The following is a 144,179-nucleotide window of genomic DNA, read 5'->3' on the forward strand; positions in this document are numbered from 1 at the left end:
CACCTGCTGGTAATCTCAAGAAAGTAATTTCTGCTAAACCTGCAGGGAGACTTGACTGCAGTACCTGGGAACGTTGGCCTCTTGTACTGTATATACTGAGAGACTGCTGTTTATTTTACCTCACATATGTCTAATGATAGTGAACACATGTAAACATACATGGATGAAATCAGAAGCCTGGCTTAGTGTTGTACATGAAAATCAAGTGAGAGAAACTTTGGGAGTGGCAAGAATGATTTTTAATGCATTTTAGAGAAGACTGAGTATTTCTGTGTATGGTACAATATTTGTGATTCTTTCTATATTTGAATGTTAGTAGTGGCTGTAGAGCTTAACCCTGGGGCCATGACCGGTGGGACTTCATTGTAAACAGGGACCCATCTGGTACATCCACATACAGGGCTTCAGTGTTACCGAGACCAGAGTCCTGAATGGAGGGTGGAGTTTTATCCCTCTTATATCCCAGGGACTTTCCCAGTTCCCTTTTAATTGTTAGGACTAAATAAGAACACATGTGCTTATGGTGCAATGTCACCTCAAGTTTAACATTTGATGCAGACTGCGCTTTTGTTTGCTTCTCTTTTTTTGAGGTTAAATCTAATGTTTTTGGTCACTTGGTGCCATTAAAGGATATGATCCAGAATGATTTGTTCTTGTTGCAGTGCATTTCCTCCGCAGAGGTTAAGACTGTAAATTGTGGTGTTACAGTCAAAGCTTTTCATTTGAAGTAATATTCTCTGTGCATCAGCATTCAAGGACCATCATTGCTTTTAGATGATGTCGTCACTTTCAGCCTCCTTAGTAACAGTGTACGTGGTCATTTATTGCTTTACCTGGTGATAAGGCTACTACATGTTTACTCATTCCATCTACTGTTTTGTGCTAAAGTGACTGCACCTGGTAAAACAGTCTTTTTATAAATTCACACGTATTTAATTTTCTATTAACACACTGCAAGAATATTAGGACTAAATGTACAAATCTTTATTGACAAATCTATCTTTTTTTTCTTTTTCCAATGATATGTTTGTATTATGATTATTATTATGCCATTGCCAAGGCACTTATTTGAAAATGCTGAAAGGATAATTGCTATTGACTAATCTAAAGTGAAGAAATAGTGATTTATGGTGAGTGTATATCCTTACTCTGTTTTTTGCCAGTTCAAATGGTTGTCCTTAGGTGCTCTCTTCTGATTCCCTCTTCATTTTTCCAGCTTGTATCGCACTCATCGTTTCTCGAAATGCTTTGACTTAAAAGTCAAATTCAAAACATTACGATTTGGAAAGCATCATGAGACTAATCTTGAGTGCACTACGCTTTTTTAGTGTGAATCGATGCTGTTTCCGTTACCGTTTTTGTTCATGCCAGCAACTACTTGACCATGACATGGATGGTTGACAGACAGAACCTCAGAAACATGTAAATACTTGTTGAAATTGAAAGATTTTTCAGAGATAAGTCCATGTCATATAGATTTTTGTATTAAACTGAAAAAGATGAATGTTTACTGGATGGTGTTGCCATAGAACTGCTATGTGCACCGTATGTGCTCATCAATCAAAAACTTGTCCTTTTCCTCTGGAACTGTGACCATGAGATGACGTCGAAAAACACAATACTTCACTGAAATGCAATCAAACTGAAGTCAGTATGAATGTAATGTCTGTTAAAAAGGCTTCAGTCTAATATTACCAATATGTTAACAATGTATGCACATGCTTATTAATGTGGCTTCAAAAGCTACCAAAAGACCCTGTTAAAAGGCACCTTTGTTGCAGTGAATGCACAGCATGTGAAGCGTTTGATGGTTCACTTTTGGGAGGTGGTGGTATAGCAGGCATTTACAGACAATGAGCGCCAAGCAGTGTTATGGTACTGATATTTGTGCTGTATAGCAGTTGAATGAAAAAGTGAATTGTCATCTTTTTATTTGTATTCTGTGTATTTGTTCAATGTGTTTTAATAAATCTTCTGAACAACAGAATGTTTTCTGGTCAGTTCTTGCCCTGTACTCAGTCTGGAGACAGCTGAAGAAGCATGCAGATAAATAACTGAGCTGAGGATTTCATAATCAAAGCGAATGACATTTGTCTACACTTCACCTCACACATTACAGTGTGTTCATATGCAGCGACCTCTAGCACATGTCACACTGTGCATGAGCTTGCAGAACTGCAAATGTGATTATTGTCAGAAATAGAAATACTGAAGTACTCAGACTGAAAAAAAGAAAGCCAAAAAGTGAATGAATGAATGAATGTAACAATAAAAAGTAAAAGTCTGATACAGGACTATCAAACACAGAGTCCAAGAGGCAACTGGCCCACCGAAGGGTTGAATCTGGCCCCTGAAATGGCGAATGTTAAAACTGTCATCAGGTCAATGAAAATGTACTTTCAAAAAAACTTAGTCAAATTGTAAAATCATTTTGTCCAAAAACACTCTGGATGTGTGTTTGTAGATCTGCTGTGATTGGTGATGCATATAACAATATAATAAGCTGACTTATTAAATTAAATGGGTGTTTACCTGTATTTCGTGTCATTACAGAAAGTCAAACTGGGTCATTGAACTTAAGGGAGTTTGATCACCCTGGTCCAATTCAAATTGAGTACCTTTATTTATGGTAAATGGTAAATGGCCTGTATTTATATAGCGCTTTTACTAGTCCCTAAGGACCCCAAAGCGCTTTACATATCCAGTCATCCACCCATTCACACACACATTCACACACACTGGTGATGGCAAGCTACATTGTAGCCACAGCCACCCTGGGGCGCACTGACAGAGGCGAGGCTGCCGGACACTGGCGCCACCGGGCCCGCTGACCACCACCAGTAGGCAACGGGTGAAGTGTCTTGCCCAAGGACACAACGACCGAGACTGTCCAAGCTGGGGCTCGAACCGGCAACCTTCCGATTACAAGGCGAACTCCCAACTCTTGAGCCACGATCGCTTTATGAAACTTAAAGCCTATTTAATATTAATGATGGTGTTTATTTTGTTAAGTAATTATGAATGCTGATAGTTTGTGTTTAACATGGCCCTAAGATGCTTCCATTGTGATACTAACACACCAGTTCCCTATGTTGTTTCAGATATTCACTGTAGTGCATCCTGGACACATTGCCAAAACATGACAGGGCTAGCGCAGACAGATGACACACTCTCTGTGGCTGATTTAGAATAACCAGTTACCATAAATTGCATGTAATTTGGTCTGTGGTCACCAAGACATAAAATGTGCATGTATAGAATCGTCAGTCACATGTGATTTAAAAAGAAAAAAGAAAAGAAAAGATTTTTTTGGTGTGATTTCCCATTACCCACAGATTTCAGTTCAGGATTCTTTGAGTGCCATGTCTGTTTCATAATGTCAAAAGTTGTGTATCAAAATGTCTAGCGTTAAAACAAACCCATATAGAATTTGCTAGTAAAATAAGTCCATATTTGTTGTTTTTTACAATGCAAGGGATTATTTCCCATCTTCTCAAATTGTCTAACCTAAACAAAAATAATAATAAATAAGAAAGTATATACATTTATGTTCAATTCAGATAATAGACTGCTTCTTTAAAGTCCGTATTAAAGCCTTATATAAACGCACCTTAAACACAGGCTGTGTGTGGTGTGGGGGGAACACAAGGATTATAGTATTAAGCATTACTTTGCTGGAGAACCAAAAGTATTTTTTCATCTATTGTTTCAATTCAACCGGCTGCCTAGCACAGACACCTTCATCCCACACGGAAGTGCTGTGAGATAGCGTTGCCCCTAATTCCTCTAGTCCAACCCCTTTTTGTCTGAATCTCGCCCCTGATTGGTGAAAATATCATCCCCTAGGCATTTCATTGGCTGAATGCTTGCCTTTGCCAATCTGCTATTGGTCAGTTGTGACTGAGAACCCTCACCCCGCTTTGTGCCGCTGTCTGGACAGCAGCAGGGGTCTGGAGAGTGGGAGGAGGGAGAAAAACCAAAGAAAGGACAAAATGAAACTGGATGAGCTGAGGGGTGGCGGGTGGGGGCAATAAAAAAGAGAGGGGAGACAGAGGGAGGAACCGAACCAGGCAGCCAAGAGAGGCAGCGAAAAAGGGGAGGGAGCAAAGAAGGTTACCTCATCTAGAACTGTACACACGGTGCAGGGGAGAAGTTGTGGGAAAGTAAACAGGACAGGAGGTTTCCAATCTGTGTTCAGCCACTTGCAGCCCTCACAGGAGACTATAAAGATGAGTGTGCTGGAACTGGAGCTGTGGTAAAAGCTGAGAGTTTATGGGAGGCTACCAGGATTAAAGGGTCATCAGGGAGTGCCTGAAGCTTCTCGGAGGACACACTACTGAGGACAAGGAGGTGAGAGGCATATTTGTTGTGTTCCAAATAGGTTCTCCCTTTCCTTGTCTTATTTTTTTTATCCTTTTATTCTGTCTCTTCTCCTTCTCACTCCCCACTCTCAGCATGGTTAGCATGTTGCAAAGACAGCAGCTTTGTCCAAGAGGGCTATTGATGGAGTGGAGTTGGGGGTGGGTGTGCTGGTTTGTGCCTCTCTGTCCGGCACTTAGAAGGGCAGCTGAATGGACAATGTGGAGGAGAAGAGCAAAGGATGGGAATGGTAGATACCTGTGTGGCCCTTTGGCAGAGTACACACCATCATGGACGATTAAACCTGAGCCTGCCTCAAATAGCCAGCAGGGATACAGAGGATGAGGCCTTGTTATGATAGCATTTTCAGAGACAGACACCAGGAAGGATGAGAGAGGAATTGGTGGCTCAACCTAGATCCAAAACACCTACTAGCTGGGGTTTTTCTCCAGTGCCTTCAGCTATAAAAAAGAGGCCTGATCCCGGCCTAAACCATTCCAGTTTGACGGTTGCTTCCCGGCGTACAATGGCCCCTTCTGGGATGGATTTCACACTGCCTCTATACTCTCAGCAGAATAGAAAGGGGACACAGGAGGGTGGAGGGTTGCAGTTGGGGGGCCTAAGGGACCTCTGACCAACTAATTTGCATTTTGTGCTAGGGCTCTGTTTCTGCTTCACTGGCCGGATGTCCAAGGCATTTTTTTTAAAGAAACTCTATGGGCTCACTGTATCCGATCTTTTTTCTCCTTAGTCACAGTCCAGCACTTCCAACAGACATTAGAAATCCATTCATGCATGTCTTTAAACTACCACAAAGACGTTACTATCAGTGGACACCCTCTTCATTTTGCCAAACATTCACCCATGAAACTTGCACACATGCACTCACACAGTGTACACATGTAAGGCCTTCAGACTGAACTTAACAATAAGCCATTTGATAGTGGGTACACGCCTCCCAAATGTTTACCGGTGTACTGTATCGCACACTGACTACATTCCCTTGGGATGTGGTCAAGAATTAGATAATTAACTAGTAGAACACATTCAGAACTGTTTGGATGTAGAAGCTTATCTGAAGTATTTTGTAGTCACACTAATGTCATGTTACCCAAACATGTCTTATCTTATTTCCTGTTAGCTCTTTTTGATAACAAATTCTATAGCCAAGTCAACTTAACAAAATTCATTAGCCTTCATTAGCGTAATTGCCAACAACATGTTTAGTAGGTTAGTTAGTGATTCTAAACTGACTATTTTTGCAAAAGGCAATTTCATGGGCAGGTGCAGGCAATTCCTTCATTATGTCATTGTCAATTGAACAAATAAAGAGCCTGGAGTTGATTTGAGGTGTGGCACTTGCATCTAGAAGATTTTGCTGTAAACAGACAACATGCGGTCAAAGTAGCTCTCTGTGCGGGTTAAACAAGCTTTTCTGAAGCTGCTAACGGACAGAAAAACAGAAACAGAAAAAAACCTATCTGAGAAACTGCTACAATATTAGGAGAGGCAAAATCTACAGTTTTGTACATCCTAAGAAAGAAAGCAAGCACGGGTGTACTCAGCAATGCAAAAAGACCCAAACGTCCACGGAAGACAGCAGTGGTGGAAGATCGCAGAATCATTTCCATGATGAAGAGAAATCTCTTTACAACAGCCAACCAAGGGAACAACACTAAACTCCAGAAATATGCAGTCAAAATGATTGGGTGGTGTTTCATTATATAGATGGACAATTACCCAAAACATACAGCCAAAGGAACCCAGGAGTTTATTGAAGCAAACAAGTGGAATATTCTTAAATGGCCAAGTCAGTCATCTGATCTTAATGAGTATCCATTTCTCTTGTTGGAGCCTAAACTTTGGACAGAAAGGCTTACAAATAGACAGCAAATTTGTCCAACTACCTTTGAGCCCCTGAAATGAAGGTGTTGTGTTTATAATGCTTTAGTTGCTTATATTTTTATGCAATCTTTTTGTTCAACCCTCTAAATTAAAGCTGAAAGTCTGCATTTCAACTATGTCTTGAGTTGTTTAATTTAAAATTCATTGTGATAATGTACAGAACCAAAATTATAAAAAAAAGTTGTCTCTGCCCAAATATTTATAGACCTAACCGTAGTTGGATCAGGTGACCCTGAATCCTTCCTTAGTTATGCCGCAATTGGCTCAGGCTGTTGGCAGCTTCCCATGATGCCCTGAGTGTTTGTTCTTCGTTCACCTCTTTTCACTTTCTGTGTTTATACACTCTGACAATGAAAGTTTGCCCTGTTACTTTGAGCTGCATAACTCTGTGTTTATGCATTTAATCATTAGTTGTTAAACTCAGGCTCACTTCCACAGTCTGGGTTTTGTCCAGTCTTCCTCCCCTCAGCCCCAACCAGATAGCTGTCCCTCCCTGTGGCTGGTTCTGCCAAAGGTTACTTCATGTTAAAAAGGAGTTTTTCCTTCTCACTGTCACCAAGTGTTTGTTAATAGGGGATCCTTTAATTGTTGTGGCTTTTTCTGTGTTATTGAAGTGTCTTTACCTTGCTTTATTAAGTGCCTCGAGGCAACTATTATTATGATTTGGCATCATATAAATAGTATAGAATAGAGGTGAAATTAAACTTTTGAGCCATAAGGAAACATTTGTTTGAAATTCAGTGAAATTGAATATGTTTATTAATTGTCATCTTTTGATATACTAACCTTCATCGGTCACAGTAAGTGTCAAAACAAAGATAATGCTGGCACTCACTCAAAAGTTCTCTTAGTGTGGGAATATCTTTTTATCTTGTTTTTGCTTCAGGAACTATGAAAGGAAATGTGAAGTTTAAAAAGCTTTGACATAAAGCATTAACAAACAACCAGTGTTGGTTAAATTAAGGTAGGGTTTTCAGGGTCTGACCCTGACAGTCTTGGAATTTCTGATTAGTAGTTTCAGTCAGAAATATAATTTCTCATACAGGATCTGGGGTTTTAAGGATCGCCTTTTTCCCCTTTGGTTTCAAAGTGGATTTTTTTTAAGGGGGGAGTTTTGCATTTATTTGGAGTGTAGAGTAGACAGGAAAGGAGGCGAGAGCAGGGGAAGATGAGCAACAAAGGGCCGTGGGTAAGACTTGAACCCATGCTGCATTTCAGCCATATGGCATATGGTCGCCTGCTCAATCGGTGAGCTGAACTGGAAAATAGATTTTTTTAAAACTTGATTTGACTGATGTAATTGTGCGAAAACAACTGTGTTCTTTAATTTAGCAATTCAGCAGCAATGTGGTGGTACTTTGAAGTCTCTTTATGTACTCTGTGAACTATGCTATATGTTCTCGTGTATTTGGAACTGCTGACGGTACTGACAAAAAAGCCAAAACATCAAATCTGAGTAAAATAATTAACTTGGTGTCTTGTTCCAAACAGAGGTATGCACCTATTCTTTTCACCCCATAAACTATTTTCATCTTCAGCATCTCACTATTTACACTTTTTAAAAAATCTTCTATGTTGTTTCTGCACATAACTGCTAAGTTATGGAAGTATAGAGATCTAATTTTGGAACGTAAGAAACGCTAGGAACTAAAGATTAGGGCACCCTGACCTCTGTAGTATTGACTAGTCTCTTTCTGTCAGATCTAATGAAACTAAGATTTCAATTAAATTACATGTTTAATGGAATTGCAGGAAGGTTTAAGATAAGATAAGATAACCTTTATTAGTCCCACACGTGGGAAATTTGTTTTGTCACAGCAGGAAGTGGACAGTGCAAAAATTAGAATACAATAAGAATAAATACAGTACACAACTGTACAGAATAAAATACTATATACAGTAGAATAAAATATACAATAAGATAAAAATAGAATACAAATGCTATATACAACTGAGTAAAAATACAACGATGCCAGAAAAGATTATTGCACTTAGTGTTATTGCACATGTGTGGATGTGTGTGTTAGATCAGTTAAAGTCTTTGTTGTGGAGTCTGACAGCAGTGGGGAGGAAAGACCTGCGAAATCTCTCCGTCCCACACCGTGGGTGCCGCAGTCTCCCACTGAAGGAGCTGCTCAGTGCTGTCACAGTCTGCTGCATGGGGTGGGAGATGTTGTCTAACAGTGATGACAGCTTAGCCGCCATTCTCCTGTCATTCACCACCTCCACTGGGTCCAGAGGGCATCCTAGAACAGAGCTGGCCCTTCGGATCAGCCTGTTCAGTCTCTTCCTGTCCCCGGCAGAGATGCTGCCGCCCCAGCAGACCACACCATAAAAGATAGCAGAAGCCACAACAGAGTCATAGAAGGTCTTCAGGAGTGGGCCCTCCACTCCAAACGACCTGAGTCTCCGCAGCAGGTACAGCCTGCTCTGCCCTTTCCTGTAGAGGGCGTCTGAGTTATGAGTCCAGTCCAGTCTGTTGTTCAGATGAACACCAAGGTACCTGTAGCTGTGTGTTAATTGCACTATTATTAAAACAACTTCTTGAGATTTCGTAAGAAAACCAAAGACATTCTTTCATTTGGGAGCACATTTTCATATGTGATCTCTGATTTGATTGGCACATCAAAAGAGCAGCCACCCCTGTTTGTCACTGACAATGACAGTTTGCCTTGTTACTTTAAAGTGCACAATAGCAAACATCAAACAAACACAATGTCAAATCTAATGCTAAAGGCAACAGCAGACTGCAGAAATCTAAGAAAGTTGCTGCACATATCAAAAACTGAATTGTCTGAGATTGTTTACATAAGACATTTTAGATTTAACTAAGTGTAGTTACTGTTGTTGTTCTGTGGTCCCAGTTGCTGTTTTTATTGTTACGCTCTAGCCTGGAGCAAGATCAGATAGAAGAGACTGACATCTACTTGGAACTCAGAGGAAAGCCACTGAAGAGTTTTTATTGGCAACAGGGAATTATTCCCGCTACATTTGGATGCTCCAGCATTAGTCTGTACTATCTTTAATGTGCACAAAGAACAAATCAATAAAACACTTACAGCATACATCATACAAGCTCATAATAGCACTTCACACAGGGATTTTTTTTGAGCATTTGATGTTACTGGAGAATTCCCCCTTATGTATCAGACAACTTTGATATTTAGAAACACTTGTGATAAATGTTATGATCTTTCAGGCGTGTCTTTTTTGATGATTATATGCATTATATTATTATAGACATTGGAGACATTGAATCTAAAATGCAAAGAATCTTCTTCCTGGTTTCTTATTAGTTTTTGCATATTTGTCATACTTACATGCTTCAGATCATCAAACAAACTTTTAGACAAGCATAAACAAAGATAATACAAAACCCAGTTTATAAACACTGATTTCATTTACTATGGGAGAAAAGCTATTAGTGGTGCAACTGATCAGAACTCTCACGGTTCTGATCGGCTCACGGTTTTAAGTCACTGATTGGATCAATTTTCGGATCAACAAAAAAAGACAAAAATGTAACATTTACTTAGTGAAGTATTTTTTGCCTGTTAAAAACATTAAACTCAATACTTATTCCACGAAATTATATTAAAAAAATGACTGTACAATATAGGGCTTTGCATCTATTTTATTTATACAGTGTCAAATTACAACAACAGTCGCCTCAAGGCGCTTTATATTGTAAGGTGGACCCTACAACAATACATACCGCTCATTATATCGCACTCCGCTGTGACATAATGAGCTGTCACGGTCACGTAGCTTTCCGTTGCCCTGGAGATCCACCCATTTGTAGTTGGGCAACAGAAGATGCCTGGGACAGTTCAGCCATAACTTTAAACTTTTCCTGCTCATACATGCTTGGAATGATCTTGCCACTAAAGTGGACGCATAGCGTGGCTCAAGCGCGTTAATCATAGTTTAAACCCCGTGTTTCGCACAACGGAATACGGCTTCCCGTCTACAGCTAAACACCCCAAAAGCTTTTGTAATAACTTTAGCCCGGTCGGATTGGGCAGGAAAGGGCTGCTTGAATACCGCAAACTCCTCTGCTCCTCCACTTGGACCGCTAGCGCTGACCATAACTATCGTTTGACAGACCCACCACGCGCACCATACACATACTTTTTTTCTTCTTTTTTGAATCTTCGGATCATGTGCGTGCCGCACCCTTGCAATCAAGTGTTAGCAATAACTGACCATGAGTCTTTCACATCACTGCAGAGGAATTTTGGCCCACTCTTCTTTACAGAATTGATTTAATTCAGCCACACTGGAGGGTTTTTGAGTGTGAATGACCTGTTTAAGGTCGTGCTTACACAAATCTTGGATGAAATTCCTTTTTTTATAGCATGTATACGGAGGAAATATATCAACATTTGATACAGGCAATGTCTTTGGGCCTTTGTTTTCTAACAAATTGTATTGTAAGGTGAATAACACCATATTGATTAAAATGTTCCTCTAGACCTTTGAGTAATTGCTTTCATTCACTTCTAATAGCTGACTGCAGGACTTATTGAACTTAACCTTTCCTACATATGTTTCTGTCAAATCCTCCAACTAGTGACGTATTATTAACCTCACAGGTAAATCAAGGCATATAGAGACACCCAGATTACACATAAAATCATCAGTAATGGTTTTGCAAAAGAACAGGTGAAAATAAGAGAAGGGAATTAACATAGATACTACAGTAATTTGGGCTAGTTTGAATTAATCAACAATCCATTTCAAGCCTATGCAGGTACAGCAGTCAGTCAGTCTTACACATTTTTGCAGATATTTTATACTTAACATACTTTATGTTTTGGTTAAAAAAAACTACTTCATGGATCAGGATATTCTTCAGCATTTGAACAGTAAGGGACACACTTGTCTTGCCCACTATTGTGCTGTGTAAACAAATGGGATATGGGGAAGTCACAGTTAGTCCTACTGTTTTGTTTCCTTGATTAATGTGACATCACCAGCAAATGTGCTGTTGTGAGCTGACATTACAACCAAATCTCTGTACAGCAGAGGGCATATGAAGGCCAAAATGGTTCTTGAATGAATAATACATCCCCATATGTCTGAACAGTGAAAACATGACAGCAGATCTGGGAGAAAGTAGGAATAAACGATCAAAAATCTGTAAAAATAGCCCTCTTATCATATTGTGCTTACAGTGTGTTATTGTATTACACCTGGCCTTTGGCACAGGCGCCTTGTGAATCTCTCGTGATCATTCATAAAGTATAAACCAATAAGGCTTATCTTCTGGGTTCAAAGTCTTTGGTAGGGCAAGTCTATGTGTAAGCAAATCCATGAAATCCACAAATGTCTGTGAACAGCCTCCCACTCAAATTGTTACACCTTTTGACAGCCAAAGAAAGACATATTCCGTTTGTTCTCAAAGAACTGTTTGCAGTTACTAAATTGGCCAAGTCACATTTATATCTCCTGATAGGAAGTCCACCGGGATGCTGAAGAAAAGATGAAGAAGGAAGGAATGCCAGCGGCAGAATCATCTCTGCCTGGCACTGTTTGTTCCTGTCAATGGTCTGCTAGTCTCTCATTGTCTGCTGAGTGTTTGTGTGCCACTTTCTGTAAAGGAAAACCCTAAAGTAGTGGTGCTCTCAGTGACTCTCTGTTGGATCTTTCCAATGCTGTTTATTCAGTCATCACCAGCTGCTGTTCTTTGCTTTTGTCTATAGATATGTACAACATAGTCAGCCACTGACTGTTGGCTGTGAGGTTTATCTGTATTTGGTCTAGTACTAAATATGAAGCCCAGCAGTTGTTTTTTGTCTTCTAACTTTAAACTCTGTGATTTAATTTAATTTTTAAAGAAAATTATGCACCCTTACTGCTTTGTTAAGCTGTTAAGTAAACTGCAATAGAGAGATGAGATGGAATCGTGGAGCACAAATTGGATGCCAGGGACCCACAAGATTTCACTCCGTAATCAAAGACAGCACACTTTGAATGGAAATAAAATGCAGACGAGAACAATACTAAATATGCAAATCCAACAACTGCCACATTTAAAGTACGACAAGGTTTCAGCTACAAGGTACTCTGTAAATGTGTGTCCTGGCACAGCCTAAAAAAGACGCATTTTGCACTTTCCCTGTACACATACATCCCTCCTCTCATTACCACATTTGGTGCACAGTGAGGGAGTTTTCAGAGCCCTATGTAGGTCAGGGACAGGGTGTGTAGGAGTTGGTTTCATCTCTATTCTGTGATGTATCTCATTTTCCCCACAAGAATAGCTTTCACAAGCTTGAATCTTTTTGATGGCTTGTCCAAATGCTTTCTTTCAAAGAAAGTTTGCTCAGAATACCTGTCATTTTAATTCTGAGGGGGCTACTTCAAGTTAAAGATTCTGAGTTGCGGTTTTCTATTAGTATTCACAAGCAGAACCTTTGTTTAAACCACCAGCTATCCTGTTGTCTTGAATTAATTCATAAACATCAATATTTCCATTGTCATTCATGTGTTGGCTCAGACCAAGTCTATAGTGAAGAAATGAGAATGATTCTCCATCCAGTAAGGCTTTCATCTGTGGAAGCACAACAGCAGAAACTTTCCAGTGAACTTAGTGTTAAGCTTGGCTGATGTTTATTTTTTCACTATTTTATATTTTTACCCTACTGACATTTCAGTCTGGCATGTGTATGATAAAGATGGTGAAATTTACATTCACCTAAATACATACATACATACATACATACATACATACATACATACATACATACATACATACATACATACATACATAAATAAAATGAACCAGTATAAAGGAAAGGTATGAACAGTGGGCAGACTAAATGATTGAACTTTTCTACTTGGCTAGCTGACACCAGATAGGCTACTATGTTAAACTATAGGGCTGTTATAATGATATATATCGGATGATGATATAAAAACATCTATCGTTTCATTTTAGCTATCGTTTGTTTCGTGGTGTCGCAAAATAAAATGTTTACGGCAATATTTTTTTCATCGTTTTGATGGTCACTGTAGTGGCTATATTAATTTCTTAAAGTTCTCTTTCTGTTATATTTTATATAACCACACTAGGGACGGACAAGCGCCTGTTTTTATGCGTTGTGGTTAGCAACCACGACGGTAACACCATCGCGTGTCCGCTTGTTTATGTTCCACATAAACCTTTCACAATAAAGCTCAAGATCCTGTTGAGACTTTTCAAAATAAACGGAATCACGTGAAAGAGCAGATTATTTACGGATGAGAATTAAAAAAGAGCCGCCAGGTGCTAAAAAATAAACCTTAGACTCAAACGTTAGAACAGGCTTTTCCCCGCAGCACGCCGTGTAATAAATACTCACAAAGAAAACGGCGGCCTTTACAACTTATGTCTAAAAATGTGTAGTTTCATTCCCGCAAGACGAGCTGCCCGAGATTCACAGAATTTACAGAAAATTTTACATTTTTGTGATTTATATCGTTATTGGACGATAGAATTCTTATATCGGGATATGAGATTTTGGTCATATCGCACAGCCCTATTAAACTAATTATGTTATCAGGTGCTACAGTCAATGACTGGCACTGTACCCCAACAGTTCCCCTCCCCCATTATAGCTATAAACATGAATACTGAAAAGTATAATGGGGGGGTCTGTCCAAGCCTTTCCAAAAGGGTCACTGTTGACCACTCAGCTGAATTCTGCTGACATACTTTTTCAACTGTAAATAATACTAAGACATTCAGTTTCATAAAGAAAAAGTTAAACACCATTGCTGATAAGTTATTGCAGTAACAACCCAGCTCATGTTCATTATTTGGGTAATAGTAGCTCAGTGCTATCACTTAGCTTAACTTAGGAAGACACTGATTTCGGAGCACATGAGTGTATGCAATTCAAACTTTGGGAAGTACCTCTCATAAGAGGTCATTCATCAGCTCATGAAGCCGTAGCTTTAAAGCATGATCTCACTTAAAAATTGTCAAACAAACGGAAAAGTGTTGAAGAGATTCTTTGCTGACAGTCAGTGACCCCAACTGTTCCAGTGTGTGGTGCGTTTATTAGCTGACTTCTGCACCTTGAGAAAATGTGTGTGGTTGCATAATGGTTCCTGATGTGGTTTTATAATGTTCTTTTTCTGCTTGCATTTTTTTGTATTTGTGTGTAACGCCCAGAAGTGGTCGAGTGTACATGTGTGAATGTAAGTGACACTATCAGTGTAAGTCTCCTTTCTCTCTCCCTGTGAGGTTTTACTCTCTTTAGTCGCAGCTTTCTAAAACAGTCCACAAAGCAGTATCTGTGTTGGCTAGCTCACCTTTATCACTCAGAATACCCCCCCAATTTTATTAGGTACACTTTAATTCTCACAGTCTCACATTTCAACAGGTAGCTAGGCTCGGTTAAATTTTCCACCACCATCCCTCGGATGGCATTTTCATGTAGGAATGTACATTGCGTGACCTTAATACAGGTCATGGAATCCAGTATCAATTTAGTAGAACGAGGAGGGTCTTTTAAAAAAATGTTTTTAAAAGGGATTTCTAAATACACCAGCATAATGCAATACTGTGATATTGCACAAACCCCGTTGAAACATTCATGCATTCCTGCTACTTCTTTCCTTAAAAAAATCCTCCTTTCTTTTACAAAGAGATACAGCCATAGGCTACACAGCCATGATCCAAATGTCTAGTGAATTAATCAGTACCTCACTGCAGTGACGAATGTAGAAACAATGCTTTTGGAGGACAGAACAGAAGTTTTTTCATCCACAAAAGAGTCATTGTTGAGTTGACCAGGGAGTGGGCCGAATGGAGAAACTGTGTATGTGGTACAGAGGTTGTGAAAGAGGTCAAAGGCTGTGTTGGCATGCAGTTGTTAACAAGCAGAGAACCAGTTTCTGAGGAAAGGCTTGTGCTCTCTATTAAATTGTTCTGTTTTATGTTAATTTAAATACCCACAAATGTTAGCAATATTCCAACATTTTCCTAAAACTATTGTTAAGTTTTGGGGACTTGAATCAGTCCTTGTGTTCCTTAAAAAACACTTCCAAAATCACCATTTCCAATCTCTACAAAAATGCATGCTTAACTTTATCTAACATGAGGTAAGTCAGATGAATCAACACGATAGCTTCTTAAGTTAGTCTACGGCCTTCCTCTGCAGAATATCCTGTGTTCCCAGAAGCAATGTTTTTCCTTTTTTTTTTTAGCAGCAATGCAAAGAGTGAACTATAATAAAACACCAACTTAAAAACACATTCAGTTATTTTGTGTTATTTTAATTACCCGAAAAGGAAAATGGACAGAAGAAAGAACAAAATAACACTCTAGTGTTCACGTTGGTATGTTATTGGTGTTTTAAGATTACAATGAAAACTAATGAACCTACTCTTCAAACACATTTGCTTTAGGATTGAAAGCCATCACTAAACCAGAAGCACAGCACAAATAAACATCATCCAAATTGAGCTGTCAGCATGCAGTAAAAGCTAATGAGAGCCATAACAGACATTATCCTTGTATCCAGGTCAAACAAAATTGCTCACAATGATTTTTACAATCCTCAAGCAACATGTTTCATGGCTGTGTTCCCGTGCATCCCGTGTTTAGCTGTCATTTTCCCAAAGCAGTCTGACAAACTGCCCCCCCTAATCCCAACAATGTTCCAGCACTGGAAGCAGTTTGGTGCTAATCGAAATGCAAAGCAGATGCTGGGTTCAGCCGTGGTGCACTAAAATGGGCCGAAATGGAGTAAGTACAACATATTTAATAATTGGAGCAATTTAGTGCCTTGTGGGAATGTGTGCCATAGAAATTATAAAACAACAAAATAAAACAGAATTTTGAAAGTGCGATTGTGAAATCACAATGAAATGGCCTTTATTATGTGTACCAGTATGAAAGATTCTAAAATCATAATGTATTTATTGAGAAGACAAGATGAATTCAGCTTCTTCTTACAGTGTTCTCTATGCATTCATAAAACAGTTATCTGTTGTGTGAATGACTTCATTTCCTTAGTATTTAAAAAAGTGTACATGAATCTTATGTCCAAAACAAAAAGTCCAGTGTTCATCCTTTTGTTCTGAACACACTGCAAGGTTAAAAGTTCATTTTTTCCAGTTTGGTGTTGTTTAGTACAACAGAGATCTTTATCTCCTACTTCTTTGTGTCTCTTAAGCAGCTTTGGTATGTTTGCAAAGTTAAGACGACATTCCAGTCTTCGAGCTTATTTACCTTTTTGCCTTGATCCTGGTATTAAAATTGCAGTGATGAGAGTTAAAACAACATACTTAATGTCTGCACAATGTTTTTTGATGGAGCAGCTTATTATTAGACTTGGGATGATATAACCACCACCTTTTCTCTGCTTTCTACTTGGAGTGTATTATCACCCTGTCATTCAGTGCGTCAAGTAACCTTATCTTTTTCAATGCTGAGGTCTTTTTTTGATTACGTGGACACGATACTTTTTCTTGTTTTGTTCTCTAAGTTATTATCTGTTATGAAAATGCTATAAACAAAACCATTTACACTAGACGTTTCACTCTTTTTCAGCGATTATGTCTACTGTGGTGTCTCAGCAACTGCTAAAAGAGGATGGAGAGGATGATGACGAGGAGCAAGGAGAAGAGTTTGAGTTTGATGACAGTACAGATGAGGATAAACTTCAGGAAGACAGTAAGACGGTCACAGACTGTGTCAAACCTGTCCACGCATCAAAGCATGAAGACAACGTGACATCAGGCAGCGTCTCACAAACATTTACTGACAGCACAACTACAACTTCACCTTCTGCTGGACCAGATGGCGTTGCCACCAAGGATCCAGTTTCAGTTTCTACCACAGGTAACTAGTGTCCAGAAGTAAAAGGGGTATCAGGCAAATGGTCATGTGGCTTCTTAGTTATGTATTTTGTAAAATAATAAATACATTCTACAAAACAGCATAAATAATTGGCCAATCTGATGTGTACACTGGGGGCTGTGTGATTATCGTTATTATATTTTAAGGAGAAAAGTCAGCTTCTTCAAACAGTTATTTATAGTAAACAGATGTGCTATTTATTTATTTATTTATTTATTTTTTAGATATTTTTAAATGTCAAGGGATTTGCCAATTTTACATTTGAACTGAAACAGATAGTCCCTTTGAAATCCTTTTAAGACCACCCATTTACTCACATTTTTATCTTCCACTACAAAACTTAACTCTATCAAACATATCAAAGCCACACATCAAACAGATAAAACCATGGGATTTCATACTCACTTTGGCTGATGGACTACATACAGTCCAAGTCGGTCTCAATTGAAATGATTGTGCAATACCATATATTAAGAAAAATAACCTTCAGAAATGCCTTTTTTCCTTACATTTTTTTTTTAATTTAAGAAGAGGATTTTATTAAAAAACCAAGTGAAAGGCCGCTCTTGCTCAGCTTGCTTAAAAATTCCCCAGGCATCAGAAAGTATTAGGCTATTTCCTGTAAAATTATCTTCTGATTTAAGGCAGTTTCCATTTACAAAACATGATGAACAGCCTGAGAGCCTACTGCCATGCGGTACAATGTAAGCTTCACAGTGGAGAGGCACAAAAACTGACAATTACAGTCTTTGTGCTTCAAACAACTTGTCTAGATCTAGAATTACTTATAATTTTCCAGACATTTCCACACATTTCCACACCTGCACAGCAATGCTGGCAGCAGCACAAAAGATGAAGATATTAATTTTATTAAAACGTAATGCTAGCCATCCAAAGTGGACCCAAGTTGTGGCCTCCGGCCGCATGTTTGGCACTCCTCAAATATTAACAAACCGCCAGCCAACATGCCGACGCTTGTCACAGAGCAACAGCAGCCTGCAGACACAATCTACCTTTGCATAATAACTGTATATGATTGCATTCACAGCAACGAGCTACCGCAAGGTAACTTCGGGCGGCGATCGTGTGGGTAGCTGTTAACTTGCTCTTTACGGAAGTTATATTCCTTGTTTTTTGCTTTTTGCGAACTGTCTTTTCATCTATGTACAACCCTGCATCAACAGCTTTATTGGGCACGCGGTAAGGCTAGCCTTTCTTGTACAGCCTCTAAAATGGACACAGGTAAACAAACGGATATGAACAGAAATATCTAAAATAAGTAATTTACTCGTGTAGGCATCGACAAAAAATAGTAATCCAATCCATGTCCTGAAATTATTGACGAAACTAGCTGGCATATTTAGATATGACGTTACTCAAACTCAGTACTGGGTAGCCGCATAAACTTGTTCATGGACAGCAGTTAGCGGTCATCGGCTTTTAAGGTAGTAAAAGACTGTCGCGGTAAGAGATGCGCAATGCTTTTTCTTAGACGTATAGCTACTTTTTTATGCATTGTGTCCCGAAAACGGGTAACGTGACACCCAGAACACTCTCTGAACACCTCTAGCCTGAGCAGCAGCGTAATAGACGTGGCTCGTTGGTCTAGGGGTATGATTCTCGCTTAGGGTGCGAGAGGTCCCGGGTTCAAATCCCGGACGAGCCCTAGGTATGTTTCATTTTTATTAGTAAAATTCACCAGTATAGGTAAGAGAGCTTCTCTTTCAGCATGCAGTAGTTATTTGTGCATATTTATCTTACAGTTCTATTTCTGTACATACCTGCTTCATTTTCTTTAATAATTTGCCTCATGTTTGCTGTTTTGCCATTATTGACGTTAAGGACTTCAGTGAATTACACAGAGTCGGTAGGTACTTTCAGCTGCCCCTTTGTTTCCCAAGGGGTTATGACAGGACATGAATCACATGTGTGATTTGGCACAGACTTTTTTTCCCCTTCCTCGGGATGGGCATCTGGTGTAATATCTGCTCCCTGAGGCTGGGTGTTTCTCCTCCTGGCTTCTCCCAAGAATCTTTTGCAAACACGATGACTGTGTAACCTACATCATAGATTTACCACCTTCATAATAGTACTTAGTCTGTTTTCATTGTTATGTTTTCTTAGTACTACAATACAGCTGGGGTAGGCACATGACCCTCCATGACCCTGAATTAGATAAGCAGAAGAGAATGAATGGATGGGTGGATGGATTATAATTACTCATGTAAAAATTTCCAGATGTGGAAATACTGTATAATTTATAAAAATGTTTTTAATAAGCATCCAAAGCTTTGCATTCAAAGTTTTACATCCTCCTGTCTTTTGGTCTAAAAAGCAAATAAATGTCTGTCAAATGTAGTGAGGTAGAAGTATGAAATAGAATAAAGTCAGCAGTATAAGTGAAAATGACTGTGTGGTTGGCTGTACAGGCGTTTCAAGTCATCAAAATGATACCTATTCTGGTTACAAAACTCTATTAAAAGTACACTGAAAGTACAAATGGAATAAAATGGAGCTTTCTTATCGACAAAAGTGAAGGTTACTGTTTTGATATTTTTCACCTGTGAAACCCACAAGCTCCAGCCCTGTGTTATATTACGCAACTTCCATTAAACTGCCCCTGGGCATAACGGTGAACTGCACCTACTATGCCACTGCCTAATAGCTCATCTCAGGTAAGCTGAGATGTAAATGTGATTTTTCATCACTTAATGTGATCTAATCTGTTTTCTGTAGCGAGGCAGAGTCTCAGTGACTTCAACCAGTTGCTTGTGGATTTAATCTCTCCTTAAAAGGATTTAATTGTTGCCCGAAGCAGACAGGCGTTAGAGAGCAGAGTTAACTAATTGGATGAACTTACGGTATGTAGATATAAGTATGGGGGTGGTTGTAGCTCAGGTGGCAGAGCAGGTCAGCCGCTAATCAGAAGGTCGGTGGTTTGATCCCAGGCTCCCTCCTGGCTGCATGCCAAATATCCTTGGGCAAGATACTAACCCCATGTTTGCCTACTGGTGGTGGTCAGAGGGCCCTGTGGCGCCAGTGTCCGGCAGCCTCGCCTCTGTCAGTGCGCCCCAGGGCAGCTGTGGCTACAATGTAGCTTGCCATCACCAGTGTGTGAATGAATGGGTGAATGACTGAATGTAGTGTAAAGTGCTTTGGGGTCCTTAGGGACTAGAAAAGCGCTATACATTTATATTTCAGGGTTTGTGCGGGTGCTTAAAATGCTTGAATTTTAATGGTGTATTTAATGTTGTATTTTCAAGGTTTGAAAAGTGCTTGAATTTCAGATGTGGTGCTTGAAAGTGTAACTGTATTTCATTCACCACAAATAACTATCTGATTGAATAGTTTTCTTACCAGACAGAGAAATAAAATGAGTCGCAAAATGTAAAAGAAAAATTTCCCCGCCTGGGCTGCCTTGTGTCTGTTTCAACGTGTGATCCCGCCCCTGCCTCGGCCAGTCGGTGATCTGTGCGCTAACATACCTGTAGGCTGCTGTTTTAATGTGTTTGTAGTCTCAAGTTAGTGTGTTGCCTTGTGTAGTTAGTGTGAATGTCACAGTGAATGTCACAGTTGCTGCAAAAAAGCCACCAAAGGCAGATTGCAGTGTAAATGCTGAGTGACACACCTGCTGTCAGACCTGCAGGTTTATCCCTGCGCTGTTCTCATCTGTTTTATAGTGGACACAAACTTTTTTTTGGAGTTGCATAAATAATTTGTGTGCCTTCTTATTTGATGCAGAACACCTGATTGTTCTGTACATACTTTTAAATGGTTATATAAAAAAACGTCTGAGCCTTGGCTGCATTTTTAGGTAAATAGTACCATATAACTTTGTTGTTTGCAAAACTGTGCATATTTTTTAAAAATGTACAATTTGTATTTGCATTACAAGTTATGAAAATGATTCGTTAAACATGGCTGTGGTTTTTACAGTCAAAAATATCACTTTCTACTCGTATTTAAAATTTTGTCTGAATTTAGATAAATTGTGCTGATACAGTTTGTCAAAATGAGAAAATAACAGATTGGCAAGATGAACAGGTGAAATATAGAGGCCAAATCAAAAGTAGTCAAAAACATCCAGTTATACCCTGGACCCCAGAGGGTTAAAGGCTAAAAGCAAAGTTGTCACCAAGTACTGTTTATATTTGTGTGTACAGCTTTTTTGAGTATTAACTTGGTGCCTTTGGGTGAAATAATGGTAATATGAGGGACCGATCCATATGGTCACAAAGACAAGTCATTTGTTTCTGTGCTAAGTACCAAAGTTCCCCGGCTTTCATTCAAAATGTGTTTATCATCAGCACCTACACATTAAACTACTTAAACATTATAAATGTCTTCAAGCTCACACTGAGGCCGGTGCTGGAAAAGTCTGAAAAGGGACCTTGAAAGTGCTTAAAAAGCTTGAATTTGATCCTGAAAAAGGCGTATGAACCCTGATATTTACTACCTGGCTAATGTTGCCAAATAGGCCCTGGTAAGTACATGCTCAGATAAAGAGGGAGATTTAGGTCTTGGAGAAGTTCTGTTGGACAAAGTGGAGTGATTAGTCCTTAAAAAGCTTTTTTAGCAAGTATGTGTGGTAATCCGTTAAGTGGGCTGTGAGATGCGTAGGGGAATTCTGAGTGTCGATAACAGTGTGTAGTGGAGGTCTTATGTAATCGAGAGCTGAGAGCAGCTAAAATGTAGATTCTTCCCTCACTTGGATGACTCAAGCTTTTGTGAAAGGTGCCAAAGTAGATTGATTGTAGCCTTTGATTAAGGGCACCTTTTTTTTTTTTTTTGTACAGAACGTATGCCATCAGAATACATTACAATCATGCAAATCACTTTTAGCTGTGGTTTATACACATATTGCTTCACTTTTAGTAACACTCATGAGTTTATTTAAATTCTAAACACAAATTTAGTTTATGAAAATTTCTGCATACGAGTAGTAAATAAATAATAAATACACCAGAGTCACAAAATGTCTTTTTATCACGTGGTAAAGTTTCATTTTAAAGTTTGTACGTAGTGCTTCATTTTCTTCGGAATAATTTGCCTCATGCTTGCTGTTTTGCTCTTTTTGACAGATGTTCCAGTTACTGAGTCACCCAACTGGTAAGTTGCCTTTGATTATGATCAGACCATGGGGAAAATCACTAAAGGGTGGTGGAGAAAGTAAACTCATTACTATTATGTCATTACGCCTGCGATAATGTCATGCTTGCACTTCATCCAAACACGACATTGAGTGGGAGATACTGTGACGTTATAACATTAAATGCCAGATGACATGTCACAGATAATGACGAGGTGATGTCAAGTATGAAGTGCTTCTGCTGATACAGTTCTAGAGGGAAATCACTGGATTGCCTGACTCACAATGATGCATACAGTATATTAGGATTAGCCTCATCTATAATTCCTAATGTAGTAATGTAAATTTTGCAAGTCTTTTTTGCAATGCAATTTAGTTTTCTTCATATAGCACCAAATCATAACATATATCAACTTAGCACACTTTACATAGTAAAGACTAGACCTGGTTTCTCTCCATTATCCTTTGCAAATGTCTCCCTAGTGGAAATGAAGCAAGTCTAAATGTATGCATGTACTGACAGTGAGGTGCACGTCGATTACAAAAACGGGGACAGCGTTTCTGCGAAGACCCGTGTGTTTGTTTTTGTTATTGCTTTGAGTAGAACAAATTGAATTCCATTATTCTTCATTGTATAAGTGTTGTGGTACCTGTTAAAGCCCTGCACATATGGAACGCCCACAAGTTCATTCCATTTTTTTTTGTTGTTGGTGTTGTTGCTGATTAGACTTCTTAGAACTGTGTGGGCGTGTATGACTATAATTGACAGCTCCCTCCCTCGCCTGTTAGCTTTGCTCTGAGTTGTGGGGGAGGACTCCATGTACTCATATCTGTACACAGAGTCCTCACATAATTCCAAGCAGAAGTCTGACTGCCTCCAACCTGAGGAGTGGTCTAATCAGCCAGAATAGCTGAATATGCTTGTGTGGGTGTACAGGGACATTAGGAGGCAGATCACGGCATAACTTGGCGCATAATACTAACTGCGTGGTTCTCTTCCACGGGGAGTACATTTTACTTATTTTTGTTGTGCTTTTGGAAATATTACATATAATATTTGACATTCACGAATGAAACTTTCTACATCCATGAATACATGATAATCCAGTACCTGACTCTGAATCATTGGAAATGTAAAATGAACAGCAGACAAAATATCCATTCCTGAGAAGGTGCATGAAATGACCTTGATATTGATGCAGTCAGAAATCATCTTTCATGCAGTTAAGATGATTTGCTGTGAGGCGTCTGCATAGTAAATGATGATTTGATAGTTTATTGATTCCACTAAGGAAACTGTCTTTTTGCCTCCTGCTCTCCACGGGGAGGTCAGCAGTCAAAGTCACTTACAGAACAGAAACCCAGACACTAACGGGCAGAATTAGAGTTTCTCCAAAGCATATTTCAGCTCATGGTGTGTTTGAACTCACCGTAAGCTTGAAAGGCAGTCATCCTATTAAATCCCCAAAGGTAAAATCCATTGCGCCAGTCAATAATAATGAAAATAAAGTGAACACTGAAATTAGCCGCAATATACAAACACTTGACTTACACTGGTTATATAGTTACAGCTGAACTTATCAAGAGGTAGATTATCCTAGATTCTAAGTGGTATGTTTGCTTTAAAAAAGGACAGTTCTATCTACCTATAATCACTCAGGATTCACGACTCAAGTGTAGAGCAAAAACTGACCCGTGTGTTTCAGTCCCACAGGAGAGATATTCTGGCACACATTTAAGAAAAAAGCTGTACAATGTCAGTGATAGAAAGGTGTCAGAACACAGGAAAGATTGCTGTGTGTGGATATATGTAGCGACAGACTGGTCAAAGAGCCCACACTGACCCCATCTCCTATGTTGAAAGTGCTTTAATAGGCATGTGAGTGAATGGAAGTAGACGTGGTCTGATGAGTCACGTTTGCTGTCACACCGTGTGGTTGACTGTCTTTGTGGCAGCAGGACACACTATTTAAAAAAGGCTGCAGAGGCACGCTATGGGCAGTATACTTTGTCTTAGCATTGATTTAGATTTTATTTATCAGTGTCGTGCTTCGGCAGAATTATAGCTCTTACTCTACTACAAAAATAGTTTCGGAATAGATTTAGGTATTGACTTGGCCTCTGAATTCCCTGGTGCTCCGATCAAATATCTGGGGATTGTGCTGGAAAATGTAGCTGTTTTTTGTTCTTCTTAGCTTTGTAGCTTATACTGCTTTTTGTACTATCTTTTACACACTGACCTTGTGTGCAGTTCTATTGTTTTTAGTTCTGTCTATGAAAAAAACATTAAAACTACAAAAAAAGACCAAAAAACCCCCTTTGGTTTGAGATCTCATCAGAATAATTTCTCTCTACCCTCTGTGCTTGCTTGATGGAAACCATGAGGTCTCCCACCTGTGCTTCTAGGAAGTGTGTTCAGAAACCTCTGCTGATAGTTTGGATTCCTGTCGACTTTCCTGTGCTGAGAGAAGTTGCCTGTGTTTGTACACAGGTGTGAGCGTGTCTGTATGTGTACATTTCTGCTGTGTGCATATGTGAGCTCATAAATGATTATATACGTGTGTGCTTGCGTGCCTGTGTGTGTGCGATAAAGTCACAGCGAGGTCTTGGCAATTTCTCATTCAGGAAGATTTGTGCTGAGTGCACATTTCCAGTTTGGTTTAGTCAATAGTCTGCCTTTTAAAGAAAAGCTATCAATAGCACTTTCCACAATCAAGGTGTTAAGACTGTCAGCATATCCACTAAATCTGTCAGCAGTTTTAGAATAATATTGCCAAAATTACTTTGCGAATGTTATTGTAGAAATATGTGTTTTTTTTTAGCACTGCTATGACAGCACATCAGCTCGTTACAGCTATTAGGCTCAAAGCAGCACTTCTCTCCTGAGTTTTATGTGCATGTCAGTGTTTGATACCAGCATTTACCTCTGACTTCACATTTTAACACTTGACAGATAGTTTTCATTAAACGGATGACACGGAACCCCAGCAGTGAAAAGATTAGCACAAAAGATACTATGACAACGTGTCTGCATGCATCTGTTTTATGCACACAGAGCCTTAACCTTACCGAATAACTTTCCTTTTTCACTTTTTGTTGTTTTTCCCCACAGAAGTTTTTTGCCTTCACCTTTTTTTCCCTTTTGCAACTTTGCGGGGAACTTTACACATTTGCCCTTGGAAAGCAACGTGTCTAATCTACCATGAAGAACGCATTTATTTTTCACAGCCACTTTGTTTGAAGAACTCTCACCTTGTGTTTCCCTCTGTTGGTGTTGCTGTGAACGAAAAAGAAACAAAGATGATTCTGTAAAAACATTCAAAGCAAACTAGTATATAAATATAATGAGAAGCCATGAACTCAAGACTTGCAGTGCAGTCTAATTGGAGTCTGTGATTGCTGTACAGAAAAGCTTGGCATTAACACAGTGTGCAATTTGGAAAAGGTTCAGGATAAGTAGTAGATTTTTCTATGCGTTTGCACCTTTCGTCCACACGTAAACGGCGTTTTTGGTCACTGAAAACGGAGATTTTTAAAAACTCCGGCCAGGGTGGATATTTTTGAAAACTCAGTTTTTGCATTTACGTGTGGACGAGAAAAACGCAGAAAACACAGCGTCAAAGGTGTGCGCATTTTTTGACGTCACACTGTGCGCCACGTTATTGTTTCGGTCAAATGAATTTCTACAATACTGTTAATTCTACTCTCTGCAGTGTTTAAATGCTTACATATACACACACAGTTACTGTCCCTCCACACATACGACTCGGTTCTGCTTCTATGCCCCAGCTTTGTTTACTTTTTCCCACCGAGGCTTCTAGACTTCTGATTGGCCAACATTTCTGCATGGTTAGGAATATATCGCCACCTGCTGCTTTGGCATGTTCATAGCCGTGTTTTCCTTCATTTCTGCCTTTAAGTGTGGACGGGATTATTTTTTAAAACGAAAACAGAAAATCTCAGTTTTCAAAAATACCCGTGTACGTGTGGACGTAGCCTCAGTGTGCTTAATAAAAACACTAAAAGTGCTACTGTTTATTGTTTGTTCTTTAAATTATGTTTGGACACATTGACTTAGATGAAGATCATTCAGATCACTGTGGCGGGGTGTGGTTTGTGGTTCAGCTGGGGATGTGTTCACAACGTTTAGTGGCGTGTAGTGTCTGCGCTGCACTCAGCGGTGACGTGGGGGTCGTCGGACACTTACTCTGGTGAGAAGGAGATGACAGGGCCCCGCCGGCTCCGGTAATTCACTCCATGGGAGATTTTCCACTTGAACAGCATCGTGATGACACCTTACGCTCAGCCTTTCACCAAGTGATAAGAATTGATGGTCACACGGTGTGCCCTGATGCAGCGCTGACCTACCCGCATTTTGTATTGATTAAAGATAGGCTTTAGCGAGTGAGTCGTGACACTCGCACAGAAGAGGAACACACCCAGCTGTTGGCGCCTAAGAGCTGCTGCGAAATGAATCTCCAGGCGGCTCATTATAACCCAGTGGAAGGGATTATGGGATATGACAATACTCTGGAATGAATTATGGCCCAAATTACTGCCCGTGCATTTGGGGGGATCTGCATCGATGGTGCGTGTCCAGCCTGGGATGTGAGCTGGTCAACTGACCGGCCATACCAAAAAAAACCTTTGCGCCCTTTGCCATTAGTGGAGGACCCTTTTGAGCACATTGGTATGGAGAGTAGGCTAGGCCAGATAGCTCCCCGGCCTAAGTTGGGCAATGGGGGGGCAATGGCGGGGCAATGGCGGGATGTGTGGTGTCAGGGGAGGTTTTCCATCGCATGGCCACGCCTTCCCTTAGTAGGATGCCGAGACCAGGGGGAAGGTGTGCTGCACAGAAAGAGGTGGCTGAAAAGCCTTATGAGCAGGAAGCAAATTGTAAATAAAGTCATTCACGTGTCTATAACACTGTGTGCTTTGGGTCCTTTCTACCACACATATTATGAGCAATCACCAGAGAAATTCTGATAATTCCAAAGGGTCACTTTTCCTTTTAGCTCTATCTGAGATGATCAGGAGAGATCGAGGGGCTAAAACGGGCAGAGATTTGGCATATTGCACTGCTCTGGTGCTGTTGGTAAAGAGAATGGAAACAGATGGAAATGCAGTATTTGCATTCAAGCAGCTTCCACTTTAGGCTGTGCTCTGCCCCAGGCGATGTCATTTGCATTGGAAAATCATTCCTCTTTCTCTCCTTAAGCTATATGACTCACTAGGGCTTATAGGCAGAGATAAGTTGTGACGGGGGTGCGCAGAAATATTCCTGGATCGATTGCTACCCTGCTCAAATTACTCATACTTGACATGAATGCACACAGTCAGGGAGGCAATCTGTGTATCACTATTGTTCTGACTCTGCTCTTTTCCCACACAAGTAATTTTAATGACAAGAGGTCAGTTCATTGCAAGAAATGTGATGAGAAATAGCTCTTTTTTGTTTTCATGTGGGAGGAGATCCTTTTTGTCCTTCAGATTGAGATGAATGATGCCACATCATAGACAATGCATCAGAGTAATACTTTGCAGAACTAGACACCACTGTAAAACCAAACGGTATTATCAGTAGCTGTAATACAACATGTTGGCAAGGCGTATCTGCTTCCACCTATGGGGCAGGCGCTTATTGTGCAACAGGGAAACATGGCACAAACGACAACTGACGTTTTTATATATATATATATATATATATATATATATATATATCTCTCATTTGAAAATATTTACAATACCTTTTGTGTGTATATGTAGAGACATAACCAATGTCAAAGAGGAGTGCATTTAAAATTCCATCAAGCAATGCTTCCATTACAAAAACTCAGTTAATCTTACCTTTCCATAGTCCAAAAATCGCAGATGGTACAAACGCCTTCCTGCTAGCTTTGATCATTGTATGCGCTCTGCATGCTCCCGCAGTGAAAGATAACAGTTTGCAAGATTGTTGAATGCCAACAGTGTATTTCAAGCTTGCGAGGCTACCTCCCCAGCAGTTCCCATGGACAACATTCTTCTGGCACGTCTCATTTGTCTACCAGTTGCCCATCACCTTGAGTAGCTGCTGCTGCTGGTACTGGCATTGCAAGTGTTGCTGAGGTGTTTAGCTGAGAGACAATTTAATTAGTGTAGATGAGATTCTCCTACATGCTGGATCCTGTCATATTATCAGTCATGTGGGGGAGAAAAATGCCTCACTGGCAGCATCAACACAAGCATTGTGATAGCTGTATCAACACGATTCCCCCCTGTGGTGCTAGAGTCTGATTTTAATAGCTGGTTCAGGGCATGTTTTCATTCATAAAGCCAGTAGTAATTATAGTCAGCCTCAGGCATGACAGACGATGATATGACAGTGCTCAGGGACAAGTTAAGTGACTCAAGTAGCACACTTTGGGCTTTGCAAAAGTTCTTGTGAATAATTGAATCAGCAAAGTATAGCCTAGTTACAACTGAGGGTATCACTGTTTTTTTTTAATGGCATAACATTGCTGTCACAAGATTTAAACAATAATTCTACAATATGTAGCTTTTATTATATTTTCAGCATTGGTAGGAAGATGTTCATGACCAAAGAGCCTCTAAATACCATTAAAACAACCCCAACAACTCAAAAATACACAAAAAAGAAAGCAATGAGACAGGTTATAGAGGCTAAGCAGTCCTCTTAATTTAATCTTGGTTTCTGATCTGATTTCACAACTGCATATCGAAACACATAGTGACACAATGTCCACGTACGGTTTAGTGTTCATTTATATGATAGAAATCTGTGAAATTTTCCTGTTTCTGGTGGCTTGCTAAAAATTATGTTGACTTTTACTTTTGATGTTTGAAAACGCTTGATTAAACGAAACACAAATGAGAAAACAAGCTGAAATTATGTTAGAGACTTTTCTTTGGTCGTTGGACGGTGCCAGAATTCCCCAATGCAGCAAAAAAAAAACTGTCATCACTTCCAACCCAATTTCTTTGAAATCAGTTTTTGTCTTGGAGAAACTTCTCTTAAATATCAAATAAGCACAAAGACAAAAGGGAAAACAAAACATCCTCTTTGTTAGAGGTAAAGCTGCACAGCTAGCCAAATTGGGAAAAGAATTCTGTTCCTGTTTCCGAAAGAAGTTACTTCAGAAACGTCACATGAATTTGACAGTAGCAAGATGTGTTCTGTCACACTTTAGGGAGTGTGCATTTGCACGCTTGAACAGCAAAGAACTATTTTCGACCACCCCCCACTCACCCACCCACCTCCAACCACTCTGCCTCCCCTTCCTCCCATTGAAATTAACTTATTATGAGGCACACAGAACTCTGTGTTAGTTTAACTGTGCTAATGTTTGGGTACCTTCCAGTGCCTCAGCAGCAGAAGCAGATGAGCCCAGTGCTTCAGTTCCTTGTGTAGGAGAGGAGCTCCGGGGGCTTCCTTTGGCACCATCAGCTGTGGTGTCCTCTGTCGATTCAGGAGACCACAGCAAAGAAACCGTCAAGCAAGGCTCGAGGGGCATCCCTGAAGGTACAAAGCTAAATTATATTGACAGTGAACCGTGCACCTTATATTGTAGATCAAGGGTTCAATTTCAGACCAAAAAAGATTAAACCTAAGCTTGCCTTGGGACTCCAACTCATTCCACCTATGTATTACAGTGTTCACATTGCGGATAGATCTGATAGTAAAACCAATACAGCCTCCAGAATTGGGTAAACAGTACTGTGGACCACACCATAATGAAACTGGCAATATGAATTGTAAACAGTATTTTGTTAGTATCACGCATTCCATCTCTTGACCTTGATCAAAGGTGGCAAGAACACCATATTACAAATCTGTGGTCATCTCATGGCTCATTGATTTCTACATTGAAAGGCCAGACACACATAAAGATGCCTTCATGTGTATAAACACATATGTACCCCTTTCAAACATATACTGATACAATACAGACTGACACACACACTCACACACACACACATATTCTGTGCCATGATTTGATTTCTACCCAGACATGACATGAATCCAATTAATTTAGGACGAGGATCAATAGAGTACCATTTCCATGAGGGAAAATTGCTTTCGGATTTCGACTCAGTCAGCAGTGCTGCTGTTTGAAGGTGGCTCAGAAACGAGAGATGTAAAGGAGCCCTGCAGTACTGCATGACGTTTTTTATGTCCCACCCCTCTGATGCATTTTCACACAGGGGCCTCTGCTTTAGTCTGAATGCATACAATGCAGTTAAATTTATCAAATAATGGAAGTATATTAAACCTTTCTTCCTGATATCTAAAATTAAAATACAGAAAATGGTAGATGCAAGCTGACTTAAAGCAAGAAAAATGACTACAGTTGTGCTGATGCTAATGAGAAATTTATTACTATTTCACGCTTGCCACATTTTCAGATAAAGTCTTCAATTGTCGGACTTTGTATTTTGCATGTGGATTAACCTGCGCTGGAACCAAAGTTGTGTAGAGTCATTGTGAATAATTATGTTTTTTCTCTTTCTTAAAGCAACAATATATTTTTGTGATCATAGATATTATATGGATTAGAGTGTGCCTTTAGATGCAGTAAGAACTAAGAATGAGTTTATTCAAACGTCATTTTCTTGCTGTGGAGAAAAGTTAAATATAAAGTAAGAAAACACAGTGAAGAACTTCTGGTATACCACATTTAAAGTAAAAAGCCATGTTCCCAGGAGGCCCAGTCACTTTGCCGATATGCTGGGAGTCAGGCTGATAGCCCAACTCCAGTTGTTTTCTTCTCTGTTGTGAATCCTCTTTGAATGCACAGGCATCGGAAACCAAGCGAGGTATAACGAACATTTGTGGAGCTAATCCTTTTTTGTTGGGGGACAAAAGCGAGAAAGAAAAGAATAGTTTATCTTCTGGCTTGTATTGCAAGGTTATTTTAAATTTTAGACTCAATAATCCATGATAGAATTCACATCTTCAGTCAGATTAATTGAAAACAGTGATTGTTGCTGTTCAGGGTTTAGGGGAAAGTGTTGCAGACAAATCACAGTTTAAGACCAAATCAATAAAGCTCACTGAGCTAAATTAGGCTGAAACACTCTCAAAGCAGTTAATGACAAATCCTGCCAAGCGTGGAGAGAGAATGGGTCAATAGCTCAAACAAGCCTGATACAATCATCTTATGTTATGTAGGCAAAGCCGTTGTGGCAACAGTACACAAGATACACATGATATTTGGCAGATCTCCCTGTGAATGATGATGTTTAAATGCTGTTAATGCCATAAATGTGGAAATATTCTAAAGCTAAGTGACACCCAGAGTCTAAAAGATCGAGCATAAACATTCAGTCGGTGTAAAGCTCTGTTAGATTGTGTTTGCTGTTTTTTTTTGAGAGATATAAAAGAATGATGTAACAAAAGCAGGTGCAAGTCAGAACAACAGTGTTTATTTCAACTCTCCTGTTTTACTCTGCCAACTCTATGCGTGACTGAAGCCGAACCCCCGACGGCAGAGGCTTCGGAGGTGATCTATGATGATGTTCCAAGCGAAGAACCCCTCTCTCCTGATGAAGGTTAGGAGCTGTAGACACCTATTCACTTTTCTTGCTTGCTTTCTCATAGATCTCATTATGCAGCTTCTGATGTGTAATAGCTCTTGTGTTTAGCAGATATGATCTATGAAGACGTTCAGAGAGACACTGGTGCGTTAGAGGCAGGCAACGGATGGAGCTCCAGTGAGTTTGAAAGCTACGATGAGCATTCTGATAACGAGGCCAAACTACCGACAAAGAGCAAGGTAGAGCCTGTGTGAATGCATCCGTTTCCTTCTCTACACAAGTTGTCATTTCTCTAGATTGTAAATGGCATCATGACTGACCAGGTTGTTTTGGTTGGTCAGGAAACTATAAATAACATAAAAAATGTATACCAGGCTGTCTAGCTTTATACTTTCATTGTGGGATGAAAGTAAACACAAGGCATTTCTTTTTGAAAAGCCTCAGATCTCTTTGCCTCTTTTCTGCCAAGGATGCTGTTAATCAGTGTTCGGCTTCAGAGTGTCCTTCCACATGATGGCACTGTGTTCACATTCACAATGTGCTGCATTTCTTTTCATGCTTCACCAGCCTTCAACACGCATACACCGTTGCAGGCATAAGAAAAAATTGCAATCACTCTAATAAAAAAAAGTATTTTGCTCAGTTGAATCTTTATCAATGTATAGATGTACACCTACCTTTACATATTTTTACATATTGAAGGTGTTGATATAACTCCATGGTAATCCAAGAGAAGCTCAAGTTAAATTAATGCTTTGAGAAGCGAGGGAGACCATAGGTAGATCAAAAATATACTTTTTTAATTCCTTCGTCCAATTAATTTTATACCAAGTATACCTAAAATTCTCATCTTACCGAAGAAACCTGGGAGACCTGCAATAGAGTTTTCTTATTTAATATGTTCACTAAACTGCCTGAAACCCCTGCCATCCTTCTCTAAATCAAAGGCCATCAGTCTGATACAGCATAACCCCTCTGACCAATGCAGTGCTTCCAGCTTTCACTCTGCGCTTGTGATTAATTCCCAGTGTTTCGTTGCTTGTTTTGCCTTGATCTCTTTGCCTCCATTTCCCGTTTCTATTTCCTTTTTCCTGCTCTTTCATCCCCCTTTTGCCTTTTGTGGCTAAACACAACCCGCACCTATGCCCTGCCCTTCCTTGTCCGAAACCTGTAGCTCACTCCTGAAGTGCGTCGGCTGAGGGAACGGTGTGCCAGGACCAAACGAGAACTGGCCATGAGGCTGTCTGGAAAACACAACTATGACATCAAGGTATATCTCCAGCAGCAAGTGAACACAGCAATATCTCACCGTGTCTTTAGAGAGCTAAAAATCACTCTGCTAGATGTTTGCCAATAGGATTGACCCTGAGCTGAAATATGCTGTCTTGTATGCTCAGCTGATGTAAAGGCTTAACTGGCTTGCTATACCATCCTTCCCAACTTTCCTGTGGACTCTGACTTTAATTTAAGATTCCTGGTCAGTCTATTGGTCTCTCTCTCTGACTCTCTCTTTTCCTGCCTGGTTTAATATTAAGATATATTTGTGGAACTCATTAATTATTAACTAATATTCAGCCTATTTGCTTCCATAAACACTAGTGCAACTTGCCCCCAATTAATGACCTACTTTCCTGAAGTAGCATTGTTTAAAAATACTAGCACTCTGGGTATATTCTGGGTCTGTGGAGTCTTGTTGCAGGGCTATTCTGATACTAAAGGTGGAGTTTGTGGTCAGCTGAATTCTCCCGCCATGAGCTACGCAGCTCTGTTGCTCTCATGTGGAACTCTCTTACCATAATCTTCCCATGATACGCTCATAGACTCACTGATTAGAGCCTGTTCAGCGACCCACGGGGAGTTGCAGATGGTGAGATTCATGATGAGTCTACTGAGCGCCACTTCTCTCCATCTCTCTCCAGAGGTGCACAGTAGGTTACCAAGTTGCCACAGCATGGCACTTTCCTCATGCGCTAACACTCCTTTGTTGTCTCTGTCTGCTCTTTCTAACTAGGTTCAGCAGCTCATGAAGGCAGCAAGAAGCGGAACAAAGGATGGGCTTGAAAGGACCAAAATAGCCGTCATGCGAAAAGTTTCCTTCCTGCAGAGAAAAGATCAATTGGGTAATGCAGGAAAGTCTAAAACTTTGTAAATCTTGGTCAACTGGCTTTTGGGGATAGAAGTTATACTATGTTTAGGAAGTTATGAAGTTTGGGTTTTGTAACTCTTTACAGTTGACACTTTGAATTATAGGCAGTTGCTTGTATATAAAGCTAGCCAAGCCAAAGAAGTGTTTCAGGGAGAGAGAGTAGAAAGTCTTACTTTTTCTTTATACAAATCCCTTCAGGGAGAAATGAAAGCACTGTGAAAAACAGATCTCACTGATTATAACTATAATAAATAAAACAGACACACTTCCTCAGTTTTCCGACAGACAGTGTGGTCGAGCTATTCTTTTTTTTTTTTTCTTTTTTTTTTTTTGATGCTGGAGAAAGCAGAAGAATGAAGCACCTCGTGTGTTCTCATATATGTTGCGTTATAAGGACCTTCGCTTAATGGATTAGCATCCATTAATGGAGAACTGAGCAGCCCCATAAACCACAGGCACGAAACCCAGACCTCCAACAAATCTTAAAAGCCATCACAAAGAAGTAAAGAGGCCAGTGTTGCTATTTTTAGGTATTGATTGAAGGAAATCAACACAGCATTGTATTTCTTTTCCACCAGTCTTCTGTCATCGTTCCAAAGTCTTTAATTGGAATTTTGGAAGCTTCTGGTATTTATGTCTTTATGGTTAGTGGTGAAGTAGGGATTTTTGAGACTGTCGAATGTCTTTGTGCCAATGCACAGATGAGAATGTTTTGGGTTGTGTCTTTGCAGTCACACTCCTTTGTGCCTCCTTTACTCCTACAGAAATACAGTATTGTTTGATTTTTTTTTTTTTCGTTTTTCTAAAGGCCTCTCTGCCTCGCCCGCTTTCACTCTCTCACTTCTTTCTCCATTGCGCTCCCTTTTCAGAGAGTACAGAAGTCTCTTCATATTTTAGAGGTAATAAACTTAGTGTGTCGCCGTTTTTCTCCAACTGCAGTGAGATGTGAGGGCTGCATTTTTGTTATTCTCGCTCTCCCTGCCTCAATCTCTGTCACATACGCACTCTTTAACCATTTTGTGTTATTCTCTTTTCTCCCCCCCATTTCTCAACATCTACAGAAGAGGAGGATGATGCAGGATATCTGGATGTGGCTGTGTCAGAAGTGAAGCATCCTCCCCCACAGCTGAGCCCGATGCCAGAGGGGCTGACCAGCCACCAGGTACATCAGAGGGCTTTTTGTCACAAGCTTGTGCATGTTCTAAACGTCACATCTTTATGGTTATTGTGTTTCCAGTTGAGGCTGTTAATTGTATTTATTGTTTCCGCAGTATTTACCTCACACTCTATACTTTTCATCCTCTTTCGAAAAGCGTTGCGTTTTGTATCTGGTACAATAGTTGCTTTCATGTCAAACAAATCCAGTGATTCATGCAGTCTGCTGCAAACCTTGTTCAAACAAACCTTCCTGTCTTTCAGTGTTTTCCTCCTGTGACAAACATATTATCATAGTTCAATCCATCAAACTGTGCCATGCTTAACTGAAAGCATACACATACTTCTGCCCAATCATATCTTCTTTGCGCTAGATCTCCTGACTGGTCTGTTGTGTGCGCAGGTTGTCAGGCGCCATATCCTTGGCTCCATCATTCAGAGTGAGCGCAGCTACCTGGAATCTCTCAGGAGAATCTTGCAGGTAAGCTGTTTAGTCCAGTTGTCCTCTTCTGCCACATGCAATATCATCAAAATTTAACTGTTATGAATTACACTGAAAAGAGAAGCGGCGGTATCAATCAAATTATCGAGGTGTCTCAGTGTAAATAATCCTGATAAAATACCCATCCTCATTTTTGTGATGTTGTACCGCTGCCGCGGGAGAGAGGCAGAGTTGTGGTTGCATAGAAGGGGGTGGAGCTTCTCGTCCTTAATCTTCCTTTTTGGAGGGAAAAAGAGTTGTTATCTCCTAATCGGTGAAAAATAAGAGGCGCACCTACTGAAATTGAATAAACAGTGATCAGTGGCTTCACAGCAAAATCCTTCATTGTAAAGATAGAATGGGCTACCTTTGTTCTTGAGTGACATGATTGCTTATTATACATAGGTTGGATTAGCTCATTTGAAATTTCTCTTTTCTTAGTCAGAGAGTCCTGATAAATACAAAAATAGTATCTTCAAACATATGAAAATAAGAATCTATACCTACCACAATTAGATACAGAATTGTAAATCCATTATTAGAACTACATTCTGTATTATAACATAGAAAAACTACTTTGCAGTTATACTGAGTTGCCTAGCAAATTTTTTTATGTTAATTATCAGTTTGGTGGATATGCACAGACAAGACTTGCAAAACAACTAGAAGGGCTCTTGGAAAGCAAATCCTTTTCCAATGCCAATGCCAATGCCAATGCCCTATCTCCAGTATTAGCACTGAGTTATAATGCTCATTTCCAGCTCCATATTTCCTCTCTTAGACCCTCTTTGACATCATACACATCCAAGAGTAGAAGAAAAATGTTGGTATCCAGCCATTTAGAGCTTGGCACGAGTTTTTGGTTCATAACAATTACTTGCATATACACTAGCTCATTATTTTAAACTTTGTCAGCTGTAATAAGAGTTGCACCCAGCATGTAACAAGTGTATATATGACAGGAAATACAGAAAAGCATAATGGACACACTTTAAAAATTTAATGGACTCTTTCCCAAATTTAATGGGTTCTTCCTTCAGATAGATCTGTCAACTCAATACACTCTGTTTCCATCTTCAGTCTGACAGTGCCTCAACTCTAGCAGACATACAGCTGTGGTCAGAAGTTTACATACGCTCGTCATAGGCAATAACGTCATGGCAATTTCAGGCTTTTAATGATTTCTTTGAACTGTTCTTTTTTTCAGAGTGGAATTTTTATATAGCATACATCTTTAATGACTTGGTTGCACAAGTTTGAATTTATTTTGGATTTTCTGTAATCTATACAGGGTCAAAAGTCTGGCTTCAAATATATATGTGTACTCGCTTAAATCCTTCGATTAATAGTGCTGAAGGTTCCATGTCTTTTACTTGACAAGGCCAAGGTCTGTTAACTTCTCAATTTAAGGAACACAGCAAAGACCTTAGAAGGAGAATTATAGATTTACACAAGTTGGCCATTTCTAAACAGCCACAGATTCCAAGATCATCAGTTCAAACAACTATACCTAGCAGAGATCACTGTGAATACGGGCATCTTTTATATACCATCTATGGTGTACGAGGAAAAAATGATCAACATGGTTACAGCATTTGATTTTATTTTCTGTTAAATAACATTTTTATCTTTAACTTACAGCTTACACATTATATCTATACTTCAGCAATAACAGGTTCAAGGAAGTTAATTATCACCCACAGAGCATCAAGGCATTTCTGTACGCTGTATAGGCCAATATACCCATCAGTGCTGACTGAAGAATTAAGCCTCTTTTCGCCATGTTGTTTTTTTTAATCTATAACTGCTGGGAGCTCTTTTTTGTCATTATTATTCTGGCTTTTGTGATTACAGGTCACATTGAGTTCTGAACATGTTTGTTAGTGGCAAATGCTATTTTACAATCCTTGAATTACTGGGCTTCCAGGCAGAATAACTGAATTTTCTTTCTCTCCCTGATTCACAAGAAATGCGTCAGTTACCCTGCAGTTTATGTCTGTTTATGCTTCTGACAAGAGAAGTGCTTAAGAGAGTGGATTGCTGGTCTCTCTTAAGAACCTAACCTCCCACCCACATACTGTATATTGATATACAGAAAAATGAAAACACAATTTTCTGTCACAATCTCCCCAGGAGTACCACCGACCACTGATGGAAGCTGATCCGCGCATCCTGAGCCCACGGAAAATCCGGCCTATATTTTACCGAATCAGGGAGATCACCCAGTGCCACTCCATGTTTCAGATTGCACTGGCATCACGTGTGGCTGAGTGGGACAGTACTGAGAAAATCGGAGACTTATTTGTTGCATCGGTTAGTGTGCGTGCATGTGCATGTTTATGGTGTGTGCGTGGGGCAAATAGAAATGAAACCGGAGGATAATTTGCTGTCTTATACACGTTTGTGTGTTTACGTGCATTCTTTGTTTGTTTCTAAAATGCAATCGAAGTCTTGCATTGTGTCTAGAGGCACTCATATTGTTTTTACCATTTCTGGCTAACATTATAACACCGGCTTTGCTACCAGAGTTATAATGAGCTACAGGTTTTAGATTGAGCAAACAGGCATAGTTTACTCCAAACATGAAATCAATTACAGTTATGATGAATATCCTCGATGCATCCACTGCTCTCTGAGATGTGTGCTTACAACTTCTGGCGCTAGAATAGTAGTGTTCAGGAAGAGCTTTCCTATGTGAGTCTCAGCCATGTGCTCACCCATAAGGTTGGCTCATTATTTGCCTATCAGAGGGGCTGATTTGACTCCCTGCACTGCTGGCCATTATAGTGCTATTCCATTGATATCATAATGCCTACCACCAAATGAGGACACATTGGAAACAAGAGTACTGGGACTGCGTACTCCTCACTGAGCAGGTCTTTTTCATGTGGTAATGTACCTGTACCTGCAGGGCTTGTTGTAATATCTGAAAGGCAGTATCCTGAGGGGCAGTGTGAGCAAAGAGGGTTAAATCCTTCATGCAATTTGCCAATTCCCCACTACACCTCATACTGCCACTATCAGCTGCCAGGTGTGGGTTTAATTGAGGATAGAGAATAAATGACACAAAACGGACACACCCCCTTCCCCCACAGACACATGCATGCACACACACTCGCTCGCTCTGCCGGCTCATTCCTCTTTGCCCAACTTCTCAAATGGCTCGTGAAGGGTGTTTTTCAGTAACTGGAATGGTAAACAAACCATTTTAAAACACTATACTTAAACATCCATACATTAAAATTAAAGGTTGCAGGTCGTCCTGCAAAATGGATGGTTAGTCATTTGAGATATTAGAGGAAATTACAGGACAGTGGATTCTGCTATAAAAACCAAAACACGGTAGAGCCTCTGCTTGTCTAGCTGTTGCCTCCGATTCAGAAAATGATGCTTTCTGTTTGTGCTTTCTGTTTCTACAGTTTTCCAAGTCCATGGTGCTGGATGTATACAGTGACTATGTGAACAACTTCACTAATGCCATGGCGCTCATTAAAAAGGCGTGCATGTCCAAACCAGCTTTTCTGGACTTCCTAAAGGTGAGCTCCGACCAGAGTATAGTGTGCATATTTGTCTTATTGACAGATTAATATGAATCATTTGTGTTTTAGCTCCTATTTTTTTTCCCCTTTTAGTGTTTAGCAAACGCTGAATCTAGCAAATCCCCAAATCTCATTGAGCCATATAATTAAATCATACATTTTCGCTTTTTCAAACATACAAATAGTTAAGTTCATAAAAATGTGGTTATTTACACAAAATTGGGATTCAGCTCATTGATTGTATTAAATTATGGTCTGATTTAGTGTGTGTGCGATTTAAAGGCTCTGCTGTTTACTTAATGTTTCAGGCATTAATTAGAAATCATGGGCTCACGGATAGGAAATAAAGTACCACAGTGTATGGAGGATGCCATGAAATGATTTAACAATTCCCTCTGCTCCCAGCATTTACGCATGAGTATGACCCAGATCATTGAGCTGTAATGCTGATTTACAGAACCATATCACCCGGCTGACAGGCTTGCATGTTACTCCAGATAAAATGTGTCCTGTTCTTTCTCTTGAAAGGTTCCTCTTTCTCTCCCACTGCATGTTGCACCTCTTACTGCCAATGGGATGACAAACAAAATTACAAATTACATGGACATAAAGAAGAAAAAACACTGAACTCATGAAGGTTTTAATGGGTTCTTTTTCAAATATTGCAGCAGCAGTGACATTATCATGTTATTTCACTGTGACAGCAAAATGACAGCTATAGTTGTAGATGTGCAACTTAGTGAGTTCAGTACACATCAGTTGATACAGTGATTTACATATAGGGTTAAATCAGACAATACATAAAATCTCAGAAACACTATGACTGTAAGTACTCCTCGTTGATTCAACTTTGCACTAATGGTACTGTTAGACATTTTGTACTTACCCGCATTAAAGTGTAGCTTAATCCAGATCGCAAGTTCCGTTAGTAGAGCAAATGTGAAGTGAGCTTGTTCTTGGATGGCAAGACTTGTTATTAACCCTGCTGGAGATGTCACTGGCCTAATGTAGTTCATGGCAGCTGTGGAGGGAAGTGTGCACTTGATAGGTCCAATCCAGTCTTGCCCTATTCCCCTTTTTTCACATTAGAAATTGATGTCAATTTCTAATGTGAAAAAATAAAATACTTTCCCCCAAAATAAAATTAACATGGGGGGAAAGTTCAATCATTTACGTCATGTCGGTAAATGCTGAGGCATCTTGCTGTTTGATGTTTAGGTTGCAAACACAGCTTTAGGCAGCAAGGTAAAAGTGGTTATATTTCTGGTGACATTGGCAGGTGCTTGCCTTAAAATAAAATAATTTGATTGATTGATCATACATGTGCCGATCTGCTATGTGCTTTTTGCCTCTTCCTCGCCTGCTTCGTAGCTCTGACACAGCAACAGATACTTTGCAGACAGTGGTTTGAATGACAAAATGGGGCTTTGTTGCATCATCCTACATTGTGGCTGTCACAAAGTACAATTTATTTTCTAGATGTCATCACAGAAACAGATGTTTTCTCCTTGGATACCACTTTGAACTTTTTTTTTTTTGCTTTGGATCTCATTTTAAGAACCTTGATGTGGTAATCAGAAGTTAAAATAGGTGGAGGAATCCCAAGTTTTGGCACAGCAGTGCAGTGGTTAAATGACTAAATTAGAAATAGGCCACAAAGCAATTTGTACTTTGAGCTCCAGTTAATTTGTTTTCTTTGGCACAGTCTTTGATTATTGGCTGTGTTCAGCAGACCTGTGCTGGTGGTGCTTTGAAGTTTACTGCTTTTTGTGTTTTAAACCTCTACCTGGTAAAAAGCCAGTGTAAAGGTGAAATTCAACAGCAAATAACACCAGTGAGCATTACCTACTTAAAATTCATTGAAATTGATAACTGTTAACAAACAACAACAACCATTTGGAAACAAGCGCTGCATAAAATTTGCTCTCGTTTAAAAAAAAAAATGCATAGAATGATTAATAAAATCTGATAAATAAATCCTTAAAAAGTCTGCTGACTGTGTCTCCAGATAGGATTTAAAAAAGCGTTTTCTTTTTGCATTTCGACCACCATACTGGAATCCCTCATTGATTCTGATTTAGCACTGGTTTAGTGTCACGTATGTCTCTTGTAATATCTCTTCAGTTAACTGTAACCTAACCTGACAATAACCGTGGCCATTGCAGTCTATTTACTGTCCAGGAACAAAAATCTAAATCAAAGGAATCCAGTTTGTTGTAAATGACATTTCATAATATGGAATAATGGGATAAATCCATTGACAGAGAATTGGGGATATTGTGATTAAACTTAAAGCATAAACTTGATCTTTTTCCATCTGTGAGAATAGCCTTCTCACACATTAACATTTCTTCTCTTATCTGGAAAATACAGCAACTGTGCCTTTAGCTAGCAGACTGATTCTGAGTCAAACTGCACAGAAACAGTTTATGTGTTTGGTGATATTTGATGAGCATTTTTAAAGGCTGTATGGGGAACTGTTGCAACTTTAATGCCATCTGCATGCGAGCGCACGTGACAGACATGGGAAGAAAAACGAGGATGTGTTGAGATTGCCGGCAGCACCATGGGGTAACATTACTTTCTGATTTGTTGATTGAGTATCTGTTTTGCATCAGCTGGAAGCATCACCAAGCTGCAGCTCATAAAAAATTAACCCGATTAATATTATGTATTAAACTGCCTATCAGATTTAATTACTCATTAATTGCAGGTGCTTTAACACCTAGTTCCCGATCATTTTGGCCCACTTTTATCTCTGGTGGGAGCTGATGTTGATGTTACATGGTTAAAACAGTTAACCCCCCCCCACCCCCGTCTTTCTAACTCTCTTAATGGAGATACCTTTTAGTTCCTCATATATTAAGAAGCAACTCCAGGGTTTTTCTGGACACTTCTTATTAGTGTGGAACGAGGAGTCCTACTCTGCCTCACTTGGTGTTTCCCACGACCTCTCTATTAAGTGAGAGTATTCAGATCATGTCCTGAATGAGGAGTCAGGTGAACGTCTACGGCATTCAGATTATCTGAGACAGTATTATGGTTTTATAGGCCATCTGTGTTAGACAGATTTGACTGTACATGACTGCCCTCCAAAAGGGAAATAGAGACGTTCTTTTTAAAACTGCTCTCACCTTCAACTGCCTGACACCACTCAAACATTTTAGTGCACCAAGCAGGAAAGAGCCCATCTCCAATGACGTCTTGCCTTGGCCAGATGTGGTGAAAAAGATTTTAATCTGATCATTTGAAATTCTTCCACTCAGGGGTCACCTTTGGTTTGTTAAGTTACCTTAAAAAAGTTGTGTTTGTCAGTGTGTGAACATTAGATCAGGTAGATACGATCTTAGAGATCACTGCCTTGTACTTGCAATTGTGTTTGAATAGGAGGGTGGTTGCAGACTACTGCCAACTTGTCTTTGTCAAATGATTGTGTGTAACTTGTCTTCTGTGTTAGTATTTTCTTTATACAAGATGTCTCGTCTTAAAGCCCATTTACAAGGAACACTATTGAGCCACAACTGATGGACAAGAAACAAGTTCAAATCTTTTGCCATCATTAAGAAACACTGGTCTTTGATAACACTGCATGATCAAAAACTAATGGAATTATGACATGTAATGAATAAAAAACCAGTAGCACAGAGGTGTTGTTTTCTATGAAAGACTGTGTTTTCTTAATTCTTGCTGATGCATTTTCATGATAGCCAGTATGGGATCATAAAGGAGATATGTGAGAAAATATGATGAGCTAATAGTGGAGGTAGTCGTCAGCTTTTTTCATGAATTTCTTCTTTCATTTGAGGATGGAAGCTCATTTCCAGCGAGTGGCACGGGAGTAGCATTCGTATATTATTTGTATAATATTCAAATTACATTAAATTATGGACTTTTGAAAGTGAACATGGACAAAATACTCTCGTTTCACTTGTTAACTGGTTTAAATCACTGTTGAAGAAAATCAGTCAGTTTTCTTGTCCCATGATTCTACTAACAGGGACCACTAGCACATAATTACATCTAATCTAGGGTGCATTACACACAACATAAAATGTCATACACCAATGACTCCCACCAGCATTAATGCTCCACCAGAACCATACTCGATGGGCTCAAAGGGATGTTTGGCCAAATCCAATTCCCCCTCAGCACAGACATGCCTGTTGTCCGTAACTGACAACCTATCCTATTTCAAATAGCAGTCCAAACTAAAGTCAATAATGATCAGCAAAACAGTTTATGTTTTAGTTCCTAAACATAAAAAATGAGATGCAAAACGCCTTCTGGTCTTTTTCAATATTTCTTTTTTACAGTTTGGTTTATCCAAACTGTTCCACCATACAGTCTATTAAATAGGTCCAGTGATTTGTCTTTTTACACTGGCGGTGTCATCATGTCATAGACTTAACACTGCACCAAACAATATCTTTTCCTGACCTGCACCCACAGAAATACATTAGACATAACACACTCAAAGAAACTCCCCTTTTATGCACTCATATGACTAATACACCCTGTTTTTCATATCTTATTCACCCACTCACACACCCACACGTGGTCTAAAGAGAATTCTGACTAGATCCTTTTAAAGCCGGAATAACATAGTTTCCTCTTAATGGCCTTTTTTGAAAGACGTTTTCTCTAACTGCACAACTCTGTTTTCTTTTTGCTTTTGGTTTCAGAAAAAGCAGGCATCAAGTGTTGATCGGATCACTCTATATGGCCTGATGGTTAAGCCCATTCAGCGATTCCCTCAGTTCATACTGCTCCTGCAGGTATAAAGTGTTGTTTTTAGAGCCTAGTAATTTTATTTCTTTTATTTTAATCAATCTCTTTATGTCTTACTTGCTTTCAATATAAGAAACCTTGGTCACATTAAAGGCTGAGTATATAGACTAATAAAGATGAAAAGCTGCAATGCAATGGATTATGGGTTTTAACTCCAAAGTACATTTCCTCGCATACTTTCAAAGCACGAAAAGTAGCTAGCCACATCAGTTTTTCATATTGCTGTCTTTATGTCCTAGCTTCCATTTTCCATTTTGAGCAAAGATTTGGATTTGAGCTTGACTTGCTGGATCTGCAGTAGCTCATTTCATCCCTCAGTAGGCATTGATTATCCATGAATTCCAAAGATAAGTTATGAATGTGAATCAGGCATTTTCTTCCAGCCTAAACTCAGTACTCTAAAGAAGAAGTGTATGCATTAAATTATACATTACAGGGAAGTAGACCTGAAGGTGCAGCTGAGATGCATATCAAGAAAACATTTGACTTTTCACTGGGTCATAGATGCAGATGGAAGGCACAGCACAAGCATGTTAACAGACATCTGGGGGTTTTAAATCTGTTTTGTTGATTGTGTGCTTTATAGAGCTAACACTGGAAGATCAGTGTGATAAACATACAGTGAGCATTTGATCCTTCAGGCCACATTAATTCATTGTATTTTAGGATAAAGGTAAAAACACTGAATGGCTTATAATTCTAACAAGTTATACCTTTACTTAAAACTTTTTTGTGACCTTTTTTAGGACATGCTTAAGAATACGCCAAAAGGACATGTGGATCGCCTGCCCCTGCAGCTTGCTCTCACAGAGCTAGAGGTGCTGGCCGAGAAGCTGAATGAACAGAAACGAGTAGCCGACCAGATTGCAGAGACTCAGCAGCTAGCCCGCAGCGTTAGTGATCGCTTGCTCAGTAAGGTGACTGGATACGCATGCACTCCCGCATAAACATATCTACATTTGCACACACGTACATATGCCCCAATCAAATCAGCTGTGAACCAGTCCACTGAGCCCTCTAACTCCACGTGTTGTTATCACTGTGAGCCAAACACCTATAATTAAACTAGTATAAAGCAATCACTTATATCACTTTCCCAAACATTAATCTAGGGAGGCATTTTTATTTAGAGAAATTACCTCATAGAAACGATGCCCATTATCATCCCAAAACAGTACCAAATGCAGTGGCAGAGGCGTTGCTTCTCCATTACCACTCTGAAATTACAGTCCTGCTGCTGCGAATCTGAACAAATGCTGCTCTGAATAAGAAGAATTAGGGGGTAAATGAGACATTTAATTGGAAACTGTAAGAGAGCTATCTCTTTCACCCTGTCGCTCTCCCTCTTCCTTTCTCCCTCTCTCTCCTCTTTACCTCCTCTCTATTCCCCTCTTGCACTCCATTGCTTACTCTCTTGCTTACCTTCTCACTCAGCTTATATACTCTTCTTCTCTTTCTCTAGTGTGACTGCTTTTTTCTCTGTCTTCTTCACTTTTTCACCCTCCCCTTTTTACTTCTCTCTATCAGCCCCTGCTTTCCAGGACTCCGAGATGAGCTGATTCGGCCAATCTCCTCCACTCACACAGAATTCCATTTGCTGCGGTGACACTGCAGAATTCCAATAGGAAACACTCGCCTCTATTGCCCCCATAACTATCCAATGAAATATTCATTCTTTGTCTCAAAGTATCTAAGTCACCAGAACAGGACAGATAACCATGCGAGAGAGTTTCATACACGCACATACACAAATGCACTCACATGAGCGCACATGCACAGTGCACTGCCGTGTGTGTCTATTGATGCTTGAAGACTTTAAGAATGTATTCTCATAAGAGCCCACATCTCGAAGGAGCTGTATGGTTTTGTGCCCATCAAATAGCAGTCCAAGTCAGACTAATGAGTCATTCTGTGAGCTATCTGAGCCAAAATCAGCTACTTCTTGTAGATAGGACATTCTGTTTTCTGAAATGTGGTCAGCTGCGTTGTTGCACTGCAGGTTGTAGAATGAACGCAGCAGAGAGTTTCATTATTTGCTAAAATTCGTGCCTTTTAGCGAGCACAAACATCAATGTATCAGGATGTGAGCTTCATCTTTGAACTTAACCTGGTGCTTGCACTACAGTGGTATTCTTTTAATTGTGATGAGTCTAGCTTATTTTGGTGCAGTGTGCATAAAATAAAAGTATTGATTTAGCCAGTCATAAAAGAAGCTGGACCAAAGTGATAAAAAGCTTTCCTTTGCCATTTCTCTTAGACAAACATATGGATGACTGAAAAGGAAAGCATGTGCCAACATAGTGTAGCATAAATTCCATCTGTTATTGGATTCTTTAACTGTGTCTCTGTGTGGGTGTTCGTGTTAAAGGGGTGCACGCAACAGCTAATGCATTTGTATACCCGTGTAGTTGCCCTGTTGTGGTGGAAAGGATTGCATGTCCAAGTGTTCATAAGCTAAGCCAGTTTGGATTCTGTGTTAGTGGGATGGTGGAGAGCATAGTATAGGCAACAGGACAAGGAATAATTGTAAGCATATTTCTGAAGCATTGGGCGAAAAAAATCCGGGCAAACCTTTCTTGCCCTCAAATTAAACTGAAGGTTGGCTTTATGATCCTCTCTCATTACTTAAGAATAGTATGAAAAGCAGAGATAGGCAGAAGGGCATGCGTGGGCTTACTTTAACTAAGTCTGTAGAATAAACGTGCTTTAGATGTATTTGCGTATACATTCAGGACACACACATTAAACGACCTTGGGAAGGATGAGTGTGTTGCTAATCCCTGATGAGACATCTGTTCCTCCAAGCCTGACTTGTGCGTCCTCCAGGCACTGAACTCCAGAGGACTGGCCCTTTGTGATACTGTCTTCTGTGCCTCTGATCTGATTGCTGTGTCCCTTTTAGCAACTGAACTCGGAGCAGGGGTCACTCGTCCTTTGTGAGACGCTTATTGAGACTGTGTATGGTGAGCGGGGACAAGTCCTGAAGTCGAAGGAGAGAAAGGTCTTCCTCTTTGATGATGTACTCATCTGTGCCAACATAAATGTCAAGTAAGTCCCTCTTGTAGAGCAAATTGAGCTAAATGCCCTTGCATCCTAGAACACTTTGCTAATGCGTTCCTAATGTGTAGTTCTAGCATGAAGTTGTGTGCAAGTTGCGAAAAGACAGTGTGGTACGCTGCACGGTTAGAAGAAATTGCTATTAGGTGGCAAAAGGCTCTAATGTTGTGCCCTAGGTTTCGCAAAGATATTTTGGAAAACTGCATAGTAAAGAGAAATAGCTGCTAGGGGTTTTGAGCACTATCTGGAATTGCAGCAGCTTTATCAGCTTTAAACAAATGGTAGAATACCTAACTACAGCTTCAGGACTTCTAGATTACTGACATAAAACATTTTTTGGTTTCTGTCCAATTTATCTTATGTGACAGCACCATTGATCACATCTCTCTCGCTCACTCTCTTTCTGCATTTCTCTCACTCTTCCCTGTCTCTTTCTGTCTGTCCCTCTCTTTCTTGAGAGAAGTAAACAGGAAAGGGATTTTGTATATTTTGCAAAGCCCCTGTCAAAGATGTCGCTTAAAGCCTTCTTGTTCAGCCTTCAAAGCAATTATCACTCTTCGTCTCATTCAACTCGAGTGTCCCGAAGTTGACTTTGTCTGCCCTCCAGGAACTTGACAAACCGATCACAATGTTGATTGTCTGCGTGATTACAGGAATACATGAATAGCAATGAACTCCTCCTCACAGCCAGGGGTACAATTTTGGTGAGGAACATGGGTGATCATAAAAATTCTAATTCCCACTACCAACCACCTTTGTAACATTTCGCAGAGCATCTCGTTCCATCGAGTGTTTGGTGTAGTGCTTTTAGCGGGAGCATTTGGCTAGAGCGAGGTTTTCTCTTGAGTTGTTTTCCTTTTAATTACATCCCTCCTTTTTTTCCTCTCTCCGTCTCTAACAGAGGGCCTCCAGATATCAGCAGCCTAGTCCCTGTTGGCCCCAAGTACACCATTAAGTGGAGCGCCCCCCTACTACAGGTGCAAGTAGTAGAAGTTGGGCAGGAGGGCTCTCAAAGCAAAGACACCTTGTTCCAGCAGAGTGGGGCTAAGAGGCCAAGTGGTACCTTCACGTCAGGTAAAAACAAGAATGCGAACACGCCAAACTGTCTTTTCTCATTTATTTTGTTAATCTCATCACTGGGACTGACTGTTAGCCCCAGCCCTTGCTTCCGACTCAGCAAGCCTAATCTGAAGCATCGCATGGAGGGGAGGAGATGCGTCCGCGCTGCTTGTCACTCTGATTGAGGATGTGTTTGTGAGGAGGATAGTGATGATGGTCACTTGTTCTCATCTGCCTGGGGTGTTTTATCTTGGAGAGCGATGTGGGGCTAGTGAGCCCCCTGCTGCATCATCCTCGCAGTCTCATTTCACTCTCTGATAGACCACAAACACATCTAGAGTGGAGTCATCAATCTGCAGAGATTATTCCCTCCCTTTCCAGGCCCAATTAGAGAGCCAGTAGCTGTAGATAGGAATCTGTGGTTGAAACACTAGTTCTCCCACCACCCCTCACAAAACTCTGGTGTATACAGAGCTTGACGAGATCCCTGATAAATGTGCCATGGGAAAAGGGAGATACAAAGCCTTATCAGGATGTAATGCTACACACTTTTTAAAGTTGCAGCTCCATGACTTAAATATTAATGGCGCCTTCTTCAGAGCTCTCCGTGTCACGCTCGGTGAGCTGCTAGTGTTTTGAGAGTTGGTTTAGATTCTCAGAGGATTTAGTTTTCGCAGTTGTTCAGGTAGTCTGTGGTTGTATACTCACTACATTGCTGCAAGGTTTTGGGATCGTTTAGGGTTAGCTCTCACCCACCTGTCTGTCTTCCTTACCTGTGTACAACTCTGCAAATGTTATGCCCCTGAGAGGTGCTGGATACTGATTCTAACATTCTCTGTTCTCTTTTTTTGCCATTTCGACACAGTGTGGTAATCATAATCATGTCTATCCAGAAACCTCTCTGAACATCTGGGGGCTGTTTCCCAAATTTTCATTCTGACTGGCTGTCCCATCTATTTAGAGTCCCCTGTGATGTCATTCAGGTTTCGGGTGTCTAGTCTAAATCCTTCTCTCGCTCAGCATGGCTCAAAATGGAGTCATTTTTCATCTTCTGCAGGCCCCAGTACCCTTCTTTATTGAAGAAAGCTGGCCTTCAGGGACATGCAGGCCAGTCTTTTTTACTCTACCCAATGAATCTGCCTGTGTCTCTATCGTGTTGTCTCTCTACTTCTTTTTACTAATACACAGAAGACCTGACAATGTTTATGGGTTGTTTTTTTTATTTCCTGAAAAGCCAATTGTGCCATTTGTTTACTCTCATGCTGTCTTACCTCGTTTTGCCCTTTTTATTGCTGCTTCCCTTTTGACCCACTCCCAGAAAAGCTTTTTTTTTTTGTCAGAAGTGTAACAGCGGGCTTTGGCTGGGAGTCAGACAAGGATTTTGGTGCAGGTGTGAATCTGCATTGTCTCTAAAGCTACCAGCTAACATTACCGGTACAGCAGCTGAGTGCAAGGATGGACCCCTCTGGGCTCAAGCCTTCCACACCAGTGAGTTATATGCCTGGCGGCTCGTGTGGATAGCCGTGTCTGAGTGTATAAACCATATCGTGCCTCACCAACTGGATTACGCTGGATTACAACTCAGCACATTCACCTCTCTGGCCATAGCCAACAGCAAGCCCGCGAGGACTCGACAAACCTGCACAGGGTTCCCGGCAGTCTCCTCGGGGAGAAAAGAAAAACGTTGTTTTTGCGGCTCGCAGCCCACCTCTTTGTATTCAGATGTCTCACCTATTGATTTCCTTCCACAGATGACAGATGTCACTGTCTCTCTGTGTCAAAGATCCATTAAACCCCAAAAGCTGCAATGGAGCTTTTTAGATGAACAATACCAGGCTATCTCTCTCTGTCTCTCTCCCTTCCCTATTTTGGCTATACCCTAATTTCACGTATGCACGTGAATACACAGAAAGCTGCAGGTCCCATTGGACATGCATGCCTCACCAAGACTGCCCACCAGTTCTGCTCTTCTGCTACTTTATTGTGTGGTAGTGATGACAGTGCAGGACAGCTCTGGAGCAAAAGCTACCTGCAGAATTTAATTAGGTGGTTCTCATAGTGCCTGCTGCTTGGGAGATGTGGGCCAGGGGAGCTAGGACTGAGGATGGCAGACAGGAGGAGACGCAACTATTGATTCCTGGCAGTAGGAGAGAGAGACTTTGAAGGAAGCGGAGCTCAAATCGATGCTGAATTTTGCGTCTAATGAGACACCTGCATTCCTTTTGGCCAGTAAAAGGGCATCATGGCTCCAAGTAACAGTTTCTCCATCTAATTTTTTTTTTTACTCATAAATTCACTCTCTGTAGTTCAACAAATAATTAAGATCGATCCATCTGCACATCGAACCTCTTTTATTAGTGCCACTGGAGTTTCAACAAAAGCAACTTTTCTTTCAGCACTTCCATGAGTTCTAAGGAACAACGTCACCATGTTCTTTACAGTTTTTGAACACTGTGACCTTGAAGCTTTTGCTTAAATATATAAAATTCTTTTAAAACCTAATCTGGCCAGTTGGTCCATAAACTGAGTACATTTATAATATAAACTGAAGTGGGATTGAATCAATTTATTTTTTATCACTCAATTAACGAGTGATACCGGTACCGGTCCGAGGCCCGGAGGTTGGGGACTGCTGCTGTAAACTGTCCACTTGTTACAGCTTCTCAAACCTGAAAAGTCTCTTCATTATTATCCACATTTATTTTTGTAACAGTAACATATGTAATATATTCCCTCATTACTAGCAGTTGTTGAACAACGTCTTATTCTTTAAATAACAGTAGAGGTGGTCATTTCATAAACTCTCCAACTTTGTGTGTTGTCTCTTAGGTAGAGCAATCCTAGGCCCTCCACGGCTTTACCAGGAGCTACAAGAGCTACAACATGACCTTTCTGTTGTGGAAGAGGTCACTCTGCTCGTGGGTACATTGGAAGGGACATATCAGGTACTTGTCTCTTTATGCGACTTTTGCTGTTCCCGGAGTGTCTCACAGGGAAGTGTGTATCCCAGAACATTTGTAGTACAGCAAAATTAGCTGAAAGACAAGGCACTGGACATTGGCTTTGTCAGTCCAGCTGACTCTACGGGCCAAACCACAAAAGTCACAGTGTGTCGTTTGTCATATGGCTGCAAAGGCAAAATCTCTCAGAGTTTGCTTAGAGAACTTAATTGTCAACTATAGAAAAAGAAGAAAAAAATTTGCACTGACCTTGAGGCATGCTGTTCTCCTCTCAGAAACCGCTTTCAGCATCACAAATTATTCATAAATGCGTTATCTCAAGGCATGGAATGGAAATGGTTGAAGTATGGAATGTGTTCTGTAAACTGACAATACCTTCTAAGCCTTGAGAACACACTGAAGATTCACAGAGGTAGCAAAGACAACAATGAAGTATGCTCAGTTAAATTAAATCTCTGAACTCAGTGTAAACTCAGTGATCACATTTGGATAGTGAAAAGACCGTTTGGGGAGTCTGTTTCTGTTCCTGTAAAAGATATTGCAAAAGGCTTCAAGATGTTTTAAGTATGAACAATGAGATGTATAATATGCTTCTTGGATCACTGGTTTCAAATTCGTCTAATTATCAATAGTAGCACAACTGTGAGAATGAGATGCACCTCTCATATATTAAAGGAGTGTCAGATTTGTTATGTTGCAAAAGAAGCTGTCAGTACCCCTCCTGCAGAGTTTAAATCAGGGCACAGTAGTGCAGCACTGTCACATTAACAGTGCCATACACTGCATACAGTAACACCTCCGGGGAGGTATACTCCAGCAATCACCAAAGAACCTCTCAGGCTAATGGTGGCACCTTTGCCTCCCTGCACTTAATGAGCATAATGTCCTCAGGAAGAGTGATATTCACCTTGCACTAAATGACATTCACTTTCCACAGAGTTCTAATATTGTCCGCTGAACAAATAGACAGAATATCTCTGCACAGCTCATTGACTTCAGAAAATTGATTTGATTCTGTTTGACTTGAGGGTCTATGTTTTACTGTAAAATGGATACTGGTACTGAAGTCAATTCAGAATTTCGCTTGATAAGATAAAAATGCTTGTTCAATATGTTATTTGAAGCACATTGCCTCAAATCACCTACTGCAGTTTTTTTTCTCAAATGGATGTGTGGCAGTTTCTCAGTTTGTGTGCAACAGTATCAAGTACATCTATAGTATACACCTGTGCTCGGTGCACTTGGGTCTGTGCTAGATGACCTAGTGTACGCTAGAACTGAGAAACAATTTTTAACTGTGTGTTTTTCTGTCAAAGAACCTCAACACCACTGTGGCCCAGGACTGGTGTCTGGCTCTGCAGAGGCTTATCCGCATCAAAGAAGAACAGATCCAGAGTGCTAACAAATGTCGCTTACGCCTGCAGGTGCCTGGCAGGCCAGACAAGTGAGTAGTATTTCACATACAAATGTGGATCCAAGTAAAATGTACTGTTTAAGTGTATATGACATGAAGAGTAAAAACAAAACAAAACACCATTAACAGTAGTTCAAAAGTGTTTTTTGGTAAATGGTTTAAATGTTCAAATGATGAAATTACCAAACACTGACACAACCTGGCAGTCACATAAACCACTAAACGATAACACCCAGTGATGAGCGTTTTATAACCAATGAGTATATTAATTAGTTATTATATTACTGTGCATGTTCTATCACCGTGGAGAATTAGGCTTATGCTCGGCTAGAATCCATGCTCCCTATGCTTTGCAACATTTTTACTTTTCCATGCCAAGCAGCCGCCGAGGCTGATAGATGAAGCCCATGCGCAACGCAAAAAAACTGCAGTTCCTCAATTGGACACTTGAGCTTGAGTCATTTAAAAATTCCAACATTTTAGTAGAAATAAACATGTTTAAAATCTAATTGAAAAGATGTTTTTGGTCTTTATGATTTACTTATTTTTTTATATAACTGGCATACAACATATATTTCAACCATTTAAATTATATAAAGGCTTAAAGTTGTGACTTATTTGGTTTTTGGCACTTGGTGAGTGCTATTTTGTCTCTGTTGTGAGAGTGAGAAAAGTGGTGCTTAAAAACACAAAAATCTACAACCACAATTTAAAAAAAATGTTGGAACGTTGTGTAACTTGCAAATCAATACAGAATGTAATAAGTTACAGATATTGTGTTTTAAACTGACAAAAATCTAAAAGATAAAAAATGGCAGAAAAATTCAAAAAACGTTCCAGAAACATCTGGAAACTGAGGAGACCAGTTGCTTGATTTGTGGGAGAATAATGTTGTCCCCTTATTGTCGGATATAGGATTCTAGCTGCTCCTTGGTTTTCTTTGCTCTTTGTTTTTTTCTGTTCCGTGTTATCAAATGTTTTTATTTGTCAAAGTCTGGACTGCAGAAAGGTCAGTTCAGGACTCAGACTCTTTCATTCCTAAGCCTTGTTGTTGTAATAGGTGTAGTATGCGGGACAGTATTGTCTTACTGAAATATTCAAGGTTGGTCTAAAAACTCTATATATACACCTTTCTGTATTAATGGTGCCATTTCCGTATGCACAAGTCCATACAGTCAGGATTTGTTATTTTGCTCTGATAACAAGCTGGGTGGTCTTTCTTCTCTTTAGTCTGAAGAACATGGCTTACATTTTTTCAAAAAAAGAATTTACAGTTTTCCGTTTTCCACTTTGCCTCTTTCAATTTAAACGAGTCTTGGCTCAGAGAAGACAGCAGCGTTTCTGGATCACGGTCACATATGGCTTCTTCTTTGCATGGTATAGCTTTACCTTACATGTGTGGATGGCATTGCAATCTGTGTTTACAGACGCTGATTTCTGGAAATGAGTCCATGCAGTGATTGACACGACAAAGTCAAGTCTATTTTAATGCAGTGCTGTCCAAGGCCCCAAAGGTTATGAGCATCCAATACTGAGTTTTGACCTTGTCCCTTGCACACAGAGATTTCTCCAGTCACTCTCCATTTTGTGTTGATATTATGTATTATTATGATGATAAGAAATTCAAAGTCTTTGCACTGGGAAATTTTATTCTGACAGGGCAGTTTTTTGCAGAATGGTAAACCTCTTTGAGGCTCTTTTTTTATACCCAGTCACATTGCTGACCTGTTGCCAATTAGCTTAATTAGTTGCAAAATGTTCCTCCAGCTGTTTCTTTTTAGTACCATTTACTTTTCCAGCCTTTTGCTCACAACCTTTTAGAGTTGTGTTACAGCCATTCCATTCCATTACTAGCATAAGCTGATTACTGCTCTAGGGCTTTTCTAATGGCTGTCCACAAACCGGTCGCTGATTTCACAGTGGGTACATCCATCTTTTATATACAGTCAGTTACAGTTCCAGCTGGCAAAAGCTGTGGCTGGAAGCTTTCTGTTTTTGGGTACATTTGTGCATATGTTGATACATCTCACAACATTTCTTAAGTGCCTTGAGGAAACATTTACAGCTTTGGCACAAAAATTCACTTGGACTCATTTGATTAGATTTTAGAATTCAGAGGTTAATCTCCTGTTTCAAGAACACAGCATCTCAGGAACACTTGAATTCATTTATATTTGCAGCAAATGGTCACGAGTAAATGTTGAAACAAATGTTTTTGGCATTTATTTTTTTTAACATTGACTTTTTATTTATGGTATTTTTTTAAATGCCTAAATTCATATATTTTTATATTTGTTAATGTGACAGAGGCAGAAAATACTGGAAGAAAAATAGGAATGGGTAAAAGCAACAGGAATTGTGGTGACATACATGCTCTTAGAACCGTGGGCCAACAGGCACCTTGACCTTTTGCAAATCAGAGGTGGGAACAGTTTGTTCTGTCGTGACTGCGTAATTACCCAACTCAAATAATTCATTTTATTCAGTGCTTGGATTGAATAATGAATTGTCTCCACAAAATTTTCTTTTTCGAGCGTATAATGAGAAACGTTTTTTGCTTTGGCCTTTACTTAACTCTCGGCCCCTAATGTGTAATTTTGATGAATTGCCCGGTAATATCTTTCTACATTTACGGTGTGTTTATAGTGTCTTGAAATGCAAGATATTCGGTCCTATAATTGGATTTCCTAATATAAATGTTGTAGTCTTATAGTTCTTTTATTTAGTTTTATTAAGTCACAGAAAATTTGTAAAATGCAATACTATGAACTTTCAGGCATGTTTTCTTCAATAGTCCAAACACAAAACAACATTTGATTTTTTTTATTGTCTTAGGTTAAAATACAAAGCTGCATACAATGCACAGAAGGTTACCTTGCACAGAAGTGCTAGTGTTACATGTTGAGGTGCATCCTGGTGGGTGGATTGACTAATGAATGACTGAACACCTACTTAGAGACCAACAAAGACGGCAAGGAGAGAGCATATGAGTAGCTTAGAGTGCTGGAACAAGAACTGGAAAATAGCAAATAATGGCAGATTATAATGGATTCCATTTCGTGGCTTCTGCTGGGAATAGGATAAGAAAGAGGCAAGGGAAGACAAAAAGAGAAAGATTGCGATAAAGAAGCCAGAGCCCTGCTGAGACATACTAAGCAGGGGGAGGAGAGGAAGAAAGAAAGAGTGAGAGTGATGAGCGACCTCCCCCATGAAAGATTTGGCTTGGTGCCGGCAGGGCAGCGGCAGTCAGAAGAGTGGGCCTAATGCTTCAGAGCCAGAGAGAATCTAACTGTGCCAAACCAAGCTAAAGTGCCAGCTTGAGCAGCGGAGCTGTGCAGATCACTTCTCCCACATCTCCTAGCTTCCTCATCGGCTGTCACACCAGGCCTGCAGGGCCAATCTGCTTACTCAGATGTTTGGTGGAGCCAGATGCCACGCTTACAAGAGAGTCCCCGAATTCCCCTTTAAGGGGTACCCTATTTGCTGAGTTCCTGTGATAATGTCATTAGCAACTGAACTGACAAGGAGATTCCCCACCCCGACATATGTCCAAGCTGTATATTTGTACTTAAAAATTCAATACTGTAGAGCAAGACTCGTGTTGAAATCATACTTGGAGTTTTTGTGGTGACGTAAAAGATAACAATGTCAGCTGAAAGAGAGAACTCTCCTGTAGGGAAAAAGAGCCAATTCTGGTTGTGTGATAGCAATCTAATTGAGGCTGGGCCTCAGTGCTGGGTGGCTGGACCGGCAGTGAGCCTCGGGGCTGGGGTGACAGGTGGCACAGCGGGTACCCGAGCCATTCTGACACTACCCAGGGTGCAATAGCAGCAGATTGTAGGGGAGAGCAGTGGACAGACTGGCTCTATTTCTCTCAAACACACATGCGCACACACACGCGCACACATTGTTTTTTTCCTGACTGTCCTTTTTTGTTTTGTGACTAATATGGTTCACAATTTCTGGTTCACAGTCTGTGTTTCTTAGAAATGCACACACACACACGCACACACACGCACACTCACACACACACACACAGCTCCTTCCTAACTGTCTTTTTTCCATTTTGTGACTAGTATGATTCATAAGCATCACACTGCTTCCAGCACCTGTATGTTACATGTATTCACATATACTTCCCACTGACAAATGCAACTGCAAAAAGAGCAAGCATGTATTTCACACGATGAGGCACACACATTATGGGGCAGAAACATAGATACACACTCTCGCACGCAGAGCTAAGCCTTTGCTCTGCTGGTGAGAGAGTGGGACCGCAGCAGGGACCCCCTGTACTGAGTTGGTCCCCTCCTGTCTGGCCGCAGGCGACTCTCTGCAGTCAGGCAGCACATCACAGCCTCCACACTGCAAACAGACGAGTACGTGGAGAGAATCCCGACTGCTGCCTCAAAGGCACCAGCCTACGTGTGACAGCAGTTCATTAACATCCTCTTTTACTGCGTCTGCAGGAGCAACCACAGGCATAGATTCATGGACCATACTGGCAAGCGATAGATACAGAGTTCAAATTTCATAGTTTAACCAAATGTGTTTGTTGCTTCATCCACTTACACCACCAGAACAGCATACACAAAAGAGCAGTAGCAGAGAAACATTTTTTTCTTCCTTTTTTTATTTAACGGAAGCTTTTATGTGCCGAATGCCTGCAAGGCAGGTGGCAGTACTTCAGCTCGCAGTCAGATGACTGATTTCTAGTGCATTCTGACTGAAAGTCTTATCTTTGCATCTGGACAACAGAGGTTTTTCTTTGATTGTTCCACGTGTCTAACAAGAAACATACAGAAGGCATGACTTGATATTAGTACCGGAAGCCCTAGTTTCAGGAAAAGGTTTCTTACTTGGACTACTTTTTTAGCTTTAGATTAAAGTTATTCATGCTTTGTCCAACTCTCAGATGTTGTCTGTCACACAAATAAAAGGGGACTAAAATAGAATTGAACTTTACATTACTCTTTTAGTAGAAATTGATAATTAACGACAAGCAAATCTGCCGCTTGAACAGGCAGCAAACTAACTGAATTGTTTGCAGGGAAGGGCAGCGGAGTAACTAAATAACAGGATGACTCTTTTAATTAAGCACAGCTGGACTGAAGAGAAGGGATCTTGTGTCGGCACTTCTGTGATTTAGTTACCATTTAGTTATCTGGAACAATGAGACATATATATACTGAGGTTGGCAGGTGAGGCAAATCATCAGGCTGATGAGTAAAAGCACACAACAGAGTGAGGATCCTGGCCACCGGCCTAAGTACTGGAAAGCATCCAGGGCAGCGGGAGACACTTGTCCCAAATTTCTGAAGATGGCAGTGTTAGTATAACATCTGTAACATACATGTGAATACATACTTATGTGAAAGGCACTCCACCTTTGCACCTACCTGCGCTGTTCTTCTATTTATAGCCACTTTTATCCAGGGACAGGTTGCTCTTTTGTTTCTTTTTCTCCCTTCTTATTCCCACATGTACAGTACCCACATTCGCACAAGTATATGGCAAAGAATAACCACCGTTCTCTACTATGTGCTAGTTATCGTTTGTAGTGAGGCTGGAGCTGAGGGGCACCTAAGACACGTTTTCCATGGTCAGCTTTAAGTGGAAACATTTTACTCACTGCTCGAGCAGTCAGGGCTGCTGGAGGAGTATGCTCTCATTAACTGAAGAGGTATCTTATATTATCTGAACCTGTTTCCACAAGAACATATTCATAAATAGCTTTTTGTTATGTATTGATTTTTTTTTTTGTATAAATGCTTCTAACCTTTACACCATGAATTTTAATTACTAGATACCACTCAATTTAGATGTCAAATGTTGCTCTAAACCTTTATTTATATCTCCAGCGCCTGACAGTAACATCAATGAGATAGTGGACGGCCCACTCAGCTGTCTGTTCTCCCCTTCATAGTTATAAAGATATGATTCTTGTGAGTTAACATTAACTTTTCATAATGCAAAGAAAAATAACTTGTACTAACAACAACTCTGCCAAGCTCACAGAAATCTTTAAATGAATAATTCCATATAGCTAGAGAAAGTGGGGGAAAAAACCCACTTCACATCAAACACTGCTTATTTTAAATGTAGCCTTAAGCTGTGGAATAAATCATATAATAAGGTCACCTCACCCTGTTAACTACTTTAACTGTAAACACCGAGGCAACCAATTAAGATGAAATTAAATTAATTTTAACCATGTCCTCTAAGTATAATTCTTTTGTGTAGCAGAGAGATTTCCACTACAAGGATTGCAGGCTGACTTGAGACTTGTATTAATACCGACAAGCAGATATTTACTTGCGATCAACAGTATCGCAGATAAAACCACAGTGTCTGTTTTTATTGTGTCATCTGCAGGAGGGCTGTGCTGGTACTGGATTCACAAACATTTAAGTATCACGACTGCTGCTGTGGCGGTTTGAGCATTCATTCAGATTTTAGGCGCTCTGGAAGTTGCAACCTGCATCACCAAAAGCCAAACATGATTTTGCACATTATCATGAAACGCCTCTATAAATCAGATTCGATCCTGACGCACTTTAAGTGTATCTCTCCTGAAGTTCCATCAAGTCATACCAGAACTACATCTGAATGCTTCCCTTAGTTATCTCACTTTTTGCAGAACAAACATTCTCTTTGATTCTCTGGAGGACGGGGTGAACTGAAGGATGGGTGCATGACAGGCTGCCACTCAGCACTCAATCCTACATCTGTCCCGTCCTTGTGCATTAGTATCACACGTGTGCTTCGGCACTGACCTGCTCCCATAAATCCATTGGGCGAGCGCCTCTCTCCGCTCCCTTGCCCCGCTTTGCCCTCTCTCTGTTTCCCTCCCCTTCCCTTTTCTCTCTTTACCTCTCAGCCTTTCTCATCTCGCCTCTGCCAGCATGCCCGAGTCTAGTTCTCCATTCTGGCAATGCACCACACCTGCACTGCGGCTGTCAATCAGAGGGCAGGAGGGAGGAATGGAGACTGCGCTCAGTTTAGCATGTTTGATGCCGTGTGGGCATGAAGTGTTACCTAAGGAATGTAGCCAAGAGAGTAGTTGTATTCTCATCACACCCTGTCTACCCTTCTGTCTTGGGCAAATTGCCTTTCCTATATTTAAGCAGCAAATTGTATGAATTACACCTCTTTGTGAAAGGTCCACTTTTTCAACATGTCAAGGAAGTTTGAGATCTTAGTTACTTTATTCTGTTCCTGTCTTCAATCTCTCTCTCTCACTATACGTGTGTGTCTCTCTCTGACGTTTTCATCCTTCCTCTATGAAATTAAAATTAATTTGTGGCGGGCAGTGGCAGGTATGACAGAAGCATAATATCCGACTACGCACTGCTCTCCACTCAATTGCCTTCTAATGATTCCTGAGTGTGAAATTGTCTTTCTTATGTGTGCCTGAGACCCTAGCCCCTCCTCACCCCTTTTTCTGCATTCCCTTGCACTTTTTTTTTCCTTTCATTGCCTCAGAATCACTGCAGAATAGCTGTACAGGTGACTGAAGGTAAAGCATTATTTTGGAAAGTTGCTTAGCGCTCTAAAAAGATGTCCCATCCTTGGCTAGACAATTTACTTGCACTTCCAATAAAGCCAGACACCACACCACCGTCTGTCTGTAGTTAGACACTGACTAACAATGAGTCATTGTTAACTCGGGGCAGTCTTTGCCAGTCTTGTTTTAGACTGCTAGGAATTTAGAGGTTATTGTATTTGACTGAAAAGAGAGTGAAAAATCAACACATGCATGACTAGTGGTCTCAAGCTGACAAAAAGCCTGACAAAAGGGGATGCTTGAAGAGACTAAGTGTTTAGACAGGCGTCTATTACCTGGGGATGAGTTTTGTGTTTCTAGCACTTTACACAACCTTTAAGTAATGGCATTCAAACAGAAAATCTACTTTAAAACATTTTGCTCTGGGAGAGACCTTGCATTTCACGACCCATTTTGATACCTGGTTTGGTAATCACTTGGAGTGTTTTCTATTGGGTGGGAAAACCCGCTTAAAGCTTTTACATAAGACACGCTCAGTGTCACAGGCATAGGTCTTGTTTCAGCACCAGGAAGGAACACATTAAGCTGAGAATCTTGGGGTGTCGAGACCTGTCGAGATTTCCTGCGTTCAGGTGAATTTTAATGCACCAAATTGGGTTGTTTTTTTTTATGTAACAACATTCAGGCACTAGCTAACAGTTTAATATAGACTGCAGTATAATGCAGTTAGACTATTGCTTTCAAACAATTACCCTCAACTTTTATCATTTACTGTTTACTGCTGAGTCAGCACACATGTGTTTGTGTGATCCCAGACGTTAGTGAAAGGTAAAATTTCTATCTGATATAGCACAATGGTGCTCAAGCGCATGGCAACCATGCATAGTATATAAAGCATTTGAGTGCTTTAAGCTCAAGCAGCCAGGAAGGCTCAGCCCATAACAATTTGACTGACGTTTATTTGTTCACCGCACATGTTTTTTTGTTTGCAACCCAGGACTACAGAGAAAAAGAAATTGACCAGAGGGGATAAAGGAGACACAACACCAGCTGGCTTTAAGGCTATTGACAGTGTTAACAGCTGGCAAATTTAGGGTGGTTGGCTGTGCGTTAGGGAGGAGTCAGTGCAAGTAAAATATTTTGTCTTCACATGTTTTCACTGCAGTTTGCATTGATAAAATTCAGATTGTTCTGAATTCAAATTGTAGTAACTCCTTTGTGCTATTTATCACGAATAATTTTCTGTTTTCTGTTGCTCACTTGTCAGTTTGTTTCCTAAATCTGAAAATATGCACATATTCAGAAAATATGGGAGAATCTTGAACATTTTCAGTTGTTGGTTACTGTCTGCACTGTTGTTTTAATTGTTTTGTTTTTTACTTTTTTGAATTTTTATCCAATTTAAAAGTTAGCATTTTTTCCCCTTTCATATCATACATATTTTAAACTCATGTAATTTTAAAAGGACTTTACGAAATAACCTTTCTAATTCTACGTGCTGCCTACCTTGAAGAAACAACCTGTAAATACATGTAGATACTGATAACCAATATTACCATAAAGCATTGGAGGCAAAATGCAAATTTGTATAAAGGCCATAAGCAAACTATATTAATGGGATATAAGGATGTAGGTCATTTTTCAGCTTTGTTTAACTTCAAGTTATGAGTTCATAATGGAACTACACATAAACAGAGTAGCTAGTGTTGTTCAGGGCATTTGTTTCCTCTGGTAAATTATTCCCTTTCCATTTATTCAACTTTTGAGCACCTTCATTAATTAATGACTAAGTTTGTCTTATGGTTTGCCAGCATATTGTGTATTTTGAGGATAAAGAAATGCCCAAATCACTCATTCCCTGTCTGCACTCCTTGTAAGAAATCTACTAATATCTTTGTCACATTAAGGCTAGAAAAGAGTTAAAAGAAACTTTTCTTGTCACTCTAATAGCAGAATCATTTTCTGCTAAGTATGGTATTCATAAACTTGTCTTCCTTTTAGATTGAGAGATTAAAATCTTGTTTTTTTTTAAAGAAAAACTAAGAAAGCTGTTACATGCTGACTGAAATTATATTAATTTAAAATGAACATGTATTTCCAAATTTCTCAGTATGTCAAGTATAATAATCCTTCGTTCTACCAGTCATTTTGTTCCTCTATTCCTTTCACACACTATCTGGTCTCCCACTGTTTCTGAGTTTCTTTCAAAAGAGCCTGTGCTGGTTGTGCCATTGAAGCCCATGCATTAGTGGCATTTTGAACACTGGAGGCTACCTATAAGCGATTTAGTGGGACCACACTGTGTGATCATCACAAGCCAAACTGAATGTTGACGTACAGGCTGAAATTATAAAGCCCCAGCTTACTGGACTGAACTGCTGTAAAGCTACAAGCAGGCAAGCAGCTGTTATGACATAAAAAATCTTGTTGTATTAAAATTAAAGTCCCATGAAATGAAAAATTTCTTTTGGTGCTCTGTTGGTGCTGTTTCTCTGAGCGTATTGTTCTGCTTTCTGCTTTTATATAGAACATCTCGAGAATATGTCAAAAATGTGCTTTTGCTGTCTTTCGTGTGCCTTAAAGGTATCAGCCTTGTAGTGCATACAATGTATTAATAAAGATAAATAAAAAGAGGTAAATCTAAAACAAGTTCACCAGCTTGTCACTTTAATTATGTGTTAAAGCAGACTTTTTGATTAGTTTAGTTCACAATTTAAACACATTTTAAACCCCTTTTTTTGGCATTTCTCAGCCAGTTATAAACTAATGCATGGCCGCAGTTTGTTTTGTTTGGTTAAGGTCATTACTGCTTGGTAGCGCACAGAAAGGAGTGATTACATGCAACAGTTAGAGTGTGATTCCTCTGCTTTTAGAGCTCCATTGGTTGAATCCTCCCTGCTGTTTTGTTTTGGGGATCAAGAACGCCTTTGCATTTATATGTTTATTTAGTTGTTTTACTGCACCAGTAACACTGATGCAATTTTCAGTTCAGTGAAATGAGACCTGTTAAGCATGCTGTTTTTTCCCCTGTTTTCCTCATTCTGGTTTAAGCTTCATGCTTTCACATTAATGTGAATTTGAATTTGTAGCCTTCTGTTTTGATGTCACAGTGATGTCAGGTCTACTTTGTTGTATACCACTTAAAATGATCCCAACAACACAGACAAAATCCATCCATTCATTCTTTTATCTTTTTATCCAAGTCAGGGTTGCAGTGGGGCATGGAACATATCTACGCCTCCACAGCTTAAATAGGGTGTATGCCACAGATCTAACAGAGAAACAGACAATCATTCACTCCTACTGTCAATTTAGAACAACTGATTAACCTAACCAGCATGTCTTTGACTGTTGGAGAAAGCAAGAGTACTTGGAGAGAACCCATGCAGGCTAGACAGGAACATGCAAACTCCACCCAAATGCCACCAAATTGCACAAATATAATAAAAATAAAAGAAATAATACCCAAAAAGTGTTTCTGCTATTGCTTAATAATGCCTTTCGATGCCATATGATGTCTGCATCCATCTGAAGCTGAGTCTGTGTGTTTTTTTTTGTGCATTTGTTTTCTCCACCAGGTCAGGGCGTCCTGTCAGTTTCATGGTGGTCTTCAACACTCCTAACCCCCTTAGTAAGATCTCATGGGTCAACCGTCTGCACTTGGCCAAGATTGCACTACGTAAGCACACACAAACACACACATTCACAAAGGCATGCAGCAGTCTAACACAAACAGAAAGGATTACGAAGTCATTTCTTTTTAAACGGGATGATGTAATACAATGAAATGCAATGACAATGTTTTAAGTCAGGCGCTCAGACACATCATCAGTGTTTGCTTCTTACTCTATTGGCTAAGTACTAAGTATTACGGCTTATGTAAGCAGAGAAAAGGATTCTCACTTGGGTCACCTGAAGTTTATGTTGAACAGTGAAGCAAACTGTTAAAACAACGTTACGTTAATACAATTTTCCATCTGTCTGTTGTGGAAACAATCGTCAGTGATCATTCAGGAAAGATTCCCGCCTACGAGTTAATGAAGTTGCTTTGTAAGGATGAAGGTTACTATTGGGACTGAAAAAGCATTAGCTTTAGAACTGTTTTATAGCTCTATATCCTACCATTTTTAATGCAGTAAGTCTTCTTTTTCTAATTCTGGACATCACGACTGGGTATCAAGACTTCACAACGTGCACATTCAACATAGAAAGAAATAAAATTGGCCAGACCCTGCCCAGCAGGGAGCAGCACAGTTCTTCTTTATCTCCCTAACCTCTTTCCTCTAACCCTTGTCTTGCTCTGCCCAGACTTTTGCCTATTATGCAATCTGACCATGCTGTAGTACAGGAGATCTTCCTGTCTTTGGTTCATCGGTGCATTCTGTCATCCAGTGGCAAAAGCAGAAACAAGACTCTCGAGGACAGTAATCTGTTTATTTATCCATGAAGGCGCATTTTCGACTTAATCACCACCTCTGTTTCCTTTTTCCAATCCTTTCCCTTTCACTGTATTGCCTTGAGCACTTTTTATGTCACATACAGCAAATTCAATTGCACTGTGCATGCTGTTGGCCTTCCAACAAAGCTCTTGTGCAGTTTTACTGATGTGGTTTCTTTCATCCAAGAGGCTATTGCATTGAGTGTTAGCACAGAAAAAAATAGTTTTAGAAGGTTTTGTAGCTAGATTAAAGAAAACTCAATGAAATGTCTTGTTTAGATAAGTGGCCATGTATTTGGGAATGATTTAATACCCCTACTGGGCTTTGAAATGAACAGGGGGTCGGATAAATCTTGGTTGTGCAACGGTCAAGAGGAAATTTGAAATGTTTTGTGCTTTACAGGATTTTTCCCAATAACTATACTTCTGCTGTATCTAGAGATTCTCCAATCTTGCACATTACAATAAAAAAACAACACTGGATTCTTCCCATGCGCTGCCGGCCTACCTCTCACAGCAGGGGTATAGAGGTGCAAGAAGCATGAAGTGCACCTGTAGACCCTCCAGTAGATCCTGCTGTATATGGTTTGTGTCAGAGTGACATCAAAGACATCAGGCTGAGAGCAGAGGATTCTGTGGTGGCAGTGAAGCACAGCATCCCCAGTCTTTCCTTCTTGCTCACACCTTTATCAGCAACACAGCAGGCGTACTGATGAGGACAGCACCATAGTTATAACACGCAGCTCTCCTCCCCTATGGCTTCTGTGTGGGCATTATTCAAAGCCAAATCATGCAAATTAGCCATAGTTGTCATACTCACAAGGAACCCCCATGCTGCAGTTATTACTCATTTATATAGACCATCCATATCAAATATGAATTCAAGAGAATACTAAGGAGAATACAATGACCAGAAGAAGATTAAAAGTATGCAATTTTAACCCACTGTGCTTAAATTAATCCAGTAAACAAAATATATTTGGCATTCACATGGGAGGAAGACAAACATTGAATTTTCTTGGTTTATTGGATTTGACACCTTTAGAAAGAACCTGAACAGCCTGAAGACAATGGATAAAATGCTATCAAAATGTAAATATTGTATTGTATTATTAATATTATTTTACTGTAATGTTTATTCACTATAACGGCAATGTCAGCACCTATTTGTGTTTGCCACGTTACCCTTCTACCTTGCAGTGTCAAGTGCTTGTCACTGACATTACAATTTTTCTTTGACTTAGAAAAGTGTCACATTTTTGACATATCTAAGATTGTAAGATTTTAGGCCTTTAGCCAACACTGCTATCAAGGCCATGTTACCATGAGAACTGCAGTAACATACATCTAGATTTTACCATCACCAACATGACAAGCAGTCAAGTGTGAGGAGAACAAGCTTGAAGGTGCATGGAAAAGTAATAAAATAGCAGCGTAGGGACAAGGAATGAAATAAGAGCGAGTAAGAAGATGAGTTCAAAGAGGGGAAAAGATAGATTATAGACAACCTCCCGCTGCAGTCAAGATATCAAGTAATTATGTGATTACTACATATCAAGTTCAAGACACAGATTTGGGCAGTGTAGGCTGGAGGAAGAATGAAGACCATGCTTCAACTTGATTCCCTGTCAGTGATTGACAGCATTTGTGTTTAAACCTGTGCTTACTTTGATGATGTTTGCTTTTTTGATTGGATTATCAAAAAACAACTAGGGTTAAGTCTCAGATTTTGTCTCAGGATAACATCAGATATTTACAAAGAACTTAAGTTGCAACATTATTTTTTTGGACTTTAATATATACATAAGCCTTGGTTGTTTCGATCTGCAGAGCTCTGTGGTGTTATTTCATGCTCTTTTGACTTTTTCGCCCAGAAATGATAGAAGTAACTCTCGTATTATGCATCATACAGCTGTATCAGTGCAGTTTTAGGATCACTGCAGTCTTAACTTACCAGTGGCATGCACAAAAATGATGCACATAAAAGTGCGAGCAATTGGAAAAAGTCGTGAGTGGCACAGACTTGAGAAAAGTTGCTTGTTTTCGTTTTATTATTATTATTTTTTTTCAAAGTATTAGTCTAGGGCCATCTTACATTTCTCTTACCCTTGAAGAGAGCGAGCCAGAGAGAGAGAGAGAGATGGGGAAAGATGTAAGATATTCACAGCTGACAGTGCACACAATGTCACTCTACTTCATTTGCAATCACAAACTGAAACTAATGGAAATTTTTAATAGCTAATAAGAGTATAGAGTTTATGAAAACAAAACAAAATAATTTAAAAAAAAACCTTGTTTACCTAAGCTGGTCTAAAAGTATGAATTAAACGAGCTGCCTGTAGTTCATCTTTCTGGTTATTTGTGATAGCTTCTATAGGATTACAGGGGTGCAGATGACCCCAAATGCTGTAAAGTAAGCGATACCACATGCAAACCATGAATGATTGTTGAATATTAATACACAGTTTAGTGCTAATTTTATTTTATTAATCTGGAACATATGTTGTGCAACTAAATAGATTCTAAAAATGTACGCAATTCTGACCAACTGTCTAAAATGGTCTTGCATCAATTTCATGAAGCTATGCTTGAGGTTTATTCTTGACAATATTTGTATGACCAGCTGTTACACTTGTACAGCTGTTGTAAAACATCTTCCTTAAGTTTAGAATCGGTGTCATAATTCTGCGAAATATATCTTTTTTCCAGTTGATCACAGAAGCATTTAGATCACTTACATTACACCGGTTTGGTAATGAAGCTGCCCTGTGACCCATTGGTACTCAGCAAATCATTCATTTCAAAACAAATGGTACAGAGGAGGGCAGGGAGATGGATTTCATTGAATCCCTTGGGGAAATAGATCAGCACCAACCTGGTCAGGATGACAATTACGTGTTAATTGTATTACAACCACATTTTGCCTTCCCATTTAACCAAATGTAATTACAATATGGGAGTTGTTGATTTAATTTCACGGATGGCGTGCTGTCATCGAGGCTTCCTCATCATTGCAATCGTAGGCAGGCCTGGCCTGTGCTCAGGGGAGACCTAGAGTTGAATCAGCATTTCAAACGCACCGAACCATGGTCTTGTTTAGTCTGAAATGGGTGCCTTGCTTCGAAATGTCCCTGAATAGTGGACAACACAAGTAGATAATGTTCGCATGCATGATTTAGTGAGCGATTAGATATCACAAAACTCATTTTCCCAGACCCATCTTCACACTAGAGTTTATCCTGTTACCCCCATTTAGAGAAAATACGGCTCCATCACTCTGACGTACTTGCTGGCCTTCCCTGTGCGTGCCACATGTGACTATCACTGACTTTTAATGACATTTCTGTACACTGTATTTAAGTCTTATTAGTGTATTGCCCATTAACCATGGTTTGTTGATACATTTTGGTCTCTCAACTCATTGCACCTGGATCATCCATAAACCTTTGGTTTCTTGGTAGTTTAAAAAAAAAATCAACTACAGCATGATGTGCTTCAGCAAGATGTTTAAACTGTTCTGGTAGTGGGCTTTACATATGATTATGGCAGCAAATTCTGACAAGACATGTTTCCAGAAAACAGTTTTTGTCACTTTTGAGTGCGTGTGGTGTAGTTATGAGGCCTAGAAATAAAAAGTGAGAATTATCCTATGGTGGTTCCTTGCCAGGAGCCCTGGGGTCCATTAATAACCTGGTGTGCCACTGCATCTTTTATGCCTCTCCGAGTGGCCCTACTGTTTCTGAAGGGTCTTCGTGAAATAGCCAGAAGCATTGCTTAATTAATGGGTTTTCTCACTGCAGAATTAATTGCTTCCTTCCATGCAGTCCCAGCTCTTTCAGGCAGGGTTAAGGCTGCAGACTTTGATGGCCCTCACAAGAAGAACAAGAGGCCGTCAAATCATGAGAGACTGTCGCTGAGACATTGGAGACAGAAGTGGAAAAATGAATGAGGGTAAAGAGAGAGAGAGAGAGATGGTGAAGTTGTGTGGGATTGTGTGTTTGTGTGTGGAGGTGAGAAAGTGGCGGTTGTGGAGGGGGGGGGGGGTGAAAGGATGATTGAGACAAGCAATCAGTCCCACTGCAGGGAACAGAGGGCAGACGGGGCTGTTGCCTGCGGTTACACTGCTAAGTGTGGCGGTCTCTCACTTTTTCCCTCGTACGTGGATCAATAGATGAGTTGAGTGCGGCTTGGGGGTTCTGGCACACACTCTGACACGCCTTCTTAATCCACTGTGTGATAACCTATGCCATGCCGATGTATACCACACAGGAGACAAGTAAGGGTAGAGAATACAAAATCCACCTGGTCTTATGGGAGACCGTCAGGGGTTTACTTCCATTAGCCAAGGGATTTAGATTACTATCGTGGCTCAATGAGTTGGGAGTTCACCTTGTAATCGGAAGGTTGCCGGTTCGAGCCCCGGCTTGGACAGTCTCGGTCGTTGTGTCCTTGGGCAAGACACCTCACCCGTTGCCTACTGGTGGTGGTCAGAGGGCCCGGTGGCGCCAGTGTCCGGCAGCCTCGCCTCTGTCAGTGCGCCCCAGGGTGGCTGTGGCTACAATGTAGCTTGCCATCACCAGTGTGTGAATGTGTGCGTGAATGGGTGGATGACTGGATATGTAAACCGCTTTGGGGTCCTTAGGGACTAGTAAAGCGCTATATAAATACAGGCCATTTACCAGGCCACAGGCCATTACTTGGTTGCTATGGTGACTGATATTGCTGCATCTCTTCAGATAACATTAGTCAACCTTATGTGGAAGTGTTGTCTTTTATTTTTGTGCCAGTAAGCTAAAGAAGGTGGAAAGATTTCTTTTGAACACCTTTGTCTTTTAAACTAAACATTCAAGGAAAACCTCCCATTTAAAAAAGGCGTTCATCGGAAGGATTTTCTGTTAGCCCTAAAATTAATCTGTCAGACAGCAGAGATTATCTCCCTATCTCACTGTGCTCAAACATGGGAAATGTTTATGATGAGCAAACATTATCACGGATTTAATTAACAGATCCCACACTCGCATTGATCCATGGGAAATATCAATTGCACTGGTGTATTTAATTAGTCTATATCTTTGGCCTTTGTGTCACAAGGGTTGATAGAGTGCCATGATCTGCAAATTAATCTTAATCAGCAAAAGACTTGAAACAAAAGCATGATAAGAATAAAGAAACTGAGAAACGAAATCTCCCTACTTAGTATTCCAATCCAGAAGCGTTACAAATGATGTTGTTATGAATAGTTACGGTACAGTAGCTGGGATTGAGTAGAACTGACCATGACCTTTAATTTGTGTAATCTCATCTTTTACATAATTGCTTTTAATCAACACTGTATGAAAATAAACATCACGGCTGGAAATCACTGCAATTTATTTTTTGCTTTTTAAGACAGTAAAATTTTATTTAAAAAAATTCAGTGTTATGATTTAATTGGTTGTTTTATTAGTTTTTATTGTAACAAGACACTAACGCTGGTATAAAATGGTCAACAGTGTTCCAATAAATCCTTACGATGGAGGTTTGCAGGAAATGTAGACCGAGAACAGACTGAGTACTTCAGTGTCATTAGGGGCCAGAAACAGCAGTCACGTATAGATGTAACTCCATTTTTGCGAGTGGGAGCATAGCTCAGTAATTGACTTCAATATGGTTTACCCTGAGATAATAAGTGTAGCCCTTGCCCAAACAGGTGGTAGCTTGCCCTGCAGAAGTGCCATTAGCAGTCATTTAACTAAGAGCACACTAATAGAGCCGTAGCATCCGGGCATTTGAATTTAATATGTACCTCAGCCCCCTGGTGAGATTATGATTTAGTAAGCCTGGTGGTGCGAGAGTATTTGCCTGTAAATGGCAAACTGAAAGCTACATTTTGACTTCTGAATATTTTCTCAGACTCACTATAGATTTTTCCCAGGAGACTACACAGAAACACAGGATTTTCTGGTTTAGAGGAAACCCAAGTGGTTCATTCAAAGGTTTTGCAAACAGCGCAAAAATTAAATGTTAAATATCAAAGAGGTTAGATTCATGAGAACTATAATGTTCTTGTAATCTGTGAAAGGTTGTATCTGTCATTATTTCTTGATTTATTATCGTGTATATTTGCAATCCCATTTAACCAATGTGATGTAGTTTGCATGTGACACCAGCGTGAAAGACATTTACTGTATAAGCTGCCAAATGACGAGGATGATATGATTGATGTCTCGTGTTTTTGCATGGGGGTGAGGCAAACAGGAAAAATCAGTCAAGATCTAGTTATCTACATGGTCTGTGATGTTTCCAGGGAATCTGATTGAACTGTTACTTGGGCATACTACCAGATTTTCCAGTTTGTGTCTAAGATGTTTATCCATATGGTTCATGCCTTCAGTTTCACTGTTTTCCAACAGGGAATTAACAACTAAGCTGACAAATTTTGTACTGTCACATAATTTTATATGTCAATTTCTTTGGATCAAATGTTGTATTATTCTGATAGGACACCATGGTAAAAAATAAACAAACAAACAACTATTGTCTGTATGTGACATTAAAACACATGTTTTTAACAGCCTGCTTACAGGTGGATGCACATTCCAAGCCTCTACATTTAAGTTACTAACCACCTGCATGGAAAATAACTGTCTCATTTCACAATACCATAATAACTCACCTCTTTGGTTGTTCTTTAGACTGCTTTTGTTAGTAGCTTTGCTGTAGTTTTCTGCCTGTGTCGACAATTTCCGACAATTTGAATCTAATTGGTATGCATAGGAAGATACAATAAATCGCATGTCCTACACAACTGCTTGTAATTGCGATTCGAAAGCTAACGTGACTGTCTTTCTCTCCTGATTTGTAAAGCCTATCTGTGGTAAATTCAACACGATGTGAATCTAGTTTGAGGTGCAGTGTGCTGTGAAGACACAAACAAATGCTGTAAGCATGTGAAATGTAGTTTTCTTATAAATATTTATTTGGCTATTGTCCTTTAAAAAGGAGAAAATCTAAGACATGATATACCAAAATCACATTTGTTGTTGTAATAGAGATAAATACAGCAAAAGTTTTCGTGTGCATCAATAGGAGCAGTTCAGGCTCCTGTATTAGCTGATGTAACATCTGGATATGAAATATAGAGGTTATAAACGCGTGTGTGTGTCTGTCTGTGTAGTTCATATATTAGTTGTCAAAAAAACAGCCAGACACCGGAGCTTGCCCTGTTGTTATGCGTTTACACGATGTGATTGGTTGCCGTTGTTGTGATGACGGACTAGCCCGACAATTTAGTTGGCCAACACATGACGTCACCTCAATCAAAGTGAATGAGAAGTGAGACCACTGAAGCCTAAAATGCTTACGTGAGAGTCCTTTATAGGAGAAATGGGATGTAACAGGAGGACTTGATTGTTAGATTTTCCTGTGTTTAAAGGTTTGACTGATGCAAAATAAATTCCCAGATGCGAAAGTGTACTGTGTAGTTGTACATGCGTGTGATTGTGCGAGTGTGTGTGTGAGGATACTGGCCTGTGTGTCCCTATTCGATGCCGTATTCAATTTAGGTCTGTGCTTATCATTTGTTCACCGTTATTCATCTTCATTACTACATGGCAAAGATTGAAGGTTAAGGCTAATTTGTGTTCTTTCCTACCACTTTTCTCTCTGTCATTTTCTTTGTATCCCAGTCCTTTTCATTCCCCGTGTTTCTCTCTATGTATTTGTCTTTTAATTTTTACTGAGTGACAATTTAGTAAAAGAAGTCAGCGTACCCAAACGGCACATTATTTATGCTAATCTAATAATTAGTTGAAGAAAGTCGATAATTTCTCTGTGGAATAGAAAACCACTGAACTTGCTGCTCCGTCTTCAATTAGTCTTTTAATAAGTGACCTCACACCTCCATGAATCGTAGCAGGGGCTTGCTGAGGGATAGTCAGCACACAAGCCAACCACACACAAAATAATCACTGTATTCAATAATACTCCACAATTCAAGATGATTAAAAAAATACGAAAGGATTTATATTAACCCTGCTTTTAGTGTGACTGTTTAAGTGTTGAGATGAAGCACTCAAATGGATGAATTCTTTGTAATATCTCCATTAAGTATCTAACATAAAGCATAATTTGATTATACAGCTTAAAAAATGTTTGAATTGTAAGTAAATTATATCAAGTATGTTGTGTGTATGGGGTCAACAAGGTACAATCTGTATGCAAAGCTGCTTAGAATTTATAATATAATGTACAAATATTTTTTTCTTTATATCTTTACAGGAGCCAGGAATATATCCTGTTATACTTGAGGATATTTTGATTAACAGAATATTAATATTAGTTTGCTTTTTCCATTGTAAATTTTGTTTTTAAAATTGCTTTCATCCAATAATTCAAAGTGACAAAATTAAAATTTGGATTTGAAAAGTAAGCAACCTTATAAAATAATTAAAAACTGAGACCTTTCATTTACAGAAGCACTCGTGATTTTTGCTGTAGCGTTCCAAATTGTGTCCAAATGGATCCTGTTTGCTTTTTTTTTTTGTCTTTTTTTTTAAATGTTTAAATTTGATTGGAGTCCATCAATGGAATATCTTTATGAACATACATCTGTAATGAAGATGTTGAATTTATAAACAACAAGAAAAACATTTCTGGCCCTGGGATGGTTCTGGTTTTTGCTTGAGGTCCACTTATAGTCTGTGGTCAATTGGCCAGTGTCATGGTCCTGGGCCATGTTGGCCCAGTGTTCTTAGTTTTCTTGTATGTTTGTATTTTGTTCCTTGCTTAGGCCATGTTTTCTGAGTTGCCCTGTTGTGTTGTTCCCTAAGTGTTTTCCCTTCATGGCTTTTACCCCCTGTGTGCCCCTCTGTGTATCTGTGAGCCCTCGTCTCTCCTTATGTTTTATTCCATGTTTCCCCTGCCCATTATGTCTAAGTTCTCCCCGTGCTCTCTCTTCCCCCTGTGTGCCCTCTATGTATTTATGAGCCCTCGTCTCCCTTTGTGGTTGTTTCATGTTTCCCCAGCCCGTTATGTCTGTGTTTTCCCCGTGCTCTCTCTCCTCCTGTCTGAACCTCTGTGCACTTCCTGTTTACTTTGTGACTCTCACGCCCGTACATGTTCAGTTCACCCCGCCCTGTCTCGTTATGATTATCAGTGTCACCTGTGTTCCCCGTGTGTTCCCACTTTCCTCGTTAACCCTCTGTGTATTTCTGTCTGCGTCTCCCTCTGTTCAGCGTGACGTCGTCCCTCATGTTGTGTGGAACTTCCTGTGCCTTCCTGCGAATGTTAGTTTACTTTTTCCCAGTTAGTTCTGTATTTCCTGTATTCTGCCGTGCCAGCATTAAAGCTGTGTTCTTTAAGTTTATCCCCGTGTCTGTGAGTCTGCATCCTGGGTCCTTCTCCTGCCTGCCGCACAGCGATTCATGACAGCCAGTCAGTTTACAGACGGCTTTAATTTTTCTAAAATGTATTCTTGAAATTATCGGTCATTGCCTAACAAATGAAAGCCCAAAGACGAGAAGTGATCCTCCTCCTTTGACGATCATGTGGATAAGACAGGGGGTGGGGGGTTGCTTGTCTCAGGTACAGTTAGACTGTGCAAAGGTTGAATGCAGCCAAAAACGGAGGTCCTTGTAGAAAACCTGTTACAGGCTTTTGAAAAGGCATTTGAGTTTGGGGAAATAGTTCATCTATAATTTCAGTGAACAAAAACATTCTGTCACAATATTGCAGAAATGACTTAAGGACAAGTCACTGACTGTCCTTGAGTAGCCAAAGCTAAGACATAAACCCCTCAGTTTTAAGCCTGTAGACACTCGCCTAAGAAGGTTTGAATTTGTAATGGCTGCCAAATGACAAAGTACTATTTTTATACAAAAAAATTGACAATTCATATACAACAAATAATTAACATTTTTTTAATGGTTTATTGAATGTATGTTGATTAGAAAAAATGACAGTTATGATTCTGCTTTTACGAATCCAGTAGAGCTGAAAGAAATTCTGTAGAGGTCAAAAGTTTCAGTATGGAAATGTGAAAATTATGAGAAAATACAAGGCACAAAGCACAGGATGAAACTCACTGAAAGAAATTTCTAAAAAAGATAGAATGCACTTATCTAAGTCTACACAGTTTTGCCCTTGATCATTCTTATTGTTTTCTTTGTATAAATGTGTTTTGGCTTTTATTTATACTGCTAAAGCCTCGAATATCACAACAATGCAAGATGCCTAAAACAACATCAATATTAAATAGATATTAAAAATCCAGGAATAATATTTGAATCTAAACATATTAAACACAAAGCATGACAGCTGATATGCTGATGGGAACAGGTGGATTTTGAGCTGTAATTTAAACTATGTGATAGAGACTAGTTGTAAGAAGGTGAAAAGGGTAGTACGTTCCAAAGACGAGGCACAGCACAGCTAAAGGCTCTGGCAACCAATGCGTTTAGTCTGAAACGAGGAGCAGTCAGGACAGCTCCTGAGGTTGAGCGTAAAGCACAGGATGGGGTGTGAGGGTGAAGGAGCTCGAAGAGATATGGGGGTGCCAACTCACTGAGAGCTTTAAAAGTGAAAAGCACAATCTTGTACTGGATGCACTTGGGAATGGGGAGCCAAGTTGGATAGGTGCAATATGGTCTGTGAACTTTGTGCAGGTGATGATTCTTGCTTTAGAGTTTTTGAGGAGATGAGAGAGAATGGCATTAGAATAATCCAAATTAGGGGTGACCAGGGCTTGAACCAGAACTTGGATGCTGTGTTGAGAAAGAAAAGTGCATAGTCTAGAAATGTTACATAGGTGGAATAGGCTGACTGTGACATTATTTGTGTGAGTGGTAAAAAAGGGAATGTCTAGCGAACCAGCTATGGAGACACTTTGGAAAGTGAGTACTTTGAGTTAATATCTATGACTTCAGTTTTATAGCTTTTTGCTTTGAGCTAATTGATTGTTAATCAAGTGGTGATGGCTTCTAGGCGGGCAGTGAGGTTAGAAGGTGAAAAGAGGTGTTGGGGTTCGTGGAAATATAAAGTTATATCCTATCAGCATAAAACTGAAACTGTATTTCAAAATGGAAAAAATATTTCCAATAGGAAGGAAATAAATTATAAATAGCAGGGGTCCCAGAACTGATCCCTGAGGGACACCACATGTTCTGGAGGCTGATGGAGTGCAGAGAGTCTTGCCTTGGGCAAACTGTTTCCTGCATTTTTTTTGCAATAAAAGGAGAGCTATTGTAGTGCTTTGTCCTTGATTCCAGTGCTGGAACTTTTGAGTAATCCAATGATTTTGCAGTAATGCAAGCATTCTTGTAGAGGAGTTGGTGATTAAGGTATGTTTTCTTGGGTACAGCCAGGCTAGTTGTCTTGGCCAACATAACTGACTGACTCTTAAATTTTATCCCCTACCTAAAGAATAAGGATATGATACTCCTATAAAACAAACTCTGCAATTAGCTTTTTCCTTTTGCTCATTATAATGCATCTGTGATCTCTACTAGCTTATACCTAGATAAAATATGCAAACAAACCAGAAAGGAGAGCTGTTAAATTTCATGCTCAGTTTAGTTTCTATACATTGAAATAGATGATTACAAAATTATATAATGGGAGTACCTTGGCAGAATTGCCCAGTGACTTGTCAGGGGTACACCTGTTGTAAGGCTCAGTGCTATGAGGCTCACACACCAGGCAAATCCATTATATTATAACACAAATCCGGCAGTTGCATTTTTCCTGCTGGGGCAGACTCTCACTGTTGATTAAGTAAAGGTTTAATCACTGTTGAAGCCCTGCATTGGCAGTACCTGGCCTCGCCTCCTACAACAGGGGATAAGCCTCTGGCTGATTATTCACATGCTAATCACACCATTCATATTATATACCTGAGATTGTGAAATGTCTTTATGGTGATTTTATGTGGTTTGACATAGCTTGAAATAGTTTACAGATTAGCTGAGCTGTGGGAATGAGATGCATGTTGAAAAGAAATAAAATAAGTACATAAACTAAACATCAAGTTGGGGTGACCTAAGTAAGAATGAATAGAAAAGAGTCTCTTTTTTTTTTCTATTTCAGGAGAGGAAAATTCACCAGGCTGGTTATGTGGAGAGGATGAAGGAAAGACGACAGCCCCCTTTTGGTATCCACTGCTTGCCTGTCACATGTCTGTCTTTGCTACAAAATCAACAGAGAGAAAGGTAATTTTGCTTCTGTGATTAAAGGAAAAAAATCTATTTTTAAAAACAATTAGTTTGTACACATGTTTCTGAAGTTTCAAAGATCAGCCCCTGCCAGCACTGCTTTCCAACAGTCTAATGGTATTTCAACATATAGGCTCCATGTTCAAATGTTCATTCTGGTCACTGTTCTGGTGAAGCCAGTCCAAATAGCATCCCTGCTAGGTCAGATAGTAACTGTTACATGTTGTTTTAACATGGCTGTCTCATTTACAGATGAGCAGACACAAAATTAGGATGGCATCTCTATGTAGCGCCTTGAATTGCGCACCAAAGTCATTATTGTTTTGGAGAATGTTATAAACAGCAAGAACATAAAAAACCCCAGAGAAATAGATTCTCTCCTTCAGTCTCTATCTTACATTCACACTGCTCAAACTAATCTCATGGAAACCTCAAATCTGCTGTTTTGGGGAAAAAACAGCAGTACATCTTAAGGTTTTAGTGCACGCAGGACAAAGTCTGAACATTAAGCTTTTTAACATTTAAACACCAACACTGGTACACAAATATCACTGAGAGGAAGAGGCACAGATTTTATTACCAGAGGTGCAAACAAACCACTCCATTAAGACAAAACTCCTTTTATGTGTGTTGAATTTTCCTCTTTTCCCCCACTTTGCTTTATTATCTGTTATAATTTAGATGTTGATTTAAAAGCAAAAATGTTAGGGTTTTACTATGATAAGGGCAGAGTATGTGATGACTCATTACTCATGACTATACCTTAATCCATCCATGAGGAAGGTTGGAACAATCACCCACAGAGTATGACAGCAGCAATTCATTAATGAGTTAAACCATTTCTGGCATGGAGACTAGAGCATTCAGGGTCTAACAGGAAATGGCATTATGCCCCCCACTTTAGACAGGCGAGCTGTTAAACAGTCCAAATTTATAAGCTGGAGTCTACTAATTGTCTAATGCAAATCCAGAGATTTCTTGGTCCGTGTTTTTGTTGGAAATAGCTGTCATCATAACAGACACACACATGCACATATACACAAATACACAAGTTTGAAAGTGTTATTACAATTCTCTGCAGTTAGTGCTTACAGTATTGGTTTCAAGAAGTGCAACAAGCCTATTAAATGTTCACACCACGCCCTGGCTCTTCCTGATGGAGTATGTCTCAATGAAGCATCACTTTACCAGATTGAGGAAGCCAATGGTGTTACATATCCCATGTCTGGAATGGGCTAAATTGCATCACAGGTTTCAGCTTGCTTATTTATGGTCAAAGCAGCACATCTGGTGTAATATTAAGCTGTACCTTGTTGAGGATTATGGGTGTATGTAATTTTATCTTGTAGAATTAGCAATCCACTGGATGAACGCATTCTGCTTTTTAATACTCTCACTGACTCGGTATAATTTAATTGGAAGTGCAGCAATAATGCTAATAATGACTGATGAAGTATAAACAGTGGAACAAATTAAATTTTTAGCAGGATCATCTTACTGTTGTTGTCAGTTCAGAATTTTAAATCTCTGCTTCTTTTTGAACTTGCCAATTGTGCTTTAGCTGCAAATATTTTGATGTGTTCAATGTTTTTGAACTGGCAGTGTTTATATTCGGGAAGCAAAGTGCCTCTCTTAAGATCAATCTGTCAAACCAATTTGACTTCCACTGACGTTAACTTTTCCTGTGAAGCAGCCATTAGTCCATAGTGGTGGCAGAATGGCTCATTTAATAAAGATTTTGTCAAAAGAGATCATAGTGCCATTTTACACAGCCATTTCCCATTGAATGTAATCAAAGCCCACTTGCACTGACCTAACAGATAAAAATACACCATCTCAGTGATGATCTCACTCAAAAATACATAGACTATTGGAATTACAAGGTGACACGCAAGCTTTTGCTTCTGGTTGCTGGCTCAAGAATTTCGATCAATACAAGCTGTTAAGACCTAGAAGCCGCCGATAGATCAAATGGTCAGTACAGGTGAGAGATAGACTTAAGGGGTTTTAGAAGTCAGTGGTAATGGTATGAAATCAGTTTGCAAGGGCTGAAAGATGATATTTCCGACCACATTTTCTGTATCCATAATGTGGTTATGGGTCCTACTGTGCAAGTTGGAATGTGGCGGGGAGGCAAATTACCACAACCACCAGGGGAGGATGTTATAAAGTGATCATGCAATTATCTTAATGGCTGTGGGACAACCAAGCATAAATCAATCTTCCAGCATTAGATTAAGACCTGTACAGCAAACCATTGTCTGCTAGCCATGTTGATGAGAGAGGACGATAAGGTGAAAGAGCAGCTGGTGAAAAGTGGAAAAAGTGCAGCACTGACACAGCGGGGTCAGGGTGGGGTGTGGGATTTCCCAAAAGGTGCTAATGACTATCTGGAGTATTTTGCAAAAGCGTGTTACACCCGTGTAGAAGCTGAGCCAAGTGAATTAATGAATTTTGAGCCAGAGGGATGCTGCAGTCTCTAAGGATCTGCTGATACCACCGTCTTCTTGCAAAAATAAATGAAGCACCTGAGCACACCAGTGAAAATCATAGCAGCTATGTCAGTTACAAACCTTGTTTACCGCAAAATTGGTCCATGTGGTGAAATGAACATGCATGAGTAAAAGGTAGAAGCATTTACGCTTGTACTTCTGTGTGTGCAGGTATTATGTTCATGCTTCCTTAACTCTATGAATGTGCATGACTTGCGCGTTGCGCTATATTTGAGTGTATACTGTAGCTTTGGAATTTTATGCATCTCAAGAATGGGTTAGTAATGGGAATGGGGGCCGAGGTATCAGAAAGCTGGAGAGGTAGGCAGTAATATTTCTTTCCTTTTTTGACTAAAGAGAAGGTAGCATTAAATGGAGTGACTTTAAGTCCTTCATGCAGAGCAGACTGTGATTAGGGGCTTAACTCAGCAGCAGCCCCCCACTCCCTCTCTGTGTCTCCATCTTTGCCTCAGATACTGCCTCTGGGAAACACACGCCTCTCTGTGCCAAAGCTCCACAGCTCTTTCTCCAGCTTTTGCAGCTTCTCTTGGCAGTCTGAGTTACAGTGAGTAGAAAGGATGAAGAAAAGGCAAAAAAGAAATCCCAGATTAAAAAAGATGTGGCCGAAGGGGCCAAAGCCATTTCCTACAAAAATAAAGTTCTAAAGCAGCATAGCATGAACAACACGCACAGGTCACCTTAGGGAGCTCAATTCACTACTGGCTGTGTGCAGCTCTGTGTGCCCCGGTCCACTCAGTGGGAGCTGGAGTGGGCTACTGGGCGAACTCGTTAGGCGCCGGAGATAAACCTTATCACAAGTCTGCTGAGTGAGAACAGCAGGGGTGGACTGATTCCTCTCAATTTATCTCTTTCATTCTTTTCCTGTCTTTCTCCCTCGTTCTCTGTCTGTCTCTCACATACACACAAACACACAGGATCAGGCACTATCTTGGTTAATAGACAAACCACATTCTGATGGTCCTTGTTGTTTAAAGAGTCAGTGCACGCTCTGTTTCACTGCCCTCTTTGCCACTTTGAAAGATGAAACCGAGCAGGTTTGGCAGTTGGCCCAAAGGGAGGGTGTGAGGTGGTTGGGTTAAAGGATTAATAGGAAATCCTATAGCAGAAAGGGTAACAGCCGAACCAGACTTCTATACAGGAGAATTGGCTGTTAAATGGAACAATTAATACTATTTTCTGCAACAGTTGCATGTTGGTGCATGATGTCAGTCTTAACAGGATTGATGTTTTTAATTATTACAGATAAACAGATTAAACGTTAGCTCAGAATTTGACTGAATTTTTGCCGAACTGTTCCCGAGTGCATCGGTGGTGATTCAAATAAACATAGCACTGAAACGAACCAGTTTTGAAACTCAGGGTGTGTTTACAAAACAATCCGTTTTAAATTCAATTAACTGCTTAAGTCATTTTTCAAAGTAAAATGCCAAATGTAAGCTACTTTTATCTTTTCAGTTTCAGTATATTTACTATTTTGTATTGTACGATTGGAACACTTGGGTTTCAGCCCAAAGCCTGGATGAAGCAGTTTAAAAATGGCATCCTGGACTCTGTGGTGACGTGGTAATGTTTCATTACTTTAACTGTGAGAAGAGTTGCAGCTCTAAAAGGAGGTAGTAGCTGAATCAGGAATGGTATTTACTGCACTGTATTTGCTGTAAAAGGGGGGAAAAAAAGGACATGATATTTTTTGGCATGGACCGTAATCATGTTTGTTTGCTCTTTCTCCCCTTTCATCTCTCTCTTTGACTGTACAGCTCCTACAGTTTAATCGGCCGTATCTTTCGGTTTTGTCAGACAGGCTGTGTTAGTTTGAAGCCTGGAGACCAATAATGGAGGCGTTTATGAAACCCAGTAATCTGACAGCTCAGCAAGCTGTTTAACAACTAACTGGCATTCGATGGCATCACATGGAGCACTTGGAACTGAATTACCTAAATTACATACCTGTCTCTATCTAGGACACATACTGTATGTTTTCTTGTGCACAGTATTTCTGTCCCACCACTTAGTCAGCAAGGCTCTGAAGATGATCAATGCCTACTTCCTTTCGTGATCTAACCATTTTCAAAGAGGTGTATGTGCATTCTGTATTTGCAGTATTTTACAGTTAGGGGACAAATAGTGAATCACAAATGCCTCATATCTTCTCCAGTAGGAAAGCACCTCTTCTTCTGCCGCTCTAAAAAGGTTCTTTACGATCCAAGACTACAAAGACTTGCGAAATAGTAAAGGGACATGTTTCTAGACTCCATTTATGAGGCATTAGGCTAGGATGGGGTTGAGGATGGCTGCTATGCCAGAGCTCTTATAATACCTTGGGGGATTTCATCATGTATGCTTTGAAGTGCGGAATGACAAACTGGAAGGGGTTTGGACTGCATCAGGGTTAGCCTTCTTTCTCTATTTCTGAGAGGATTAGCTTCTGTGTCTCAGCTCAGAAAACGGCAAAGCCTGCTCACATTCACCGCTAATACACTCCACTAGTTTACATAGATCGCACAGATCATCGCCATTATTATTTATTTACTTACTTATGTTTGCTGTAGTCAAACAAACGCGTTTGAATTGATTGGTACTAAGCCTCGAAAACTATTAATTATAGGTGCTCGGGTCATTACCATCTGTTGAAACGCACCGAGGTCAATTCTTGTTTCCCGGACTAGCTGGTGCTTTTGGGCCATGTTGTGCATGTCCCTCTCACTTGCTGTGTCATCCATCTTTCCTGCTGATGGAGTGATAAGAGAGCAGCAATGCACATTCAGCTAGGCACATGAAAGTGACTGCATGTACAGAAAATGAGCGGGTTGAGTGGCACCCCTGGCAGCAGCATACACGTTGTTCATGGCTACATTTATGGCATTGTCGGGGGAATGAGTGATTTACAGACATAATGACTCAAAGCTTTTACACAAAAGATGAATGAAAGAGTTCACTTTGAAGGCTCTGTGTGTGTGCATGGACAGTACAGATGAGACACAATGTTATGAAATATGGATTAAAAAGGACGACAGTGTGAAAAGGTGGCCTTCCCCTGTAGCAACACATTTCTGATGATTTATTTCCTTTTCCCCCTCTAGACTATTTTTATTCTAATTTTTTAAAGGTAAAGTCATCAAATTGGCAAGTTACGCAATGCTTGTCCCTCTGTTTTTCTTGAAGGTCATTTGCTACCTTTCAAGGTAGCAGCTTCAGCCACCTCTCTGATTTGTTGAGAAAAGATGCCCCAGCATGGATTAAAAGCTTGTTCTATCCACATAGCCACCCAGGCGTAGCGGCTCCCCTTCTAACTCTGCAGTAATATCCTTCTGGCAAACAGAAAAACACAAACAGCAGGATGCGCAAGTGCTTGAGACTGTTTCGAGAGAGCACATCGATCTCTCTCAGACCCGATCCTCATCAAGATCACTTTGCTTATATTGTTAAAGGCTTGACATTAACTTTGAAGCATCTGTCCAAATATCTGACAAGTGTGTTTAGATTTCACGTAACTAAACATGAGTCTCTTTTTCATTTTTTCAATGCATAGTGCAGTTCTCAGATTCTGAATGAACATTAGAAAGCAAACAAAGGAATTAAAATAATTCATTTATTAGGGGTGCAACGATACACAAAATTCACGGTTCGGTTCGATACTTTGGTGTCACGGTTCGATAGTTTTTCGATACAAAAAATGTTCACGCTTTTTTAATTTGTCATTTATTATAATTATAAATATATATTTTAACTCAAATGTACAGTTTTTAAATTTAATGTTGCTGAAACAACAAAGTAATAAAAAAAATAAATCTATCTTATCGAGAAATCACTCATCTTTGGAAAAGAGAGTTTATTACAGAGAAATGTCTCTTTCCAAAATAAAAGCTATACTATACGCTTCTTCTGGGCTATATTCTCAGCAGCATATTAAACATATCAGGTCCCCATAAGGAGAATCATGTGCTAACGGCTGTCTAAATGACTCGGGTAAAGTTTGTAGCATGCGTGCTTGTTGTTTTTGTCTGCTTCCACTTGTCTTTGCACTAGGATGATGTCGGAGTAAATGTGCAGTCATATTCGTTGTGTTCCCACTAGTGCTGTCAGCGTTAATCTCGCTAAAATGACGTTAACGCCACAACACGGCAAATCTCCATTAATGAGCTACCGCGGTTCGCCCCGTGCGTGGGGCTGGACAGCGTCAACACGTTAACGAGCTAACTGCGCTAACGCAGTAGTTCCCACCAATGTAATTGAACATTGCGTGGCACATCCGACATACTGTTTTACTTTTGTCCATGACGCGCTTACCTTCAGGGTCATACATCACATGAAGACCAAAATAGTTCCAAAGGCCAGATCTGAATGAGGGTGGGGGAGGTTCAATTTGCCATGTTGCAAGGAGAGCTTAACTTCTGTCTCGCTAGCTTGCCCTGCACTCAGTGGATCTGCGCTGGACACTGCAGCCTAGGCGGAGCAGTCGAACGCAGATCCACTGAGCTCTCAACACAGACAGCATCGTCAGAAGAAAAGTTGATAAAATAAATTAAAAAATTTCTATTGTTCGATACATATGCGTACTGAACCGAAAGCACTGTATCGAACGGTTCAATATCGATACGAGTATTGTTGCACCCCTATCATTTATGCGTGATTCTTATAAGTGGCTATAAACTGTGTAACCTTTAAATACTTCACAGTAGACCTCGTCCCAGCTACAGGGCAATATAAGGTGAAGAAATTGTTTGTGGTCGCTTCACAGGTTATCTTATTATTTTTCAGTCAACATCATATTCGGAAAAAATGTTTCTCAGGGCACATTCATGAACATTTAGTGATTAATTAGTTTCAGTGCCATTTCAATTCAAGCCACTGCTCCTCTGTAAACAATCTCTTCATTTAATCCCTCAGTTGATTAATCACTGATCATCAATACTGTTTTACAGGCACATTTCATAGTAGTTCTATAAATCGCCATATCCGTGCCTAGCAGGTCACATTTAAGAAAGTTTCTACATCAATTTATTAATAATTGCCGGAATGGAAATGAAACGTGTGTCCCTATTTTTACAATGATTGCAATTTTGTAAAACAAAATCAGGTGCGTCTGAGGCTTTATAAATTGACTCTTGATTAGTCAATCATAGAATTCTGAGTTGGGTAAATGAAGGGGAAAATAATTCAGACTGTTATTCCGCATCTAACTGTTATTTGGAATATTTAACTAAATAGTGAATAAAGACAAACTCTTTAGTTTGTTTCTGACTTTTAACTTGTCCACTGAGCACAGTGAAGCATTAGAAATTTAGGATACTCAACATACATTGGGTCATATTAATAATGATGTTCAACAAGTTCAAATAAGTTTTTCTTCATAATTTTTTGCTGCAGCGATGCTCAGATCTAACACCAATAACTGCACTTTGATTTTGATTTTTGATTTAACCCCAAATAAGGCTAATATGTTCATGTGCGCAGCTTCTGGATTTGTTTTGGTTTGCAAGGTTTGCAGTTTAGATTCTGAAGATTTATTGTATATGCTCACCACAAATTATGCGTCACGCTGATGTTTTCACAGGATAACCGGCGTTGTTGGAGTTCTTGCTTATATGTTCGAATAATTGCAGTCTTAAGCATTAAATGCATAGATGTTGGCACATTCTGTTTTTTAAAACTGCTTTTGTGTTTGTTTCAATCCGCAAACTTGTATTTAAAATGGATTTGGTATAAAAACTGTATCCTCTGATTAGTAGATGTAACTGATTGCTGTAATTGCTCTATTTTTAAACCACTATCTGAAGCTTTGTAAACATGGACCATTGTCCTGACCACAAAAACAGAGCACTTCTGTTCATGCTCATCTTCTGAGTTCAGAGAGGGCAGAGGAGTGTTTGGCATGCAGAATATAACAAAGCAGGAGGAAGTGTCAGTCTAATTTCTCTGTGTGAAGCTGGATCACAGCAGATCTGTCGCCAGAGCTGGCCCTTCTGGTCACTGCGGCTCAGCACAGCAAAACCCAACCCCAGACACACCAAACTTGTCACTGTCACAAATACAGGGGGCATTGACAACCTGCAGTTTCAGACTGCTTGACATTCCCGATCAAAGAGCCCTCTCTCTGAGGTCAGGGCAGAAGTCAAACTTTGGCATTCGCCGAGAACAACTCTGGGGGAGTTGTGACAGTTCCCAACATTTTGGCTAATGTACCAAAGTGTCCAGAGGTCATGCTTTCTTTGTAGATCTGTATCTACCCTGCTGTTGGTCAGCAGCATCAGCAGCCGAGATTATTGAAGTCATGTAATAGTTAGAAGGTGCTTCGTATAATATTGGATTGACTGCTGTGTGTCTGGATCTCTCTTAAATTCTGTATCAACGGTTACAAACAGGAGCTGACTATGAAAGTGGGAACTTTTTACAATTTTATAAGCACCTGTGGAAAAAAATGTACTAGACTAAAAAAAACAAAAAGAAAGATAAGGTAAGAGTTTAAAGCCTAAAGCACATTATTTTTATAATAAGTGATGCTGACCTTGTACTCTTTCAGACTTTCAGGGGGAAACATTTTTGTATTGTATATACAACCTAACTAACAACATAATACCAGAGAGGAGTTATTGTATTGTGTAGTTATTGTATTGTATTGCAAATGGCTGCCAAGCTCACTAACAGTAACCACCTTTTCTCCCTGCCTTATTGGCCAGCAGGGCGATACCGCTTGGACTGCCAGAGCAGGCATTAAAGTTGCTGAAATAAACAGCGGTGTTTCGAAATAAATAGTGCAAACTCTGAAAGGCTTTTTTACTACCTGCATGTTAAAATAATTATGTCATCATTACCGCCTGTGTATCTAGCTTTTAATTAATTTGCTAAACAGCTGGAACTAGGAACAGTGAAAAGGATTTGAAAATTTTAATTTATAGTGTAGTGAATGGATTGCGGTGGTCTTGCTGTCACAGTTAGTGCTGCGGAGCAAGAGTCTTTCACTGAATGCATTTTCATTCAGTTTTCTTATTATTTACACATGCTGTGCATAGTCTTTGTAAACTAGTTAAAGGCTTTGCAATGTTCACTTTCCTCTGCTTTCCTCCTAGCAATCTCCTTTCCAAAAGAGGGCAGTGCAGTGTCTGTATAAATGTGAATAGAGCAGCCACACCCCTGCTTGACAGTGAGGTCATTTGCAAAGGGCCTGATCCGTTGCTGTGACAGCTAACATACTAATTACAGTGAATCATAGACACTCTAGCAATGCCTCAGAGTGGAGTTCTCCTTCTCGGGCCCTGGGTTTCTGCTCGCTCTGTACTTGTCAAGATAGCATGCAGGAACAAATTATGTACCCAGAAGGGAAATCCTGCAGATCTGCTAAATGTGCTAATTTGGTCACATTTTCCTCTGTGATTATACATCAATATGGAAAGGATGATAGGAAAAAGCTGTATTGAGTCAAAGGGAAAGGGATGAAGGCCGTCTTGTCTTTGAGTTCCTATTGTGCTAAACAAGTCCTGTCTATTGCAGTGATAGCTTCTCTCCTTATATTGCTTTTCCAGTTTGTCTAATTAGTGTTTCTGCTTCATATTTTTAAGACATGCAGAGCTACTGCTCTGAATTCTGCTTAATTTTTTGTTGTTGGCCACTGGTAAGCTTTTTAAGGATAGGCTGTCTTTGCATTCTGATCTCTCTTTATGAAGGTGCAAACACCAGGATTACTTTTAGCTTTCAGGTTTTTCAGAATGTTTGTTCAATTCATTTAATTACTGTGGAAACTCATGAATTTGCCGTTCAGTTCAGTCATGAAAGAAGGTTAACCAATCTAAGATCATCACATCATGGTTAGAAAAGTATATGTTCATCAAAAGTAACAGAAGAAGAAGAGAAATTGAGATAACTGGCCTAACCTATGGTGCTTGAAGTCCTGTTTAAGAACCAAAGATTTATGTTTGTTTTATGTTATGCCAAAGAGGCCACCATAGATTTAGTGTCCAAGGATTGTAAGGGCCACATTCAAATTTGGGAGGTACTCCTTGATGTGCACAGCTTCCTTGGCAAAAGTGTTACAGCCACCAAATGGCTAGGACTGAGCTGGCACCAAGGTTCCCTTTGTTCTGCATTTCCTGCCATCTGATATTAAGGATTATTGAAAGCCCTGTCCAGTCTTATGCCCAGGGTTTCATCTGGGACCCCATGTTGACACACAGTTGTGTCAGTTTCTGTGTTTGAGGTGAGTAAAGATCCCAAGCTTGTTTGGACCCAGTACGGATATCTCCTGTCTCTGGCAAAAGGGAAGGGAAGATGGAGGAAGTGATTGAATACACAGTAGCCCGTAGTCCTCTTTTGAACCCATTAATGCAGGGGCAGTACAACCGCTTTCATCCAGAGTTGGAACTGCCATGGCCGCAGGAGTCAGCGGTGTGGGTGTGTGGATCCGTGTGTGTGTATCTGTGAAGAGGGGGCATAGCGACACAGCGAATTTGCATCACATTTGTTGAGCGTGTTGCAATCGTTCAGCCAGGAGCGGTGAAGGACACGAGGAATAAAATCTCAGTCGAGTCATGAATATGAGTTTGTAATGTCCTACCAATGTCAGGCTGTGGCTTTGAGCAGAGATATGCAAAACCACTCTCCAGCTTCATTCCACTTATTGCTGATATGATCTGTGGCATAGCCAGGGGAGACAGGGAATCGTTACTGTACAGACAGTGGTTATTAAATTGGAGGAAATGTCCTGAGCCAGTTTTAATAATAAGCTGATAGCCATATGGTTTTGCAGCAAGTCCTAACCACCTCTAAAAGGCCCGATACGGACCTATCAAGAATTAAAAATCAGGTTGTCTACTCAGCCTTCTTGTGCAGATGGTTTAATCTTATTGTCTTCCAATGACTTTGAATATTCTGAGTGTAACGCAGGCCTGCAAGCACAGCAGGTGGTTGGCCCTTTGATCTCTGCTTGTTGATGCTAGTGGAATTTAAATCACAGGGTGACATCTAGCTCATGAAATCATAACATTAACAGCAAGTTTCTGCTTTGATCCTGTTGTCCTTTTGTATTAGGTTCATGACAGATTATGATAAATTGCAAGAGTGATAATTAGCAAACAACACTTTGCCGTGGCCATATGGTCATGTCTTGAGAGTGTGACTGTCCACAAGCACTATGTTTGTGAAATTTTGTGTGCATATGGTATACTCTACATGTATGTGCAATGGAAATGTTTTGTCTTACCAACTCTTTGACCTTTACAAAATCTGCCTGCAGGTACAAATAAGGTAACCTGAACCTGAATGACCTCTGTTTCAGCGTCCATTTACTTTTCCCTTTTAAATAGAAAAAAAATAAGTTTAAAAAAAGTTAATATTAGTTAAAATTTACTATATTTACCAGCGAGGGAGGATAAGAAGGACAGACGCAACAACATTGTCATCCCCTATGTAGCCGGTGTATCAGAAAAACTCAGGAGAGTTTTCTCCAAGCATGACATCCCAGTGTATTTCAGACCCAGCAACACGCTCAGACAAAAACTGGTTCACCCGAAAGACAAAACGCCAAAACACAGACTTAACAATGTGGTGTATGCGGTACAGTGCAGCAAGGAATGCTCAGACCTCTACATTGGAGAGACCAAACAGCCACTTCACAAGCGCATGGCACAACACAGAAGAGCCACCTCCACAGGACAAGACTCAGCAGTCCATCTGCATCTTAAGGATAAAGGACACTCTTTCTAGGATGCCAATGTTCACATTTTGGACAGAGAGGACAGATGGTTTGAAAGAGGAGTGAAAGAAGCCATCTATGTCCACTGTGAGCGACCATCTTTGAACAGAGGCGGGGGTTTCCGACACCAACTCTCTGCCATCTATAATCCAGTTTTGAGTTCCCTTCCCAGACGCCTTAACGCCCACTCACATCCTGGGCCATCTGATCTCAGGAATTCGCATGATAAGGTGGGGCCAGGTTTCACAATGAACTCACCCGAAACTCTGGCTGATTGGGACCCACACCCAGTTTCACACCTTGGCTCAGGCGATTAGAGGATCATCAGGGGGTCCTATTGTCCCTCTGTGGGGGGTTACTCCCACTAGGTATATATCTGGGACTCTCCACCATTTGACCTTAGAACTGAAGAAGCTTCTCGGATGAGAGGTGAAACGTCTTCAAGTAATTTAAAGAAGTCCAGACGCCTTTCTTTGCAAGCTCCTTTGACTACACTCACTGATTTACTTTCTTTTTTAAAATGTAATTTTCGTATTTGTTTTTTGTACTTTAGTTCAAGCACAGAACAAATCCAATATATTAGGAGTTTCAAGGGAATTTTTGTGCAAGGTTAGAAATCACTTACTCAACCGGGACCAGGCTGTGAACAAGTTTAGAGCACGTTTAGATGTAGAGAGCACGCTCAATAGAAGACACGCTTGTCAGTGCTACACTGACATAAAAGGTCAGATTAAGACGAAGAAATGTGGTTAACCAAGTCAGTATCGTGTTATTTAGAAATACCTGTGCGTCAGGGTTGCCTTCTTGATAATCTGAGCAGAAACTTTGAAAAATCTCTTATATTTGTGGTTTGTTTAGTGTGCATTACCTGTAGCAAGGCTTTGGATGTAAGCAATTTCAGGCTGACTGGCGATTCACTCTGCGGCCATCCTGCCTCTAGCCTTAGGCAGTGGGGTTGCAGTGGGGAGGGAGCGCAAACACCAGTCAGTCAATTACCAGTTAATAAACAGTGGAAGTTTTCTATTAGTGCTTGTTAGTGCGTGTAAAAGATTGTTGGTATGTGGAATTGGGGGAAGTCACTGTGACTATGGAATCCGAAAAAAATAGTACAGCCATATTTGCTTTCTCTGGGTGTAATATACAGCACCCAGCCCTCTCTGTGCATGCCATTTAAAGAGATAATATTTGTTATTTGATTTTCAGAAGGCCATGGTGCAGTGTATAGCGTTTCCAAATACTTTTTTTGTCTCGTAAAAAGGTCCAGAAATGTGTGGTCAGGAGTTTCTAGTAAGGCAATATATCATAATTGACTATAAAGCTCTCTTTCCAATAAAGCATATATAAGTGTAGCGGAGGCCAAACAATGCAACGCTGGCTGCAGCGTGTCTCATCTTCTTGTTGATAACATTATAGGACCCTAGTGAATATGATGCATGGACTTTTTTCGGGAAGCAATTGTCAAAAATCCCACGTGTAGTAAATCTCCCGCATATCTGAAAGCAGGTTTCACTGTGCTTACAGAGGAACATTGCTGTAAGGAAAAACAGTGCACCTGAGTAGCCTTGGGAAGTATAACAACATTAATTGGATTTGGAGAAGTCATCTTTTGCAAGGGAACACTGTTCTGACAGTCTGACAGCCAGAAGCATGAATCATTAAAGTGCCTCCCTGTCATATTAGACCACTACCAATCTCTACCACTGCATGCATTTGCAGTTGTTGTTGCACAGAGCCAAGAGCTGTACCAGCGTGTACACCAACTAGGCAAAATCTTCACAGTAAATAAAAGACAATAACAATAAATGGTCCCATCCATTCTTCCCTGTAGGATTGTAATTTAATTACACACGTTTCACATTTATTTTCAGAAGAACAACAAAGCGCCCGTGCTTACCATTGCCACCTGGAGCCAGCATCTGGGCTGGCGCCGTCTTGGGGTAATGGGTGGGGGACTTTGCAACTTGTTCTCTAACATGTGCCTTTCTTTTATTTTTGTATATGTCCCTCTTGATTGTATATATTTCTCCTGTTTGCTGTTTATTCCCGCTGTCTACTTTTTATATTTTATTTTGGCACAGCTGGCTCAGAGCACCCACAATTTCATTGTACATGTACGGTGACAATAAAGGGCTATTCTATCCTATTCTGTTCATTGGTAACCAGCAGCTGGGAGGCCGCGCTCTCATCACATCAACAAAGCTTGCTTTAATTAGCTCACCTGCCCATTTCCTCCCTTTTCTTCCCCCGTGTTCCCTGAAGTCTTCCATCAACCCTCCTTCAGCTGGCTTACAGGCTCACCTTCCTCGCTCATCCTGCCTCCCGCGCAGGGGAATAGCGTTAGCTTTTCAACTTCACACCTACAGCTCTGCAGGCACACACACGCAGAATGTGCGATAAACGAGACTGACAATAGACTTTGAGAAGGCTTGGATCTTATTGATTTTTAAATGGGGCCTCACTGATACGGTATTAGCATTGGGATTGCCAGTGATATGGCCATTGCTGAAGGCTCACATTTCCTAGGTGCCTGTCAATATAATTTGCACATTCACAGGTAGAAGTGGTCTTACAGGCTCTGTTGTTATGCTCACCCGTGCTCTTTCCACTGGCTGCTTAAAGAACTTCAATAAGTGGACCAGTGGTTTACTGTATCGATCATAGTCACTGTCTGCACTTTAATGGGAGCCAGATCTATCCTTGGCTTGGTATCCTTGTGTATATCAGGCCTTGTGAGCTATTTCCACTCAAATTGTTCATGTAGCTGTTGAAGAGCTTCATTTCAAATTGATAATATAGAAAATATGACTCGCACTAATTATCACATGATTGTGTGGAATTAAATAATTGCCCTATGAGGAAAGAAGTGCTGTTTAAGATTTTAAGCATAATAAGGGGTCATTAGCAAATAGCTAATTACTTATACAATATTCTAAAATGAGATTTCCTCTTTATACCCGCAATCATTTTTACAAGAGTAGGCGTCAAATTTTTCAAATGGTGGATAACTCATTAAGGAAGGAGCCTCTTCATTTACAAATTAGTTCTTTATCCGAATGATCCGAATGCACATTCCTGTTTTTGAATACTGCTCCCATTTGTGCTGCCAGACTGACTTTGCTAACTCAGAAAGTAATCTAGGTCTGGGAAGATTGGCCTGCAATGCTTACCGGTCTCAGGTGACTGATAAACTCCAACCACCATTGTGCTGCCAGCACCGTAAGCTATAGTGTTCCTGTCCCTCTGGTCCACCGTCACTCTCTTTCTCTTAACCACAGGGCTTCCATATGGATACCTATTATGGCTGCCACTTAATTACCTATCAAAAAACATTTCACAGCTCTTGACGGAGGGCTTGCAGAAGGGGAAAAGGGGTGGGGAGGCAGGGATAAAGAAGAAAAAAGCAGGGATAAAAAGCATGAACGATGCAAGAGAAATGGGAAATTGGGACTGAAAGATTGATAGAGAGGACCAGCCATGCATCTGTGGGGTGAATTTGAATAAATGGAGAGAGACACAGAGGGAGTGGAGAAATAGCCTCCCAGTGCAGATGAGGGGAGCCGTGAGCTATCCACTACCATTTTTTTGTTTAGTGTTTACAAACACACCCAACAAGAGAGAAAAGAGGGAGGGTCTTGGACAAGGGTGGCTATAAATTACCTGTGATTGATGCTTGCTGCCATAGAGGACGACAGTTAAAGACGCGCAGCTCTTATTGTTGACACTCTGTTCACTTTCACTCACCCTTCCCACCATTCTCAAAAGCAGCACCTTACCCACTGTCACCTCCCATCATCCCGACAACACACAATTAGCTGTTCTCTCTGTCACACAGTCCACCCTTAGCGGTCATACAGTAAAATGGTAATCATTTCCTATATGACAGACTGCAGGTTAGAGAAGCTGGGGGTTTGATCGGGTATAGACTCCACACTGCAAATGTCAATGTCTCATTTACAACCTGTCAAATAACTTTCGATTTATTTTACTTTTTTTAAAACTTATTAGCTCTTTTGTATTGATAATTTGACAGGTACTTTGTCTTTCACATCAATGTGCATTCAAGTTTGACAAGTTAATATTGTAAAGTTAGCAGCTATACTAAATCCCAGGTGCTTTTTAAGGGAATAATCTTTGCAAAATTATTGCACGTGGAAATAATAAGGAGATTCACTTTTCTGCCTTTGCTCTCTATGTTTAAATTGTTATTTTTGTGTTTCAAAGTTTGCCAAACAAAATGTATAAAGTGCACTGAGCAAAAGAATTCATAGAGCGAATAAGTTGATAAGAAGGGAGCTGAGGGCACTAAAGGAAAAAAACTAAACTGAAAAGTAACAAATCCAATCATTTTTTATAAAGAAAGCTCAAACTAAACTAGAACCCCAATGGTTGCCTCCAACAATAGCTGGAACATCAAACATTGTTTTGGTGTTGTTCTTTTGATCTTGCCAATGGTAGCAGAATGCAAAGTAACATTTAACACCTGCTGGTTATATAATAATAGGACATTGCATGGAAAAAGCTGTGTTTTTCTGTGTCAGTGTTCTTAGAATTCAACTCAAGAGTATTTCAACAGCAAACGAGTAAAAAGAATATATACAGTTGTGGTCAAAAGTTTACATATACTCATCATGGGCATGGATATCATGGTAATTTTGGCCTTTTCAGGATGTCTTTCAAATGCTCTTTTTTAAAGGTTATATAGTTGTACAGCAAAAACGTTTAGCAAATAAAAAAAGCAAGAATTGGATGAACAAGTTTGAAATTGTCTTGGCTTTTCTCTAATACGCACGGTGTCAAAAGTATACATATACCCCTACCAATATTTGGTTAAATGTCTCATAAAACCAGCTCGTCCAAATAATTTTTGGTAGCCATCAACAAGCTTCTTCCATAATCCTGGCTAGACATTTGACGACTCTTTTTGGCGGTGTTGGTAGAATTTATTTATTTGCTTCGTTGGGACAGCCCCAGCTTTTAAGCTACTTTTTTTTTTTAATAGGGTTGAGGTCTGGGCTTTAATATTATGCTTTAATATTATGCTTTCAAGAAGCATAATATTAGTCTGCTTTAACCATTCCAAAACCACTTTTGATGCCAGAAAGCCAGAAATTAATCAAGCATGATATTCAACCACAAAAACAATTTTTATTTTTTATTTTTTTAGGGGAAAGCTAGTAAATAACTGTAATTTGGCATTTTAATCAAACAGTAATGATTTGCTTTACTGATTTTTTTTTTTTTAATGAATTTTAAAATTCATGGATAACAATAATTATGTTTTAGCATTAAAAATATAATTTTGATTAAAAAGCTAGCACATACTGGTGGATTAACCAGAAACATAAAAAATGATTTAAGGCAGCTGTGGCGTAAAACTTGCATTGGGTGATGATGTAATATGAATGTAATATGTAATGTTTGTGGGAAAGTATATAACAAGGTTCTGTCAGTGTAAAAGGAAAAAAAATGTTAAGGTATGGAGCCGTGATAAATACATTATATAAGCAATATTCATTTTTGTCTCTTAAAGCTTGAAGCTGCTCTCCACAATCCTGTTCATTGTGCACTGTTGGGCTTCTCTGCAGCAAGTACATCCTTACCTCAAGGATACCTCTGGGTAAGTAACATCTTCCTTATACACGCATGCAGACATTACATTACAGGCATTTAAAGTAAAAAAACAAACTCTTCACTCTGAAAATGAAGAGATCTGATGGTGGTGATGAAACATTTAGTTCCTGAGAGGGGCGATCTCATCTGGAGTGCTTTAGGCTATAACCTTAAAAACCACATCTCCACCAAACTGGCCATCTATTGGAGATAGTGCTCTCAACTGCTATCATCATCAAAACAGCGAGTAGATTTTACAGGAAAGGTGGGACAAGTAAAGTTCTGGCAGCACACAGTGACCTTGACGCTTGAATATTGGCTTTCCTTTAATTTGTCACCTGTCTGTACAGGAGTGTATATAAGCACACAGACGCTGTTTAATGTCCATTGACTAAACTCAAGGGAGAAGAATGCCTGTTTTATTGGTACTGATTATTTAAGCTTTTCACACAATTACCATGACAATTTAAATGTCCTTCCTAAATTTTCCTCTCATTCATTAAAGAGCGAATAAAAAAATCTATCTCAAGGCTAAGAACAGGATATGCAACATTTTTCATTTTGCAAAATATCGCCTGAAAACTGTGAATTCATTCTGTAAAAAGGCTACCGTGGAGTAACTGCTGCAGAATGTTTCATGGCGAGCGAGGAAAATTGCAGAGCCTGACTATCGCATCGTGTCTCGGGACTTGTGGAAATTTAGCTGAATCTACAAAGACGGGGAGAATTTAAAAGGATGCAGACAATCTATTATTGCTATTAATCTTCCAGTTTTAATTTTTTCTTCCCCTTCTTTTTGGAGAAGGGTGGTTAAATCAAGTACAGGCCCTCCAAGAGACAGACTATGGCTCAGTGTCTCAGGCTTAATTGCTTTTGTGTTGGTATTCTAAAGAAGACTGGATGCTCACTCAGATGAGGAGGAGATATGGTGCCATTACCATTTAGGGTCTTTTGATATCAGTGATTAAAGGAGAACAGGCTGATCTAACTTTCTACTTTTTTTTAGAGCAGAGTGGCCTAAAATAAGGTAAAATAAACATTTTAAGGGGGATTAATGTATTAAAAAAGCTGAAGTTGGTTCACACAGTTTTTGTGAGTACTTTTTTTAAATCATGAATTTGAATTAGGCATTCAGAGAAGATTGGTTTGATGCTTGTAATGATGCAGTGAGACGCGGTTTTGTACATGTAGATGGAAATGCTTTAGACTAGAAGAAACAGTTGTATTGATTAAATAGAAACCATCTGTTCTGTCAAATCAGAGTGAGAAGGACATCTGCAGACCTTCTTAGACGTCTGTAGGCGTAGTTTGTTAAATTTGCAGCTCTTCTAAAACTTCAGGAACTTCCCCAGGTCTCTAACTGCTGACCCACATTGTCTAAATGTTTTCTTTCAAAGTTCCAGTTTTACCGTGTCTGAATTGAAATCTTTTTCAGTTAACTAACTGCATTTTGCATGAGACCATCAAAGGTTTGCGGGCCGTTTCGTATTCTCGGTTATTTAGAAACATTTTCAGGTCATCGCCTCAGAGGTTTCATTTCTAAGTCAAATATTTAGGGACTAAATTCCAATTTTGGTGACGCTCAAGCTAAAAATGTAAGTTTCTTTTGCCTTACAGTAAAAGTTTTCTATGTGGTTTGTTCTTATTCTCCTGTGCTTGTTTTGGGTTCTTCTTCTGGGTTCTCCCACAGTTGAAAAGCAGGCCATGGTAATGTCTTGATGCATGCTCACTCATCCAGGTGACTGCAGAAGTCACTTGGATGAGTGACGAAACGTTTCTCCCACTGAAAACTCTACGTCCTGTTGAACAGAATCAACTATCTGGGGCGTGCTGTGTTAATGCTGCCTATTTTAAACCAGGACACTTGAATGACATATCAGATCTTAATGAGTGAAATGTCCAAGTTGAAAATCATGACTAATGTACTGATGCAATTTGCTGAAAGAAAATAAATAAATGATGTACAATGGCCACTGCAAATGAAACTCCAAATCACACCAACAATGAAAGTTAAAATTGTGCAAGTTTCCCATTCAGTTCTCTTGAGCATCATATAAGTGTGCTTCAAAAGAGAAAATGCTGGGGTTTACTCAGATGGAACATTGCTCGGTAAAAAACGGAAATGTATCTCTTGACGTATTTATAATTTTGTTTGGAAACAAAACTACTCTAAATTGTTTTTACTCTTATTGCTCTTCCATAAGTTCAAAATATCTCCCTGTGGAAACTAAAGGACTGAGAGTCCTTTGTGTTGAATGTTTTCTATAACAAAAATCCATTCAGGAGGTAATTTTTCTTTGTTATGAATTAAAGTCTCAGGAGTGAATTTCCTTTGCATTCTGCTTACGCAGTGGTGCACAGTACGCAAACCAACCTTGCAGACAGAACAAGCAGCTCCTGAGTAGTAAATACACTGGTCCTCTTTTTTCTATCACGGTGATTGTTCCATACAGTACGGTACCAAGTGTAACAAAAAGATGGTTTCCAATAAAGAAAAAGATAGTGAAGGCCTGAGGAACCAGGACGAATAATTAGTGGCTGAGTGTTCCGCCTCCAGTTGGTTCTACCTCCCTGGCAGGCTTGTCAAATAAGGGATGACACTAATCATGTTAAAGTGAGATGGGCTATGGGGATTTCTGCGTGCTTTGATCAGAGTAATGACATTGTGTCTAATCATACTGATACCCCAGTGTTTCCCTGTTTGCCTTCACCTTCCTTGTCCCACTTTCCCCAACTTCCTACTTCTCATTTTAGATAAAGGCCTAATGAATTCTGGTTTTGTGCGTTTTCTTTACGCACCTATTCAACAAGCTACCTTTCATAGCTCATGAGAAACTTAAAAATATAACAGCTTCAGAGGAAATTAATGACCCATTGTTTGCATTCTGTGTGGTGAAAAGAATTTAGGAGAGGGTGCCATCATAACCACTCTCCCACACCTCCTCACGGTTTGCAGAATAATCTCATTAATGCTGGCAGAGTTTTTCTTTCTCCAAGGCAAAGATTCTTTCCAGGGCATAACTCCAAATGTATCTGTCCCTTTAAATAAGTCTTTGTGTGGACACCACAGATTCCCTGGATAGGTTAAACTAAGGCTGTTTGGGTTTTGGGAGGTACAAGTGGACGTGTGAATGTTAAATTGTGTAAGAGGCAGGATGAAGGGGTCTAGGCCTCTGGCTCTGTTTCCACAGTCCTTTGAAGTCATTTTTGGGCTCCTTCCTGCAAGATAAGTTCTCCCTATCGTCGCTTCACCCTGTGCAACAGAGCATTATTTGTTCTGGCTCCTTCTCAAGAGCTCGAAGGATTGCTCCTGTCCAGATTCTGCACACTGATACAAATCAAACAAATGATTGCATGCAAATAAGGGTGAGCGTGGAGGAGAAGAGCTAAAGACTATATTTAGCTCCTGTCACATTCGCACGATGTGATTCATACAGGGAATAAATCCTCGCTGTCTCGCAGCAAGCTGCTGTGTGTGTTCTTTTCCAAGAACAGCATTGTGTTTTGTATGTACATCTACCTTGGCTTCTCACAGGAGTAATGAAATCATATTGAAAACTCAAAGTGACACTTTAATTGTTTAGGAATGAAAGCGATGTCATCTTAATTGGAATTGCATCAGCGATAGGTTGGAGGGTTCCTGCCCTTTTAGTTTTCTCAGAATTGGTTTTGACAGGCTTACTCACAGACCAATAAATGCGCAGTAAAAATGTGGTACACAGGATATCAAGCTTCTGTTGAGGCAGACTTTTAGCTACAGCTCAGGGTGTCAATCGCCTTGAGGAATTTGTCATGGGTGGTGATGCTTCTCCACCCATGACAAATTTATGGAGCATCAAGCAAAGTGGGCGACATCTACAGTCATTGATTGGTGAAAACTTTCTCCACATCGGGCCTCCACGAAACTGAGCTGTCAATAGCTCAGTTTGTAACCTTGTATATATCAGTGGGGTCAGTGTTGACATTGTGGAGGACTATAAATACCTTGGAGTACACATTGACAATAAACTGGACTGGGCTAAAAACACCACAGCACTTTACAGGAAGGGCCAGAGTCGTCTCTATTTTTTGAGGCGACTGAGGTCCTTCAACATCTGCCAGAAAATGCTGAGGATTTTCTATGAGTCTGTTGTGGCCAGTGCGATCCTCTATGCTGTTGCATGCTGGGGGAGCAGGCTGAGGGTCGCAGATGCCAACAGACTTATAAACTAATCCATAAGGCCAGCAATGTTGTGGGGATGGAGCTGGACTCCCTCAAGGTGGTGTCGGAGAGGCGGATGCTGTCCAAGATAAAGACAATGTTGGATAACACCTCCCACCCACTCCATGACATGCTGGTCAGTCACAGGAGCTCGTTCAGTGAGAGACTGAGATTACCGAAAAGCACCACTGAACGACACAGGAAATCATTCCTGCCTGTGGCCATCTCCCTGTACAACGCATCCACTTAACACACTGGTTACTGCTACAACTACACATGTTTCTTTTCCAACTATTTATTTATGAGTGACTTATGTATGTATGTATGTATATATATGTATATATTGTACTATTCTTAGTTAGTGTATTGTCTGTCTTGTCTTAATGTTGGTTTAAAATGGAGCACTGTAACAAAAAATAATTTCCCCCAGGGATCAATAAAGTATTCTGATTCTGATTCTGATATCTGAATATTAGAACTGAGAGCAGCGTCTCAGATGTTTAGTGTGACCTTGGACTTGTTAATATCAGATGTCAGTACATTTAATTGAAAATGATTTTTCTTTTCTGTTTGTAATGAACTGACTCCTGCAATCAGTCACTTGATCTTGTAAAGTAACAAAAACCATCATGATTAAACAACTCAAAGCCTTTCAGAACCCTCTGTTCTTCACTGATGAAAAGATCGCACAAGTTTTAAGATTCGTTTGATGTTCTGGCGATGACATTGTGAATCCATTATATAATGGTATTTAATAGCCTAAAGAATATAAAAGGGAGTGAGTTTGGGCTACAATCAGAACGCTTTAACAGGATAATTGGTTCGATTTTTTTTTAGGTCTACATTGTTGTCAGGTAGATAATGTTTAATCATGATACTATCCTCTTGCCTTCAGTGAACATACACTGCAATTGTGATCTAAGAGAACTGCTCCGGTTGTGCTCCCTGCTACTGGTGTCCTTTTTTCAGCAAAATAGCTTATTATCCGTGGCATTATGATTCAGTCCACTGGTACCGCTTAACATGAGGTCTCAACCTTTTTCACTCAAGGTTTTTTCCTTTCTACAGGTGGCTGGTGGAGCAGAAGGTTCCCAAGGACAGATAGAGATATTTTCCCTCAACAGACCCATCCCACGGGCTGTAAAAAGCCTGCAAGTAGATTCTCCAGTCCGATGTCTAGAATATGTCCCGCTACCTTCCCCGACTGACGAAGTGGAGTCAGGAGTTCATAAGACACCCTCGGCAATCGGCTCCAATATTTGTGTTGGATTAGACGATGGCCGGTGAGCGACACAAAATATAAGAGAGGTTTAATGTCAGAAAAGGCCAATTTTTAAAGCTATGCTTAGTGTAACAGAAAAAGCACAAATTCAAAGATAAGGGAGGAAATGGCTTTGGGTATACCTGACATCTTCTGTTTTAAAATAATCTGCTGTATTATTCTCTGTGATGGTCCCCTGGGATTTCTAGCAGTATAGATTTGCTTGTCAGTATTTCATCAAAGCAAGATATCAGAGATGAAACCTCAACACAGCATCAATACCGCTACTTTAGCTAAGATCACTGTTTCATTTTCAAATAATAAACCTTCTGATCCTCACTGTGTGAGATAGGGGATAGGTTTAATCTCAGTCCCCTGTCACAGTTACAGTGCATAAATTGTTGTTGTTGTTTTAGACAGAGAGAACTCCTATGTTTATAAATTTAGTTATTTTTATTAACGTTAGTGTTAGTCATTTGCATAGGAACTGATATGTCAGCAGTTTGTTTATGCTGACATATTCCTTTTCAGTGTAAGTGTCTATTCTGGGGCAAGGGGAAAAAAGATATAATAACAACTAATAAATAAAAAAAAAAAAACACAATTTCAGCATTTTAGCACAGCTTGTCAGCTCCAATGTGACTTAACATTTTTTTTCTCAGTCAGAAAGAAACAAATGTGATGTGCATTTGTCATCCTGAAGAAGACAATAAGATGCAGCAAAGTTCAGATGGCATTTCAAACACAAGAAAGACGGAGTAGTCCCACATACTCAATGCTCCGTGCACTCTTAAATCAAACTGCATGAAAATGAGCCACTCTGTCATTTCAAATGATGCTCATTTATCACGTTGGCTTGTGCCGCTGTTGTTCTTACAGAGTGCTGGTCTATGGCAGTGTGGACACTGCAGCACAATGCTTACTGACCCTCCATAACCCAGAGGGGTGCCCTGTGCTCTGCCTGAAGCACTCCTCCCGCTTCCTGTTTGCAGGACTGCGGAACGGGACCATGATGGTTTATGGAAGAAATAACAGTGGTAAGGTGCTCCTGAAGCTGCTTTGCTCCATAGACTGATTGGCTATAGTTTAGTGTCTGTGAGGGGTGGCTATCTGTCTGTGAGTGTGTGTGTGTGTGTGTGTGTCTGTGTGCTAGTTAAGGAAGTTAAGGATGTATAATTGACACTGGGTGTAGTTTGCCCTTTGTAATGGGTATAAAATGATAAAGACATCAGAACATAAATGCATATCCGTTGGGCATCTTTCTTCGCCTTTAGACAATAATTCTGATAGCAAAAGAGCAAAATGGGACAGGCAAAAAAAAAAGAAAAGCATATTTATATTAAATAAATGCCAAAAATGCTGTTTTTTCTTTTTTTTAAAAAAAACATGTATATCCTGTAGAGATGGCAAATGAGGTTTTCTCCTTTATGAAATCAATGTGTGTTGTTTTTCCAAAACAGTCCCAATTACACAGGCAGAAAGCATTGTTTTTAACAACAAATTAAATTTAGATTACTTTGTTGGTTATTTACTCATGTGAGGTCATCCCATATTTCAGGTCTTTTTGTGCCTCTACAGATAGGCACCTGCATGGCACTGATGTCAACTCCTAATGAGACGTGACACCAAAATGGGCTAAAGAGTATTTTATGGTTGATTTCTAATGGGGATCGTTAATCAACAATAATATTTTTCCCAGCAGTGAAATAATTAGTACACATGGGTTTGCTGTTTTCTCTCATTAGGTATTTATAAAACATCTATTGTATTCAAATGTAAATTGTTTCATTAATTTGGTCTGCAAATTTGTGTGTGTGTGTGTGTGTGTTTAGATAAAATAATCTAAAAATAAAAATGATTTATTCTATGTAATATATATATGTCTCCTATGGCAATAATTTCAAATCTAGTCCTATATATATATATATATATATATATATATATATATATATATATATATAGGACTAGATTTGAAATTATTGCCATAGAATCACTTTTCTCAGTATGCTACACTTCCCTTTCCCAGTGATTTTCACACCTGCTGAAAGTATGAAAATAACACTACACCATGTGGTAGATGGCATGCCATGTTTAGTCAGGCATTGCAGAGGCCAAGGGGGCTTAACACCATCTCAGCAGCGCTTTGTAATCTTCACAGCCAGCAGGAGCACAATAGCTCTATCACCAGATTCCTTTTACCTGGCCACAGTATGTCAACAGGCTTGCCTGCTTGCCTCTTGTGCTTCTCTCTCCTCCCAAGCAGAAAAGATGATTAATTACACCAAGCTGCTGCATACCGATTAAATATTACTATTCATGCATTGCATTAAAAAAAATTTTTTTAAAAAGAGGACAGGAGAAGAGCTCTGGAGGTTGCCCAGGAATGTTTGTGGGTTCGGCACATCTGTTAGAGATTTATGCCCCTGACTAGCATGTTGCTGTCTGAAAACGAGTCTACAGCATTCAGGATATACCAAGGCTTCAGCTGAAACCTTTGTCAATACATTTAATAAACTGTTGACAATAAATAGCATGCTTCTGCAGCTTATCTCACTGTGAAGTGCATGTTGAATATCATGTACTCTTGCGATGGTAATATTACACAAAACGTGGGAGGGAAGTTTGGTTTACTGCAACAAGATTGGACCATATGTTAAAGAGAGAGAAGTAACGGCGTGGCATTGCTTCGCCATAGTGGCCAGAGGGACATTTACAAGATTGAATTTTGAAAAGGTGAAAAAAATGACCTTTATAACATGCCAAACAATTAACCTGTGGAAGTCAGAAGGCATTGTAAAGCTATTCTGCACTGAAAGGCAGAAATAAACAATTCAAAATGTTAATTAACTGGTTGGATGCACTCTTCTCTAATTTTGCTTCATTAACGCATAGCAAAGGAAATTCTCGTGTAATTTACTTTATAATGTGCTTCTGTGGTAGCCACAGTGTGTGCCCCGTGATTAAAACTCTGCTTCATTTTCACACCGATGAACCAAAGAACGAGGATGAGGTGTCGAGAGCCAAAATTTCAGTTTTTTTTGTTTTGTTTTATTTTTTAATTGGCAAAAGACCTGGTGATAAAGATGTTAGGAAATGCACTAAAGTGTACACCAGGCTCGTTGGGATATGGGTGGCAAGGGTGTAAGCATTGTTCTACACAGTGTGGCGTTACACAGTGTGTGGCGAGACGCAGTGTGTGGTGAGACACAGTGTGTGGTATTTCAAATGGAAGTCCACAATCTTCAGTCAACCTGTAGTTCTCTCACAGTTGTTCAGTAGAATGAAAAAAACAAAGCAAATCTCTTCCGTGAACCCTCTCCGCTGAAGCTTTCGTAATTGCTCAACAGTGTTAAAGAGCTCTATTTATATTTATTTTTTTATTTTTTTGTGTTATAAACACCAAGCTAACTTGCTGTGGTACAAGTGGGAAGAATTGACTTTAATTGCCTTACTCAGTGTGAAAGGGCTCCAGCAGAAGTGGGGCATGTGTTCAGACTTTATTAATATAACTGTAGGCTAGCTGTGATAATAGCCTTTTCTGATTTTAAGGGGTTTCTCACATGTTGGTTGTAGTTTTGAGCATTGTGGTGTGTGTTTGTTTGTTTTTTCTCATTTCGTTACTGTTTTTGTTCCTCAGATGATCTTTGGGACCCTAAATCCCGTAGATGTGTAAGCCTGGGTACAGAGTCAGTTCGGACACTGCTGGTGTTAGACGACTCAGTGTGGGCGAGCTGCGGGAACTCTGTCACAGTCATGGAAATATCTAGCTTCAACACACAGGTAAATAAAGAAACTGTCTCTGGACATACAGTTTGGCAGTGTATACAACTGCTAAAAATGTGAACAGCCAGTGATTTTTCTACATTGCTTCAAACTAAATAAAACAGAGCAAAACACAAAACTTAATGTTAGTATTTGAATACTGTTGAATTTCCACAGCTGATAGTAAATCTGCGTTATGAAAAAGCCCATAGAACAAAGAGAAATGTATTTGGTTGAAACAAGTCAGATATAGTTAGCAAGTAGCTGATGAGCTGATAGCTGTTGTCACTCCCTGTCTGTGTGAAATCTCATTTCCACATGGCCAATGACAGAAGAGAAATTATTGCATGCTAAAATTCAGTTGTTAGAACATCCGTTTATGTTCCCTGCTAATATTTTGTTCTAAGAAATATTAGTTAATGTTATATTTTCAACTGCATCTAGATTTAGCATCTCATCACGGTTACCCATCATATTAAGAAATGTGGACGCTGTTTAAAAACAGGTTAAGAAATAAACTTCAAAGAGATTATCTTTGACTTTTTCCAAAAGGTTACGCGAGCAAATAAATGAGTTCAGTGAAAATCCACATTACAGTGGTTTTGTTCTATTTTTGTTTTCTGCAACATTTGAAGAAATGCAAACTTACACTCCTTTCATTTTCTGGGAAGATTTATGCAGCCATCCTAGAGAGCCAGCATTCTAATCTGTGATGTAATCAAGATTTACTGCCTGGAGCTGCTGCATAGACAGAGACACAGACCCCTTGTAGAGTCATACAGTGTTTGTTGGAGTTCTTGCTCAGAAAATGGTTTTATTTTTCTGTGCCACTCAAAGTTGCGGCACAGAATGTGTACCATTCTCTCCAGAAAATTAGTTGCCTTTGTCATTGTTTCCATTTTTCGTGTAGTCATTCTCCAAGGTGTTCTTCTGTACAGCGCGTCATTAGCGGTTTAGAGCAGGGTGACTTCTCCAGCTGAGGTACACAATAATGAATGACATAAAACAAACTCTTCTGGGTAATGTTAATATGGTATTCCGATGCAAAACTGCAAACCATTACTGCTTAATTATAGCTCCCAGATGTAAGTCTACATGGCTGTATAAATGGACAGGGTGTTAGCTTAAATGAGCATGTGTACCAAGTCAACCTTTCCTGGGTAAATAAAAGTTTATGACATATAAAATTAATTGCTGAATTTAATTTAAAAAACAACAACTAACAAACAGAAACAATACCAATTAAGAGAATTCACTTCATTTCATTTCATATAAAAGTGTTTTTCATTTTCATTGTAAATGAGTTACATTTTCGGGGGGGAGAAAGCGGTAGAAAATGTACCACCTTCATTTCAATTGCAATTACTGATGTTTTTGTTCCCCCTATGCCTATCATAAAACTGCTGATGTAGAGGAAAAAAAACATCTTCCTCAAAAATCAGAATTATATAAGATACATTTTATAGGTGTTGTTTTTGGTTTTTTCAGAAACATCACGTGACAGATCTGGATATTCAAATCAAAAATAGCTGCTTTTTCAGCATGCTTCAAAATCGAGTCGAGCTAGTGTCTCCTTTTATTCCTTCACCTTTTTTCCCGTAGTCTACTTCTCCAGAGACACAAGCTTAATCAGCTGAATGACCACGCAGTTCTGGTTCACAGTATCTCCCACAGAGCTTAGCAGGTCAGCTCTGGTTACTACTTTGCTAACCTTGTCTTCCTCACTAATATGGACTCAAGAGGGCTGACTTCACAGGGGCTGTGGTGCATATCCAGGATCTAGACAAGAAGTATTTGGCACCTACAGGAAGAGATGTGACTTGGTTCAAGGCTCAAGGGTCATGGACTCAATTCTACTTCACTTCATTGTTTCCCCACATGGATGTTCACCACTTTGTGAGATTTGTACTTCTGAATCATTTATCTGTGACTCTGCTGGACACGTGCCCCGTTTCATTTGATGCACCCTGCTGCTCATCGTGAGAGTCTTTTTAAATGTTCACAATCTGGCCTTGGCTGCACAGTGTTATTTAAATATATCATTTTTAGTCTGTTTGGGTAAACAAGAAAATACTTCCTGTGGTGTTGAAATTGCCTTCAGCAGATCCCCAAAGGATTGTCATAACACTTGCAAAATTGTATGGACTCTCAGCTTTGTATTATTTAATTATATTCACTCTAGCCCAGTGGAGTACGTGAAAATTATAGTGCTGACAAATGCTTAAAAATACCATGTTTGTAAGGAAAGGAGAAAGCAATAATAGAAGAAAGAACACATTTAGAAATTCAGAAGCAGCTATCAGTTTTATCACACAAGGATATTTTATGTAGTTCAAAGAAACTCCAAATGGCACTTTTCACTGCTGTATCTGTAGCTGAAAACAAGATGAGTGTTATTTTAACCAAAATGCAAATACTAGCATGACAATGACAACTTTCTCAATGCTCAGATAGCACGCCGTTTATCTTGTTCAGCTCTAAAAACAAAGTACAGTTTATGACCCAACCTCAACAGATTTTCCCTGTTTATGAAAATGGATCATCATTTAATCGTTATTTGTGATTCAACCTCTTGGATCCATCTAGGTCGGTGCAAAATTTCATGCTAATCTAGCCTATATTAATCAAAACGCCCGTTGCCGTCTGAGTTGTTAGTGGTGCTAAAATGTTTTTTCAGACAGAAGCAGAGATCCAATCCTTGCCAAGATCAGCATTAGTTCCCACTAATCACACCTCTAATTTGGCACACATCTGTTTTATGCATAGACTGAATTTGAAATGTGTAGACCCCTCGTGACTTCACTTGTTGGTTGTGAAGTTCTGTAAGGTTTTAGAAGTGAATCCATATTTGTGTTCATTTACAAAAATATGTTCAGAGGTTGCAGATCTAACATTTACATGCTTAAATGTTTACATATGCAGCTTTCAAAGGGTTCTAATAATGTGCTGACCGTTTCTGTGGTTTTCCTATGCAGTTTAAGATTTTCTAGCTTCAGACTGGTGGAGTTGATAAAGTGTGGCAAGACTAAAGGTGCTGCTTTAGAGAGTTATCTATCTCTATCAGGCTGTTTCTTTTCAGTAAGAGTGATCAACTACCTCACAGCAAGCCCTCACTTTACAACTTTTTGGAAATGGTCGTGACAGCAAAGGCTACGTGGTTAGGAAGTGACTTGTCAATCAAGATGTAAAAGTAAGGATTGAGACCACATGCTCATCAGGAAAAAAATTATTGATGTATTATTTTAAGTCAGAAGTTGGAGCGTTTTCTAATGCAGTCGACCTTGCAGTCGCTCCTGCTGGCCATGAAAATAAATATAGCTTTAAGAAGTGTGCTTTTGTGTTATTCTCAGCTGTTTGTTTTCTTGTATTCAGACTAACAGAGCTCAACCTAGATGTCATTCAGTTGGCACTGCAACAAAAAAATACCCCCCTCTTGACCTAAAAAGGATTGCCACCAACTCTTTCCCCCACCGCCACACCCACTGTGTCTCTTCACATACAATTGCTACAGTCACGCTGTGAGGCATGTTCACACCGACCAACCCTATTTACACCAAACACACACAGAAGGTGTGTGTCGGGGTGGAGGGAACAGTGTTTTTATTTGTTATTAAACTGTTTCACTCAAACAAAAACAACGAAATTACTAAAATTATAACCCTGTTTACATTCACATCACGCCAGAGGAAAGGGTTTGGTAGCAGCAGGAACGCTGAATACGACGGGACTCTGAAACACCTTCATTGATTAGAAAATGAAGAAAATTTCAACCAATCAAGGGATTTTTTTATTTAGTAGCTTGTCACGCAGTAGGGGATCTGACTATGAGAGTAAAACAGAGCTCGGTTTGTTTGTTTTGATTCATACACAAATTTCATTTTGCTCGAAAACTGCCAAGCTTGGCTTCGTTATTTCAGGCACTCAACATCCAGTCTCAGTATCATTACAGTGCTCCACAAACTCCAACAGTCTGTGGAGGTTTGAGTCACTCCCATATAACCAGACCTTAACAAAGTAGGACATACGTGGGCATACAGGCTTTGATCAATACTGACTGGCAGGCCTTGTTCTTTCCTCTTCCCATTACTATTTCTTACTCTTCCTACTTTCGCCTATCACTCACACGTCCACTCAGCTCCTTCGCCCTTAGAGTGAAGATGTGGACTTTGCACTCAGAAAAGGACAAAGACACCTTGTCACCCTGTGTAATGAAGGACTAATGAGCTGTTCAGACCAGCTGTAGTGTTTGTGGCTTTAGCTCTGCTGTTATTTCCCACTGCTGGTGGGAGGAATATAGGGGAGATGTTGCTGTTAGTGTGGCACTGCCGAGCTGAGTGGAAAGGGCACATTACTACTGTCAAGCTTCACTGACTAACTCATCTCTGTAAGCAGCGTTGGATTCAGGAGACTAATACCACGTTGTTGGTTGGGGGCAACAGTTGTGGCTTTTACTTACCTCGTATTTGACACAACACAATGGGCATTCACTGTGTTTTATCTACAGTATACGTGTGATGAAATATGGAATGGATTTTGCCGTGCGGGCTGAAATGTGAATCGATGCTTTTGTAAATTTTATTACACCCATTAAATCAATATTTTAAATATTCTTGGGCACTTTTTGAGAATCCTTGTAGCCCCGTCAGATGGGCCTGATGTGTTGGTTTCGTTTTTCCAGGATCCCATCCAGGTGGTTTCACACACATGGCAGGAAAGATGGCGTCTAACCGCCGCAGTATGTTACCCATTGATGAGCTGGAAGTCCGTTTTAGAGCCACCTTGCTCGATATTGAGGAATGCATTACTTATACATCGCATGCAGTGCAACAGAATTTTTCTCTCCAAACGTGTCAATATATTTGAATTGCAATGGCTTATTGAAGGTGAAATTTTCCTTGTTATTATGGATATCTAATTTTTCGATGGCTGCACTTGAAAAACGTAGAGATGCACTGCATATTGTTTCCCTAGTGGAACAGGCACCCACTGCTGAGGAGTCAATTAAAAGGGAAAACACATCAAAGTCTTCTCTCCTTTTCCCTAATTTCAAACAAAGGAGGACCCACTGGCAAGGGCACACAAACAGGTGGTAATCCCTGTCTGCTGGTGCACTTGGGTTGGGGTGGGTGGTGCATTCTCATCCATACTGAGTCACTCTCACTGACTAATTGCCCAGCTTCATGCAACTTGTGCATTGACAGTGATATGAGTTTCAAGATGATGCCCAAAGCAGCCCTTGTCACGCCTTAGACCGCAGGGGCTGTATGTGTTGCCATGATAAGGCTCATTGCATTTATTTCAAGCTACTCATTAAGACTGTGCCCAAAACTATTTTTCCATTGTGCTCTTAAAATGATAGAAGCCAAGGCAATGATGCAAAAACATGCCCCGTGTGTCAGTGACTCTTTAAATGACTAAATTAGGAGGGACAGCTAGACTTTATTTGTAGAGCAACACTAAATGTATTATTCAGGGGACTTCTACTTCGACCTCATCGAGTTGTAATATAACCACGGCAGTTATCTTAGATATTTAACAAAAAAAATGAACACTACACTCTTGAAATTTGAATTGAATGCCACAATAATTTGAACGCTAACTGAAAATGTTGTCATTTTTTCTCTGGTTCACTTTGTATTTTAGCTGTATTTTTATAGTTGATGCTGAAAATCTTGCAAATATTGTACCGAGGCCTCAATATTGGATGTCCACTCATTATGTGGAGAAAAAGTCATGTCTGTTGTTTGAAAGACCAGAACGAGAATCCAGAGAGAGCTAACCTTTCAGTTTTCTAAATGTTTTCTATATTATTTATTGATGAAATGGATGATTGCATTTTCTTCACATGTTGTTGTAACAGAAATAAACTGTTTGTTTGACAGAAGTTTGAAGTTCATCCAGACCCGCTGGTCAGTGTTGCACACATGGCGTGTGCTGGTGGAGGGGTGTGGATGGCATTCTCAGAAGGTTCCTCCATTCGTCTCTTTCATACTGAAACGTTGGAACTTCTGCAGGAAATCAACATCTCAACACGCTCAACGCTCCAGAACACTGGTACATGCCTGTTTAATTTTTTGGGGTTTGTCTTTATTGCACGACATGATGCTTTCCTCCAGAATGCAGAGAAATATTCTTCTCCTTTGGTTTCTTGCACTCACAAGATTGACCTGATAAGTATCCATCTCGGGCCTCTGGAAAGCCATAATAGAGTCTCTCGGTGAATGACAGGGATTAATAAAAAAAAGATTAATGTCATTAAGCAGTAGTAAAATGGCAGCCTTAAAGATTTTATACATAGGATTACTTTGAAAATATTCTTGCCTTTCTTCAAATCCATGCTTGTTTAATATCGTGCCATTTTACCTCTTCTTCTCTACATGCACCTCCCCTCTATCCTCTTTTTGAGTTAATATTTTACTTTCTTTTTGTCCCACTTTTTCCCTTATGCTCCCTTTTTCATCTTTTCCACTCTGCTTTAAAATCCTCTCACCCCTGTTTTACTTCTCACTGCAGTGTGTTTAGGATGCCACAGAGAACCCATTACTTCCTGTGCACCTTCCTTCATGATGGATGAAATATTTATCTGCAACTGTGGGTGTTTTTCCCTTTTTTAAGCAAGAACTATGGTAAACAAATTAGAGCATACCTAAAAGTGTCTAATGTGATAATGATAGTTTGACTCAGTGTCAACTTCGCTCAAACATTTTCAGGCGGTGGCTTGTGCACCTATTAGCCTATTTGTAACATGAATTCAGAATATTGAAGATCGCTTTAAGCTTAAGGGAGAGGTATAAATACATCTGGATTCAGAAAATTTGGTCCTTTTATTGAGTCACACCAGAGTGTGATTGATGTATTTAGAGCATTACTCCATCATATCAGGAATAAAAAGCTTTTCTCTTGTGAGTTGTGTAAAGAAAGAATACCAACAGGCATATGTTTCAAGCACAGAACCTTTCTCTTTTAGATCAAAGTTCCTTCCCCCCCCCCGCTCACGAGGAGACTTTAAGGAGAACAGGCTCCTATGGCCATAGTATCTGGAGAAAACTGTGACCCAGAGGTCATCTTCACCCAGCGCTGGTGCTCCCCCTTGAAATATGCAGTAGATCTGTGGGAGGGTCACAGCCTCAAGACTTGGCCCTGGGGGAAGTTACAGGGTGAAAAGAAAAAGAGTTGCGCGGCTCATGTCTTCTGGGTCCACAAAAGGAAGAGGATCGTTGACTTAAGTTGTGATTTGTTGAGCTCACAAGAGAAAAGTGGATCCCTCGACACTCTACAACCAAAGATACTGCACATGAATTACTGATAGTTGCTTTCCATCACTCGGTCTCTGCTCCCTTAGGTTTCTCCTTGACTTATGCTAGGACATGCAGTAATGATATACCCCCTAATCCTCTCCCCTTAATGTGATTTATACTCAACAGGGAATTCCAGTTGCAGTAAACAACAGAGAAGTTTCTGAGGCAGAGAAAACTGCTGATCTCTTCTCTACTAATGCCTTTAATAGTTCTATCCTTAGGGTGAAAAAAATATCCCAAAATAAACTCCTCAGTGACATATCATAGGGAAACATTTATCTTTTGGAGACATCTTCTTTTTAAGCTCCCACGATAAACCCACTACATTTCGGAGTGTGTACATTGCTGTAAAAATTGGAGGTGCAATATTGCTCGAGGTTAAGCTATACCTCCTTAATCTTTGCCATTGTCCCTCTGTAACACTGTTCTAAAGACAATGCCTGGTGCCCACATCTTCCGACTTAACTTGAGATTTCATGGTAGCCTGTGAGTGGGTGTTCATGAGCATCATTCTCTCACTTAAGCCCTCTAACCAAAGCACAAACAGACAAACAGCTCAAATAAACAGTTTTGAGATAAAAGCCATTTCCCCCGACGTCTAACTAACTGCTGTGACCCTCTAACGTCTCCATCCAAAGGCCTCTGCGCTCTGTTTGCTCACTGCGCTTCCTCTTGTACACACTGCATGAACTTCTTACTTGGCAGGATTCATCTCTGCACAGTGAAATTAATTAATTAATAACAGTGTTGAGCCACTCATGCAAATCGTCATAATCTGAGCATGACACACAACCGCGTGTAAATACAGCTACACATGTAAATGAGCATTCTCTTGGTTGTATTCAAATGACTGTTGGTGTAATTCAATTATCATTGCCATGGATATTATGGTAAATGGTTCTATAGATAACTAGGCCACAGTGGGAGCCAAAAGCTGAGGGACCACATAAGGAATGCAAAAATAAATCCACAGCAACAATGTTTTTTTAGTCCTTTGTTAACTGGAAACAAAGAATGTGCATGTACAATAAGAGGGTGCAATTATCCTTTCCAAGGCACTAATGCAGTGCTACAAACAGCTCTGCAGTGGGAAACCTAACAGTACAAAATATATGTTGAATATTGCATCATGCTCTATAACAGAATTTCAAAGTTAACTTTATCCAAAGGATTATTAACACACTCTAAAGGAAAAGAAAATATGCCTGAATTGTAGCAGAATGAATAACAACTTGCTGCAGTGCATCACATCTGGTGTTATCAACTACAGACGAGAATAAATAAGTAGGTAAAGAGTTAAAGCTAATTCTGCTTGTCCACGTGCACAGTGATGGCCCTGGTTAAGATAAATAACAAGACACAAAAATCAAAACTTTTGTAGATGCGTGTGTGCGTGTGTGTTATCAGGAGAGTTGGAACTCCCTCCACTACAGTCAGCAAAACATTTCTCCCATGCCTTCTGCTTCGCTTGCACTCTAAATCTTCCCAGAAATTGCAAAATAAATATATTTTGAATAATAATGTGAAAATTACAGCCCGCAATTTTAAAAATAAATCAGCTAGTATAATTACGAAGCAGCTGAAAATGATATTTTTTAATAAGAACGGCCAGTAAAAAACAGCAGAGGTTCAAGCTACGAATAAGACAAGATATTGCTCTTCCCAAAATAAAATAAAGCAGGAGGTGGCTGTGTCTCAACAAAACTGTCACAGAGCAAAAAACACCAACCCCTTCATATCACAGTATCAGTTTTGTGCAGCATTGTTTTGGGGAGACACACCTGACACATACCTGCACAGCAGATAATACACAAACTTGTGGCCTACAGCATGTAGTATACACACTCATATTTTCACCATCAGGACTTTTTAAAAATCAGACCCATGTTCGTGTTAAAGTTGGGTTTGTTTTAGTATAGAAGGTGCAGCGACTGTGAAGCAGGTGAAAACGATGTAGCTCCACATTTCTGAAGCACTCAGTTCGCAGACAAAAATGTTTAATATTGAGTTCACAGTCTCGTTTCTTCTGTTGTGCTTCTATGAGTTTTCTTTCAACTGGGTCAGTAGCAAGAACATGGATCCAACTTTTCATAATCTTATGTAACCCAGAGCCCTAGGTAGCTGTGCTGTGCATGTGTTAAGCTTGGCAAATACAGACTGATCACAGAGCTTAAACCTTACCTAAAGCTAACACCGGGAATCAACAATGAAAGTATTTCTATTTATTTACTTATTTATGTGGACATACTAGGACTGAACTGTTCTGGTATTATTAAAATAAATGAAAGCCCATAATTCATTCTCTAAAAGATAGACCATCCAGTCTGGTTGTATCTTTTTATCAGCAGGGAGTCTATTTTTATTCCACAATCTCCAATAACATGCTGGAGTTTTGAACTATGTTATTCTGTAACAATACGTGGTGAAGAAAACTCAATTTTCTGTCAATGTTTTCTATATTGCAGGTCAGAAGAGCATGCGAGTCACAAGTCTTCTAATTTGCCAGGGGCTGTTATGGGTGGGCACAGCTCAAGGCTTAATTATCACTCTTCCAGTTTCCAAACTGGAGGGCATCCCCAAAATAACAGGTATGGATCAGAAGGGGGTGTCTGACTCTGATTGAACGGCCTCTTAAGAGGTCAAAAGAAAATGGAGGAGTTGTGCTTTTTTTCGAAAGAAAATTACTCTGCACTGCCCATTATTGAGGTCGCACTTCACATTCTTCTTGTTACCGTGGGAATCAGTGCAAATATAACTAGGCTGACAAGACACAAATCATTGTGTGTATATATGTTTTCGAAGGATAATTTAAAAACTGCTTGGCTGTGTTTTGTTTATAATGCCAAGGAAATGAGGTCATTAGTTTCCCACTTGCAGTACCCTTACTTCACGGCCATCTTATTCCAGGCTAGTTTATTGAATAATATGTAAATATGCCACAAACTATAGCTGCCGTTATTGCTGCTATATTGGTAGGATTATGATAAATTGACACAGTTAACAGCTGATGACATATGATCCAAGGCTGGGTTCAAATCATTTCAAGTTCATACATTTGAAATTGGAACTTGCATTATTCTCACATTTAATTGATGCAACTCATGACGTCTTGACCCCGGCCCTGTTTACAGCAGAATGCCATTTGAATATTTTTGTCTTCTGCCTTCTTCAGGAAAGGGAATGATCTCACTAAATGCCCACTGTGGGCCTGTGGACTTTTTGGCGGCCACCACAAGTTCTCTGTCTCCTGAACTTCTAAAGAGGGATTCTGTTGGGGAGAGCCCAGACTCTGCATGTGTAGTCGAGGATCGCAGTGACAACTCCTCTCAGGAATCCCTGCAACCTTCCAGCTCCTACCAGGGAGAGGGGAGAGGCAAAGGGCGTGGCGTTCTGCTGCAGTATAAGCTGCGCTCCACGTCGGGACTGCCCGGACGGCCGTTAACGGCGCTGGGCGACGAGGCGTCGGACTCCTCGCTGGAGTCTTTAGAGCACAGCGTGGAAGACGGATCTATCTACGAGCTCAGCGATGACCCAGAAATGTGGGTCCGGGGACGCACTTGTGAAAGGGATGGGGGCCGCAGGGACAGGGTGATTTCTGCTGCAGTTATCTCTGGAGGAAAAGGTTTTCGCAGACTGAAGGAGGGAGCAGCAGCAGGTACTAGGACAAGTGGGGAGGGTTTAGAGAATATTCTTATGGTATGGCAGCTCCCACTGACAGTGTGATGTGGCAAACTTATGTGTATTCATAGAATTCTCCATAGCTTAGGCTTGAATCACCTACTCCATAAATTCTGTACATTTGAGTATATGATGAGAAGGCGGTGCCTCTGTCCCAGAGCATGGCATGTTATGTTCGAACCTGTGAAATAAGCACGCTAATGAGTTAATGCTGCTTATAAGTCAGCCCATAGGATCCTTTGAATGTTCAGGATGGCGCATCGTGATCTTTGCAGCAGAGGCACAGGCCACTACAGATTAGGTGTGTGCTGTGGGATTGTTTTGAACAGCTCCCCTCCTTAGTTAAGATTGATGCGCCACAATTTAACCTCATCATTGCTACGTGTGCCGTGCCACATCTACTCGGTGCAAAGGATTTCTGTGTGAGCGCCCATGGACACGACGCGTTTGAGAGGCAGCCTTTGTGGAATCTGCCATGCTCTGCAGAGTTGGAAATGGACGTCTTTTATCTGATCCTGTGGGAGATATCCCATCTGTTTAGAGCTGAAAGCTGGGGACTACCATCGCATCACAAAGCACATTAGCATCACTTTATAAGCTTTGCCAGCTTTTTTCTCATCCCATACAATGTGAATGTACGATACCTTGCATTGTGTCTCAAAGCTGAATCGGTGCTCTCTGGGGGAAGAAAAAAAAAAAGAATGTCATTTTTCTTATTTTTTTGCAGGTGTTGCAAAAATTACTCTTGGTTCTTAAAGCGTACTTTGCCTATATTAAGAAGAGTCATCCTAGTACAGTGTTTTTAAAAAAAAAAGAAGAAGAAGAAAATACGTGATTTGGAAAACTACCTGATGAGAGTCACAGATGGTGATACTCTACACTACAGAATCTATAATCACACTGCAGAATGATCTAATTATTACAGTTTTATTTGATCAAATGAAACTTTTCAGTGCCAGAGCAGCGTATTATCTTCCCGCAATATTATAAATGCCAGATATGTGTTTCATTAGTCACTGACATCTATCAGCATAATTAAACAAATGTGCACCCTGGTTTGCGAATACTCGGCTCACATCAGTGGGAAGCCACATTCAAATATTCAAAGTTAGACTCAAACGAATGATGAAATGAAAGCGCTGCAGCCATCTAAACTGCTGTCAGCTGTGTACAAATACAAATGCTCATGTTTACAGGACCATTAATTTCAGTAACAGAGGAAGATTCTGACTAAATATGTTCTAATACAGTTACAATACAATTAACAGATGGTCGTGATGATGTATATTACCAGTGATATCACCCAGGACTTTAAGTCATGGAGACTTTTTCGTGTTTTCCTTCTGTTTTGCTAATGTTTTGTAAATATTTGGAATTTTAGTCAAACATTTTGTCCATAATATTTTATAATCAGGATATGAAGACGTCCTTAAACAACCTGTCATTCCTTATGTATAGAAACCTCACAGTTTTTCTGTGGTTATCATGTCTCGAGATTAGTTGATTTACAGAATTTGTGTTTAACCAAAAAAATATATATATAAAACTCTTTTTTTTAAATAATTAAAAAATACAAAGGGATAACAAAGTATATGTAATGCAGTGTCCTTAGAGTCCATACATATTTTTAAACTTGTGAGCACCCAACAGTATGAGAAGTGTTCAGTGGTACTGTGTGAAGTATTTGAAAGGTTTTCCTTTAAGACGTCTTAAAGTTGAACACGTGTTGGCAGACTTGTAAACACGGACTTTCATAGAGGAACCCAAATCAAGAGGTACGTATTTTACAATGCACATCTTTCACGGTGTGCAGGCACAGTAGGTGGAGGCCACACAAGTATCCGACTACGACCTGAGTTTTGTTGATTTTCAATAAGCCTAGCGATGGTTAAGGTTATGGTATATCATTTTTCTCCACCTCTATTCTACTTAGCTTTTCCACCACACGTGGATTCTCATCTTATCCCTTTATCGCAGAAGCATGAAGTTCATGTTTTGTATTTCCCTGAGGCACACCGAGGTTTATTCTCTCTTTTCTTCTGCTCCTCACAAGTGAGATTCCAAAAAACGTTTTAAACATCCCGCTGTCAGCCGGAATCATTCAGGAAAAAGATAAAATAAAATAAAATGATGTAAACTGTCCTTGGATGCTGTCATCTAAATGTAAATCTAAATGTCACATCAGAAATGTATATTTTAATTCATGTGAAATTCAACGCTGCTGAAGGCACAAAACTCACAGTAACTGTAGAGATTGTTCATTCAGCCGTTTTTAGGGTTATTTTTTGCCTCGACTGGAGAGGGAATAGACAGCAAACATGGCTGGAATCAAACCAGGAGTGTTGCATTTGGCTACTATGGCACTTAACTTATTTAAACAGAGCATAAATGTAATTTCTGCAATAAAAGTTTCATATCACATATCAACCTTGGCATTTCATTTGCTTACAGTATTGGCCTGCAGGTATTATCCATGCACTGAATGTTAATACTCAAGAATGAACATAATGTATTACTAATTAGAAGTCCTACTGTACTAAACCTATTTCATTTTATATAAAGGACTGCAACTCTACTGACGTTTTGAAATAAGAAGCAGTTTACACATTGTTTTCTTCCTGTGGTGATCTATATAAGTAGATTTGACAATTATTTCTTTGAGCTATGATAACATTTACTCACAACGTAAAGATGCTGAGATTTGACAACATTGTGACAGTACTGAAAGTAAGAAGCCTCTGTTGTAAACACCCATCGCCTACTTTGATGTCGTTGTACGCATAATTTTCCTGTGCAGTGAAGCATTATTACCGTCATAAAAGATGCATCCACCCTAAGTTCCTCCTCTTAGGTTTGTTGGCTTATTTACAGGCTTCGTTGTCACATAGTTCCCAGATCTCAGTGACTCGTTACTTTGGCGAGTAGAATATTATCATAGCTGATAGAAATGTAACGTCAATAAGGTTAGAAAAGCGATGAAGAAGAATTATACTTCAAGTAATAATATTGCACTTGAATGGCCACAAGCATACAGGAAAAAATGCTTGTTTCCTTTTGCTGCAGTACTTCGATGTTACATGTCTAAATATTGTCTAATGTGCATATACTAAATTAAAGCATTTCATTGAAGATGAGTTTAAGCTTGATTTTTATTTATTTACATGACTGATTAATAATAACGGGGCAGTGGATGCTGTCAAAAGTTTACTATATTGCTTGTCATTAAAATGTTGCTACTTTTCTGAGATTTAGCAGCAGAATGTCCTCTATTTGTTTGATACCATCATTTGGGTAATTACCTCATTTTATTTTGTGTTTGGTTATTTAAATTATAACAGGCTTAATCTGTTGGAAGCCGGGCTTTTTAAAAAAAAAGAAACAACAAAAACCGAACTTTTTGGGGACTACTGAGACTGAGGAAAACAAAAGCTGATGTAATTTTTAATTTTGTGCTCAGTGGTTTCCCACTACCCCCAAGACATCACATCACAGGCTACTTAGTCCAGGACTTTTTTCTTGTTATTTCCCAAGAGCATTGTTGGCTTAAAACTGAAGACGGCATCAATTTTACAAGTGGATTTAATTTAAAAGAAGAAGAAGAAGAAGAAGAAGAAAAGCATTGATTATATCCTTTAACAGTCAGTATACTACAGGCCTGTCTCTTTACTACCTCAATTCTCAAAAGTTCTTGAAAAACTGTTTAAAAACAGACTGGAAAAATTTATAGATAAACATAAACTACTCACTGAGAGTCAGTACGGATTCAGATCAAGCAGATCAACATCATCGGCACTATTAGATTCAATAGAATACATCACAAATTCCATAGACAAAAAGCAATATGTGGCTGGGTTATTCATAGACTTGACAAAGGCATTTGACACTATAGATCATGATATATTAATAAGAAAACTGGAACGTTATGGTGTCAGAGGGGTAGTTTTAGATTGGGTCCGGAGTTATTTAAGTGACAGAAAGCAGTTTGTGAAAATAAATGGTGGTTGCTCCTTATGTATGGACATTGCTTGTGGTGTACCCCAAGGGTCAGTTTTGGGTCCAAAATTCTTCAACTTGTACATTAACGACATCTGTAAAGTGTCCAAAGTATTAAAAATGGTTCTCTTTGCTGACGATACAAACATTTTTTGCTCTGGTGATGATCTGCAGAATTTATTGGAGGATATGACTAATGAAATAAGTAAAGTGAAGTTCTGGCTTGATAAAAACAAATTATCATTAAATTTGAATAAATCTAAACTTATGTTATTTGGAAATAGTAGTTTAAATACAAATGCAAAGATTCAAATAAATGGTGTTGATATTGAAAGAGTCAGTGAAAATAAATTTCTGGGGGTAATAATAGATGAAAAACTTAACTGGAGAGCTCACGTAAGATATATTCATTCCAAAGTATCACGAAGCATTGCAGTACTAAACAAGGCAAAACAGGTATTCGACAGAACATCACTTCATATTCTCTACTGTTCACTGGTTTCACCATACTTAAGCTATTGTGCAGAGGTCTGGGGCAATAACTATAAAACCACATTACATTCACTTTTTACTCTTCAAAAGAAAGCAATTCGAATCATCCACAATGCAGGTTATAGGGAACATACAAACTCACTATTTTTGCAGTCTGAAATATTGAAAATTGACGATATAGTGAAATTCCAAACAGCACAAATTCTATTCAAAGCAAAAAATAAAGAACTGCCAGGTAATATTCAGAGTATGTTTTTTTTGAAAGAAGGAAGTTATAATTTAAGGGGTTTTTGTAACTTCAAAACAATGAAGGTACGTACTACAAGAAAAGGCTTTTGTGTTTCTGTTCAAGGAGTGAAACTATGGAACAAACTGAATATGGAATTAAAGCAATGTCCAAACATAAAACTGTTCAAAAAGAGTTATAAAAATATGATCTTCTCGATCTATAAAGAAAAGGAAAATATTTAAATTAAGTGAATGTCTCTATTTAAAAACAAACAAACAAAAAATTCATGATGTGATATTATAGTATATAGTATATCAGAAATCTGTTCACTATTTTTATTACAAATTATATCAGTAAGGAAGCTGACTAAATATTCACTGATAATTTATGGGACAGGGGTGGGATTAAATAAGTGTATACTTCTTCCCACTCCCTTTCAACATGTAAATTAATCAGAATGTTTTTTTGTATGTAATTTGTATAGTATATTTTTTTTTCTCTCATTTCTTTTCTAAATGTACTTGTATATTGTTCACATGTTGAAATAAATTACCAATCAATCAATCAATCAATCAATCAATCAATCAATCAATCAATCAGTAGGGGACAAAATGTTCCAAGCCTATATTTCCCTAGATTGACAGCTTTTGTCAATCATAGGCACTTTACAGAGATGTAGTTTCTATAAGTGCAGTCTTTGAGTAGAACTTCGAAGTTAAATTATCGCCACTGAGACTTGTTTTGTCACATCCTTTATGCCTCTTCACCTTCATCGTAGGTAAAGTGCCAGAGGCTTATGTCGTTGCATGGCACACTGCACTTCAGGGAGACGGGCAGGATTGTTACCGGCACACTCAAAAACACACTGGGGAACTCCTACCATTCCTCAACCATCCTCTTTCACCCCTCCTCCCTCTATTGCCTCTGCCTGTCTTCCTCTCTCTCCCTCAATGTCTTTTTTTTATTCTCATTTAAAATGTGCCAATGAAGTCTTTACAAATATAGAATACTTTGTAGTAGGAAATCCAGCCATGCTTTTTCCTCATGAGTAATTCTCAGGTCAGTGTACACGGGTGTCCTTTGACCACAGTTATATTAATAGTCTCCTCTTCCTGCTACTTTCACATGGAGCAGTCAGGCCACATGAAGGCTCCCTTTAGTGCTGACAATGTCAGATAAAGGTTCAGAGGGTGGGGGTAATGGGGCTGTGCGCCAATGAGTTGAGCTTCCACAGCAGCCTACAGGAAATTACCACGAAAGGTCAGCTCTTAAATAAACCATAAATGATGGACTAAACAAAGAGAGGTCAAACTGTGGTTCAGCTGTATGCAGCAGATTTAGATTACATGTCTAAACTGATCACAACCAGCTGAGGTATAAACCTACTGTAACCTTGTGCCCATCAGCTGAGGCTGAAGAGGAAATAACGAAAACATCCATCCAATATCTATCCAATAATGACGTAATTATTCTTTTTGTTTGCTGATTTTTATTTTACTTTTTAATTGACACAGGTTGCACAGTCTGGATAAAATTCACATATTACAGACAAGTGCAAAAAATAATCCCAAATATGCACATTCAAGCACACGCTCATGCATACATGCAAGCATTAATGCACACTGTAACAAAATCTTAGGGCACAATCCTGAAAGAAAAAAGAAGAAGAGAGTAGGGATTTGCAGTACATGAGTAATCTGAGAAGCGAAACGATTGTTACCACTGCACTAATCTTCTTAATATTTGATTGCTGTAATACACTGCTCTTATTGTTCAATCCACACATTTTCACATTTGTAGCTGGTGCAACATTATGCTGGACCATATTGATTGTGCAGGTTTAGTGTTGTGTCTTGCTTTTGTGTTGTATCATGTTTATTTTATGCATCCATTGATTTTACAGTTTGTATCAACTTCTTGTTTACAGTTTTTATTTTAACCTGTTTTTCTGCATTGCTATTTATTTTGTGGCTTACCACCCTGTTTTTAAATACACTATGCAAATGAACATGGACTAATTTTCTTTTTTTATTTAAAATAGTAATAACGTCCAAAGTCACTGATTCAGTTAGATAAACATAAAAGTCAGATCTAGATCAGAAAATAATGCATTCTCTGCCATTAATATGCCTCTTCATTTCTTGGGTATGCGCACAATCTAGGTTTTGTTTACTTGTACTCCTTTCAGTTTTGCCGCAAGCTCTCATTTACCCAAACTTTTTGGCTCATAGATGTTATCGTGGGAGCATCCAATACGCAAACATGCATCCGGCAGCACAATAAGGATGACACCACAACAGGGAGCTCCTGAAAAAGTCCATAAAACTCCAGTAAGAACTGAGAATGTAACACTGATCTGATAAAGCAGTGCTCAATTGCTTCCTGTACCAAGGTCAACAATGGAGCACATGCTTGCCTAGAAGCGAAATGAGAGGCCAAAATGCTGTGCCAGCATTCCACTGTCAAACCCCAAACAGTATAAGGCATAAATAAGTGTGCTCTTTCTGGTGGGACTTCACAAACCCCCTTTTCTAAACCTTTCTATAGATATTTTCTGCCAATTAACCCTGCTCCAGGAGAGATTTGCCTATCTCAAGCCCCAGCTTTGCGCCTGTGCAGCTTGCGGCGTCACTCTCCCTACGTCTCAGGTATAATTTGCATGCCTCGGTCAAGGCTAAACTGAAGCGGATGAAGCTTTGCAGTTTGAAGGTCTCCCTGCTTTATCTGCCGACTCCTAAAAGCCTGGCATATTTGCATTGCTTTTCATTTCCGCAGGCTTGGCAGTACGAATGATAAAGGAAGAAGAGCACACTGTACAAACCTTGCCTAACAAAGGAGGCAGTAGCTACTGATTTGCATACGAAGAATGCATGGATAAGGCCCGCACAGGGCTGCCTCGGGTCTTATTATCACCCTCCATCAACGCTCGGAGCTGATGCCTGTCAACATCTAATGCACAGCCCCAAAGAGATAGGCTAGGTCACATCATGATGTCAGATGTAACTGTCTCCTCTGGCAATGTCAGCTTCAAATAAACAGGAAAAAAAATCAATATTTTAATAGTGGATATTGTTTTTGAGTTCAGAAACTTAGAGCTGAACTAAATTCCCTCAATGTCTCGTTTAAAGTAGGACTGTCTTTTACAATCATCTCCTGGCTGCTTATACTTATGTTTTATTTACAACGTTTTAATCATGCAAAAGACTAATACAATTTTGATAACTGTACATTATTTAACTTGTCCCAAAGGAGAGAGGTCTGTTTAATGGCATGATACATGGCCTGTATTGAATAGTAATAATCTCCCAGAGTTTCTCTCTCTTTGTCCATCTACTTGTATAAAGGTACTGAAAAATAAAAATGTGATTGCTGCTTGTAAAAGTAGCGTCTCTGTGTGCTTTGGATTGCTTTATGTCCCTTTGACAATGGCATTTATGTGTTTTTTTTTGGCAGTCTGTAAAATCATAATAGGTGAAGTGCAACTTGCAGAGTTTTATAGCCAATTTTCTCCAAATGCATTTATATAATGTCTCAGGCCAACGTTCCTTTCCCCACTATTTATTTACGGTGCTACGCATAAACTTGCCAGTTTTACATGTTTCTGCACACCCTTCTGTCCTGCAGTGTTTTATTTTCCAAGTCTGTTTAGGCCTTTGAAGGGCGACCTTCAATTCATATATCTGTTGCTATAACTCTTTGCTACTACCTCAGTGGGACCTCTGTAGAGAAGATAAAATTTCTTTTTATGTCTCGCAGTGTATCTAGTCACTTTTATACCAACATTTCTCTGACTATTCAAACAAAATGAGAATGTTAGCATTCGGGTCCAGGTTTTCTCCTTTTTGCATCCCTGTTGAATCTGGAAGCCAGCCAGAGAGCATTTCAGAGGTAAATAATGTGTTGAATGTGGCTCTAACCTGCCTGCATTTCACCGGAGGGGCAAAACTATGACTTGAATTTTTTTCTTTCAGTATCAAAAGCAGCAACATCTCATCTTCACTGTCTCTGTCGATCGGTTTGACACCTCCGAGGCAACGCTTGCATCACCTGAATCACACGATTCACAGGATAGCTAAGCAATTTTTATTTTTGATCCATTGTTTTTAATATTAACCATATTTCCAACCATCCAAGTTTCCAAGCGTTTTTGTTTTGTTTTTGTTCAGTTTTCTGTGACTCTCATTCACATGTTTCTGACTTGTTCTCACTCTTACGCTTCCTCATTATCTCCCTCTCCATCTCTGTCCTGCATCACTTTCTCCCTGGGGGGAGAGATGTGCTGCACCTTTTACTGCTCTAGTCTTCAGCATGACAGATGGAGGCTATTAAAACACATTTTCATTGTATTATGGTAAATATGGCAGCCATGTTTTATAAAATATTACTGTTCCCAAGACAGTACTAAAGGATGCAAGAGGAAATCATAACTGTCCTGCCACGGGTTTCTCTCTATATATAAAGTAGATGTGGTATCTCTGATTTAGTTACTGTGGGTTGTTTTTACAGAGCTACGGCATGTCAGCTGTGGTTTTGATGGCCCTAGTTCAGAATGAAGTATTTAAAAAAAAAAGAGAAGAAGATATGACATAAGCTCATCAAGCATGATTTCCTGTCTTGCACGAAAGGAGTGTAACAGAGTAATGGACTTTTGTACAAGGCATCAAGTTTGACAGCCACTTACACGGTGCAGTTAAGATTCTTGGTTTTCCAGAGGTATAGAAAATCAATGTGAGTGGTGGCAGGTATGATATTTATTCAAAATGCACTCCCTCTCTTGATAAAAAGAGGAGAGGAGGGTTGGCTTTGCAAGAAGCTTGGCAGCTTTTAGGCTGTCTATTTTATAGAGTGGACATTCACATAACCAGCAATGACAGTTTCTATTTTTATACCCCTCACTCCTCTGAGAAAGACCCTGCAATCCAACACTGTCACAGCAGTTGGTTGGACCACAGAGAATTCATTTCTTTTTCAAATACAGAATAGAAAAAAACCCCATTGTATTTAAACAGTAGTAATACAAAATAATGATCAAAAACATGTCCAATATGTTAAAACAGAATGAGCAAAATGTAAAAAAATTATTTATTTATTGCTTTTTAGGCAATAAACTGTGCAAAAAACACAGTCAGCCTTGTTGTTAAAGTTAAGCTACTGTGATTTAGGGCTGAGAATCGTAGAGTATCTCACAGCTTGTGACTCTTTGTGGCGGAATAAGAAAACAAAATACCTCTAAAATGGCAAAATCCCAGTAGTCTCACACTCTGACTCCCTCTGTGTGTATAATTATTGTTAAATCTAAATAATTCATTTAATTAGCTTTCTGATTTGTGTTCCCCTGCTGTGGACCATTTTCCCAGTTTCTTCTTAATCACTGCACGTTTGTTAACTTTAGTTTTTTTTTTAAAACTCCAAAATATTTAAGAAGCAAAAGAAGTCCTGAAGTAGTAACAGGTAAGACAGACATTTGGCCACAGTGCATTAATAACTGCATCGAAAAACAAAGTGATACAATAAACTGCTCCTTCAATATTTTGTTCTAACCATAATGGTATTTCTGTAATAATGTTTAAAATGTGTAATTTTCGAATTTTTTTTGTGTCAGCAGAGAAAGCAGGGCTTCATGGCAGTGCAGCTGCACACTCAGCACATTTCCTAACTAACTTTCAGGAGGAGGTGAGACTGCCAGTGGTCAGGGAGTAGAAGTTTTTGAACTGTACTGAAGACGCAGAGAAATGCAGTGACTGTGTCATTTGGCTGCTATAGTTAAGATCAAATATAACTTTGAATCTGTAAATACAAAACAAAATACCAATAAATTTGATGTGTCACATGGCCCTCTTCCTATTGAAAAAACAAAAGTTGTATCCAAGATGGCCGACTTCTAAATGGCCACCATGGTCACCACCCATCTTGAGGAGTTTGCCCCCTCACATATACTAATGTGCCACAAACAGGACTTTAATATCACCAACCATTCCCATGTTATTACGGTGTATCCATATAAATGGCCCACCCTGTATATGTAGATAAATAGATAAACATGTATAAACATAGTGCACGGACAAGGCATTATGACGCTAAATTCACATTACAGTGATGATTATGTGGTGACTTCTATTACAAAGTTGTTTCAGTTGTCTGAACGATGGGGGGATTAAAAAGTTAAACGTGGCTTTTTCAAACCTTTGAACTTGCATTACACTCAGCTGACGGAGGAAAATGGAAGAGGAGAAGTGGAGCTGTGGACGTTAGTTTTAATTATTTATTGCTTTATTTTTTCCACAAAGGCACAAATAGATGATGGTGAAGTGCATACACACTCAAACCAAAAACAACTACTGCTAACACACTGACTCTGCACGGACAACATGCCAACATTAGCATGCCAAGTGAATGCGTGCCAAACCCATCCAAGCAACCAAAGCTTGGCTTTCAACAGGTAACAAAAGCTGAGATGCTACAAGTAGTCGGGCTCGTGGCACTGCAGTCCATTTCTTCCTTGTATGTGTTTCTAGTATGACTGCTCTAGCGTTGCTGAAGTGCCTTTTGGGCTGGTTTTCAGCTTTGCTGTCGGCTTTGTGTTAAAATTTGAACACTAGGAGAAAGAACTTGTGTTCATCCTCATTAGAAAAGGGATATGTGTCAGTGTTTGGGACAGCAGCCTTGGGTTTATGTTGTTAAGTGGTAATGACAATGCATCTCATGGCATATAAGGTAGTAACTTTAAAGTGATGCAATGAGTAGTGTAACAAATTACTTTCTCCAGCCAATAATTAGGTAAAATAATTTACTTCTTTCAAATAAAAGTAATGAGGATTTTGTATTTTTTTTACAATGACTCCAAAAGTATCAGTGTGTTTTAAAACATACTGATGATAAGGATCCACGTACAATGAGGCTTTTAGTTTTAGTTTGTTTGCTAATTTTTCTGTAAGACACACCAGCTTATAGCGACTCGTGTGGAGAGTGATTCATGGCCCCTAAGCTTACGCAAGCCAATTGGGTGGTACCTGCCCTGCCAGCAATGTTCCCTCTAATTTTTCATGTGTCTGAGCGAACACACAAACTCCCTGCGCGCTCCCTTGGACCACTGTGAGCAACAGTAGACGTGTGCACTGTGGTCAAGCCAGCATCGAATCCATCCAAGTTACATGGTTTATTGAAATAATCAAATTACAGCGTTTACATTTATGTTAGACTACTTTTAATTAAGTGCTTTAGCCCACTTACAATGAAAATGAAAAAGACCTTGTTCATGACCTGTGTAGTATGTTAACACTATTGGAAGTAAAAATAACTTTAACTCCAATTTTCAAAACAAAACTTTCTTTTTTTTTTTTTTTTTATAAAGCTCTGACTTGTATTCTGAGTCTGTGGTCTGGTAGAGAGTCTGTAACTCTCTGTCTGCAAAATACAGTATATAATGACCAATGTTGGGCAATTAATTATATACGTAGTTACTTCTTCAAAAAAGTAACGGAGTTTTGCAAACAACAAAGTTTTTTTTATTTATTATTTATTTATTTATTAACCTTTATTTAACCAGGAAAAGTCCCATTGAGATTAAAAACCTCTTTTGCAAGGGAGTCCTGGCCAAGAGGCGACAACACGTTGAAATTACAAAGTTACATACATATTATAAATAACAATTACATTTTAAAAACATTTTTCTCTGGCTCTCTCAATCTGGACTTAAAAGCATTTAATGAAATAAGATCTGCTATCTTCCAGTCTTTTTGCATCATGTTCCATGTGAAAGGGGCAGCATAAGTAAAAGCCCTCTTTCCCAGTTCAGTTCTGGCAAATGGAACATTGAGCAATAAAAGATCGCTTGAACGCAGGCTGTAAGAAACAGTACTTCTCCGTGTGAGCAGATCGCAAATGTAGGTGGGCATTTGTCCAAGCAGGGCCTTATAAATAAAGATGCACCAGTGAGCAAACCTCCTGGAGGACAACGAAGGCCATCCCACTCGAGCGTACAGATCACAACAATGGGTCAAGGCCCTACAGTTTGTAATAAACCGTAAGGAGGCATGATAAACTGAGTCAATCTTATGAAGACACTGGGCGGAAGCATTCATGTACAGCAGATCACCATAATCTAAAACAGATAAAAATGTAGCATTTACAAGACGCTTTTTTGTCTCAAAAGAAAAGCAAAATTTGTTTCGAAAGAAAAATCCCAATTTTAGTTTGAGTTTTTTCACAAGATTGTCTATGTGAGGTTTAAAGGTCAGAGAATCATCAATTAAAAAGCCAAGATATTTATACGTATGCACCACTTCTATGAGGTTTCCCTCAAGAGTGGACACCAAGGGGACAGTTTGAGGAAATCTCTTCATGTTTGAAAACAACATTAGCTTTGTCTTTTCAGCATTGAGAACCAATTTCAGCTCCAGAAGTGTGTGCTGAACCACGTCAGCTGTTTACCTAAAAATGCAGCCAAGGCGTTTTTTTAAATAAACATTTCAAACTATTTACAGAACAATCAGCTGTTCTGCATCAAATTTGATGTCACAAATTATTTGTGTCACTCCAAAAATAATTTCTGTCCACTATGAGATAAAGGAGAGCAACAGCCTGATACCTGCAGGCCTGACAACAGGAGATGTATCACTCCTGTAACACCTGTAACATTCAGCAGTCGCCTCATTGTTCTGACACACACAACAAAACTATTGACCACACTACACACTAACTACACAAGATTTGCGTTAAACGTCGAAAATCTCTCACATCTCAAATCACTTCTAAAACTTCCCCCTTCCTAAACCTCAAAATGTAATGTTGCCATATCATTTTTTGATTGGTCGACATGGTAAATTTTTTGACCAATAGGAAAGGGTGGGGTTTTTTTTGGCATTGTTTTTGCTCACAGGTGGAGAGTGCTTTTGAGCGTTTTCCTTATAAAACGCCGTTTTTACTGTTTCTTCCCGCAGTAAATATAAACAACGATATTATTCAGGAAGAAAACCAAACATTGCAAATATTTTTATCATAACTCTGGTTTTACGTGGCCTATCAACACAATTTAAAAACTGGTATAAAGTCCACACTTTTTTCGTCAATTGTTCCGTCTGCCCTGCTCACATCTCCAATGGTTGTACACGCTGTCATTAACGTGGCTTCACTCCACATCAGCCACGCCGCCTTGGCAGCTAAAACACTGGTGTTGGCACATAAGGACGCTGTCATAGCCTGTCAACGACGTTGATTGGCTGCGTATATATGAATGTGAATCGCATTATTGGCTGGACTATGGGATAGGTGGCATCGTTCTAATCACATACGGGAGCAGCCAGTCACTTACTGACTAACACTGCAAAACAGAATTGTTAAAGTATTAATTTTAATTTCAATTCAGGTTAGATTTTTTCTTTTTTGTGCGCAACGCAGATTTTCTGTGCGCAGAGACCGTGCCAGCAGTGCGCAATTGCGCACACGCGCAACTTAGAGGGAACATTGCCTGCCAAAGGTGCCAGACAAACAGACTGAAGACAAACAGCAAGTAAACAAATTTCTGGTGAAACCAGATGCAAATCTTGTAAGAATTTTTTATGTTCAAGACAAACACAACTCTTTCCAACTGAAGATTTTCCTGTAATTCAGGATATGGCCATGCATATTAGCCTACTTCGAAAAGCACTTTTTGCTGAAAAGGCAGCTGTGTAAAATTTTTCTTTGTCTATTCACTTTACACACATCTCAGCAAGAAAGGAATGTTGCTCCAAGTTTTCTATACTCCAAGGTGGCTCAGTGACTTCAACATTTATTCAATGTTGTTCAAACAGTAAAAATGAGGGCTCCGCTTAAACCACCCATCAGGCTTTGATGCATCGTGCATCTTGTGCAAGTGTACAGAAGCATCCATCCTTAGACACAATTAGTGATCCAGTTGGTGTTCCAAAAGCACAGCTTATTAAAAAGAGGAGAAAAGTTGACGCATTGTTTCATTCATTCTTTTTGCAGCATTTTTTAAAAACTGTATGGCTGTGCAAAAGTCACAGCCATACAGTTACAAGTACCAACATGTTCAATGACAGCTCATTTTACCAACCCACTTGTTTAAACCTGGAGTAAGTGATACATTTATTTGTTGTTTGGTCTAACTGATTTAAGCCTTTCAGCTATACCAGCTTTAACAGGCCAAAGCATTTATTGAGCGTATTGACTGAATATAGCCCTTCACTGAAACCCTGTTAAGTTTTGACCAATTTTCTTTTATTGTTACTCTTCCTCTGCTTGTCTGCAGGGTTGAGGATTCTCAGCAGTGGATTCAGAAAATGCTGAAATACTTGACGAATGAACTTCACCACCCACTGTGTAGTGCAATCATCTTCAGCACAACACAGTAATGTGCACATTTCTCTACCCTTGTTTCTTTTTTGGATCTGCGTTCCAACGGTCTCAGTTTGTATAACAGCCTCATCTAATCAAAACGGGAACTTTTAGCAGTAACAGTGGATATTCTGTATCACGTGAATATTAGACACATGCGTTATTTCACACTTTGCCTACCATATGAGAAACACACCGGTGTTTTGCAATAAAAATATTCTTTAAATTCCATAAAAGCTATCATTTAATTATACTGCTTTTGTTCTAGAATATATTTCAGCAATGGGAAATAGCTGCTTACTGTTTTACAAACTTTAAATTCAAATTTTCTATTTTAATGTTATTTCTCCTGTGGGGTCAGTAAAGTTCTATTTTTCATGAATTATATTATGCTAATTCCTAATTTGATTAAAAAAAAAAAACAATTAACACTTTAAAAAACCCACACTTCTTTCTAGAGAAGTAGCATCATTTCATTAAAAGCAGTCAGAGGATGCTGGATACAAATGCGAGGTTTACTCCCCTGTTGTTACAGAGGTAAGACAGAGTGGGAGTTCACAGTAAAGGCCGTTGTGCACTGCGAAGGTCACACTTGGAGTATACAGTACAAACAGCGGATGAGTTAGTGCTCTGAATTCATGAACAGCCACTGTTTGCAAAGTGCAAACAGATGCCCATAATCCCAGTTTACAAAGATGCCTTTCTCTTGGACACTCTGTATAATGGAAAAGGTACAAAAACAGTATTAATGTCAGAGCAACTGTCAACAAAAGACATATCAGCTATTGCTTTCTTTTTTGCTTAGGAGACATTAACACAATAGAGAGTGGGCATATCTGAGGAGCATTTCTTAACACCCCCCATCCCTCCATTTTTTTAACAGATTGGACTCACTGGTTCTTTCTTATTGCTTGAGGTAGTTGTCACACAGTAAATCAAAATGGGCCAGGCAGACAAATAAGCCAATGGTTACTGAAGCGATTATGTTGCTGTCACAGTCTAAAGGGTTTCTGTATTTGCCAGAGTCTGTGGGATTTTTTTTTTGGTCTCATCTCTAATATAGGATTACCCCTTTGGCATGCAGAGCAAGTTTAACTAAACAGTTTAATGTTCTAGTGCCTGAGTATTACCACACAGCCACAGGGATCCTAGCTCAGATTTAAGAAATTAGGTGGCAAAATTGAATAAACCCGATACCCCAAAGGACTTTTATTGTGATATCAACAATCCAGGTGGCATAAAGTAGAAGGTAATCTTACGGAGTATAACCACTGGAGACAGAATGTGTATACATATCAAATTGGCTGGTGTGCCTAAGGTTTAATGCTCATGCAATATGAAAAGCTCAGTGAGAGGATGTCCGGGACAGTCAAAGCTTATCAGATACATTATGTAAGGGTCTCTATGGACAGGAAGCCAATACTGCAGATGGAAAATCTACTCATGCTGAGCAAGATGGAGTGAGAACAATGCCATACTGTATTTTCCACAATTTGTTATTTAACTTAACATTCATTGTTTTCTTGTGTGGGTGACTTTTGAGGATAGCATAATTATCAGTATTTTTTTTAAAGTAAATGTTCTAATACTATGTTCTCTTTTCACAAGCTAACAATGGAGATAAAATACACTGTTACCAGAGCTCCACATATTTTTTTTTAATTAAAAACAAAAATTGCATTTTTATCTTGTTTGTCTGCATCGCAAATCAGGTGATATTTTGCTCAAGACAAACTGTGCAGAAAATTTTGCACTACATTTCTAGCAGATCAAAGTTTCTATTTCCAGTATCTTCTGATTGAATGGGCACAAGAAGTGGTGCTGGTGCTAAATGGGCTAAAGTTGTTCAAAACATTTTTTTATGACTCAAGCTAAGGCTATTACCCCATGTACCTGGGCTGCACTACTTACTAGAACAAATGTTAAAATGGTAATATAAGAACACTGGGCGGAATGGATTCAATGGCAGAACTCAGAGGTCAGGTTTTGCGCATTTATTCACAGTGAAAACAACAGGGTGATATATACAGGTTGTGATGGGGGAAACAGAGGCTCCAGGGATCCAGGCAAAAGGGCCATCCAAGCAATCCAAACTCTCCTCTCTCATTCAGCTCAGGTAGTCTCTCCAAGCACTCAAGGGAGGGAAAAATCCAGGGAAGGTCTGTAAAACGAAGGAAAGAACAATGAGATTAGTTGTAAGGGAAACACACTAGACTAAAGAGCCAGGGCTTTACTAACAGCATAGTTCAACAATCCAGCAAAGACTGAATCTCAGCCACCACCTTAAGTACTGGCCTGCTGATGAGATCATCTGGAACAGGTGGTTGATTACTGCAGGCGTGTTCAGCCAGAGGCAGGAACCCATGATGAGTCCCGCTCATGAACACGGATGTACACACAAGCATAGAGAAAGGAGAGGGAGACAGAGAGAAAACGAAGCCTGGAGTGGGCAGCTCAGGAGGACTGAGGGAGCACGATAGGTAAACTTGTAGATCCTATCTGATAAACACGAGCACGAAAGCCACTATCAGCATGAGCACTTTAATTTCTAATATGAATCGCGTCCCTCAATTTTGAGACATATGCGCTTCCAGGGGAAATATTTTGAGCTGGCCTTAAACATCATTATTTACTTATTTTAAACGCCACTACAGGTATTAAACATTATCTTCAGTTTAACCTAACTATTACCACATGGTCAGTGTAATTTCGATATGCTCTTCAAGTGGGATCCACACATGATTAACTTGGAATAAGATTAACTTGTTCCCAAGAAAAAGAGAATGGACTATTACCCTGCAGGTGGTTCTGGCTCAAAGACCTATGATTACCTGGAAGCAATTTTATGTTAGGTATCTTATCACTTGCTCATTGTGGTACAACTGCCGGTTGTAGACCTTTAACATTAAGTATAAATTCGCCATTTACACAAAGGCTTTTTTGTGCTTTAGCCCTACAATGGAAATAAGAAAACCTTACTCTATAACCAGGAAACCCAGTAATTTTGAGTTAACCAGTAATATGAGGAACATTTCCTTTTTGAGTCTGATGTGAATACTTCACATTAATTAAATGGCTATTATTACATTACATTGCATTTGATGAGACAGAGATGAGATAGCCTTTATTTGTCAGTTGCAGGTCTTTTGCCCACAACCGAGATGACAGACCTTGCCGACCGTACATACAATACACAAACATCACATTGGGGAGACAGGTCAGGCTAGGTAGCGAGGAAAAAAACATCGAAATGTGTAACACAAAAGGATAATATAGGAATGCACAGATATCAACACACCATAGCACAATAAACACAGACAAGCAACATGGGAAAGTGTTCCAGTGTGTACATCTGATCTGGGACCGCTGCAATCTTCAACTGCGCCTCCAGCTGACCCGATGTCCACATCAGAGGGGTAAGCATTGGAGGTGGCGTTGGATCTGGGGTAGGGAGGGTGATGCGTCAGTGAGTGCTTATCAGAATCAGCACATGTATGTGTGTGCATGTCCATAGTTCAGCTGAGACAGTGTCCTTCGCCCTGCCAGGCTAAGTAAACAGTCTTCCAGCCAACCCAGGTGGCCTTGCATTTAAGTCAAAAAGAAAAAAAGTGATTTTTTTTTAACCTAATATCACAGAAAATAAATGAAGGAGAGACTATAAATGCCGTTTATGGTATTTTCTAAATAAAATGTATTACAATATGTAAATCTGAAATGCCAATATATTTACAACACATACACAGTCCTCAGCTCACTCAGTATGACTACCTTATTTATGTAGTAATTTATTCCCACTGGTTCTGTACATTAACCAAACAAATTCTAGATTCCTTCTTCCACCCACCGAGCTGTCAACCTGTATTTCTGCTCTGCGACATATACCCATGATATGCATTATTGCAGAAACATTACTGTGGGGCTCCACTTATCTTAGACTGTCTGTCAGCATTGCTTTTTGCACATTATCACACTTTCCAGCCCCAGGAATTATGTCCGTGTTCTAAAATCTCCCTAATAGGTCCCTCATGTTGTTCACTATAATCCCATCATGTTAAGCTGTTTGGTTGTTATAGACTAATCATACCTTACTCTAAAACTATGGTTGCTCTATACTTGAAGCTGTCTTAAAATGTATAGCGAAGCGACTGAATGTTCAGAGGATTATCTATATAGTTGTGCCAAGTGTACGTGTCTTTTTACGGCACCCATTCCTACAAAATCACCTCAGTTGTACGGAAGGCCCAACAGCGCCTCTACTACCTGAGGAGACTGCGGAGCGCACACATTCCCAGATCTCTGATGTTGAACTTCTACAACTGTGCCATCAGCAGCGTTCTGACGTATGGATTTCTAGTGTGGTTCCCCAGCTGCACCAAGGCCGATCAGCAAGCACTCCAGCGGGTGGTGAAGGAAGCTGGCAGAATTATTGGAACAAGTCTGCCAGAGATCAGTAATATCTTCCCCACTCGCTGTCTGAGGAGGGTGCACAGTATCCTGCGGGACCAACATCACCCTGCGCGCCACCTTTTCCATCTGCTGCCCTCAGGGAGAAGGTACAGGTCTATACAGGCCAGAACATCCAGACTGGCCAACAGCCTGTATCCACAGGCTGTGAGGCTCCTGAACTCTCTGCCCCCCTCTCACGGACAATAACCATATCCAACTTCTTAATAGCAATGAACTGGTCTGCATTGGTGCATCATATCTTTATTCTCTTCCCCCTCCTGCCCCCCCTCTTTCTTAAATAGATAACTATCATATCTGATGTCATATCTCACAGTACAATAATATTGAATGGGTTGCATTGTTGTATTTTGTCATGTTTCTCAGGTCTTTGTCTGAATTTCTACGAACATTATTGCTAAGGATTGTCTTACTGCATTGGAGTCACACTGGGTTAAATATGTACACTTGGGTTTTAAGGGGTATTTATTATTTTCTTCTTTTTTTGGGGTTGTATGGAAGCCCCAAACGCAATTTCATTGTTCTTGACAATGACAATAAATAAATAAATACTAAATACTAAATACTAAAAGATGTGTTGCCCGTGTACTGTGATCATACATCAGTTTACTTGGAGTACATTTCCCTTGCAACTATGATATCAGGGTAGTACCATGTATATATATTTTTCACAGGACAAATAAAGAAATTCTGGTGCTGACAAATTGCCCAGCAGCTACACTGGGTGACAGGGCCTACAGTAAAGCCAGTTTTCCTTTGATGACTCACAGCATCCTTGAAAGTAGAAAGTGTAACCTTGTTACTTTCCAGTATGCAAGTGCTGGATATATGTGGCAAGATATATCTGTTTTCTTTTTTCCCTTCATCTCAAGGTTCATTCTTTGTGCACACTAATCATTCTTAAGTGACCTTACCTCAGACTTTCCTTGTTGATGCTTTTTTGGGTTCCAAGTGATAGTTAGTGAACTCAACCTTTCAGTCTTTTTGATATTAACTTCCTAAGACCCGAACTCTTTCATGGCATGCATTTTTAATTTTTCTTTGCTATTTGGGTTGATTGGGACCTAAAGAATTACCAGATTATTATTTTTTTTACCTAATTTTTGTTTTTGAGAAAAATGAGATCCACATATGAGGACATTTGTTTCAAATTTTGATCGAACAGTGACAGTATAATGTCCTCGTAAGTGGATATCAGGCCCTTGTAGAGAAAAATTAAGTAGTTTGGTCTAGACGCCCCAAAATGTGATGTCCACATATGTGGACGCCAGGTCCTAGGAGGTTAAGGTAAATGGCCTGTATAGCGCTTTTCTAGTCCCTAAGGACCCCAAAGCGCTTTACACATCTAGTCAGCCACCCATTCACACACTGGTGATGGTAAGCTACATTGTAGCCACAGCCACCCTGGGGCGCACTGAAAGAGGTTGCCGGACACTGGCGCCACCAGTAGGCAACGGGTGAAGTGTCTTGCCCAAGGACACAACGACCGAGACTGTCCAAGCTGGGGCTCGAACCGGCAACCTTCCAATTACAAGGCGAACTCCTAACTCTTGAGCCACAATCATTTTCACCTAATGAAAGCTATTCCACGCTGCTTCATAAAGTAAAGAAATGTATTGGATATATAATGAATGTAATAGACAATATATGGAATACATGGGAAATAGACTGTACATTTATCATATTTATATAACCCAGCTCAACCAGTCATCCCTGGGACGACGTACCGTAGTTAGTTAGTTAAACAACCTTTGACACTGTTTTGTGCTAATTTGGGAGGAAGAATAGAGGTTTGAATAAAATAAGCTAAATCACCACTACTGGTTGTAGCCAAGAACACTGTAAAACAACTGACTGAAGTAATTGTTCACTAGCTTGTTTGTAAAGTGGACAGCTTCAAATTCTATAACCATCCATCTGCACCTAAAACCAGTTTAGAATCACCAGTTAACTTAACAAGCAAGTCTTTGGACACAGTCATATAAAACCATATTTAAAATAAAGAAAACAACGAAAAGTCAACTAATACATCTGTTGAAAAATTACTATTGGAGATATGATAGATTTTAACTGGAATATTACTTGTATAGATGGTGTCAAATGCACCAGTGTGAGGCACATGTGCAGCAGATTCTTGCGATCCCTAATCAAGTAACCTGTCTCAGGTGTGAAATTCACACAGCTGAGGGAGTGAAAAAGTTGACCTTTTTGACCACAGGATTAATCAGACAGCACCTTCTCTACACGTATACATTTCTGTGAGATCCCACCACTCAGAAAAGTAAAAATGAACTACAATGATGAGGCACACCACTTATGGGAGCGAAAGACGGAGCTGTTCAAGTCTTTTCAAGATGTAAGTGCCACCAAGCTAATAGATAAGTTGATTCTTGCCTCACTAATACAGCTGGAGTTAACCACTCATTCTTTATTGGGTCCTGAAAACAAGCTTCGGCATTTCACATACAGCAGCTGATTGAACTAAAATAAATAGTAAATGTGTCAATATTTGCTGTTTTTAAGTTAGATTTGATTTCTAAGCAGAATTCTAGCTCCTAACGGCTCAGATTTGCTCGGAAATCCCTCAAACAGCAGCTACTGAGTCTAACCATTCATCATGTATGGTTAGACTCAAGAGTCCACATCTGACTCTTCATACACCGAACTCCAATTTCGATTTAGCACAACAAGATTGGAGTTCGGTGTATGAAGAGTCAGATGTGGACAAGGCTTATGATATTTTTACTATGTGGTACAACAAACATTGTCCTGTAAACGAACACATGACAAAGAAAAAAAAGATAAAAAGTCCTTGGCTCACAAAAGGAATTATTAATGCTTGCAAAAAGAAAAACAATCTGTATAAACAGTTTATCAAAGTAAAAACAAAAGAAGTGGAACAAAGATATAAAGCATATAGAAATAAATTGACTGATATTATAAGAACGAGCAAACAACTTTATTATAGAAGAAGATTATATGAAAATAAAAACAATATAAAAGGAACTTGGGATGTGTTAAACAACTTAATTAAACAAGGATCTTCTGGAACATCATATCCTGAATATTTTACTGATGCAAATGGTGAAAATCACAACATGAGTAATATTGTCGATGGGTTCAATAAATTCTTCATAAATGTTGGCCCTGAACTAGCAGCGGACATCCCGTGTCATAAAAATGAAAATATCAGCAATATAAAATCAAATCCCTTTTCACTGTTCCTCTCAGCTACAAATGAGCAAGAAGTAATAAATATCACATTAGAATGTAAAAGTAAGTCTTCAATGGATTATCACGACATAAATATGTCTGTAGTTAAACAGGTTATTCTGAATATTGCTAGTCCCTTAACATATATCTGTAATTTATCATTTCAGTCCGGTTGTTTTCCAAAAAAAATGAAAATTGCGAAAGTAATACCACTATATAAAAGTAATGACAAACACAGTTTTACCAATTATAGGCCTATTTCTCTACTGCCTCAATTCTCAAAAATTCTAGAAAAACTTTTTAATTCAAGATTAGAAAAATTCCTTGAAAAACATCAAATAATAAATGTTGGTCAGTATGGTTTCAGAACGCAAAGAACCACTTCAATGGCGATAATTGAGGCAGTAGAAGAAATTACTGATACACTGGATAAAAATAAATATGCAGTTGGTATTTTTGTTGACCTCAAAAAGGCCTTCGACACAATCAATCACTCAATTTTACTGGATAAATTGGAAAGATATGGTATTCGAGGGAAAGCTGGTAACTGGTTAAAAAGTTACCTAACAGGTCGGGAACAATATGTTAGCATAGGGCATTACCATTCAGAGAAACTTGGTATTACATGTGGTGTTCCCCAAGGGTCAGTGTTGGGACCAAAACTTTTCAATGTATACATAAATGATATTTTTGATGTTTCTCAAGTACTTAAACTCATACTGTTCGCAGATGACACCAACATATTTTTCAGTAGCGATGATTATACTGATCTTGTAATGACCGTAAACAGGGAGCTAAAATTAATAAAAAAATGGATGGACATAAATAAATTATCATTAAATATAAATAAAACTAAAGCAATGTTTTTTGGTAATTTAAAATATAATATAGAATTACCAATTATCATTGAAGGTGTACCAATTGATAATGTGAGTGAAAACAAATTTTTGGGAGTTATAATTGATAACAAAATTTCATGGAAACCCCACGTCAGACACATAAAAACCAAAATTTCTAGAAGCCTCGCAGTTTTGAACAAAGTGAAACAATTCCTTGATAAAGATGCACTTCGTACTCTGTACTGTACCCTGGTTCTTCCATATCTTACATATTGTGTGGAAGTGTGGGGAAATGCATATAAAAATACAACTAATCCATTAGTCACAGTACAGAAACGAGCACTGCGTATTATTCACAAGGCTGGTTATCTAGATCATACTCACAAATTCTTTCTTCAGGCAAAGTTACTTAAATTCCAGGATCTGGTTAATTACAATACATCCATAATTTTGTATAAAGCTTTTACTAAACTTTTACCGGCAAATTTACAAACTAGATTTGAAATTCGAGAAAAGGTTTATAATGTGAGAGGCTTTGGAGAATTCAAATTACCCAGAACTCGAACAACCCGTAAAGGTTTTTGTGTGTCTGTATGTGGTGTGAAAATCTGGAACAGTCTGAGTTTACAATTGAAACAATGCAAAAATATTCATAGATTTAAATTTCTCTACAAACAGTTGGTCTGGTCACAGTATACTCAATGATGGGTTTTAGTGTGCTCTGTAATGTCTGTCCTCTTACCATTGCTGGTATGGATTCCAAAAAAAATAAAATAAAATAAAGTGTGCGTATGTATGTACATATATGTACTTGTGTGTGTAGATATATATGTATGTATATGTATGTGTGTTTGTTACTTGTAGTTATTACTGCCTGTTACCTGTGGTAATGCAATTTATAATTTATATATTCTGTATTCAGTTATGAAGGCTCTAATTGTTGGTTGCGAGCTGCCGCTTAGATGCTTGTATCTGCCCGGGGCTGTTGATGGGTCTGTATGCAATGATGGGCGTAGCTGCGGGAAGTTTATTGTTTTTTTTTTTTGTTGATGAGTGAGTATAGGGGTGGGATTTAATAAGTTTTCTTCGTCCCACTCCTTTTTCAGGCAAGTTTTGTTTTTTGTTTTGTGTATTTTATGTTCAATATAGGTATTTGTTGTGCCTGAAAATGAATAAATAAATGAATGAAAAATGAAATGAAATGAAATGAATGAATTTATGGTCTGTTCTTTGATGCAAGTCCTTTTTGCTGAATGGGTGGTGGAGCAACAAACCATTTCCCCTTTAAGAGGGAGAGATGGTTGCTAAACCTATTGTGCTGTGTATATATAGCAAATCCTACATTATACAAACACTGCTAAATCTAACAAAGCAATTTTATTTCTGAAACTAAATCTCACATTGGAACAGGAAAGCAAGCCGAGTGGTATAAAGTGGTGCCCTTGTAGAAACAAATGTATACCAGTGCAGCATCTTCATAATTGGTCCTGTAACCTTGTTTTCCGTTATTGTTCAGCATCAAAGTGCCACATGATGCATTGGCTTGTTTGCGTTTTTCTGAAGCTTCTGAGGTGAGTGTGGTCAAGGTTGCAGGACTTATTGTATCTGTTATCTAAAGTTCTCTTCATCTCAAGGTTCAACTTAATATGTGCTAATAATGCTCCACTGACCTTTGTTTGTTTGTTGTTCTTATAAATTTGATTTAAAAAAACAAAACAAAAAGATTGTATCTGTAGGTTTGATGTTAGGCAATCCCTAAGATATTTGCGTATATGGAGAACGGATTTCTGCATCTTGTCCTTGTCACATGACCACATTATCATCCATGTTCTTGTACTCAGCTCTTTACTGCTAATATGATTAATAGGAAGATCTGGGTTTTCTTTTTCTATGTTTAAAAAACAAACAAATAAACTGGAATATCTTTCTTGGTAATAAGAAACATCTCTGATCCCTAAATATATAGCCAGAATTGTGCATAGTAAGGAGCACATGTGTCCGATGTATACATATTTTACTGGAAAACTCTGCAGTTAGAAATCTGTATCTCAGTCGTTGCCTGAAGAGTCCTCCCTCTCCATCGCTATGAACATAAAGATGCTGAGCATGCGTGGCTTGTATTTTACAGCAAACGTCTAATTTGCCAAGAAACAAGAGACCAGAATGTGAATGGCAGGAGGACTGAGGCAGGGAACCATCGGACACAGTGTGTGGAAGCTAGTAGGAAGCAGAAACAGGCCTGGGTTTTGGCAGGTTTCAAGTGACAGAATTTGGATGCAGTCGGCTTTAGGCACAGTTGTTGATTTAGAAATAACAGGGATGGTCCTCTTGGGTAACTTCTCTTCTCTTCCCATCCTTGGGCTCCATATGTGAAAATTGCATTGAGTGGGAATTGGCCAAAAAGCTGATTTTAGCCAAGTAGGGGTTCAGGTATGACAAATATCTAACAGATTGCTGTGAATGTTCAGATCTCTGGTTGCATGATGAAGATAATAAGCTGTTAATGCATACAAAACCGTATACAAAGAAAGTAAGCATAGTAAAGTACTCGGTTTAGTCATAAAGCATTATCTAGCTCCTGTGTGAAGGTATTAAAATGATAGGTTGGACTTTCACTGTCGTGCTGTTGCCATTAACATTTATAGACATGCGAGGGTTATTTTTCAAAATACTTTTCACCCAGAGTTTTAATTATAAATGCTGTGCGTCTCACACTCAGTATCCTAATGGCATATTAGCCAAACAGACTTTCATTTTCATGGCAGAGCAAGGGATTTTTTGACTGCACCTGTTCTGAAAATGTGCAAGTAATCAAAGCACATTCAAACATCCTTTTGATATCTGAGGTGGCTCTGAGGGCTTGGGAGCTGGTTCCCACAGGCAGAGTGCAGCACTTTTGAGCCCTAATGATGTAAACCAGTGGAAAAGAGTAAGTCTGCAGTGGCATCAAGGCTTAATTGCTCTTGTACGTAAAGCCATTCTCCTGTTCTAGGACTTAATGAGAGAGATGCCAATGTGTTACAGTCAACTTACCTCTTCATATGTTACCGTGATGATAATTAGAAATCACTTGGATGTGTACCAGTTTGGAGTGGGCCCAAATCAAACCGATAGATCAATGTCTAAGCAGACGATGTTTGTGGTTATACTGGTTGCAGCAATGAAGCGTGAAGAGAGGAGAGCCTGTGGCGATGTAGGCAAAACATGAATTGTGTTGTCTTCCATAGCACATGCCTGCATGCACCTGTGCACCACTTGCATTTTTAAGTGCACTGGTCTGTTTTTCTATACGCTCCGTCAATGTGTGTGCATAGTACAGAGCATTGTATCAAGGACACGCTCTAATCTAGTTCTAGACTTTCTTACGATTTCTGTTTAGTTTTAGACAGATTTAGAACTCCATTAAAAATGGAGAATATGTCTAATTAAGCTAAACTGAGTTAGTCAAAACACACTGTTAACATGGTGAGAAGCATTTCTGAAAGAGATCACTCTCTGCACCTTTTGTTCTGGACAGTCAATTTCACTCAAACTGCTTATGATGATTGTAGGACAAGAAACATTCTTAACCTGCAGGTCTTTCTAAAATGTTTTGTGTACTGGTGTCAAGGTGTACTTTAGCATCAAAAGCTTGTAATTAAATTATTAAAAGACACAGAAACATGTGAAGAAAATCTTTTTTTAATCATTTCTGTTTGGGCCAAAATTTGAGATTGAACTGCGGTAAGAATACCCCAAATGTTGCACTTTTACCCTCAGATATGATAATTTTTTTTCTAAAATAACCCAGAATACAAAAATGAAAACATTGCAAAATTTTGTGCTGTTCAAGTAATTTTTGGTACATTTTGTACAAGTCAAGGAACACAGAACATCAAAAAAAAAAATGTATTTATGATTTATACTGAGATTTATTCTTAGAGAATTGAGATGAATCTAACTGATGTTAAAATGGGGATCAAAAGAGGGATTTGAGGGTCACAAGATTATAAAAGCACATAAGCTGCCATTTTAGTGAGTTTTGGAAACTCATGTGAAAGTCCCACACATTCAAACTAGTCTGCTTTAAATGAACAAATAGTCCATCTTATAACTAGATGGCAGCTCTGAGATTTAATTTTTTTTTCTCATATAGCAGTAAGTATTTAATGGTTGTGATTATTTTGCATGGAGATCCTGAATATGCTTGACATTTTCACTTTCAGTATATAGTTAAATGACTATATTTCTTTGTCTTAGGTCAAACAGAACATTATATTTTCTTATCATGGATGTTTTCTCCAAAAATTTGTGTTTTAAAAAAATGGAAGCCTTTTAGTCATTAAATGATGCAAAATGAAATTGTAGAGCAGCTACACCTTCAAATGAAGAACAAACATGCATATGAACAGTTCATAAGGGTTGATGAAATGAAAGCATTAACCTTTCAGTAGTTTAGAGGAAAAATGTAAATATCACAAATGTGGATGAAATCATGTTTAAAAAAGACTGTTAATTATTCTGAGATCAGGTGATACAGTCACTGAATTCCACGTCTTATCTTTGACCTTTTTTTTTGGGCTTGCTTTGACTATATGCATAAGATTCCTATTCTGCTTGTATCAACTTTGTGTTATGCAGCATTTGGTTGAATCTGAGTATACAAACTGTATGAACATCCATGCTGTTGCTTCTGTTTGTGGCAGTGAAATCGCAGACAAATGCCAGTTACATTGGCAGTCACACATGCCCTAGCTGCAACAGAAGCACCACATTCTTTTACAGATGAGGTGGTCTGCTTCAGGTCATGAACTTTTCGTTTTTCTTTCTCTCTATACTTTTGTTTATTCGTTACCTTAACAGAAGTTTACTTTTTTAATTTGTCAGCTGTGCTCCTCATATTGCTGATTTGGATTTACCAGGGGTTAGCATCGTATCAGGAAGTCCTGGGGTGTGTACGGCAGGGTTTGGGGTTATCCAAGTAACTTCGGGGTTAACCCTGGGTTTTCGTTCTTCTTATTGGGGCCCTGTCAGGGCCTGGGTCTGACCCAGCGTTTTGAATTTATTTGGTGTTGTCTTGTGTTAAAATGTTTAGTTAGTGTGTTGTTCTTAAGGTTGTAGTTGAGTTGGTTATTTTGACTTATGAGATAATGTTGTCTTAGTTGAATCTTAGTCTGGTTTATGTTTTAGGTCTCTGTGTTTATGGAGTCTTTGTGTCCTCTGCGCAGTCTGTCTTGTCCCTCATGTTAAATGTGTAAGTTATGCCCGTGCCATCGACTCCCTTTTCTGTTCCCAGTTACCTCTCCCATGTTCCATCCGTCCTCAGTCTGTCACGTGTTTCATGTCTACATGCTCCATGTTCCATTGACAAGGCTATGTTGCGTGTCTGTGTCTCTCCATGTTTCCCTCTTTTATTTTGAAAGGTCTAGTGTTTCTTTCTAGCTTTACTTTAAGTCACAGGATGATTTTCAAGCTTGGGTTCAGATTCATGTTTCATGTCACAGTTTTCATGGTTAATCCTAGCTTCCCCATTTCAGGTTATAGTTTAGTTTTGCCATTGCCTTTTATTTTAACATTCCTCTATCAGCCATAATTAAAGACTTTTTGTTAAAACCCATTTTCTGTCCTTCAGAGATTTTTTTTTTTTTTTTTTTTTTTTTTTTAATTGCTGTATGTAACTTGATTTCTCTTTTTATATGTAGTTATTGTTTGCTGCAAGCAAATTTAGAACAATTATATTATCCTATAAGCATGACTATATGAACCTGAAGCAGGGCACTTATTTGTAAATTGGTGGACTTTACATCAAATTCACACTTTGCCTAGTCTAAGCCTATATTTGAATTCTGTTTTGGTATATGTTCTTTGCTCTGTTAAACGCCAACGATGCTGCAGCAGAAAGAATAAAAATTAAAAATGTTTTGTGCACATTTCAATGTTAATTTAATGGACTAATCATTAGTCGATCATGATATTGATAAGTCTGTTAACTTCCACAGTCAGCATTTTTTTTTTTTTTTTGATTACTTTCCTTTCTGCCTTCAAACAGGCAGAACTTCATTAATTTAGTGGCACTTTTCAAGTCTTACTGACCAAAGCACTTGAAGCTCATGTGCATTTATAGTGCTTTTAATACTAAACTACTGT

At 39.4% G+C, this 144,179-nt stretch overlaps 1 protein-coding gene and 1 non-coding gene across 5 annotated transcripts; both read left to right on the plus strand.

Annotated features, from left to right (window-relative positions):
• Positions 1–4,152: 4,152 nt before the first annotated feature.
• Positions 4,153–117,500, plus strand: arhgef10la (Rho guanine nucleotide exchange factor (GEF) 10-like a). Of its 4 annotated transcripts, none has more exons than XM_085353418.1 (27): positions 4,153–4,350; positions 16,811–17,101; positions 22,201–22,228; positions 29,570–29,730; positions 31,683–31,760; positions 31,854–31,984; positions 32,920–33,015; positions 33,757–33,865; positions 34,953–35,053; positions 35,450–35,527; positions 37,661–37,840; positions 38,947–39,063; positions 43,749–43,841; positions 44,601–44,771; positions 46,757–46,902; positions 47,813–47,985; positions 50,800–50,915; positions 52,247–52,374; positions 63,430–63,530; positions 76,353–76,474; positions 94,206–94,292; positions 99,555–99,769; positions 100,627–100,784; positions 103,385–103,527; positions 109,392–109,563; positions 113,273–113,395; positions 113,980–117,500. In XM_085353418.1, exons 2-27 carry the CDS (start codon positions 16,816–16,818, stop codon positions 114,528–114,530), a joined length of 3,864 nt encoding a protein of 1,287 aa, XP_085209544.1. In that variant the 5' UTR covers positions 4,153–4,350; positions 16,811–16,815; the 3' UTR covers positions 114,531–117,500. The 4 variants fall into 4 exon arrangements, with proteins under 4 accessions (XP_085209544.1, XP_085209545.1, XP_085209546.1 ...); XM_085353419.1 differs by having other exon boundaries at positions 31,857–31,984; XM_085353420.1 differs by lacking the exon at positions 32,920–33,015.
• On the plus strand, positions 18,714–18,785 carry trnap-agg (transfer RNA proline (anticodon AGG)). Its single transcript has one exon. It is a non-coding gene; the product is annotated as a tRNA-Pro (tRNA).
• Positions 117,501–144,179: the final 26,679 nt, after the last annotated feature.

Source organism: Diplotaxodon limnothrissa, linkage group LG5 (genome assembly GCF_057381915.1).
Source record: "Diplotaxodon limnothrissa isolate DT_005_m linkage group LG5, D_limnothrissa_male_GT1.1, whole genome shotgun sequence".
Classification (NCBI taxonomy): domain Eukaryota; kingdom Metazoa; phylum Chordata; class Actinopteri; order Cichliformes; family Cichlidae; genus Diplotaxodon; species Diplotaxodon limnothrissa.

Coding starts and splice junctions, on each gene's coding strand:
- arhgef10la (XM_085353418.1), top strand. CDS start 16,816: ATGTCTACTGTGGTGTCTCAGCAACTGCTAAAAGAGGATGGAGAGGAT. Junction 35,054..35,449: donor AGGGGCTGACCAGCCACCAG/GTACATCAGAGG, acceptor TTGTGTGCGCAG/GTTGTCAGGCGCCATATCCT. Junction 113,396..113,979: donor GGGCATCCCCAAAATAACAG/GTATGGATCAGA, acceptor TGCCTTCTTCAG/GAAAGGGAATGATCTCACTA.